Below are 143,363 nucleotides of genomic sequence, written 5' to 3'. Positions count from 1 at the left end.
TGTTGGTGGGAATGCGAGTTGGTACAGCCACTCTGGAAAACAGTGTGGAGGTCCCTTAAAAAGTTAAAAATTGAGCTACCCTATGACCCAGCCATTGCACTACTGGGTATTTACCCCAAAGATACAGACGTAGTGAAGAGAAGGGCCATATGCACCCCAATGTTCATAGCAGCGTTGTCCACAATAGCTAAATTGTGGAAGGAGCCGAGATGCCCTTCAACAGATGAATGAATTAAGAAGTTGTGGTCCATATATACAATGGAATATTACTCAGCTATCAGAAAGAACGAGTTCTCAACATTTGCTGCAACACGGCCGGCACTGGAGGAGATAATGTTAAGTGAAATAAGTCAAGCAGAGAAAGACAATTATATGGTTTCTCTCATCTATGGGACATAAGAACTAGGAAGATCGGGGGCGCCTGGGTGGCACAGCAGTTAAGCGTCTGCCTTTGGCTCAGGGCGTGATCCCGGCGTTATGGGATCGAGCCCCACATCAGGCTCCTCCGCTATGAGCCTGCTTCTTCCTCTCCCACTCCTCCTGCTTGTGTTCCCTCTCTCGCTGGCTGTCTCTGTCTCTGTCGAATAAATAAATAAAATCTTTTAAAAAAAAAAAAAGAACTAGGAAGATCGGTAGGGGAAGAAAGGGATAAAGAAAGGGGGGTAATCAGAAGGGGGAATGAAGCATGAGAGACTATGGACTCTGAGAAACAAACTGAGGGCTTCAGAGGGGAGGGGGGTGGGGGAATGGGACAGACCGGTGATGGGTAGTAAGGAGGGCACGTATTGCATGGTGCACTGGGTGTTATACACAACTAATGAATCATCGAGCCTTACATCGGAAACCGGGGATGTACTGTATGGTGACTAACATAATATAATAAAAAAAAAAAATTAAAAAAAAAAAAGAACCAAAGATAGTCTTGAAAGCTCAGAGACTCAAGCTTTCTATGGCAACGCTCAGAATCCAGCCCCTCAGGCCCTTGGCCAACTAGGGGCTGGGCGTCATCATCCTGTGGGTACCTTGTCTCTGAAAGTTCTTTGGAGCCAGAAGTCAGGCTCTAGCTTGAAGTGGGGCAAGTTTCCAGCTGTAAGATAGCACAAACCATATTCCACAGTGTTTATGTTGCGTGTGTGTGTGTGTGTGTGTGTGTGTCTTCATCTGTAGAATGAAAATGAACAGTATAACAGTTAACTAGACAGTTTCCGCTCCACCTAAGAAATGAGCTGGGGCTACAATGGAAGCCAAATTCAATGGAATCAAATTAACATTTATCAAGCCCCTACTATGTGGCGAGCACATGGCTGGGGGTCTTTACGTATGGGTTATCTCATAATGTTACCTCCTTTTAAGAGAGGTATTCTTTTCCATTTTCTAGATGAAGAACTGAACCTCTGAGAGGTGAGGTGACTCATCAAGTGAGTGGGGTTTAGACTTGAGTTCTGATCTGTCCCTGAAGGTCACGTCTCTTCTCCTCCACTCTCTTGGATGCACCCTGGGAAAGAAGTCCCTACAACCTCCACCTAGATTTCAAGCCAGGCAGGGAGGAGCAGTGGGTTGAGAAAGAGAGCAGTACTGCCGGGTTGGTCCTTGGAGACCAGAGTCTGTGTGGGAAGTTGCCAGGAAAGCTGGAAACGTGTGTAAGCCCCACCCAGATGCTTGTTCTGAATCCATTGGTCCATTTCTTCGCAAGAGGCTTCCAAGCCTGGACTTGTAATTAATTACAGGTGTAATCTCCCTACTGTGCACACAGACTGGGTGTCGAGGCACAGGAGATCCATGTGTGTTAAGTCTGATACCTTCTTTCACAATCACCTTGACAAAAGAGTGAATACTAGTGAGCATGTGAAGCCATTTCCTCTGCCTGTTCCATCTCGAAATAGGTCTGACATCCATTCCCTCCTTTCCATCTTTATGGTCACACCAATTCAGGTCTCATTCCCCGGTGTTTACAACAGTCTCCCACCTGGCTTTCTGGCTACCAGCCTCTCCTCCCATCCATCCAAACTTCCTGCAAGCCACCAGAGTCGGCTTCCTAAAATGCAAAACTGATCCCATCTTATCCAAATTAAAAACAAACTAGCAAAACACCTTCAACAGATCCCATTACTCTTAGGATCAAATCCAGATTCCTAGTCCTCGGCCTCAAGACCATTCACAATCCAAACTTATCACCCTCCTACTTCCTCATGAGTGCCCCCAGCTCTGTTCACACCTAAATGCACGGTGGTCTTCTACGGTCCAGTGCCTTTGCCAGGGTGCGCTGTTTCCCAATTCCCACCTTCAACCCCGTTGAACGGCAACAAGAATAGAAATCAAGAAAAGATGAGCGTTCAGGATCTTCTCCCCTCCCCACTTCCTCAGGACGCAGAATCAGGGCAGTATCCTTCATTTAAATACCTACAGAATGCAGAGACTGAGTTATCCATTTAACAAGGAGCTGAGGTATAGGTCAACAGGGAGGAGATGCATTTTTTAAGATTTTATTTATTTATTTGACAGAGAGAGAGCGCACAAGCAGGTGAAGTGGCAGGCAGAGGGAGAGGGAGAAGAGGCTCCCCACTGAGCAGGAGCCTGATGCGGGACTCGATCCCAGGACCCTGGGATCATGACCTGAGCTGAAGGCAGACGCTTAACCGACTGAGCTACTCAGGTGCCCCGAGGAGATGCATTTTTAAGAAAATATGAGAGAGCTGAGAGTCAGAGAAGCTTGTGGTATGGATGGTTGAGACTGGGTGACAGAGGAAGTCTGGGGGAGCCTCCATGTAGAGGCTATTGAGTTAGAAAACTGGAAGGATATTCATTAGAGAACCCCTCTCACATTTAGTACTACCTCCAGAAATTAAATCAAGACTTCAACTACTTTTTAAAAATTATGTTTACTTTTTTCACTACCTCTTATGTTACAACACCAAAACTGGACTGAGCCACGTGGGACGTCAAGATTTATTCAGGTTACCTGTTCTTTAGAGTTTGAATCAAAGCTCTTGAAGCTTGCCCCAGCCACCTTCCCTGACCCAGCAGAATTAGTCATTCCTCTCTCTGTAAAACCACAGCACTTTATCATATAAACACTGCTTTAAGTCTTCACACTGAGATACATTATTTGACGATGTATCCTTTCTGGCATCAGTCCTTCAGGTCCTAAGAGATTAGGGATGGCTGTATCTTCCCCAGTTCCCAGAACAAGTCCTGGCATCGAGAACATGGCCATGATTCTTGTTGAATATCCTACAAAATATGGGGCTGTCCTATGAAGTCTTCACCGAACTGACCCACCACCCAAGCCTCACCTTGGCCAGTCTGAGAGGAGAGGCTCTGCTAAAGAATAGTCAGCCTCACTCCCAGGCACCATCACTTTCAGTTTTTTTTTTTTTAAAGATTTTATTTATTTGACAGAGAGAGAGACAGCCAGCGAGAGAGGGAACACAAGCAGGGGGAGTGGGAGAGGAAGAAGCAGGCTCCTAGAGGAAGAGCCTGACGTGGGGCTCGATCCCAGAACTCTGGGATCACGTCCTGAGCCAAAGGCAGACGCTTAACCGCTGTGCCACCCAGGCGCCCCATCACTTTCAGTTTTGGTTCTGACCACTTCCAGCTGAAGATAGAAAACAGAAGTTAAGAACAAAAGAAGAAGAAGAAAGTGTCTGAACATTAAGAACCACAAAGAAGAGTCGTCCAATTGACTCTAAAAATGTGCCTTGTGCCTCTTCTCATTGGGCTCAGTAAAACTTTGCTCAACTCTCACTCTGCTTGGGAGAGCAGATCCCAGCAGGGCACATTTGCCACAGTCATGCAGGCAAGCACCTCTGAAGAGTCTGGAAAGTAAATAACTTCAACACCAAGCGCCCTTCTAGGGGTCAGGCTTCACGCTATCACCTGAGTTGGGGCTGATTGTATGCCTTGGATCTAGTCCTTCTCCTCCATGGGCCTCTGGCATCGTCTGAGTGTTGGAATGACTTCCTGTGTATGCACTCTTCTCATTTGCTGAATTCAAGGTCTGGTCTCTGGGATATTCTATGAAGCCCAAGGAGGCAGTGCAGAGAGCTGGTGATTGGGCACCTTCTTTCGTCCCCCGCTCTTCAAAAGACAGACCTCAGGCATCTCTTCAACCTTAATGGATGCCAACTGAAAAAGGAAATTTGGAAACACCCATGAGAGACCCACCTTCACAGGTAGTGGGAACCTCCTAGAGAAATACCTTGCCCGGAAGTTTGAATGAATCCAGGGGTCGTGCGACCCCGAAGGAAAACGACAACAAGGTGATCAGCCAAGAAGAAGAGAAGGAAATGGCCCGCTGTCACTTCCTGCTGTGTCCAGGCTTTCCTCAAGTGTGTCTGCTTCCCCAGGGCCTCTCCTCCTACCTCATGAGAACCTGCTTATGCTTGAGGTCAGCCCCTTGGTGCCTCTCAGGTCGTCAACCTTCAGGCAGGACTGGATGGGGCCCAGAGTTCTGTGTGTCTGTCTGCTGTACAACCATGAGGTCCTGAACCCAAATCTGTCTTCACCGCTGGATGGCCACGTGACCGGGGGCATCACTTCCCCTCCCAGAGCCACGGCTTCTGTGAAATGTGTATTTCAGTGGCTTGTGCTGGGGATTTGGCGAGATTGTGCATGCAAAATACCTGGCGGATAGTAAGCCCTCAGTAATTATTAGTCACTAATTATTATTACTTTTTAAAATGCCAGCTTGCTTCACCTGAGAGACGGCACCAAAGCATGCTAGTTTCCTCATTTTCTTCCCACAGTGCCCTGCGCTTCCCTGGTAGATTTCTCCACAACTGCCATTTCTGCTCAGTCTCTGTCTTTCCTCATGGCCTGGGAATTCTAGGAGTGGATCCCAGACCACATTGATCTCATTTGCCACTGCCCCAGGTGCCTAGAATCATCTTCAGTGCTCAAAAAATATTTTCAACTTAATTCACTCACATTCCACCCATTCCCACTGCAGCTTCTCTTCTCTGAAGTTTTTGCCCATTTCCACGTTAACCTCAACCACCCTCTGCCTCTCTCTCTGCCAGTTCTAAGTCTGAAGAAGCCTAAACTCTTCCAGAGCGAGTGTGACGAGGTCTCCATTTATGTGTGTCAACAGATGACCCACATGAATAAACAGAGACCTCTTGGGCCTTTTCTCTTCAGGCCCCCAGGTGGATGCTGGAGGAAGAGGCAGGGCCCGACTCAGGGGAACTGCTCTGAAAGTCCCCTTGCTTGGAAGAGAAGAGAGCATGGCAGTCAGTTCTGCATAACATTGGCAAACGCAAGATGGGGAGAAGGACAGAAAGGAACACACCAGACAGCCACGAGGGCCAGCTGTTGTTATCCCCATTTTACAGATGAAGAAACTGAGGCTCAGGAAGATGAAGTCACTTGCCAAGGGCAGTTACAGCTCCCTGGACACTGACTGGCATGCAGTAGAAAGAAAGCATCTGGGTAGGCGGGCAGCTGAGCTCACTGACACACACCCCTACACTCCACTCTGGCCCCCGCCCCAGAAGGTACTGGAAGGCACCGGTAAACCCAGAGGGTACAATGTCAGCTGGCTTAGCCCGGTGACATCAGATGCCAGATTGAGCAGCTCAGGAATCCCTAAACCCCGTTCATTCTGGAGACACCATTCCTGCAGCTTAGTGATGACAGTTGAGGGAAAACGAGAACCCATCCTACCCTCTGATCCCAGAAGGGAGAGTAAGGATTTGGACACCCTGGTTGTTCCCATACTGAAGAGCCCACCTCTGAGGCGATGGGCTGGTTTTACCTTCATCCATGGAGACAGTGGCAGGGGGAGACTGAGCGTGACCTGGGAGCTCCACACAGGGACCAGATGGAGGCCAGGCACACGCTCACAGCTAGCTGTGAGCTGCCCCTCGAGCTCTCTTGATTATTCCCAGCTATCTTTCCCTTCTACATCTCCCTCTGTGTCTTTCCCTATACCCAGTCCTCTCCTTCTCTCAGCCCAGGGGAAGCAGCACCCGATTTGAAAATATGTATTATATAATGTTTGGTGTATGCCCATCACAAAGTATCGACCGGACTGCCTTATCTGGACCACAGAGATGTTTTATTTGTGCCACATAGAATGTTTTAGAAAACCTGAATGTAAAAATCCAGATTTCTTTCTTTTTAAGATTTTATTTATTTTATGGGGGTGGGGGAGCACAAGCAGGGGGAGCAGCAGGCAGAGGGAGAGGGAGAAGCAGGATCCCCACTGAGCAGAGAGCCCGACACGGGGCTCGATCCCAAGACCCTGGGATCATGACCTGAGTCAAAGGCAGATGCTTACCCAACTGAGCCACCCCTATAAAAGCCCAGATTTTCTGCCTTCTCGTGAATAATAGAAGGCCAGAGCTCTAAATGAACAAACTTCTCCCGTAGCAAGAGTTGGCTCAAGTGAAAAGCATCTGCCCCTTTGGGTCAGGATATTTTCCCCACAGCACTGTTTCCTAAAATTGGCTTGCTTCACTCATTTGGCCACCTGGCCTACATATATGTTTGTGTTTAAGAATCTCTTCTCCTCTTAACTCAAAAATTCCCATTATACAGCAAGGAAAAGAAAAACTGAGGCACCAAGAGCGTTACAACTTGCCAAGGTCACCAGTGGGTAGCAGCCCCAGGGGCTCCCTGGTAACTGCCCTTCCGCAGTTCTCAAGAAGGCCCCCTCAACTCACCTCATCCTCTCCCTTCCACACCCTCTAGTGCCAAGCCTAGGGGCCAGGAGGAGCTCCAGAAGGACCCAGGATGACGCAGGTGAAAGATGGACTCAGGTGGGTGGGTACTTGGCCCTCACTACAAACAAGGCCTCCTCCCCTGCCCCCGGCTCGCGGGGGCGGGGCCACCATCAGGGCAGGTGAGGGCAGATCTTAGGGCTCCCCTGTCCTTACCTGCCCTCTCAGGGCCAGGCCTCCCAGGCACGGCGGCCCCTGAGCCAGTAGCACTGACTCTTCTACCCGAGATTTACTCACAGTCCCACTCTTCAAGGGTGAGTCTCCTGCGCTGGAGATGTGCACACGCAACATGCACACAAGCACACGCACACACACATACATGTATACACAACACTCATATACACACGCATGCAGACACACATACACACAATACTCTGCGAAGGAAGGGAGGTGAGCAGTAAGAGGATGGAGGGAGGGAAGGAAGGAAGGAAGGAAAGGAGGGAAGGAAGGAGCTAAAAACTTACAATTACTGTCAAATGAACATTTGCTCCGTGCCAGGTATGATGTTACTCGGTCCTCTCAACAGCCTTTTGAAGTGAGTGTATTTGTATTTCCTCTTTTCGGCGGGGGAAGCAGAAGCTTAGGGAGATTGGACAAGCAGCCCCAGATCTCACAGCAACACGGTTTGCACTGGCGCTGAGGTTGGAACTGCAGCCTCTGATCATGTATTCATAGTTGCAAAGTCTCCTGAAAGCCCGGACTCCGTGCTAGGCCTCAGGAATACAGAGGTGGGGAGCATGCCTGGCACCTACCCTCATGGTGTTCCTGTTTGGAGAGGGGGACAAATAATTATGCAAATAGGACACAAATGCAAATCTCAAATACCTACAAGATGACAAATCTGATAAATGAAATAAAATTGAAGCAAGGAGCACCGCGTGTGGTTATACTGGAGGGGTCCTCACTTAAACTTAAGGGTGAAAAAGGGCCTCCCTGTGGGAGTAACTAGACCCCAGGCTGGTCTCCCCAGATCTGGTTAAACTCCTCCTCCTCACCGGCCTGGGATGGAGCTCCTATGAACACAAACGGGGAAGACGATTTCAATAACAGTCTTACAGACAATCCTCCGTCCTGCTTGGGAATCCAAGTGCTGGAGTCAGGCTGTACTGAAAGCCCGCTTGTGTGGGCGCATTCTGGGCTCCCGACACTGGACGCCTCCGCTGGACGCTGCTCAGGGATGCCAGGACATCGCTCCTTCAGGGTCCCAGGGCTCCGTGGGCTGTACAGGACTGGTGTTCAACAGCGACACCATGTGGACAGGACCGAAATGAAATTCCACGGAGCCGGTCAGACTCTAGTTCTCGCACCTGACATCTGGAAACAGAGTGGGCCCCCTTCTGACTGAACAAGACGCCAGTTGGTCCTTGGAAATTGGGGGATTCATGCTAAAAATGTAAGAGGGGCTCAAGTGATTGATGGGGAAAAAAATAAAGAAGCAGTGACCCTCTCGTTCCTCAAGCTGTTCGTGGGGTTCCTACCGGCTTCAAATGAGTTTCCAGAATGTTCTCTGGGGTTTGCCAAAGACAGTTTACATCCTTCTTTACCATCCAGAGGTGGAGTGTCCACACAAAGCTAACATGCTTCCCAGGACAGCTGCTCACAAAAGTCTTCACCAGTATAAGGGAAACAAAATTGCCTTGGATGAGATCAACCTGATTTGGAACCCCAGATCCAGTCCTTGCTAGTCTCTACCGGAATCAATTTTCCTACACAGTGTCTTCCTCATAGGCTGTGGAAGGTGTATTAGTTTCCCACAATTGTCATAACAAATAACCACAACCTGGGTGACCTAACTGGAATTTATTCTCTCAGGAGGCCAGGAGTCCAAAATCAAGATGTTGGGAGCACCGTGCCCCCTTTTACAGCTCAAGGGAGGGATCCTTCCTGGCCTCTTCCAACTTCCAGTGGTTGCTGGCATTGCTTGGCGATCTCTAGCTCGGAGCTGCATCAGGGGATAAACCAGATGACATCCGCGGACAGCAAGGCAGGTGACACACACTCAGTAACTTTATTTACAAGTGGATCTGAGCTGCCTGTGCCCAGTGTTGGAGTCCTTTCTTTCATTCAGCAGCCAGCCAACAGTAAGTTGATCAAATTATAAATATGGTCACATCACTCTCCTGCTTATAGTCCTCTGTGGCTCCCCAGTGCCCTTAAGAAAAAGTCCATCTTTAGAGTAGCCTGTAAGCCCTCATTACCTGGCCCAAGCTGATCTTCTCCTATTCTCCCTGACCTCTGCTCCTTCCATACCAAACCAGCCATCAGTCTGTGAAAACCCCACGCACAGTCACACATTCAAATCATGCCCTATTTTTTTTTTTCTGTCTCTAATATTCCACCCAACCCCCTTCTTCCCCAGAGAAGCCTTTGTTCTCATTGTTCCGGACTCATCTTCAATCCTGTGCTCTGTGAGGCTGTTCCAGAGACCCCTGGACAGAGTTAGAGCCTCCCACGGACAGTTCTTACAAAGCTCTGTCTTACAAAGACACTGCTCTGGTCTGCCCATATTCCATTCCATCCTACAGCCTCTGTGTTCCTTGCCAGACCGTGAGCTCCTTGAGGCCAGGAACTGGGTTTTATCCACTCTTATCCCCACATCCAACAGGCCATGGATCCTAATCACCCACTTGCTGAAATGGACATCAGATGTGAACAGCTTCTGAGCACTCTCAGATCCTCCGGGGCTGGATGAAGGAATCACGAAAATGCCCTCCGATGTCTGTGACGTTGCTTAGAACAGTGAAGGGAACCAAATCTGAATGACTTGGGATACCTGGGTTCTCCCTCCTGCACGCTCTGAACCTCTTAATCTTCCAAAGCCTCCATACCCTCTTTCATCAAAGTAACACGTGCCGCTAGGCATGTTCAGAAATGTCATCTGTTTTAACCCTCACAACGAGCCAGGTACACGGCCACGTAATGTCCATTTTATAGAGCAGCAAACTGAGATCCAGAGAAGTTAGGTAACTTACCCACTTTACCATAGCTAGTAAGCAGCAGAGCTGGTATTCAGACCCAGGCTCCCAAACCCAGAGCCTTGACTTATTCATTCATTGCTTCATTCGAAAAAAAAAAAAAAATCTTTATTGAACACCTACTGTATACCAAGCCTGCCTCTGGATGCTGGGGCTACAGCAGTGACCAAAAGGAGCAAACATCTCCACATTCACGGCACTGATATTACTCCTCGGTCATGCCGCCCCTCTGAACTGGTGGCACCGATGACAGGGGCAGCAAGCAGGCCTGCAGGGAGCCCAGACGTCCCAGGACACACGCCAGCTTCAGAACAAGAACAGCTAGACTCACTGGCCCAGGCCAATGCACAGGCGACGTGGGGGCCTGTGCACGACAATGTGCTGTTCCCGGGAAGGGCAGAGGCAAGTTGTTCAGCACCCGTGGCTGGTCCGGGCCAGGACAGAGCGGGGGAGACAACCTGGAAGTGGCAGGTCACAAATCTGTCCTCCTGCCACCTGGAGCCCCCTCCCCATCCCGTCCGCAGCCAAGCGCAGCAGCAATCCCTCAAGTTTACGACGTGCCGCGCGCAGGTTGCAGACCTACCATCATCCGTAATGGGTTGTTGTTTTTATTTTCCATTTATAGGGGAGACTGAGTTACTACCTGTGGTCACCGTGGCCGTTAAACTGCTCCGGGGGCTGAGATTTACATATCGGCCACGTGATCTGCAACAAGTTTACAGGCAGGGGGAAAAAAAGGACTCTTACAGTCTAATTAGAGCTGGTGATTGATACACAGGGCTGGCAGAGAGCAGCCTCATCAACCCCAAAGAGCCCCAAAGCCCCTACCCACGATGCCTTCCCTGGAGATAAGCACAGTGCATCCCGGGCCCAGCGCGCTGGAACGAGGGCCCACTGATAAGGAAAAGGGTTCAGGACAAGTGGGCAAGCTCTGCCCCCCTGGAGTGGCCTGCGAGGGCTGGGAAGAGGGTGGGGAGGAAGCAGGATGGGAGGGCCTTCACTCCTCGCCACCACCGTGTCCAATTAACGCAGCAATTAAGTCTATTACCTGCACAAAGGTTGCTGACAACCATTTAATAACATGCCACAGCCTCCACAGCTTTCATCCCAAGATCTCCAAACACGTTATAAATAATTAAATGCTATTATTTAGCGATTTGTGTCATCAACGAACTTTACAACCATCCTTTTTTTTCTTTCACTGCACACAGCTCAGCACCATGACCTCCAATAAGGAAACTGAGGCACAGAGAGAGGCCAGGTGAGCTGGCTGAGGCCACGCGACTCCTCACCGTGGCTCTTAGCGCCCACGGACCACCCTCTAGTCGGACCCCACTGCCAGGCACACTGATGTGAGCGTTTCCTGCTGGAGTCATCTTCATTCCCGCCCAGGCAGGTGGATGGGTCCCACAGAGCAAACCAGCCACCTCCCGTCCTGGCCTCTACCTTGACCCCCGGGAAGGGGGTCTGAACTCACCACGTTGAACAAAGTCACAAAGTCTGCCCCTTTTATCGTACGGTTTACTAGAGGAATAGGTTTCGATTCTTAGGAGCAAAGTACGGGTTTCCACCGAGTGTCCACAGAGATCCTGCCTCCTGAAAGCTCCCATCTGCTATGTCCCGTGACCGCATGCGTCAGGAGCTAAATTCACACATGCACAGGACCCTCCATCTAAAGAAATGTTTCATCATTATATGCTGATGGGGCCGGAGAGCTCAAGCCAAGACCCACTCGGGCCAAGGGCGGTGGGACGCGGAGAGCATAAGCCTACACCATGGCCTACCCCTGCCCTGCACGGCCCCAGGCACGGGCTACAGTCCAGTCACAGGGCTCCCACAGGGGCCTCGCACGGTGCGCCGGGATGCAGGTGTAATGATCGGCATTACAATTGCTCCTCTCTCTCCTCCACCCTCATCTCAGGCTCTTTCCTACAGCGTCTTAATACTCCAAACAGTGAAGGCTCCGCTGTGGCAACTAGGATTATCCTCATTGTACAGATGCGGAAACCGAGGCTCCCGATTTCCCCGAAGTCACGTACAGTCAATGCCTTCATCACGATGAGACGCAGTTTCTTCCGCCTCTTCTCCTCACAGCTAATCTGCCATCCAAGTCCGTCCGACTCACGGTCAGGGTAGCCATCGGACGGACTCAGACTCCCGCACTCACTTCTGCACCGGGGCCGTGGAAGATCAAGGCCGCGTCCAAGGTACAGAGCAAATACCCACCCCAGACATCCCGACTAGAATGTGCAGGTGAAGGAGAATTCTCATTACCGTAATTGCCAACACAAGTAAAATTAACTAGATCGTGCCAGATTTCTTCATTGCCTTGAGACGTTGAGCTGTATCTGCCCATAAGTGAAATTGCGGCACGTCTTAGCCAATCAGCTCATCTCTAAAGATGAAGCAACTGTGTCTCGTCTACGATCTGTGCCCCATTTTCATTCACCACCTGTTTATTGGGTACTCGGGCTGTGCCAAGGCCTGTGCTGGATGGCAGGATGACGTGCATGACTGAGACGGTCCCCACCCTGGGAAGTTCCCCGTCCGGAGAAGCCACGGTGTACAGCAATCAGGAGGAGGGCCCCGCGACACGTGGGGGAAGGCGGGGAAATCGTGCAAGCCCAGGGCAGGCCAGTCACAACTGCAGTGAGGATGAAGCCAACTGCCAACTCAGGGGCAGAATAAAAGGGCAGCAAGGGTTTAGACTTGTGTTTCCCTCCTCAGGGCCTGGAAACCACCATTAAAATCTTCCTATGATAACAGCAGTCCTCAGCAGTGGGAGGCTAACCTGGAGACTACAGACCTCATGTGCCTACCATTCCGGCCTCTCACCTCTGCTCTCCGCCAGAGCGGGCCCATTAGGCTCTTCTGCATATCCCCAGGATGACGGTCTCTCTGGGTTGGACAGAACCCCGTTCCCACTACAAGGACACATTACTGGGTGCCCCATCAAACCAGGGGGCATTCCTCACTTAAGGCAAAGTCCAATAGCGTCCTGTCTGGGGTCTTGGGGACTTGGGCACCAGTCGTTCCGACGCTAGATTGCCTGTTAGCCAGCAGAGAGGCAGTGGAGACAGTCACTTAGCTCCTCCAAGTAGGAAAAGCACCCGCTGCCGCGCTTTTGTCCATCAGTCAGACACTTCGGTTTGCAGCGGGCTCTTGGCCGTCGTCCTTCCGCCGCAGGGTTAATTGAGAGGATTAGAATCCAACATGTAATTTTATTGCAGGAATGCACTGACATAAGACAGAAAAGCAGAGTCATTGAGGACTGTCATTCCTGCTGGCTGTTAGCTGGGACTTGAGAGAGACAATAAGTCCCCAGATAAGTAAATCGTTTGACAATAATTAGGGGTGTCAATAATGGGTCAGATCCTTTGCTGGGCCTTCAGAAGCAGATGAGGCCAGCACACTCCCTCTGCTTGAGGAGCTCACATCGAGTGAGAATTCAGCCAAGTTAGCAGATCATCATAGCAATAGGCATGAAAAATAGAGTGAGCCGGGGACTATGGAGGCGCAAAAGTGGGCTGTACATTCTATCCACAAAATCTAAAGGCTTCAGAGAGGAGGTGATGCTACCTGAGCTTTGAAGAACAAGTCAAAGATCATCAAATAAATGAGAACAGAACCTTGGGTAATAAATGAGAACAGCGTTGGGTAATGTTACCACTCAACGGGCTATGCAGTCAATCTCTGTGGGATTGTAGATTAGGCCAGTCCTACCTTGGTGATGGAGACGGATTGCCCTAATCTCTCCATTCTTCAGTTTCCCCATCAGCAAAATACCATCATTCTGATTATTAGCTTAGACAATCTAAGGCCAAGCACTTGACACAGTGCTTGGGAACACATACCCAAGACACGTCAGCCATTATCCAGTATGGTACTGGCACCAAAACAGACACATAGATCGTTGGAACAGAATAGAAAATCCAGAAATAGACCCTCAACTCTATGGTCAACTAATCTTCCACAAAGCAAGAAAGAATACCCAATGGAAAAAAGACAGTCTCTTCAGCAAATGGAGTTGGGAAAACTGGACAGCCACATGCAGAAGAATGAAACTGGACCACTTTCTTACATCATACACAAAAATAAATTCAAAAAGGGGCCACCTGGGTGGCTCAGTGGGTTAAGCATTTGACTCGTGATTTCACCTCAGATCATGATCTCTTGGGTCGTGGGATTGAGCCCCATGTCGGACTCCACGCTTGGTGGGGAGTCTGCTTCAGATTCTCTCCTGCCCCTCCCCCCATTCGCTCATGCTCTCTCTCCCTCTCAAATAAATAAATCTATAAAAAGTAAATAAATTAAATAAATTCAAAATGGATAAAAGGCTTAAATGTGAGACAGGAAATCATCAAAATCCTAGAGGAGAATGCAGGCAGAAACCTCTTCGACCTCAGCCATAGAAACTTCTTTTTTTTTTTTTTTAAGATTTTATTTATTTATTTATTTGACAGAGATAGAGACAGCCAGCGAGAGAGGGAACACAAGCAGGGGGAGTGGGAGAGGAAGAAGCAGGCTCATAGCGGAGGAGCCTGATGTGGGGCTCGATCCCAGGACGCCGGGATCACGCCCTGAGCCGAAGGCAGACGCTTAACCGCTGTGCCACCCAGGTGCCCCTCAGCCATAGAAACTTCTTACTAGACACGTCGCTGGAGGCAAAGGAAACAAAAGCAAAAATGAACTGTTGGGACTTCATCAAGATAAAAAGCTTCTGCAGAGTAAAGGAAACAATCAACAAAACTAAAGGCAGCATACGAAATGAGAGAAGATATTTGCAAATGACATATCTGATAAAGGGTTAGTATCCAAAGTCTATAAAGAACTTATTAAGCTCAGCACCCAAAAAACAAACAATCCAATTCAGAAATGGGCAGAAGACATGAATAGACATTCTTCCAAAGAAGACAGCCAGACGGCCAACAGACACATGAAAAAATGCTCAACATCACTTGTCATCAGGGAAATGCAAATCAGAACCACAATAAGATACCACCTCACACCGGTCAGAGTGGCTAAAATTAACAACACAGGAAACAACAGGTTTTGGCGAGGATGTGGAGAAAGGGGAACACTCGTGCACTGTTTGTGGGAATGCAAACTGGTGCAGCCACTCTGGAAAACAGTATGGAGGTTCCTCAAAAAGTTAAAAATAGGGGCGCCTGGGTGGCACAGTGGTTGAGTGTCTGCCTTCGGCTCAGGGCGTGATCCCGGCGTTGTGGGATCGAGCCCCACATCAGGCTCCTCCGCTATGAGCCTGCTTCTTCCTCTCCCACTCCCCCTGCTTGTGTTCCCTCTCTCGCTGGCTGTCTCTATCTCTGTCAAATAAATAAATAAAATCTTAAAAAAAAAAAAGTTAAAAATAGAACTACCCTATGACCCAGCAATCACACTACTAGGTATTTACCCAAAGGAGACAAATTTACAGTTTCGAAGGGGAACATGCACCTCAATGTTTATAGCAGCATTATCAACAATAGCCAAACTATGGAAAGATGGAAAGAACCCAAATGTCCATATGTACACACACACACACACACACACACACACACAGTGGAATATTACTCAGCCACCAGAAAGAATGAAATTGCCATTTGCAATGATGTGGATGGAGCTACAGTGTATAATGTTAAGTGTAATAAGTCAGAGAAAGACAACATATAATTTTACCCATATGGAATTTAAGAAACAAAACATGGGAAGGGAAAAAAAGAAAGAAGGAAGCAAACCATAAGAGGCTCTTAACTATAGAAAGCAAACTGAGGGGTGGTGGAGGGAGGTGGGGGGGTGGGCTAGATGGGGGATGGGTATTAAGGAGGACACTTGATATGATGGTGTTATATGTAAGTGATGAATCACTACATTCTACTCCTGAAACCAATATTACACTACATGTTAACTAACTAAAATTTAAATAAAAATCAGAAGAAAAAAATGTCAGCCATTATCATGTGCAGAAGGAAAGCTGTGAGAAAGATGAGCGAGTCAGTGTGGCTTAGGGGTTTGGTACAAAATGAAGGGTGGGAACAGCCCAGTTTAAGATGGTGATATTTATCCCAAAATCAATGGTGAAAACCTAGTCGTTTCTGACCTCGACTATGGCTTGCTGGATTGGATCAGAGGTCATACGCCTGGATGCAGGGACACCAGAGATGAGCCACTGACCTTGGGGTTTGTAAACGAAGATGGAGAGAAGGGGAGGGATTCTGAAGATATTAGTAGGTGACCCCAACTGGTTTTGGTGACTGTGATGATCAGTTCTATGTGTCAACTGGGCCAAACTACAATCTCCAGTTGTTTAATCATACCCCGATCTAGAAGTTTCTGTGAAGGTATTTTGCTGAAGTGATTAAAGTCCATAATCAGTTGACTTTAAGTATGGGAGATTATCCTGTATAATCTGAGTGAGTCTCATTCAATCAGGTGGAAGGCCTGAAGAGCAGAACTAAGATTTCCCTGAAGAAGAAATTCTGCCTGTGGACAGCGGCTCGTGCCCATGCCCGATTTCTAGCGTGCCCTACAGGTTTCACCCTTGCCAAGCCAGCCCCACCATCACATCAGCCAGTTCCTTACAATAAATCTTAATACCTATTTCCTATCAGTTCTGTTTCTCTGGTTGAACCGTGGCTAACACACTAACTGATTAAAAGTAGGGGTAAAAGAAACCACATCAGTCCTGAAGATTCCTCTCAAAGCCTTGGACATACAGTTCCTGCCTCATGTGTGCCAAAGCCCATAAAAATCTCCCTTTTATGCGGCTGCCTTTTCTGGACGAGGCAACATTCCTGCCTCGGTTGGCAGCTCTATAGAGCAGATCACGGAAGTGCGGCCTTATCAACTCTGACATACGGATCACGCTCCTGGGTTGGGGTTTTTGTTTTGTTTTGTTCTTCATATACATAGTTTTATACGGTTTCTTTTATGTTAGGCTGACTCTTTGATCTCCCCAGGGAACACTTCTCCCCCCTGGAGTTCCTTTTAATCTACAAAAATCACTGACCACAGCTGTGGACTGGGAAAGGTTCTGCAGAGACACAGGCTAAGCCGGGTGAGCAAATGCAGACCCAGATAACCGGGAACAACAGTGTGCTTCTCTGAGGCCCAGCAATACGTGCTGGGAGCTCTCTGCAGGCCTCCCAACCTCTGTGTTCAAGAATGCATGGCTGACAATTGGGCAGAAGGGGGGATAGAGTCTCTGCTCCCCGTGCCAGGCTTGGCTCGAATTCCCATTACTGTATCACCAGCTGCGGCCCGGTCGGCATACGCCCTGCTCTACAAGGCTCGGAGAGGGTCTCAGGTTGGGTTCCCCAGAAGCAGACCCCAAGACATGCATTCTGATACAATTTCAAACATAAAGAAAAGTTTCAGTCTAAGAAGTTCCCATGTGTCCTCTCTCTGGACTTGCCAATGTTGAGACATCATGCTCTTTTATCACTATGTATTTCAGTGTTTACGTCCTAAGCACTAGGACGTTCTTGCATATAATCATAGTACGATGATCAAAAGCACAGAATTTAACATCGTTCCAATCCTTGTGCAGCCCATGTTCAGATTTTGTCCATTGTCCCAATACCGTCTTTTACAAGCTATTTCTCCTTCCCGGCTCAAGGTCCCATCCAGGATTATGCATGGCATTTAATCACTCTGACTCCTTAGGCTCTTTTAAGGGGAAATATCTTCTAAATCTTTCTTTGTCTCTCTTGACCTTGACATTTTCGAAGAGTATTGGCCAGGCGTTTTGTAGAATGTCTATCCATTTCGGTTTGTCTGAGACAAAGATGGTTGAAAGCGCTCCCAGGAAGAAAGCACTCCCAGGTAGTGAGAAATAGCACTGAGAAGCACCGAGGTCAGCACAGCTGCGCATTGAAGCAAAGACCCCTGCAGGCTGAGTCTGGCTCAGTCCCCGGGGAATCTCTGCAAACAGTGTCACACCTCAGAGTTGTCCTAATTGGGGGACAAACTGCAGAACACAGACCCCCTGTGGCCAGTGGCCGCATTAAGTTCCAGCTCTCCGTGCACTCAGCTAAAGCAGTTTCCGCAGCCAGAGGGCACACCTGCTGGCTACAGGCCGGCGTGTGCAGAAACAGGAAAGGAATCTGGGGGAATACAGTTGGCACATCGACAGTGTTGCTGGAAAGAGCTTGACTTACCCAGAATCAAAGAGCTGATAAGGAGCGGCTGGAATTTCAGCAAGCTCTATGCCATTGACCCAGGCTCCATCACCTCTCCAGAGAACTACCATCAAGCAGAAGAGAATGTGCCAGGCATCATTACTTAGCCGGAGAAATGAGAGGTGAAAAATCATTTCAAGCAGAGTCGCATTGTGTCTCCATTTGGGGTTGTATGTGCTTAGTTTTTATTTTCTTACCTTTACTTATGATTTTAAAATGCTGTACAATGAGTTTATCTCCGTGTGAAGACCAATAAGAGAAATGACCGAGATGCAGAATGCTCGTGTACCCACGGGGAAGACAGGGGGCTGGGAAGCCCCGTGTCTGAGTGCTTGGGCTCTGGGGCTAGACTAGTGGGTTCAAGGCCTGGCTCTGCCAGACATTCACCCAGTCACCTCTCGGAAGATCTGCTCAGAATATCTGTAGGGCGAATAATGGTGCCAGCCCAGGAGGGTGGTTGAGAATTCAATGAGACACAGTTTATAAAACTCTTAGCATAGTGCCCGACACATGGTGCGTCCTCCATAAATGTTAACCGTTTATATTAACATCTTTGAGCCCCGGGATGCGGCGGGTCTGCCCTGTCTCATTGAATTTACCTTTGCCCCTCCCCCTCTCCCCCATCTTAGCCGCTGTCCAGCAGGACCTTGCCTGACACACAGCGGCTGCCCACAAGTGTTCCAGAGTTGGTTGGCAAGAACAGGGGGAATATCCAACCATGGGTCAGCTGAGACAAAATTGGGGTCAGGGGGATAGAACCCACAAGAAGCAGCTCTAAGGACATGGAGATGAGTGCCGGTCATACCTGAGATGTCACCCCTTGCTCCATCTTCACTCTCTTGATGAAGACAGGCAAGGTCGTATGAAGAAGCCCAGACCTGTGCTGATCCTTCTTTCACACGTCCCCCTCCTCCTCTCTGCTTTCAGTGGCTCTTCATTGTCTTAGGACTAAAGGAGAAAGTCCATATAGGGCCTCAAGGCTCTTCACAGACTGGCCCTCGCCTTGCTTTCCAAAGCCACCTGCTGTCACCTTCACCTGCGGTCACCACCACCATTCTCCCATGCAGTGGTCCCCCCACACCACCTGCCTTTTCCCAAGCAGGCCAGGCAGGCTCCCCTGCTCTGTACCTTTGCACAAAGTTTCCCCTTCTCATCAGAAACTTTCCCGCTGGGGAACTTTCCCCTTCCTCGTCCGAAACTTCCCCCAGCAGATTCTAAGATGGTTCCCAGTGACCCCGCCTGCTGATCTTTGCCCTTTGTAACTCTTCCCTTTGAGTATGGACGGGACCTAGGGACTTGCTGCTCCTGGGAAATGTGAGGGGGTGTCACTTGTGAGGTTAGGTTCCAGAAAGCCTCTCTGCCTTGTTCACCCTTTCTTGCTTTCTTGTTCTGCTGGAAGCCAGCTTCCGTGCTGTGCAGAAGGAGCAGAGGGAAGCCTCTGGCCAGCAGCCAGGGAGGGACTGAAGCCCTCAGTCCAACAGTCCATGAGGAGCTGAATCCTGCCAACATCCACATGAGTGAACTTGGAGGGCTCTCCTCCTGCCGGTTGAGCCTTCAGATGAAACCTAAGAACCAGCCCACCCCCTGATGGCACCCTGATGGCGACAGAGTCTGAGCCAGAAGACTCGGGTGATCCATGCCCTGACTCCCAACCCACAGAAACTGTGAGGTAATGGATGTGTGGGTTTTAAGACACTAAGTTTGGGTTAACTTGTTACGTAGCAATAGATAACTAATATGTACACTTTCAACTTGCCAAAGTCATATTCACTCAGATATTACATGTCTGGGGAGGTCTTCTGTGGTTTCCTTCCTTTGACCTTGGCGGGGCTAAGCAGCCCTCCTGGTGGCACCTAGTTCCTACCATCACAGCCTCAAACATATTACACTATGGTTTTCAGGCCATTTGTCGCCCTTCCGCCTGGAATATGACCTTTGGAGCCATGGATGCCTGACTCACTGGTAATAATAGTATCTAATATTTATTGAGCACTTACTGTATGCTAAAATCATTTTGCTTTTCGAACTTAATCTCACTGAAGCTTCCAACTAAGCATCATTAAGTCCATTTTACTGATGAAAAAAAGTTGAAGTTCAGAGAGGATGCCCAAAGAGCTATAGGTGGCAGAGCTAGAACTTGAACCCAGGCAATGTGGCTCTGGGTGGTAGGTGCTTGTTGACTGACTGCCCAACCAAAGACCTGCTATGTGGCCATAGGCTTGACGACAGACCCAATATGACTGGCCATTCATGTATCTGCCACACAGAGGAGCGAGAGCCCCACAAAGTTACAGAGATCAGTAAGGAATAGCAAAGTCAAGACTGAGAACAGCTGGGTTTGGATTTCCTGGAAAGCCTGGGCCAGAGGCCAAGACCGAATCCAGGGAGCAAAGTTGAGTGGTTGTTAGGTCAACGAGCCCATGGTGAGCTGCCCAAAGGTCAGTGTCCATGAGCCAGGCAAGGACACAGCAGAGGCTGGGGGTGGGAGAGAGCCATCTGGGAGACCCAGATCTCTGAAAGCTCATGGGCACTTCCCCATTCAATCAATTTCACTGATATTTATTAGGTACCTACTGTCTGCCAAGTACTGTCGAGGGTGGGGGATAGAGAAATAAATGCATCAGACAGAAATCCTTGTCCTTGTGGAGTTTATGCCCTAGTGGGTATGGAGAGACAGGCAAACAATTAAACAAATATGTCTGTTATGAAGTAGAAGATTTTAAGTGCCATGCAAAAATAAAGCGAGAAAAGTGGGAGGAGGGCAGGAGGGGAGATGTAAATATATCCAGTGCAAGGATTGTCTCGTGGAAAATGTAAAGAGCCTGGACCCTAAATGTTAGTGCTGTGATTCCCTCTGTGAGAAGGTGGGGGAATCTTAATTTGTTCTAACATTAGTGCAGCATGCCTTGGGGTGGGGGTGGGGGGGTCCCTGACTTTAGTATCAGGATTTAGCGGATCAAGCTCACAAGTATTCCTCTGGGGTGGGTCCAGCAGAAAACAGATATCCAAGCCATGTGCTGAACTCTGGTGGGATACGGGCGGCCACAAAAACCCAAAGAGGTCTTCTCTGCAGGTATGAAGACCAGGGAACAGGTGGGCAGAAAGCTGAGAGTTCCACCTCACTCAGGCAACTGGGCACCAGCCAACAGCTGGATCTTTGTGTGATGACAGATCCAGACGCCAGCTCTGATCCCATCAGGCAGTAGGTGTGCTGGTCAGAGGAGCGGAGGGAGAAGCAAAGACATGAGAATGGACAGACTGAAGCAAGGAATATCCGGAGCTCCCCGTGGCCTTGCCGGGTGCCCACCAGCGACACAAGTGCCTCCAGCCTCTCGTGGAGGTTCGGGGGGACCTCGGGCAGCTGCTGCTCTGGTCGGGACAGATACGTGAGCCTAGGGTTGAGCCTGCTGCTGGCGTTGTCCTCCCGCTCCTGAATTCTAACCATGTTCTGTGACAAGCACCATCCAGAGCTCTCAGACTGACACTTTGTATGGTGGCCGGGTCCCAAGCCTAGCCCACATGTCTTCAACCATCAGTGGGTCCAGCGCATCGAACTCCACCTTGCACTCCCAGGTACGGCACCAGGAGCACCCACATGAGGCCAGGTTGGCCTCAGAAGCACGTGGTTGCTTTTCCCTCTGCTGTCCCTTTCTTGTCCCCAGCAGCGTCCTGGGCTGACTTCCAAATGCACACCTCCGAAGTGCAAGGCACTGTGACCCCACGGTCCTCAGGACACCTCGACAAAGGACTTACACGATCATTTCACAGATGCAATCAGTGTTCCAAGACAGCAGGCACACCAGGAACAGAAGCTTACACCTGGATTCCCACCCAGGTCCACGCGATCCCGACCCATGCTCCTCCACGAGCCCACGCAGCCTCCAGCCCACACTCCGCATCTGTCACCTCGGTTCCATCACACCCACCCCTGAGATTTGCAGGGAGGCTTCCGTTGAGAATCTCCAGAGCCCTCAGCACAGCCCCTGGGACACCAAGTAGAAGCTAGCTGGTGGGAGTAACGGAGGTGTCATCGTCCCTCCACCCTCCTGAAAACTTCTGTTCCTTGCTTTAAGAAATTGCAGGAAGGACACGGGAAACCGGGAATCCTTAGCTCCTGCTCCCCAAAAGGGAAGCCGCTCCTGAGCCCTTGTAGCTTCAAGCAGGCAGGAGCTCAGTGGCGAGAATCAGGGCAGCACACAGCCAGGAGCATTTGTTCAAGAATTAAAAGTCGGCCCGTATGGCCCAGCTATTAAACCCCCCGTGGGTGAGCCGGGTTAACGGTGGGGCCTCGTGTGATAAGCCATTAATCTCCACATGTAATGCAAGAGCTGTACAACTTACTTCAGCCCTAATCTCCCATGAGTTACAGCCTCTTCTGTGATTCATAAAACAAATCAATCACACCTCCCAGGCTCTCATCTATTTATTACTGCTTTTTAAATGCTCGGAGAGAGAACCTGGAGGGTGTTACTCATCCCTTCCCAGCGCAGCTGACCTCTGCGTGCTGCGGGAAGACGGACTCTCTCCCCCACCTTGGGTCACAGGCCAAGGTGAGCTGAATCCTGAGGCTGACGAGGAGCTGGGGTTACGGCATCCTTGGCAACTGGAGGGAGCCTCGCCATCACTCCCCATAGGGGCTGGAAGCACAGGCCCGACTGGGTGCGTGGCAGGCCTGGTCACCACTAACTTCAGTCTGGAAGGCTTGTCGCTATGGCGGATTTAAAGCACAGCCGCAAGTTCTTTGACATTCCCCCACCAAGAGGCAGAGCCTGTGTTCCCTCTCCTTGCATCTGGGTGGGCTTGTGACTCAATCAATAGGGTATGGCAGACATAACGCCAAGCGACTTCCAAGGCTTACCACAAAAGACCATGCGGTTTCCATTTTATTCTCTGGAACTCGGTGCTGCCATGTCAGGAAACATGCCACAGTAGAAATGTGCAGTCCCTGCCGAGGCCAGCGTCCAGCCATCCCTGCCAAAGCCCCAGACGCATGAACCAAGCCAGTCTTGGAATCAGCCGCCCCCGCCCCTGCCATTCTAGTCACCTCTGGCCCTTTGAGTCTTCCCAGCGGAGGTCTCAGACATCGGGACGCAGAGTCAAGGAATCCTCGCTGTGCCCTCTCTGAATTCCCAACCCGCGGAATCCCTGGTGCAATGAAATGGCACTAAGATCGGGGCGGCTTGTTATGCAGCCGTAGGAACTGTCCCCGGGGGCAGCGCAGCAGCTGGACAGAAGGGAAGCACTCACTCTGCCTGCTCTCTGCCCATCACTTTGCAGATTTGACTGTTTCCATTAGTCTTTACCAAAAGCCGACCCGTGGCTGCTATGGTCCCTACTTGGCAGAAGAGGAAACGATGGCTCTGAAGGGCAAGGCCATGCAGCAAAGCCAGTATCTCCCTGGGGAAATCCATGCCAGCCCCCCATACTGTCCCTCTGCCCACACTGACTGCTCACCAGCTTCACCTGAGCTCCCTGAACACGTCAGCTCTTTCGCCTGACTTTCTGGGCACTTCAGCAATTTTTACCTAAATAATCTGTTAACATCGGCCCACTGGCTGTGGGTGTGGTGGGACCATGAGGGCCGTAGCTTCTTGAGCACAAGTGCAGGAGCTCGAGGAGGGCAGACCCTCCACAACAACTCCCAAACTTAGGGCAGCCGGGAGGCCAGACTGGCGGTGGAAAGGGCCGGATCACAAGGCTCCCTCTGCCAGCCCTGCCCACTGGAGATTGTGAGGGGGGATGGGGAGATGAGGATGGGAGTGGGGGAGCAACCCCAGGGCAGGCAGGACCCCACCCATGGCCCCTTGAGCCCTGGTGATCACAGCACCCCCTTCTCCCTTCCAGGAACCTGGGCTGGCAGACCCAGGCGACAGGGGGTGGGTTTCATTTCCTAGTCTTTCCACAGGGAAGTTACTCGATCACAAGTCTTTGCAAAACCAAGGGCCAGCCTCTTGGCCCTCAGGTGTACCATCCCTGCAACAGAGGTCCTAGGCAGGGGCTTTGGGTAGGGACAGCTTGACCACTTGGTGTCCATTTGAAGTGGAAGGGGACACGGCAAGACATGAGTGTGGCAAGCTGAGATGAAGATGGTGTTAACTCCAGCCGTCAGGTGAATCTCTCGGCTGAGCATAGACAGCCGCCCCGGATCCCACAGTCCATCTACCACCCCCCGGCCAGAGACCCTTCAAAATCAATGAACCAGAGCACATCCTGCCTCCACACCCTTTCCCCTGATTAAAACCCTCTAACAGCGTTCTCCCACACCGAGGAGGGATATCCAAACTCTTTCCCTTAGTCCGGCAGAGAGACTCAAGCTTGAGCGTGGTCAGAACCATGTGCGGGGCACCATCCCTAGAGTTTCCGAGTCAGCGGATCTACGCTGCGGCTCAAGAACAGGCATTTCCTTCAAGTTCCCAAATGGCACCAATCCCGCCCATGCAGGGGCCGCACTGTGAGAACCACTGGCCAACAGGATCCCGTGTATTTTGTCTTAGGCTCACTTGTTCCTGATCGAACTTGCTTACCATGCTCGAGCCACCGAGACCTCCGTGGGGATCAATACACCTACCAAAGGATTTCTCACCTTCAGAGCCTTCGTGCTCATAGTGTCCCTCTACCTGGTCCACTCTCCCCAGTCCTGGCCTCTCCTCACCCTCCAGGGAGTACTGCCTGCTGCTCCTCGCTCCCCACCTGCCTCGGGATACTCTCACCTCGGCGCCTCCTGTCACGGCTTGCAAGCCATCTGCCTCTCAACGCCATCCAACAGGCAGGGGAAACGCGTGGCTCTGCTGAGCTGTTGGGCTCTCTCTGTGCCCACGTGTGAGAGTTTTCTATCTCCGCCTTTAGATGATGGGCTCCCTCCAAGCGGATTCTGTCTGAGTCACTACCGTAACCCTGCACACAGCACAGTGTCTGTCCATAGCGGGTGCTCAGGTGTGTGTGTTAAAGAGGCGCCTTGCCTTATGCCATTCTCATGACAACCCTATTAGAAAGGGAGTATTAAGCCCATTTTACAGATGAGGAAACACAGAGGTGCAAAGAGATGTAGTCCCATATCCAAGGTCAAACAGCCAAGTATCGAACCCAAGTCTGTGGCCTCCAAAAATCTTAGCAGGCCCTCCGCATATGCTGGTGGGAGAATAAAGGGGCAGAGCTGGGGGTGGCGGGTGGGGGGAATGGTCTGAATGCAAGGTGCTAGAGAACAAGAATGGGCAGGCAGCAGGAGGCGGGTTGAGGAGACAGACAGGTCAGCTGGCATAGCCTTCCCGTGGAGTTCAGGGAGCCCGCCCTGGAGCGCTGGGGGGAAGGGAGGCTTGCAATCCTGACTTTGGGCGTGAAAGCATTTCCACCCCCACCTCCCATCAGACTCTCCTCCCCCCGCCTCTCATTGGTCTGGGCAGGAGGTGGAGCAGACGGCAGCCTCTGAGAAGGGGCAAGGTTCAGGGCAAAGGCCCATGCCGGGTATGAGGTGGGGAGGAGCAGAGCTGAGAAGGGCTGGGAACGGGGACACCAAGGACATCACCACTGTCTAAACTGTTTCCAAAAGCAGAGGTTCCACAGTCAAAGGTCTTAAACTCACAGCCAGCTGTGTGATGACTGCCCCGGGCTGGCCCCGGAGGGCTGTGCTCCCCGGGCCAGACCCCCTTGGGGACTGCAGCCTGGCCTCCTGCCCGTAGCTCTGTACTGGCTGGGGGTCCTCTCCTGGAGGGCCCGGAAGGAGGGCACCTCCCAACTGAGACTCCTGTTGTGCAAGGGTGGGGAGGGGAGGGGATGTGTTTCCAGCTTCTGGCTCCCTGGCCTGAGTGCCAGCGGACATCTGAGCAGAAAGGGCAGACATGGAGCACAGACCATGAGCTTCAGGGAAAAAGAGCTCCCCAACCGGGGGGCTGGTCAGAGGCAGAGGTGAGAGGTAGATGCACGGATAATCCCCAGGGCCCCCTGAGAAGGTCCATGCCCCCTGAAGGCAACGCATCTTTCATAAGTAGCACAGAGATCCCTTTCTCCCTCTATAGACCAATTCAGAAGCCAGGCCTGCTAACAAGGGCCAAGGAGTTCTGGCTTAAAGACAAAGAGGAGATATGAAAAAATGCTGCTCATCCCCTCCGTGTGTGTGTGTGTGTGTGTGTGTGTGTGTGTGCGCGCGTGCACGCGCACACACATATAGGTGCACCTGGGTGCAAATGTACATTCACGGGGCGAGGGGGGGATGTGGAGGGTGGAGGATGGGATGAAAATTGCGCCCAGATAAGATCTGAGCAGACTCCAACCGTTGCCAACAAGGAGCAAAGCCAGTCCAAATCTACCATGAATCAATCCCCCGATGTTTATTGAACATGACCTTATGCCATGCATTGTCCGGGGCACTGAGGACACAGCGGGAAATGGCACAGACGTGAGGCCCGGGCTCCGTGAAGATCTCGGTGCAGCGGGCAGCACCGGTAACAGGTTCATCTCAGTGCAACCGTGGGATGGGGAGCAGTGGGAATGTTCGCTAGAGGACTCCTCCAGTCTGGGGCATCACAGTGGCCTCCCAGAGGAGGCATGATTGGAGGGGACAGCGGAAGGAGGAGGGGAAGGTAACTAGGAAAGTGGCAGGGACGCAGGACAAGGGACCCAAGCCTTTCTGATGAAGAACGGAGAGCGAGAAAGAACAGGAGGTGGCCTTCGTTGAAGCCAAGACAAATTAGAAAGGATCGCCAAGAAATAAAAGTAGTAATTATTACTCTAGAGCACACACTCAAACTAGTTTAACAAAATGTTGCCTTAATTATATCTACCTTAATGAACAGATAAAAACAGTTTGTAATTAGTTCTGTAATTGGTTATGTGAAAAGAGATGCTTCTCTGAGTTCCAAAGCACGTTGTCTCGCAGAGGATTCATGAGAAGAGGCTTCCGCAAGTACCAAAGCACGTTGCCCCCAAAAGCTGTCCTGTTCTCCTGTCTGGTAGACAGCCTTTCCGCATGGGCTCTGCCAAGGTAGACTTTGCCCTAGTCATTCCTAGAGTGGGAACAAAAAGGGTAAAAAGAGCTTTTACGGTTGATGTGAGCGAATCCACATGGAGCAGAGGGGCACAGAACAGGGCTCAGCTCTCAATTCTGGGCCTCATTAGGACTTTGAACTTTTTTACCATAAATGGAAATGCTTACTCTTGAGGGCAAAGAATGCTTCTGGGAGACTCAGTACCCCCACAATTGTATTTGAAAGTGTGCGCATATCTGGGGTATCCATTTTCCTGAGGGACGGAGGCACAGCTTTCAAAAACCAAAGAAGCATTCATTGTTCTTAAGAAGGAGGATCGATATTTGCAAAACAATTCTTTTTTTTAATGTTTTTTTATTATATTATGTTAGTCACCATACAGTACATCCCTGGTTTCTGATGTAAAGTTTGATGATTCATTAGTTGCGTATAACACCCAGTGCACCATGCAATACGTGCCCTCCTTACTACCCATCACCAACCTATCCCATTCAATTCTTAAGAAGCAATGGGGCTCACCGCTTGGGACTCCCTGCTTGGGGCTGGCTGCTTGGGGCTCGCTGCTTAAGGCTCTGGCTAGACACAGAGACGGGAAGCCGGACACTGAGATGGGAACCAGACACAGAACGCAATCTACAACCTGCCCCTGGAGGGTGGAAAGCGAGGTGGGAAGGGAAGGCACACTTTCCCGGCAGGAGCCTCTTGCTCTTCCTTGCGCCATTAGGATTCAGGCTCCGCAAGACTGCAAGCTGACTACAGGCCTTCTCCAAGAATAAGAAAGAGCCCCTCCCCAGCCACACCCACAGACACTCCTCCTTGCAGTCTGGCTACCCTACCTATGAACGATGAACGATGACAACACCACTCTCGCCCCACCTGACCTGCAGTCCCCAGATAGGATCCCCAGACAGCTTCAGTATCACACTGGGGCAACCAATGATTTTGAAATCCACGGATACAGCTTTCATCATCAGGGACCCCAAATAGCCCCTCAAACTGGACCTGCTGAAATCTCAGCAGCCCGGGCTGGAGGGAGATTCTCTGCCTGCCATCAAAGTGCCTAGTTCTACGCTGCCCAGAACCAGCCGCATGTGTCCTTGAAATGTGGCTGGTCAAAATCGAGATGTGCTGAATTTTTTAAAAATGCATATTATCTCATTAACAATTTTATATTGATCACAAGTTAAAACGGTAATATTTTTGGATAATTGGGTTAAATCGAATGTATCACTAAAATTAATTTCATCCGTTTCTTTTTTTAATATAGCTACTAGAAAATCTTAATTCGCCTACGTAGCTTACGTTAGATTTCCATTAATTACTCAGATCTGGCTTATTTGGCTCCCAAAACCCAGGCCAGCTCTATGTAGCCGCATCACAGCCCAGCAGACCAGACGGCCCAGGGGCCCCTACACTGGTTTTTAACACTGGATCTAAAAGGGTTCATACCGGTCCCTGTGGGCTGCTCAGATTCATAAGCCTGAGCTGGCTGCTGCCTGTCCCCAGCCCCAGCCCAACCCTGAACCCCAAGGAATCTTGCAGTCTTGTGCCACACTGATGGAGAGACAGCCAGCCACAGCGATGGGTATCCCCTGCTGCTGCTGATGGCTTAGAGCAACCGTCATTCGGCAACGGTGATCAGTTTCTGGGTTTGCCCAGGAATGAGGGATGTCCTGGGCAGTGGGACTTGCAGTTCTAAAAACAGGACAGTCCCGGGCAAACCATAGTTAGTTGGTCTCCTGGACCCAGCCTGTGAGCCCAGATTCTCCTGTGTCCCAGAGCCGCCTGACCTTCCCACCCAACAGCCAAGCTCTGAGATGGGTAAGGATGACCAGGGGCCCTAGGTGACTCAGTTGAAGAGTCTGACTTCCACTCAGGTCGTGATCACAGGGTCCTGGGACCAAGCCCCATATTGGTTTCCAGGCTCAGTGGGGAGCCTGCTTGTCCTTTTTTATCTCCCTCTGCCCCTGCTCCTGCTCACGCATGCACATTTGCTCTCTCTCAAATAAATAAAATCTTTAAAAAAAAAAAAAAAAAAAAAAAGGATGATCAGGGCAGTCCTAAAATCCCAACTGCTGCAGGTCTCATGTGCCCGGGCCTCCTCGGAACCTGGCGCAAACCGCAGCTCTCAAGCCACGCCCACTGTGGAGGAGGGTAGCCATTGGCTATGCTTCAGGATCAGACTCCGCCTCCAAGCCCTCCTCCCCCCAGGGGAGCTGTCCTGTATGATTGATCCACGGGCTTCCCAGCACTGCCTGGGGGCGGGAGAGGGGGAGGGGATCGGCCCGGCTCCGCGCGGGCACCACAGGCCCATCTGTGAGGCAGCGATCTGCCCCCGCCCCTCCTTCAGCTGGGTCCTCAGCCACAGGCTGTGCCTCCACAGGGCACATGGTGGGTGGGTTGCCTCGGCTGAGGCCAAGGAGGGGGCTTTCCGTCCCGAGTTCTGCTCAAGATCAGACATTACTGGCCTCACGATCATGGATCTCTCATAGTCTCCTTTCAACACATACCAGCGTCTTCCGCGCGAAGTCAGTCAGGAAGGGGCAGGGAGAGGACAGAAACTCACATGCTTCTCTGCTTCCCTGTGGATTTGGAGACCAGTGAGGCCGTTATGATATCCAGGCAAGGAGAACAAGCAGACTTTCATTCATCCATGCAAACATTTACTGCGTACCTAGCGTGTGCCAGGCATTGCAGCAGTGCTGGAAATACAACGATGAACAAAGCCCCTGCACCCATGACGCTTAGTCTAGTAGGGGAAACAGATGACAAAGGAATCATGACCAAAAAATTTCAGATGTAATGAGAGTTATGGAAGAAGAAGACCTGAGCACTATGCGAACATATATCCAAGATTTAACCTAGTCTGGGCAATCCTGGAGGACTTCCCTGTGGAGGTGACCTTTGTGTCAAGACCCAAAAAGGAGCAAAGACTTCATTTATGCTTAACTTGAAGGTGGGGCAGATAATAAGGTCTGGAGTGAGGTCTGGAGTGGTCTCCACACAGACCCCACTGGGTTTGACTTACCTCTTGGCTGACACACTCAGGCCGCAGAGCAGGGACTAGGCTGTCCGCAGTCAGGACTGCTTCTAGGACCTGGGATGGGGGTCTTTGCAGGAGGAACCAGGGTCCCAGGCATGGATGAGTAGGAAGTTAAGACTTGGGGTTCTAGAGTCCAACTAAGCTGAATTTGAAGTTCAGGGTCCCCACTCACTATTCTTACACCACATCTCTGAGTCTGTTTCCTCATCTGTAAAATGGAGGTAAAAGGGAGTCTCTTTCGTAAAGTTGAGAGAATTTTCAAAGACAATGCGTGGGGAGAGGTTAGTGTGGTGAACACAGTAAGTACTAGATAAAAAGTGAGATTTCCTGGTTTCAATTATTAGGGCTGCAGTGAAAAAAAAAAGATACAACGTGCTGTGGGAACTGACTGCCTCCTATCATTTATCTTACAGTAACAATTATTTAAAAGAAACTCAAACTGGCAAAACGCCACATGGTGTCTCCAGGAAGAAGTATTGGAGCTGAGCCTGGAAGGGTGGATATTTGACTTGCAGAGAGCAAGGCGAGGTTCACAGGCAGAGGGGGATGAAGAAAGAAAGACACGAAGACCAGAATGGGTGGGGCCCGGGCAGGAGCAGGCCCAGAGCATGGGAGGGGAGAAGGCAGGCCGGCGTGGGAGGACCTGCAAGGCCATGCTAAGAAGTTTTGACTTCCTCCTACGAGCGATGGCCAGGCTATTGAAGATTTTGGAGCAGCTCGATGATTTGATGGGGTTTATGTGGGCAGAATGGTGGTTGCCTGAGAAAGAACAGCACCAGGGAAGGCATCGAGGAGGAGGCCGATATAGACATCGAGAGCTAGAATCAGACAATTTTCTATAAAGGGCCACCCCAGACACCCCCATCACCAGCGTGCTCGGTGCTACTTCTTGGCCCCATGCTTGGACATACACTATCCTCTCTGCCTGGAATTCCCACAAACGCACCCTCCAAAATGAACCAAGTCATTCATTCATTCAATTCATACTGATTAAGCACTTACTGTGTGTCAAGCTCATAATCCTTGTTCTCATGAAATTGATGTCTTAGCACAAGAGTCAGCAGAATTTTTCTGTGAAGGGCGGGAGAGTAAATATTCCAGGCCTTGAGGGTCAAAATGTCTCCATCTCAAATAGTGGACTCTGCTATTGTAAAACAAAGTTGCCCATAGACTCTATGTAAATGAAGGAGCCTGGTTATGTTTCAATAAAACTTTATTTATATAAACAGGCACTGGGCCAGATTTGGCCTGAGGGCTGATCGGCCCCCATAGAAACATAATGGGAGCCACAACCATGAACCATTACCTATTCAAATTACACATGGAATTTAAAATTTTCTTGTAGGCGCATTTTTAAAAAGTAAAAGGAAATGGGCGAAATTAACTTAATTATATTTTACTTAATCCAATATATCCAAAATATTACCATCTCAAACCTGCAATTAATGTAAAAAATCATTAATGAGATTTTTTTCCTATTATTTTTTATGCTGTGTCTTTGAAATCTGGCATGCATTTTATACCTACAATACTTCTCAGTTCAGACTCACCACATTTCAATCGCTAACAGCTACAGGTGGCTCCTGGCCACTCTACCTAGAGGAGGGGGGCTCCTGCCTAGAGAGTGACCAGGAGAGAGGACAGGAAATCTATCTCACATCAACGGAGGGCATGAAATAATTATGATTCGAATCAAGTTCGGCCACTTGCTTGCTGGCTGATGTCAGACATGGTTCTTAACCAATTTGGGTCTCTTTTAGGCCCAAAGTATCAAGTGGGTGGTTGCCTTCAACCTCTAGGCTCCTGCCAGCTCTCCTAGGTAGACATTCTGGGATTCAGGGTTTGACTTAAGCAGTCACCAACTTGGACTTTCTTTGCTAAAAAGCATCTTCCATAATACAATCATCTTGTGACGGTCCGCAGTGCAGCTTTCTTTGGCTAGTGCCACCACTCATCTCTCCCGGGGCCTTGGAGGATGCTTGTCTGCTCTCGAGGAGCTGGGGGGATATAAGGTGGGGAAGGAAGAGGAGAATTGCCCTCCCCAGGCTCTTGGGGGAAGTGCCTCCTGCACACACGTGGACACACAGGCACAAGCACACACACGGGAACCTAGCTGTAGCCCCCCACCCACTCCCAGAGTGACAGCTGTGATCTCCAGCCCATTAGGGAGCAGAACGTGGGAACAGAAATAGACTCCACCTGAGTCAGAGGATGAGTCAGAATGTTCTGGAGAGCTTCAGAAGGGAGCAGCAGGAGGAGCTGATGGTGGGGAAAAGAGCCAGGCCCCCGGGGGAGAGGGAGGAGAATAGGCTGGTTTCCCAGGCATGGAGCCAAGCAAGAACGTCCTAGAAGGAGTGGGGTCCACTGCCGCAGGCAAGTTGTGTCCTGATGGAGGGCCTGCGCTGGGGGGCGGGGGGTACAAAGTGGAGGGGAATTAGAAGGACACGGCTTTTGGAGGGCCAAGAAGGGAGAGATTCAGAAAGGGGCGTATAGAGGCTACTCTGAGCACATAGGCCACCCACAACGCCAACATTTAGCAGCTCAGTTCAGACCCTCTCACTACAATAGAAGCAGGTCTTGAAGCCTACCCTGCTAGGTGAGCTGCTCACCTCTGCTCAACTGGAGGACTGGGAAAGAGGCAGACTGGGCATCCTCTTCGACCCAGGCTGAGCCAATAGGGTAGGACTACAGCCAATGGCAGAGGACCTGAGAAACCCACAGGATGGAGGTCCATGTGGCATAGACTCTGTGCTGGGGACCAGCCATGCCCCCCCACGGGGACTTGGGCAGCTCGCCAAACCGTCAGATTTAGGTGGCAGACCGGCAGAACCATGGGGGAAGGACAGAATGAGCACACCCTCAGGAGAAGACAGGGACCAGCTGGTGAGGGGTCAGCCTAGTGAGACGTACATCAGGAGCCTGACCCCAGGCCACCGTGGAGGGGTGGGCACGGGGCACAGACCCAGTGAGGCCTCTATCCCCACATCTGGCACACTCAGGCCTCAGCAAAGGGAGCAGGCTGTCCCTGATCAGGACCGATTCCGGGGCCCGGGAGAGGGGCCCCTGGAGGAGGGGGGCAGAGCGCCAGGCACAGGTAGAGGAAGCGGAGGGGGCAGAAGTGACGCCTCCAGCCCATCCCCAATCCACTCATTCCACGCTCACTGTGTTCCCATCACCCCCATATAACTCCTCATCTTAGTGGGTGGCCCCCCAAAGCAGAGCTTGAGACAGGGACTGTGGGGCAGGTAAGTGATTTGGGAGTTGATCCCAGGAAGCATGAGTCAAGGAGCAGAAAGTGGGAGACAGAGAAAGGGCCCCAGCTGACCCCAGGGGACATTGCTGAGGTCATTAAGGTGCTCGAGGCCACCAGGGTGCCTGAATGATCCGCCACTTTCCATCTCCCATGGTTGAAGGTGGACCCCAAGAGATTTCCTGTCCTCCTGCCCCCGCCCCCTGCAGTTTTGGAGAAAGCGCTGGGGCAGAAAGAGCACAGACACGGAAGGCCCTGGAGGCAACATTCTGGAATCCGAGGGGACCCCGCAGGCCCCAGCCATGCCCTCCGATGGACTCCCGCGGCACCTCCAACACAGCGCAAACTCCCTGGCACGGTGAGGTGTGGCCCCTGCCCGCTTTTCCAGCTTCGTCGCCCCGCACTCGCCACACCACAGTTGTCCGTGGTTCTCAACAGCCCCATTGGTCCTTTCATTCCCAGAAACAACCGCGCCTCGAGACTTCGCCCTTGTTCTTCCCTCCGCGTGAAACTCCATGTGCTCGGTTACATGGTCGACCACTTCGGGTCCTTTGGGTCTCGGCACAAACACCCCCTCCTGAGAGACACCCCCCGCCCTGACCTCCCCGCCGGAGGTCTGTTCTTCTGTTACACGCTCGTGGATCCCAGTGGTGCGCTGGAAATGTTTCACAACTGGCTCCCAAGAGAAACAAAAGCCCTGATTTGTTGTGTTTGCCAGTTTTTGCGTTTTTAATAAAGACTCCCGTCAGAGTCAATGTCAAGCTCCCCGGGTGTGGTCACCGAATGCAGTGTCGGGAAGAGAGACACGGTGACACGCTGGTAGAGAGACACGGTGACACGCTGGTAGAGGGTGTTTCTATCCTATGGATACAACAGGAGTAAATCATTTCAAGAGCAGAGAGAAGAGTAAAATAGTTAAGAAGTGATGCATTTTTTTTATTTTTACTTTTCACATAATTTCCTTGTAAATTTACACAATTTTTCATCGTGCCTGCGTTTAATCCCCCCCCGCTCCTGAAACTCCTGAATTTTTAACAGTTGTCTCTCATGAGCTGAGAGAAGTCAGCTCCAAAACCACAGGATATCACCCCATTCTTTCCCTCGGTGTACCTTTTAGGGCGTGTGATTATTTTTTTCTCCTTGCTTTATTCTATGTATGCTGGCCTGCTAACAGGTCGGTCCTGGAAAAGTTATGACTGGTTTACTTTCAGAGGTGTCCTCAGAGCCCAGCACGATGCCTAGCCTACAAGAGAAATGCAGGAAATATTTGTCAAATGAAAGTATTGAGTGTGTGAATTAATAGATAGATGAAGTCTATGGACGCCATGGGGCTGGGATCTCCGCTGTGGACGGAAGAGGCCCGCTCACCTCCAGAGAAGCACAGGGCCTGCTGAGAAGCTCCTGACGGCGTGTGGGGAGCCGGCAGGACAGCCAGGCTGCAAAGGAAGAGAGACGAATCTGCAATCATTGCTGGAGGCTCTTGGCGTCTTCCAGGGGTGGCCTCCACTGGGCCTTCAGCCCCTGTTCACAGCTCACCCGGCCCACGAGGGAGCACAGCTCTCAGACACATCGCAAGCTACCAGAGTGCTCCCTCACAGCCCTCCCCGTGGGACTTTGCCCAGGAGCGCTGACCATGCATGGTCTCCTCTGGTACATCTGGGGTCCCAGCCATTCATGACCCCTGTGTCAGCTGCACCTTCCACGTAGGGTGGGCAAGGACCCTAGGAGGGGCAGCAGAGTCAGCTGGCCTGTGCCCATCAGCTCTCCGGCGTGTGGCCCACTTCTGCCAGTCCCCCAGGCTGGGACCGCTGCTGTAGCACACGGAAGATGTCTGGCTTCACCTATCTGCCTGCAGCTCCTGGCACGACACCACGCTCAGGGGAGACGGCAGAAGATACTTGCAGCATGAATGAGCCAATGAGTAAGGTGGCTTCCCAGCAGAGCAAATGTGAATCAGAGGCATTTCCCACTCAGGCCAGTCGCCTGCCCGGTGCTGGGAAAGAGCACGGAGATGCCAGGCCCGCTTTACCCTTAACTGCCACCCAGGGAAGAGGCTAAGAACCCAGCCCTAGAGTCAGCCAGCCTGGGGTCACATCCCAGCCCATTCACTCCCCAGCGGGGGCCTTCATTTCCTCATCTGTGGAATGGGAATGCAGTACGATAGGCTGCCGGGAGGAGTCAATGAAATGCTACGAGTAAGGGTCTTGCAAATTTCCTGGAACAGTGAAAGAACTCTTTTGTGCAGGAAACTGTCCTAAGTACCTTGTAAATATTAACGCATTTAATGCTACCCTTGTATGCTGTACTGCCTCTGACTGTGTTTTTTCTTTTTGTTTGATTAGTTGGTTTGGTTTGGGTTGGCTTGGATTTTTGCTGTTATTGTCATGGCTACCGAATAAGTTTCTTCCTCTCCCAGAGGCTCAATGTTCTTACCTGCAAAATGGAGCTGCTGATTAAATGGCTTCTGACCCAGTGTTTCCATAGCAATCAGGCTCTGATTTCCCACCCCTTGGTCCGCAGCAGCTGCTCAGACCTTTCTAAGTGCTCGTGTGCGGAGTGGACTCCCACTGCAGGGGCCTGAGAGAGGAGCCCGGCCTCTGTGGCCAGGAGATTACAGGCAAGGTGGCCACCTTGCTCAGCAGCAGGGGCTGGGGACCCACACAGCCATTTTTGTCCCCACCTCGGGGGGCACGCTGCCAGCTCAGCCCTGACTTTCCCATCTGAGAGAGTCCCAGGAGATCAGAGATGAAAATCCAACGCTGCCAATTCCATTCATTCTGAAGCCGATAAGCATTTATTGAGTACCAACTGCGTGCCAAGGGCTGTGCAATGCTTCGGGAACAAGACAGGAAGACTGCTCCCTTCATCGGGGGGGTTAGTCTACTGCAGGAAACAGAAAATAAACAAGTCAACAAATAAGAAACAAGTGGATGGCAGAAAGAAGAATCAGGGGCTATAATGATATGAAGAGTATAAATCAGGTTAATAAGACAGAGTGGCTGGGAGGGTAGTCAGGGTGGACCTTCCGGTGGAGGTGACTTAGGAGCTAACCATGGGATGAGCTGGGGAGCAGCTGGGGGTGTGACCTGTTAAAGGAACAGGTCTGAGTGGCTAGAGTTCAGGAAGCGTGGTGGCTTCTGGCCACAGAGGTCAGCAAGACAACAGGGCAGAGCAGGCAAGTCAGCCTGAGTGGCTTGGATTTTCTTCTAGGTTTCTTTGCCAGCACACAGGACCTGCTACGTAATTTGTAGGGCCGAGTGCAAAATGGAAATGACAGGCCCTTTGTCAAAAAGTATTAAGAGTTTCAAGGTGGCAACAGGAGAACATTAAACCATGCACAGAGCCCTTCTAAGCATGGGGCCCTGCCTGGGGAGCCAGCCCGTTCAGAACAAAACTCTATCGGCATTAGCAAAGCCTTCTTTAATTTGACAAGTATGCATTGAGGGCTTAAAATAAGCCAGGCCGTGTGCCAGGCTCTGGGAATAACAAAAAAGTGAATGATCAAACCAAGAAAGCCACTCTGACCTTAATTTTTGCATTAGATTTTCTCCACCACACATACCAGGCCAGAGGACAGACCCATCTGCACATATCTGATGGTGGTCTGCCCCATAGATCGAGGTTCAGGCCATCCACTGGATGGATTTGACTTGATTCCTTTATAATAACGAGAACGGTTATCGTGTGTCTGCCATATGCCTAGCACCTGCAGAAATCCCCCCCCCACCACCCACCAACAAGAACCGAGCAAGGGAGATGAAAAGTCAAGCTCAGAGAAAGCAAGGAGCTTTTCCAAGTTCACACTGTTACTGGTACGTGGGGCGGGTTGGGGGGGTGGGGTGGCTGGGACTTGGACCCAGTTCTTGTGAAATCCAGAAGCTTCACCTCTAAGCGTACAACCCCTACTCCCATGTACCATGTGATTGCTCAAGATGAAGGCTGAGGAACGAACTTCAGGAACCTGGACAGGAGCTAGTGTCTATGGACGGTGTACGATAGGCCAAGCCCTACACCAGGCTCTCCACGCAGATCTTCTCATTTTTTCCTATAAATAACCCCTCTGTGTAGAGAGTGCAATTTCTCCACTTTTCGTGGTCGAGAGACCGAGATTCAGAAAAGTTAAGTAACTCGTGCAGGGCCTCCCAGCCAGTGTGCCTTGAAGCTGGGGGCCAAGTCGAGGGGCGTGCCCCAGGGCAGGGTCCCTGCTTCTCTCCGTCTCTGCTCGGGCCCTGAACAGTGCCTGCTGCTGTGGAACCCCTAGCCAGTGGGTCAGTTTCTTGCTGCCAAGGTCAGAGCTCAGAAGTCCAAGGGGCCAGGCCCGGAGAGAAGGTCTGGGGGTTTGACCTGGTGTCAACATCAGAGCTGAAGATTGCTTCACGCCCGGCCCAAGAGGAACAGGAAAGTCTGACTTCTCCCCTTCACCATGGGAAAGAGCTCCTTTTCTAAAAAAAGGCAGGCCAGAACCATGAGTGTGACATGCCAGGCCCTTTCCCTCTGTCTTGGCCTTTCGGCCAGTGGAGCGGGCTATCTTGAAAGAGGAAGACTTGCTCGCTCTTGGTTTCCTGGCCAAGGATCAGAGAGACTTCCCTAAAGAAAGCTCCTGGCAGAAAGGTTCTGGGGCCAGGCGTGGCCTGGGAAGACTCAGTCCCTGCCCCGCAAAGCAACTGAGACCCTCGAGTCAGGACTGGTAGCCGTCCTTTTGCCCAGAAGAAAGCACTAGAGAGCGGGCAGCGGCCTCCCGAGGCCCCAAACCACACAAAACCAGGCAGCCTACAGAAATGGCCTCACAGGGGCAGGGGGCCGCGGCAGTCCCAGCTCTGCTCTGGGGTGGTGGGCTCCACTGTCGGGCAGAAGCCGTGTCTGCAAGAGCCCAGTAGGAAGCCCACACCACCCCTCAATAGTTGTGGGACCGGGGCAAGTCCACTAATCACCTTGGGCCTCCTAATCCCTATTTTTCTGAATTAAGTGATAGAGCCCATATTAAGGAAGAGATAAAAATCATGGGGAAAGGGGCGCCTGGGTGGCACAGCGGTTAAGCGTCTGCCTTCGGCTCAGGGCGTGATCCCGGCGTTATGGGATCGAGCCCCACATCAGGCTTCTCCGCTATGAGCCTGCTTCTTCCTCTCCCACGCCCCTGCTGTGTTCCCTCTCTCGCTGGCTGTCTCTCTCTCTGTCAAATAAATAAATAAAATCTTTAAAAAAAAAAATCATGGGGAAAGACATTTCTTGGTCTCGGGGAAGGTGCAGAAGCAGATGAGCGGGTGAGTGAAATCATGAGAGTTCACGGGCACAGGAGTAAAATACAGCTTCCTGGATTTCTGAACCAGGGGGTCTAAGTTTCAAAAAGTAAGAATCGCGTGCCCTTTGATACCTGCATTCCCCATTCCCGCCTTCTTTCCATTCATTTGTCTTACATCGCTATTGTAAGTCTGTTTGAGTCCTTGGACCTGAAAGAACGTCTACCTGTTCCTGGAAATAGGAAGTCTTCAAAATTCTTAGGTCCTGATTTTCTTCCTTCGAAACCTTGTAAGGGCTCCTCCATTTTTGGAAAGCAAGCAAAGGAGAAGTCTCGAGACAGCAGATTTTCATATTCTTTATAAGGAGTCGGTTACTTCTTCCTTGATGTTTATAGTATAAAAATAAATTATCATTAGAATTGAAATATTTTGTGTTCAAAACTCTGAGGCCCTTTTGGTTTTTCTTGGAATGTGAGTCTGTCCATTTTGCACACTCCGTAAAGTGCTCTGAAAGTATTGTAAAAAGCTATCACTTATTAAGCATTTAGAGTCCATTTTAAAAATTAACTCCTGTAATTCTTACAAAAATCTTTACCATAAAGTGATTAATGAGAGTCACAGCTAAGGGTACTAGCGGTGAGGTCAGGCTCTATGGTTTCCACCCAGAGTGTGGTGAGGTCGGGCTCTATGGTTTCCACCCAGAGTGTGGTGAGGTCGGGCTCTACGGTTCCACCCAGAGTGCGAGCTTTCCAGCTGAGTGACTTGGACTTGTTAACCCAAGCATCCAGAGCCTCAGTTTCTCATCTGTGACATGGGGGCGGCAATGGTACCTCCCTGGTCGTGGCTGGGAAGAGTAGATAACACAAAGCACGCTGCCTGACCCATACCAGCGATTCTACAAAGGCTGACTTAGGATGAAGCTCCCTTTCCTCTTAAGGAAATTGGGGCTTCAAGAAGCTAAGTAACTTGTCCCAAATCATACAACTGGAAATGACAGAGTGGGGATTCTAACCCGATTTTTCTAAACCTAAAGTCTACCCCCATAACTATTAGAGTTTAGAGCCTGGTGGCCAGCACCTGCCTGGCCTAGAGTAAGCTTCGAGTCAAGAGAACTTCCTCTCTTAGCAGCCATCTTACAAGGGAACAGAACAGAAGCTAAAGGGTAGCTTCACGCACCTTCCCCACCCAGGCCTTGGGCTCAGCAGTCCTCAGCCTCTCTGCACGAACCAGGCTTCATCTTCCAGATAGCCACACCAGCCGGCAGGCTGACCCCCATGAGCCTGTCTGCATCACTACCTTTTATCACTGATGTCATGTTCTTTAGATTTACTTCTGCTGAGGAAATGGGCCTGCTCCTTCTAATATACTGAAAAATTATATGTATTATACAAAATAGCAACATGACGTATATATGACTACACTGCTGAGAAGGCACCAGAATCCAGCTCAACACTCCTTCGGCAGCAACATCAGGCAGAACAGAGCTGTGAAGCTAAGTCTGCTTGCCATCCCTGGCAGGGACAAGCAAGAACTCAGACACGTTAGTCAGTAAAGTATGTCTTCTGCTCTGCGCACGCACAGAGCGCTGTGGAAGCGCAGAGGGAGAAATGAACACGCCACACAGGCTGAGGATGTCAGGAAGACTTCCTGAAAGAGGCAACATGGGCCCTGGATCTTGAAGGATGAATAGGAGTTGGCACGTTAAAAAAAAAAAAAAAAAAAAGAGGGCTGTGGGAACAGAGACAGAGGGGCCTAAGGGCATGGTGGGAGGTGGTTAAGGAATATTCCATCATTCACATTCTTACTTCCTTCTTCACTCATGCGTGTTGACGAACCCCAGGAAGATACCAGACCCTGGGCTGGCTACTGAGAAAGTCAAGGTGAACCTACCCTCCAGGGGCTCCCGGTGTGACTGTGAACGGATCATTGCAAGACAGCGTGGGTGGTGTAACCGGGTGTTTCTGGTGGCTCGGAGATGAGCAGAAGGGATTAAATCTGCATTGCAAATGGAAACAGGGGATGATTCTGAATTCCATTTTGGGGGGATAGAATATGCAGGTTTCTGGAACTGATTACATCCCAGGGATGAGGGACAGGGAGAAATCTGGGAGAGGCAGGAATGGCAGAAGGGAAATACACCTGGGAAGTTAAAAGAACTAGCTTTAGAATCGGCTTTCTGAACCCGCGAGGGTAGGAAGTCTTAGACTTAGAAACTCTCTGCGGGCAAGAATTAGGACCATGGCACCCTGAAGGCCCTGCACCCCCAGCTGCTGCACCTAACGCCATCCCGGACGGACACTGGGTGCTCGGCGGGCGCCTGATGATGGGATGTGTCCCGCCCCATCCTCCCCTGCAGAGCCTTCCCAAGCAAACCCGCCCTCATCCACACCCCACCTGAGCACCAGTACCAGAAGCTTCCGTGCATCACGGAATGACACAAAACTGTTCCTCTTTTCAAAAACCAAAATGCTCCCAAGATTGAACGTGTGGATGCCTGTGCAGCTCGGTCCCGGCAAACATCTGCTATCTTTGTGTGGCGAGCGCAGTCTCTTCAGAACAGTGCCTTTGATTTCAAGGAAAGACAAATCAGGCTGCACGTTTTTGTTCTGAATGCGTCTCATCACGGGAGCAAATGTTCGGCAGCTTGGAATTCTGAATGTATGAAAAATGGATTTTTCTTTTCAAACAAAGAGTTCACGATCAAGAATCAACACAGTTCCTGAAAGAGACGAAACCAGTTCTCTCTTCCTATCCCTTTCCCCCGGCTGCCTCATCTTTTTCTGGATTCTCCGAAGTCTCTCTCTGGAGCCGAGTCTCATCTGCATTGCCTTTGTCAGATCGGAGCTGCCAGCAACCCTCAGAGGGTAGCGTCAGGGTTGGCCGTGGCCTGAGTTGCCGCGCTCCGTGGGGTGAGCTATGAAATAAGCCGTGAGCTCTTCTCTCCTGGTGTCAGACCTCGAACGATGCTTTTGAAAATGTTTCAGATGGAGAGACGCTGGCGTGCTGGAGAGTAGCTGGGGTGCAGCTCCTCACTGCCACGGCCAGGCTGTAAGGGGCCGGTGTCACTGACCGTGTAGCAGGTGTTCGAGAACAGACTGAGGTGTGAGCATCCGCTGTCTTGGGTCCAGCTCCTCTCCTGGCTGCCTTCCAGCTGGGCGGTCCGAGGGGCACTTCAGACTTGCTGGATCTCAGCTTCCCTGTCTATGAAACGAGCCACAGCAAACCACCCCCCCGGCCCCCACCGCCCCCATCCGAAGCCAGTGGGTGAACGTGAACTTGCAAACAGCAAAGCACAATAGGGCGAGCCACTGTCCCGGTTTGTCTAAAGTTGGTGGGTTTCCCAGGATGTGGGACTTTCGGTGCCAAAACCAGGAAAGTTCTGGACACACCAGGACTGTGTGTCTTCAAAGAGGCCACAACTCCATTGCGACAGGGATGAGGACTAAGGTGATCAAGGGGGCAAAATGAATTTTCCGGAAAAACGTACTCTGATTCCTTAAAACTAAATATTCTAAGAACTTTATGAGAGGGTAAATCAAGGAGCTTTCTTATTCTCATTTCACCCTCATGAACGCCTGCAGAGTGCAGTCAGGCTTATATGATAATAACCACACACCATCCCCCACTGATTTTAGCTTTATGTCTATTTCGTAAATACCTGTACCACTTCCCTCATCCAGCCAGCCACCCAACAGCCTAGTGGCTTGAACAATAGTCATCTATTCCACTCATGATTCTGTGGCTCGCCGCTCAGGCGAGGCTCAGCGGGGCAGTTTCCCTTGGCTGAGCCCGCGCAGAGACCTCGGTCAGAGGCTGGCTGCCCCAGGACGGCCACAGTGGGAGGGCTCATCTCAGCTTCACAGGGTGTCTCAGCACCCAACAGGCTAGCCTTGTTCACACGATGGCTGGACAGGGTTCTGACACGGCCTCTTGAGGCCTAGTCTCGGACCTGGCATGCCACCCCGTCCACCACTCCTCTGGGCCAAAGCAAGTCACAGGCCAGTCCAGATTCAAGGGGAGGGGAAATGAGACTCCGTCTTTTGATGACTGGAGCTGCAAAGATATATTTCAAAAGGGTAAAGATACAGGAGGAAGTGGAAAACAGTCTACAACAATGTCTTTCTGATTTATTTTATAAAACACAGAAACACGGGGCTTTCCTGACTGTAATAATCGATGGTCACATTGCTGCCATCCTCCCGGTCATTCAAGCCAGAAACCTGGGACTTCTCCTAGCCTGGGTCTCCTGCTCCCTCTGTGTCCAACCACCACCAAGCCCTGCCACCAGCACCTCGAAGCATCTCTCAAGGTAGCCCCTCCCCTCCATTCCCACACCCAGGCCTGAACCCAGGGGCTGTTCCTCCATCCCCAGGGGATTATGGCAGTAGATTCCTAACCCTACTCCCTGCTCCCTGCCTCACCCTCTCTAGGCCTTTCTCACGGCCACCAGGGGGCCTTTCTCGAGTGTGCCTTACGTGTGCCAGTCCTCTGTTCTAGAACCTTCTTTAGCTCCTACGTATTGCCACGTCCCATCACGCAAAGCCTTTCCACCCTCCTTTCCCTGTATCCTTCCTGCTAAATCACTGCTCCTAGCGCCAAAACTATGATCTGGGCACCGTGAACTATCTGGTTTTCCTAAACAAAATCATGCCTTTTCGTGCTTTTGAAAATATAGCTCAATCTTCCAGGAGTATTTCCCAAAACCTAGATGTTTGTTACCAGATCTAGACTGCAGACCCATGTCCGTGCCCAGAGAAGCAACCATGTTTCCATCTCTGTTCCTGGGTCTTCCCAATAACACACAGCACGGGTTCATTGTGTTGGGCAGTGTTCTCCAGAGAAAAGAACCAATAGGATGTGTGCATGGATCTGCACATGTATATACATATAAGAAAATGTGTGTACATACATGTAAGAAAATACACACATGTGTATGTATGTATGTATACACACATATATGTATACACACAAAGAGATGTGTATATACATGCACATATATATGTATATTTGTTCCTTCTGTCTACAAATGTGTATGTGTGTATATATATAAAGTGTATACTCACACTCATATATTTACATTTGTATGAACACACACACACACAAAGAAATTTATTATAAGGAATTGACTCAAGTGGTTATGGAGGAAGGCAAGTTCTAAGATTTGCAGGGTGACTTAGAAAGTTGTAGATCCAAGAAAGCTAATGGTTTAGTTCCAGCCTGAGTCCAAAGGGCTGAGAACCAGGAAAACTGAGGGTATAACTTCTGTCTAAAAGCTAGCAGGCTCAAGACCGAGGAAAAAACAATGCTTCTATTTGAGTCCAAAGGCAGGGAAAAGGCTGATGTTCCAGTTCAAAGGCAGTCGGGCAGAAAGAATTCTGTCTTACTCTGCCTTTTTGTTCTATTCAACTGACGGACTGAGGTCTTCAACTGATTGGATGAGGCCCACCCACATTGGGCAAGACCATCTACTTTTCTCAGTCTATTTAAATGTTCATCTCACTCGAAGAAACCTTCACAGAAACACCCAAAAGACAGTTTGACCAAATATCTGGGCTCCTCGTGACCTGCTCAAGTTGACCCATAAAATTAACCATCACAATGATCAATGATTTAGTTGGTGGAAAAAAAAACTCAACAATGATGCTAAACTATAAGAGAAATGAGCCTTACAGATGGCTTAATAGAGAGAAATACTCATTCGCCCTTCTTTGTTTTGGAAAATACCCACAGTGGTAGCTATGGTGAGCAATGGATGACAGAATTAATTATAGAGTCCCTCTGGGCATGGGACATTTGTCATTCCCATAAGCGCACAGAAGAAAGGCTTCAGAGTCAATGGCCGCCACCACCATCATGGGCCAGGCCTCAGCACCTTTTCCATGGACAATTGCAACCTCCTTCTCACCGGACTCCTTACTTCGACCCGAGGCCTCCCAGCAATGTATCGTCTACACAGCAGCCAGAGTGTAGGTGACAAATCTTTCTAGGTGACAAATCAGGACAGACCATTCTGTTTTAAAGCCTTCTCTGCCTTCCCAGTGCACTTAAAACAAAATCCACCATAGCCTACATGGTCCAGCCCCTGTGGTCTCCACCATCTCTCCCCCTTGCTTACTGAGCTGGCACCCTGGCCTCTTTTCTATTCCTCAAATAGGCATCCTCGGGACCTACACATGGGTGCTCCCACAGCTGTCCCCCATCACCGCCCAGGCCTTTGCATGACTGGCTGGCTCATTCATCAGGCTCCCCTCCAATGTCACTCCTCAGATGCCTTCCCAAGAGTCATTGGAAATTACCTTGTTTGCATATTCGTTTCCTTGATTGTTGCCTGTCTCCCCAACTGGTGTGCAATCTTCATGAGAGCTGAGACTCCATCTGTCTTATCCTCTGCGTCCAGAATCTAAATCAGTATATTCAATAAAAGTTGGCTAAATAAATCAGTAAATAGATGAATGACGTTATTAAAAATGACAAAAGAAAGATGTACAATTGCTTGGCCAGGATAAAGATAGATGCCACCTCCTATTCAGGAGAACCCTTCCCACCGGCTCCACACAGGTGAGACGAAGCTGTCCCAGACCGAGGCTCAGAGGCCTCTCAGGGACACAGAGTCTCGGGGCTCACCTGGGGGCCCTGTCACGGTGGCATCTCATCTCATCTCCTTAACAGTGGTAATAAGTAGAACCAGGTTTACCTTTTCTTGGGAGGACCACATTTTCTCACTCCAAAACCTTAATACGAAAGGAAAGGAACTCAAGTGGCTCAACGATGATCAAAACTGAGCAGCAACAGAGAAATGAAGTTGAGTCTTAAAGAGCTGCAGGGTCAGTTCTCAGGAGACCTGCAGAGCGAGAGGGGCACACACATACCTCTAACTGTCTACTAGCATCCACGAGGATGTCCTGTGGGCCCTGAAGCTCATTGGATCGAAGGTCACCTTCTTCGTCTGCCTCCCTCTACCCCTCAACCTCACCTTCTGTTAGCATCCTTGGGTCCCAAAGTGGGGCCACCATCCTGCCAGTTGCCAAACCAGAAACCTGGAAGTCTCCATGGACAGCTCCCTTCATCCCGGTCCCCGCATGGCTACCTCCGAAGCCCACGTTCTGCTCCCCATCCCCACTGCCCCTTTGCGTCCAAGCAATGGTTGCCTTCCCCCGGACAACCAGCTTTGTCTCCTCCCTGGTCTCCCCATGTGCGCTCAGGCACTCTTCATTTTCCCACAGCAGCGAGAACAATCTTTTAAAGAAATAAACCAAAATGTATCACAGCTTCTAAATCCCCTCCTATGCCTTCCCACTTTTCTTAGACTTGCAGCCAAATCCTAACCTTAGCCTGCAAGGTCCCACACAGGCCGTCACTGCCTGCCTCTCCAGCCTGGCTTACACCCTGTGTACCTTCAACTTCCATGTTCTCACCCTAACGCCTTTGTTTATTTCCAGGTCTCCACAGAGACTTTGCACAAGCTGTTCCCTTTGTCTGGAACATTCTATCCACCACCTCCTATCCATTCTTCAGATCTCTGCCCAGTTTTACTTCCTAAGGGAACTCTTCCTGATCACCTAATCTAGGTCAAGTCCTCACAGAACTATTTTTTTTTCCTCCAGAGCAATTATACCTATGCGTAGTTCTTGGATTCATTACGTACGTCCATAGTGTGACTGTATGACTGTCACCTCTATCTTCCACCAAACTGTAAACTCTGGAAGTCAGGCGCCTGCCTCTCTTCTTCCTGCATTGTACCCTCAGTGCTTAGTGCACGGCTGGGCACAGAGGAGGAACTCAAACCATTGGATTAACTAATTAATTACTAGCTCCTCTATGGAGTTGGGCTCACCCTCCTTCAGCTGGCCGAGATTCCGTGTTGAGCAATCCTCATGGGATTCTGGAGAACTGGATGAGCTAGGAATGAAAAGTGAAGGAAGAAAACTGACAGTCGTTGAAAGATTTAGAACCCTATGCTGAAATCAGCCATTGTTTCCCCAACACTTGCAAGGATCCATTGTGATTTGTGTATTTCTGCACCAAGGAAACGTATAACTGACTCCCAATCTCTTCTAGATGGATGGTACATTGGCTTTCTCTCTGGGAATCTTAGGTTGTGTAGAAATTGGTGGAGAGAGGTGGGCAGCATGGAGAGGGAAAATAGGCTGAGTTTGCCATTGTCCCTATGCTAGAGAAGAGACCTGCTAACACTGAAAGGATGTCCCCAGCCACCCGCTTTACTCAGCATTCCTAAGAAAGAACACACACACACACACACACACACACACACACACACACACACGCTGTAAGAAAGAAGCAAACCCAACTCAGACTGCTGGGTCCCGAATTACCTAGGTCCCTTCAGCTTTCACCATGAACCGGGTCCTCTGCTAGGTGTTCGTCACAACCGAGAACAATCTTTTGGGCCCGGAGGCTGTCCTCATGGGCCCACAACGTGGCAGGGGCTGGGACAGTGAACAGGCGCTCACTCTATGCTGCAATGAAAGCTGGGAGGGAAGAGCAGGGGCCTGGGCTGCATGGACAGGGGACACCTGCCCTGGCCTTGGAAGCCAGCAGAGACTTGCCGGAGGAACTGAGAGCGAAGCTGCACCCCGGTAACCCCGCCAAGCCTTGACTTTCTCACACATAAATGGAGACAATGAGTCCCACCTCCCAGGGTGGGGAAGAGTGAGAAATTTAAAATAGCAACATCGCTGGCTAACATTCAGTGAGGTCTTTATCCTGTGGCAGCTGCTAGACTCAGCCCATCTTGTGTATTAGCTCATTAAATCGTCATCGCAAGTCTAGAAAATACGTACAAGCATTATCCCCTTTTACAGAAGAGTAAACCAAGGTTTAGGAGTCTCTGGCCACCCGGGTCTGCCTGGCGCCTTTGCAGGTCACTCTGCCACCTCCTTAATGTGACCAGGAAAAGCACTCAACCCAAAATAAACCACCGATGAATTTCAGTTCCCTTTCCCCCCATCCCCCCCTCTCCTTGCCCCCACAGAGGAAAACAACAACAACAACACAACAATAAAAAAGCATCCAGAGTTAAGTGCTTTGAGCTGATCTCTCTGGACTCCATGAGGCCAGTTTATCAGTGTAAATACGGTCTTCGAAAGGGCCTGGAGAGGGGAAACCAGAATATTGAGAATTATTTCCACCTCAGGAACAATTCACTAAATCCCTGTGTCCATCTGCGACCTCAGCCCCCACCCAGGGGATGTCCCGGGGAGGAAGGCTTCTCCAGGCTCTGCAACCCCTGGGTCTGGGAGGTCACTGAGTTTAAGGCCTGGTTGCCAAACATTCCAATGATGCAGTCCAAACATTAGTCAAGCCCCTAAGGTGCTTGGAGTCAGACTTCGCCGCAGTCTCCCGTGGCTTGTGTTCTAGAAAACACAGCTCCAGCTGCTGCTCTGCTGACCCCTCTGGAGAACGTGGCACTACCCCACCCCCAAAGCATCACCCCACAGGCCTGGCCCTGCCTTCCCCTCCGTGATCTCTGCCGAGCCCTCTCACTGTAGTCCAAGGTTTGACCTCACAAAAGAGGTCTCCATTCTCCTGTTTGATTTGTTCGTTCATTCATTATCAGGGGCCTACTGGATACCAGGCCTGCGTCTGTGCACCTGTCGACTCCCGTTGAGCCGATATTGTGAGTGCGTTTGCAGGCCACATCAAAGGAGACGTGGCTTCTGGCGCGTGGCCACGTCTCTCACTTGGCTCGAAGCAAGTGCCTCCAGCTGTCAGAGTCTCCTCCCCGCGCTTGATTCCAGAGCTAGAGACGTCAGAGCCATGCGACTTGATGCTGAAGTTACTAGGATGATGTCCTGCCTTCCCTAGCGCAGCTCAGCTGAGAGCAATCAAGATCAGCCCCCCAGGTCAATCCAAGGACCCCCGGGAGACCATGCCCCCTGCAGGGGGTGGGGGCTGAGCTTCCATGTCCTCCTGCAATGGCAACAAGACTTGGTCGTTACTGGACCTTAGGGGGCCCTGGAGTCCTCAGGAACCTCTGAGAATCAGCTCCCGAGCCGTGTTCCTTGTCCTGACCTACAAGTTCAGTTGGCCTGACCTTTTCATTCCCAACGAAGTAGTGACGTATGCAGGCTTTGGAGGGACTTGGGAATCAGGACTTAGGATCATAGCCTAGCTCTGTCACTCTCCAGCTTGGTGAACTTGGGTGAATTGCTTCATGTTTCTAATCTGCAGGTTCCCCCACTCTGAACAGGGGGGGTGGTAATAACAGTAGCAGCTGCTTCAGAGGGACAGTTTGATGACTAAATGACGTAATGCATGTAGAGTGTTTGACCCACAGTTTCTCAACCCCAGCACTAGTGACATTTCAGGCTAGATCACACTTGCTGTGTGGGGTACCTTGTGCATCGTACGATGTTTAGCCCAACGTACACCCACTAGATGCTGGTAGTAAGCCTTCCCCTCACTTGTGACAACTCAAATTATCTCCAGACATGGCCAAAAATCCCGACATCATTCCTGCTTGAGAACTACTGGGTTAACCCAGTGCCTGGAAAATATGCCGAATTAATGTTCGTCATTATTATTACTGGCTGCTGGAACTCAGTCCGCTTGGATGGTCTCTGGCCCCCGTGCAGATCTTGCCACACCACCCCTGAGGGTTATTCCCTGATCCCAGTTTCCTGCGTACTAGCAGGCCCTGGATTCAAGATACCTGGAATCATGGGTACTGTCAACAGCCTGACAAAGCCTGGACATGTGTCTGCCATGACATATAGAACAGATAAGACCTGTCCCCCCGGGGATTTCATAAACAGAAGAGGATTGCAGAAGGGTAAAATCGAGAGGGGAGTTTCCTGAGGCAACCTGAGGCTAGAAAGAAAGTGGAAATCACTGTTGAGATTGCTCAAGAGCTCAAGGAAGATGGCACCACGTCACCAATGCAATAAGACATGGAAAGAACTAGAAGCGATGATGTGCTGTCAAGGTGGGGCTCAGAACGCCTTAATGGTAGTAAACCCTGTAATTGAAATAAAATGCTTCTATGCATATAATGACCCCTAGCCCATGACCTGGCACCTTGTAGGCCCTCAGCGAAGGTGATCTAAAGCTGTCATCCAGTTTAATTACTTGTGGCCAGGGAGGATGCTCCGTCAGACAATTGGCTCAGTGTCCTAGAATATCAGAGCTGGGAGGGGTCATTGAGACAACACGACCCAGCGCCTTAATTTCACAGCTGAAGACCTCTACTGGAGAGAGGGAAGTGGGTTGTAAAGTCACGTGGTGCGGAAGAGCAGAAACGGGAAATGGAACTAGGTTTTCTAGACACTGCAGGTGACTACAGAGGGCCACCTAGACATACACATCTATGCTGACCCATCCTGAGCCTCGCACCCAGGTTACCTGGCCATCAGACTCAGCGGCTGGAAGAGACGCGAGCAGGTGCATTTGGACACATAGCCTAAGCTGCTCCCTACCCTCTGGCCTTGTCCCGCCCCAAACTATCATCCTGCCCCCTCTTGACCCTGTTCCCCAGTGTGTCTGATCTCACTTCCATGTTTAGGCCTCTCTTCTCCCTATCTTCCTTCCAACCAAGCCTGGCCAAGCCTTATCACACCATCTTTCGCATCAGAATAACCTGACTTCTCATCTTCTGGTTGAGTGCACCTCCCTGACAATGACTAGTCTTTACTGAGCACTCACTGCACGTACGAGTTTTCATGCAATCCCTGTCTGTACAATAAGGATTACTATGATCTCCATTTTACAGATAAGGAAACTGAGGCTCCGACGATGTCATGTGTGGAAAAGGAAGTAGAAGTAAAAGACGAATAGATGACAAGCTCTAGCCATGGGAAACGTGAGTGTTCTGGAGCGACAGGTGGAGGTGGTTGGATTCCTGGAGAGGGTGAACTGGTTTAGTCGGAGGCCAGAGGGAAGTGACAGTGGGTGCATGTGCCTTGCCTTCATGTCTGGTAAATACAGACTCTTTGAGGAGGGGGTGCGGGCGTGCTGGAACTCCTGGTCAGTGGGATTCACAGGCAGGCTCTCTCTGCCGCCTCCAATGCACCCCCCCCCGGAAGCCCACATCCCACTCAGAAGCCAGGCCCACTGCCAGGCTGATTGCCAGGCTCTAGTATGTCCTCACCAGGTCGGCAAATCACGGGCGGAGGAGGGCTTACAGGGCTCCACCTGTCTTGATGCTGGACCTCCAGCTCCTGACCCACTTCTGACTAAGACATTTGTAGAGGCCACCAAGTCTATGACCGACTTAGCACAGGGTTCCTCCCCAACCTTCCATGCAGACCTTCTCCGTGCCCTGGAGTTCCCGCAGCCCGCGGGCACCAGCTCCTCCCCTTCTGCACAGCTCCACCCAGCCCGGCCCTCCCCTGGGTGTTGTCCCGTACTCCGCCCTCTCTCTCTTTTCCCTTCTCAGCCTCAGTCTTCTGGCTCAGTCTGCTCCGGGGCCGAAAAGCGTGACTCTCTAACGCTTTTTCAACAGCTGCTCCCCCGACTCAACTTCTCCCCCTCTGATCTACGCGCCCTCAGAAACGCAGACCTGTTCCTATCAGGTTGCCGCTTCAACACTTGCTATGGGCTCCCCCTTCCTCTAGGAGAAAATACAAGCCCCGTAGGTTGGGTGCCTCACCCTGAAGCGGGATCTATCCGTTTAGAATTCCCTCTGCCTCATTAGTCTCGAGAAGGTGGGGTTGCTTAGGCCAAGCACTAAGACTTCCCGTCAGTTGACCCTATGCACAACAACCCTTAGACCTTAGAATTTTAAAGGGACTTTAAATCAACTCCCCACCACCACAAACTCAATCTTTTTTTGACTGCTACAATGACAGGGGGCTCACAACATCATGAGGCAGCCCGTTCTGTCGTGTTAAGGACTTTCTTACCATACGGTCCTGGAATCTTACGCTTATAATACACCCAGAAAGTGGTGACCTTCCACCCATTGCAAACAGCTCTCTGCAACAAACCTCCAATCCCCTTGAACTGCCCACACTTCGATGTAATTGTGTTTTTGAACCCGAATGCAGGACTTTGCCTCTTTCCCAAACAAATGTGTTTTTTTTTAAGATTTTATTTATTTATTCAACAGAGATAGAGACAGCCAGCGAGAGAGGGAACACAAGCAGGGGGAGTGGGAGAGGAAGAAGCAGGCTCATAGCAGAAGAGCCTGATGTGGGGCTCGATCCCATAACGCCGGGATCACGCCCTGAGCCAAAGGCAGATGCTTAACTGCTGTGCCACCTAGGCGCCCCCCAAACAAATGTTTTCTATCATACAAATATGTTTGAATTCTGAATTGTACCATCAATATGGTACGCCAACTAGCTCTTGCCAATTAAATGCTTGATGCCCTTGCCTAAGAGTGTTGGCTCTACAGTCAGATTCCCCAAGTTAAAATGCCATCTCTGCTACTTACACACTGTGGGACCTCGGTTGAGTGACTTAATTTCCCTGAGCCTCATTTTCCCCAACTGCAAAGGTGATATCTACTTCTTAAAACTATTATGAGGATCAACCAATATGCATACACTGCTAAGCATAGCGTCCAGTCTACGTAAACTTCAGTAAATGTTCTCTTTTATTATTATACTTAATACGTTTATCTATGATGTCAATGATGGCTTTCAAACTTTTTCATAGAATTCCAACATTTAATATAGATAAAAGCAATATTGTTCCAGTGGCAGCACAGATGGGGTGTCCCAAAGTCTCATTGTCTCTGCCTTTCCCTTCCCAACTTCCCTTCTTGGTAGCCTCTAAGACACCCCATTGGAACTCTGCCCAATCTAGTTTGAAAACTATTGATCCAAGTCATTAGTAAAACACTCCACTAGAAAAGGCCAATTTCAGAGACACATTGAATGTATACTAGTTTCCCATCACTGCTATAACAAATTCAGTGGCTTAAGCAATGCAAATTTATTATCTTACGATTCTGTAGGTCAGACATTCAAAACAGGTCTCACCAGGCTAAAATCAAAGGATGGACAGGGCTGCTTTCCTTTTTTTTTGCTTTATCCAGCTGCTAAAGGCCATCCACATTCCTTGGCTCATGGCCCCCTTCCTCCATCCTCAAGCCCAGCAATGTAACATCTCTCTGGCTCTGCTTCCATCATTGTATTTCCTTCTCTGACTCTTCTGCTTCCTTCTTCCACTTTTAAGGACCCATGTGATCACATGGGTCCCACCCAGGTAATCCAGGTTAAGCTCCTTATTTTAAGGACAGTTGATCAGCAGCCTTATTTCCATCTGCAACCTTAATTGCCCTTTGCCATGTAACCTAACATATTTGCAGTTTCCAGGGATTAAGATGTGGATATCTTTGGAGGACCATTATTTTGCCTGCCATAGCTTGTCACTAGAGATCTCCTTGGAGACTAGCCTGGATAAATTACTCTGGCAACGATCTCACTGCCAGGGAGCCTGGGAAATTGAGCACATGGCATCTTCAGTTTTACCGTGGAAGACAAGTTCCACATCTCCCCAGGATTCATAAAGGTGAGAGCTCCCCCAGATCAGTCGAAATGGTGGGGGAATGAAAAATAATAACAAATGTCCACAGCACTAATCTAAGAATTCCAGAAAAGTGAATGATATTTTAGAATTACTAGTTCTTAGTGAACCTGTGATGGCTCCAAACTGATTCTTACTTCCTCTTCTAAGTGCCCTGAACCCCTACACCATTTAAATAATCATTTCTAGTTCATCACCAGAAACTGGACTCAAGCCTTTAATTTCTAGAACCCAGGTTTTGAAAATCAAGACAGGACGTGCCCATCCCCGGTCTTCTGGCGTCTCTCCCTACACAGTTCTCCAAATAAGACTGACAGGGCTCCCACAAAGACTTCTGCAAGTCCTTTCAGGACCCAGGGCTATAATTCATGTGGGATGGAGACTTGAATTAATTAAGAGCAGTGAGGTGTGCCTTCTGCCTTTTCCCTATCTTCAGCTTCAATCTTTCCAGATTAAAGGCTTTTTGCCTTGATGAATTGAGCGGCTCTCAATTCTCTCCGATAACTGTCAATGCTGTACCATTACACCGTACTATGGGCTCTCCTTCGTTCTCTGCCAACTGTCTCTGAACAAGAAAAACCCTCGTTTTTATTCTCAGTGGCTTTTCAAAGGCCTTAGCTGCCCTCAAGTTTAGCCTTTCGGACACAGTTTTTACAAACATGGGTATTTTCCCCAGGTGCTTGGCTGTGTGCCCTTTCTCAGATTCACAGAGACTTGAACTTCACCCGCATCTCTCATTAGCAGTGTGAGCTTTATCTCTCAATTAGGATAATAATAGCTACTCAGTCTCATAGAGCTACACAGTGTGGGTATCATTGCGACAGCCCTTCATGGGCTTGCTTTTACCGAATTTATCTTAGGTATTTTCCTTTCGGTGACCATAGAGTTTTGTCTATTTGACTGAACTCCCGCTATCACGTCGCTTAAAAACACATGGACAGATATCTACCAAATCGAGAGAGTTCTTGGAGGTGATACAACATAAAATACCAGCTATGCGACATGCATAATATTCCCTTTGGGGAGTTAGGGGCATTTCAAGATTCTTAGAAAGTCCTCCTCCAGAGCAGAGCCGTGCCTAGAGTATATGGGGCCCCAAGCAAATTGTTGTGAGGCCCTGACAAATAATCAATTTAATTTAAAAATATGGTATAAAATTCATAGACCCTTATGAGGCTTAGTGATTTATCAAAGAAGAGTTAGAATAATGGGTGAAGAAGAGATAATTATGTACTTGTCTATTGTCCAATGGAGCACATGAACGTGAAGATTTTTCTTAGGGTCTGGGCACTATCTCTTCCTGTTCATGGCCAGGAACCATCTATTTGTGTTCTTTGCTGTCAAATGCACCATTTCTGGCTGGTTCTGTATCTCCTACAGTGAGGAGGGGAAAAGTGTTGATGCTGTATTTCCTCCCAATGACATGGCATTTCAGAACCTGCTTATTTGGAGACAATATAGATCCCTGTGCCTATATAGGTCCCTAGCAGCATGCTTAATGCCAGTTGCATCATTACTCACAATGCTGCCTCATCAGTCATGCCATCTGTGAATACCAGCTTCCAATGACTCAAGGTTATTACTAAGTTTCATTGATGAAGACCACAAACGCAAATCTTACCCAGAATGTGCAGGGAAATGTGAATGATGATTCATTCCAGCTATGTCAAATTATCACTTGGAATTTTGCAAACTGCACATGGAAAAAGACATCTTCCAATCGTATTTGGATCTCTTTCAACTATAATCACTGTATTCCTAGAACATGACCTCTTTCAGTGTTGACCACGTAGCTACTTTCCACTCACGTGTACCAGTGGTGAGCACGGATGAGGGGCCCAGGGAAAAGCAAGAAGAGTGGTTCTATTCACACAAGAAATGTCTGTCCCTTGTCCACATGACTTACAGCCACCCCAGAAAAGCACGTCACATGTTCATCATATGAGAGGACACTGGTGAGAAGGGCTCATTGGCCATCTCAAAAGCCCTCAAAGTAGGTAGACATGGCCACCTCTCGAAATTGTTCCGGGGATAGGTAACCACCTAGGTGCCAGCAGCAAGGACTGCACACAGGTAGGGGGAGAGTAATAAGGTATGAGGCTTGAGAGGTCAACAGGGATCAGAGGTCAACAGGATCAAGTACAAAAGCACTGGGAGGATGGGCAAACCAAGCAGTAGGAGCAGCATGTGGAAAGGCATAGCTTCAAAAAAAGGAAGGTGCATCCAAGAAACATCAGATGGTCCCTTGTGGTTGACTTCATATGTTAGGCTAGGAAATTTAAACTATTCTGTAAGTCATGAAGATCTTACATGGTATCTCAAGCGGGAGAGCATGGCCAGATCAGGGTTTTAGGAAAATTGCTATAACAGCAAAGGAAAAGTCACCTTGGAAGAAGAGGAGATTGGTGGGTGAGAAAACAAATAGGAGGAGCCTGTGGTACAAGACGAAGTAAGTCAGCACTGAACTTGGGTAAGGAGTCATTGGTAGGAGAGAACGGATAGATTCTAGCCAAGCAAGGGCCAAGCATGCGGGATGTGACAACAGATGGATATAGGAGTGAGTGTTGGCGAGGGGCCCAGAATGACTCCCAGCTTCCAGCCATGGTGATTGGGTGGGGAAAGGTGTCATTCCTGAAACAGGGAATCAAAGATGAGGAGCAAGTCAGGCAGGAAAGAGGATCAATTCAGGCTGGGACTTGTCAAGTTAAAGGAGCTGTAGGATATAGAACAGGAGGTTTCCAGAAGCCAGGAAACACATTCAGCAGTCAGAAGTGAAGTCTGGCCTGGAGAGGGTCTTGGTTGAGCTGGAGCTCATCGAGAGGCTTCTAGAATAAGATGGAAACTTAGAACCCGGGAAACACTGACACTGAAGGAATTATCATGGAATGAAAATCAAGAGGTAAAATGAAGGACACTCAGGGATAAAAAGCCCATCATCCACGTATTGGAAGCCACATTGAGTTCCATGGCCAAGTTTTCATAATCGACTATCCACATATATGCTGTTCCATCTTTTCTTTTCCAGCCATGAGTGAAAACAATCCTGCATCCTCATCATATTTACAAAATGTTGGTACAAAATTCTCCAGAGTCTAACCTGTGTACCTTCTTGAGTCAACACATATGAACACAGCCAATGTGTTTGCCAAAGTTTGACCTCAACAACATGGTAAGAGATGCCGCTGGGCTGGTCATGAGGGTCTATCAGTAAGATACCAGCCCTTCAGGGTAACTTGAGCTTAGACCTCCTGGACAAATAGTAGTAGAAGGCCTTAGATTTATTTTTGTTTTCCCCATTTTCAGATGGAGAAACTGAGGCCAACATCTTGGAAGGCTTTTGCCCAAAATCAGAGTAAAACCAGTTGACCTCAATCAGTGTAACTAAATTTTCTGAGATTGATGAAAATGTCTTAATGGGCAGATTATTCCAAAGTTTCTCTGCCAACTCAACCAGGCACTACTGGCCTAGTTCAGAAATCAATGAGTCTGCAGTTCCTCCAGCTTATTCAGAAGCTGCTGGGATGAGACACAATCCTGGTAAGACAGGATTTCTCCACCTGGGTGGAGAAAAGATGCAAGTTATCACCTTCCATGGGGTTTCATAGACTTTGTTTGCCACCTATCCCTAACCCCCAAGGCCAAGAGGATTTGCATTTGTCTTGGCAGGATCTTTGGTGTCACTAAATGATCATGAGAGGGATATTCGAGGAGGGAATCCAAATCTGTTTTACAAAAGTGAGCTTCCTTGAAACTAGCTTATGAAGTGATGCTCTTCCCTGAAAATTGCTGTTCCTGGGGAGGCAATTTCCTAGTTTCCTCTCTGACATCTCTGCCTCGGTCTTACCCTACTTCAGGCCCTCTCCTGCACAGCTGCCAGAGGGATCTTTCTGAAACATCCTTTTGATGATGTCACTGCTTGGAAACTCCCAGGACTCTCTCCCACCATACCCGAGTAGTCAAGACCCTGGCCCCAGTCTGACCTCCAGCCTTTCTAGCCATCACTTCTCCCAGGTTCCCCAAAGTTCTGCCACTTTGGGTAGAATACACCAGATATTATTACATCCCAGTGCCATTGCACATGCTTCCTGCAATTCTGTTTGCCTTGGTAGCCATTAAAACAATGCTTATTTATTCTTATTAATTTAAATATTTTGGGGGTGCTTGGGTGGCTCAGTTGGTTAAGCATCTGCCTTAACCAACTGGGGTCCTGGGATGGAGCCCCACATCAGGCTCCCTACTCAGCAGGAAGTCTGCTTCTCCCCCCCGCCCCTCCCCCCCAACTTGTGCTCTCTCTCTCTCTCGCTTGCTCTTTCTCTCGAGTAAGTAAATAAAATCTTCTTTTAAAAAAATTAAATATTTTGTATCTAGACTTGATTCTCCCAAGTATGGAGCCTACTTGCTTCAGCCTGTCTATACACATTGCCAAGGAAGAGAGCAGACAGTAGGGGGCAGAGCCTAGGCTTGGCCTCTGCATGACACCCCATTCCTACTTTAATCATAGGCTTAGAGAGTCAGCTTCACCAAGCCTGCCGGGCCAAGGTGGACTTTGACGCCCCAAGCCCAGCAGCTCAGAGCTCTCCCAGACTTCATCATGCAAGGAAGAGTGAGAGGAACGTCCCAGCCATGACTGGAGTCCTTCTTATCATTGTCCTTTGCCTTCCCTACTCCCAGCACAGAGGTAGCTAGGAAGAGGACTGCCATCTTGGACAGCACTGGATCACGGGTGGGGGTTGAGGGTGGAAAACCCAAACTCCTGCCCAGTTCACTCAGGGAAGCTGTCTGTCACTACATGGCCCAAAGAAGAGACAACTGGCTGCATCTCAGTCACAGAGGTGGGCCACACAGACATGGTATGGGTCTGTGCAAATGCTCAAAAGAGCCTTCTGGAAGGGATTATTATGATTTCTTCTGGAAGCCAAGAGTTATCTCCTCAGGGACGTGCAACATGGAGACCTAGGACTGGGAGAAGCCAGAGCTGCTTTAACCATATTTTATAGTTCACAAGCCTTTTGACGCTCACCGAGCACTGACTGTGCTCTGGGCTTCTGCTAGGTATGTCACTATCCACACGAAGCTGGCCCCTCATAACAACCCTACAGGATAGGCACTCTATCCCCATTTTTCAGATGAGGAAACCAAGGCCCAGGATGGTGTAAGAAATTTGCCAAAATCTACTTCCTGTGTGACAGAAACAAAATCAGAACCCTGTCCTCCTGCTTCTCTCACTTCCCTCCCCCATCAGCTCATGCCATCATCCCCGGAGGCCTGGCAAGTTTGGCAATATCAATGATTTGGGCTGAAAAGAGTGAGGCCCACATGGGTGGCAGAAGGTACCAGAAACATGTGTTTCGGTCTGATAAGTTTGGACCGGTCAGCACATTTTCTGAAGCAGCTCCCCCTCGCTGAGCACCGCCTCCCATCACCTTGTTCTGACCTTTTAATGAAAAATAAACGTCCCCCCACCTCCATCCTGTTCACTAGTCCAGATCAGGCAATTACACAGTGTTTGTGTGTGTCCGGAGGGGGGAGGGAATCTGAGACACCAGGTCTGCAGTGAGCAGTGGTGGCAGTGAGGAAAGCCAGCTGGCCCCCTGGACTTCCCCGGACCCTCGGACCCCTCTGCTACTGCCCCTCCCTGTGCGGAGCTGCCCTATGCTGTCCGGGTAAGGCTGACCCACCAGCCCACCCATCGTCCCCAACCTATGGATCTTGCTCTCCAGCCAAACTCTTACGCAAGGCCATTCGGCACAGTGGCTTAGGGCCCAAGACCCGGCCTGACACTGCCCTGCACGATGCACTCACTCCGTGAGCTGGGACAAGGGGCTCCGTCCCCTGGAACCTCAGCGTGGTCTTCTATAAAATGGGGATGAGAGCAACCAGTTCACAGGACTAAGTGAACTAAGCCATATCAAGGGCCAGCTTCATGATGAGCGCTCAAAAGACATTAGTTGTTGGACTGAAGCGTCATGAAGAAAAATGTGCAGATTGTAAGTGCCTAGCTCCCTGGTTTACGCAAGTTGAACACACCCTGTACCAGCACTCAAATCAAGAAACAGAACATGCCCAGCATCCCAGAAGCCTCCACCCTCACGCCACTCCACGCCTGTCCCCCACTGCCTCCCAGGTCACCCCTAACCTTACCTACGGCAGCACGGCTTGGCTTTGCCTCCTTGAAGGTGGCCTGTCGGTTTCGTTCCTCCGATGTAATGTGGGCCAGCCACCAGGACAAGCCCTCTGGATGTATTCTCTTATTTAGTCTCCACAACAGCCCCCCAGTATGTGTACTCACATCACGCCTGTGGTACCGAAGGAGAAATGACGAAGCTACTACGGAATCTGTAAAAATGCTGGTGGAACCGAGTTTGGCAAGATCACGGCGCGTGCGGCAAAATGCAGAAACCAACGGCAGGTCGCGCTAGTGACGAACAACTGGGACGGGAAGCTTCAAGTGTCATCACAAAATACTCGGGGATGACTTGTAAAGCCATGAAATACTTAGGGATGAATTCAACAACATATGGGCAAGAACCATGCGGTCCACATTGCAACACTTGGCTGCGAGAAAATTAAAAAAGACATAAGTCAGTGGTAAGACACACCATGTTCACGGATTAGAAGGCTCGGGAGTGTTAAAATGTAGATTTGCCCCCAGCGGATCTCTAATTTCAAAAGCCATCCCAAGCAAAATCCCAGTAGTTGTTTGGTGGGTTTATTTTTTTTTTTTTAAAGAAATTGAAAGCTGATTCTAAAATTTATGTGAAAGTGAGGAGAGCCAAAACAATTTTGCAAAAGAACACTTTGGAGGACTTTCATGACCTGATTTCAAAACTCACCATACAGCTAACGTGATCCAGTGCGGTCTCAGAGTAGGGATAGACAGACATATACATCAGAGAAACACAAAGGACAGTCTAGACATAAACCCACATAAATACACAGTCAGTTGATTTTCGACAAATATGCCAAGATAATTCAATGAGAAAATGAAAGTCTTTTTTGCAAATGGTGCTGGAATAACTGGACGTGTGTATGCAAGAGAACATAAATAAATAAATAAAAAGAAAGGACTAGAATCTTGGCCTTTGCCCCACACTATGCATAAGGTTAATTTAAAAACTGATCACAGACCTAACTGGAAAAGCCAAAACTGTCAAAGTTCTGTAAGAAACAGAAGGAAATCTCTGCATTAGAATAGACAGTATTTCTTACATAGGACCCCCCCAGAAAAATGACCCATTTTTTTAAATGATCAGTTGAACTTCATCAGAATTAAAAATGTCTTCTCTTTGAACCTCACCATTAAGCTATATAAGCAAATACAAGGTACATATTGGAAAAAGTATCCTTAATACACATATCTGAAAAAGGTCTTGGATCCAGAATATTGAAACAACTCTTAACCACTTGATAAGAAATAAAGAAAGAACCCAAGTTTTTCAAATGGGCAAAATACTTCACAAGAGAAGATATATGGGATAGGCTGGTGATGGGTAGTAAGGAGGGCACGTATTGCATGGTGCACTGGGTGTTATACGCAAGTAATGAATCATCGAGCTTTACATAGGAAACTGGGGATGTACTGTATGGTGACTAACATAATATAATAAAAAAATTATTATTAAAAAAAACAAGAGAAGATATAGGAGTATCTTGAAAGGATCTTTAGTCATCAAGGAATAGAAGCAAAAAGTGAAATGAGATAACATGACATGTCTAAAATGAGAATGTCTAAAATTCAAAAGGCTGACATCACCAAGGAGGTGGAGCAGTGGGACTTTCACACTGTTGGTGAGATTACGAAATAGTGCAGTCACTTCGCAAAACAGTCTGCTTGTGTCTTAGAAAGTTAAATACACACTTATCCATATTACCCAGCAATCTCTCTTCTAGGTATTTGCCCAGGAGAAATGAACACGATGTCCATACAAAGACTCATGTGCGAATAGCCAGAACACCTTTATCCATAGTAACCGAAAACTGGAAAGGACTCAAATTCCCATCAACTGACCAGCAGATACGTGAGCTGTGGGGTAGCCCATTCCAACGGCGTCACATTCAGAAATAAAAAAGAACACAGTACTGACACATGGCCACATCCCGCATAAACCTAAAAAATACTTTGAGTGAAATGATCCAGAACCTAAAGAATAAATACTGTATGATTTTATGTATAAGTTCCAGAAAGGATAAATTTAATCTAAAGGGTCAGTGGCTGCCTGGATCCAGAAGTGGGAGACCAGGATGACGGGGAAGAGATCCAGGGAGTCTTTCGGGGGTGATAGAGATGTTCTATATATTGGTAGTGGTGGTGGTCAGTGGGTATGTTGATTCGCCAAAAATCACTGGACTCTTAAAATGAGTGAACTTATAATAGGATAATTATACCTTAATTACTAACAAACTGATTTTTGTAACAAGCAAAGAATGCAAGCTGTTGGTTTGATTACTATTATTGGTATGTCCCCAAAACTGTGCTGGCCCTTTTGTGTGTATCATTCCATTTGATCCTCTCAACAGCCCACTGATGTCTGGACACTAACGTTATTCCCATTTCAGAGAGAAGGAAACAGAGACGCGTGGAAGGGTGTGGAGTAATGTGGCCAACGTTTCACTGCTAATAAATAATCCAGGATTAGAACTCAGGCTCAGCCAATGAGGATACTGCCTCCAAAGCACAGAGGAAACCCACTTGGTACACTTAAGTAATTCTCACTCAATACGTGGCTGTCACTGATATTGTTCTGCCGTTGTTATTTGCAAGGTGATAATTAAAGTCCACCCCCGAAAGTGTAAAGGTCACGGGCATGTGAGTATGTGGGGTGCCTCCAACTCGAAGGACAGCCCAGGAGTGTTAGGGCCCTGGATAAAAAGAGCAGATTTCATCAGAGACCTCAGTGGGAAGGGAATGGGGCAGGGAAACTGAGGCAGAGGCTGAGTTGAAGGAAAGGGGCACATGTAAGCCGAAGCGTGGGGAACATGACCACCACAGGAAGGCACACACCAGGCCTGGGACCCCTGGGAACAAGGAAAACCCCAAACCCCACCCAGGGCGGGGCTCAGGTCCAGAACACACTTCTCAAGCTGGGCAGGGCTGGGCGGGGCAGGTTGAGATGGCCCCGGCAGCTTCGGGTGACCGGTGTGGCTGTTCAACCCCTGTCAGTGTGAGACAGGTCAGTCCCGGCAGAATGCAAACCGTGCCCACGGCTCCCACTGACCTCAGATTCTCCCCTCGTTAAAACACCAGGAAAGCTTATCTTTGGAAATGACCCTCCTTCTCTGAGTCTGCGGTTGTGGAGGGTGACGTCACACCCTCTAATCATAACTTTGGTCCTGAAACAATTATTCAGCCTCTTCTATTTAAGGTTGGTGGCCCATGCTCCCCGGGTGGTGAGCTCTCCCCTCCTCCTGACCTGTGCTCTCACGGCTCACGGTCTTCCTGGCTTTTGTCAGGTGCACCTGCCTCAGGCTGGCTTGGGGGCAGAGCCATGAGTGCTGGGCCCCAGCTAAGGAATTAAGAAAACTTAAAAAAAAAAAAAAGGGGGGGGGACAAAAAGACCCTTTCTTCAAAGCCTTGGGAGCTTCATGAGGGGCCCTTCTCCATGGATTGCCATTTATAGGGGTCGTACAGAGTTACTGAATCCAGAGGTGTGGAAGTCGGTGGTGAGCTTTCTGGCCCAGTGGAGGAGATATTAGAAAAGCCCTCACTAAACTGTCCCCAAGTCAGCCCCCGGGGTGCCCTGCACGCACTCTCAGGCCACGGGATCTTCCCTGTCTTCCCTGGGACTCTAGGTTGTGTTGGGTCCATGAGAGGAGTTGCTGTGCCATCCTTCAGATGTCGCTGAGAAGCTGTCATCCAATGGCTGTCCCGGCTTTCAGAGGACGAGGCTGAAGAACTGGACAGAGCGTGAGGGACCAGAGCAGGTGGCCAAAGTGCTAGAACAATGAGGTGCCGCAGAAGGACGCCAACCAGACGGTGCCAGAACGACGCGTTACGGTGAAGGTTGAGATGGTGGGCCCAGTGAGAGGGGATGAGGTGGGCTGAGGGCAGCCACAGTGAGAATGGAGGGGACAAGATAGACCCCTATACGGCAAGGCTGTCATTTTCGGGGTGGCCGTCCATCACCTTTTAGCAGCCTTCTGCGATTTGGAGGAAGTAGACCTAGCAAGTTGCTATCTCCAAGGCAGAAGTCAGGACGCAAATAATTTCCAGATTCCCTTGCCACTGGGCCACAGGCACATGGCCGGCCCTCACGGCTTACACGCTCCAGATGGGAAGTGGTCAGTGTGAGGCCTGGCTCTGCGTGGAGCTCGCTTGCAGCCTTGCTGGGGTAGGAAACAGCAAAGACATTCAGCTTCCAGGCAGCACTGCCAACCCAGAGGCAACGCTGGTGCCGGTGACGGCAGTGGCTTGCAGGGAAACTGGGTTTCTGTGTCTAATACTCAGTGGCAGCTTCAGCCGTGGTCACGGCAGCTCCATCAGTAAGCCAAATTCAGAGTGATTTTAGATGTTCTTAGAAGCTTGGCCTCCAGCCAACTTCTCCATCTCACCCATCAATTCTGGGAGCTACTCAATCTGTTTTCTTCCTAGGGATGTATGTTGTCATTTGCAACTGAGAAGCAGCGATGACACAATTCTTAGACACCTGGGGATAATATTAAGAGGATTTAGTGACCTAGTGGCCCAACAACCGGAACAGTGACTGACACAGCAGCTACTTAGTAAATACGTGAGATCCTTATCTATTGGAAGGAGGGAAAGGAGGAAGAGAGGGAGGGAGGAAGGGGAGGTGGGGAGGGAGGAAGACAGTGTGTACGTGGGAAAGAGAGGAAAGAGTGAGGATGCCCACAGATTTCTGACATGGACAGCTTCATGGATGGTACTGCCATCACTGAGACATGGAAGACCGAAGATGGAGCAGGTTTAAGGAGAAAATGATCAGTCAAGTTTGGGGGTGTTGGGCGGCTTTCTCCAAGTACAGATCTTCAGCAGACAGCTGGATTGAGATGCAGAGGCCAAGAGGAAGCTCAGGGCGGCAGACGATGACCTGGGGGCGAGCAGGACACAGATGATAAGCGAGCACCAGAGGCGGGAGAAACTCCCTGGTCAAGAGAGGCAATGGCCAAGGATAGAATTCTGAAACCTATCAGCATATATACATGACCTGAGAAAGACTTGCTCACAACAGACACTGGGAAAAACTGTCAGGAATTCGAAGAAAACCAAGACCGGCTCTAGGACAGCTGAGCCGATGGGCCAAGACGCGATCAACGGCTGGCTTTGCGTGGACCCAGGCAAAACCAAGGCATCTTTCCGCTTCTGCATCCGCAGTGCTTGGGCTGAAACTCTCAGCTTCCCAGCCTCCTCGCTGTCAATGACAGGGAAGGTAGACCAGCTGACCTACCTGCAGACGTGCGTGGGCACTCACTGCAGGCAGGCGCTACGCAAGGCCATCGACACTCTTGCCTCTTTTATCCTTGCAATTGCACTGCATGTGAAATGCTACCCTTGCCCCCCCTTCATCTGCTGAGGAAAGAGCAGTTCAAAGAAGTAAGGTCACCTGCCCGGCTTCCCACTGGAGAGGCTATCGGAATGCTTCTCCAAGACATTCTGACACTGGAATAGGGTGGAGGCAGGAAGCTTCAAAAAGAGCAGCCACTATGCATTATGAGACACTGCGGCAGAGAGCTGCTACTTGCCTGACGTCACATGGCTAGGGACTGGATGCCATCCGCGGCTTGCCGCCTTCAGGATCCAGTGGCCGTGACGACACACATGATGGTGACGGTGATGATGACAGTACTAATCATGAACAACAATAGTCATTGCTACGACGACAAGGCACCTGTTACTTGCCAAAACCAGTGTTGCTGGCACTATCTTCCTTCATCTTCATGGCAACCCAGTGAGGTAGGGGTTATCATAAACCGCCCTCTGACCGTGGGTGTAAAGGGGCTCAAATTGCCACCAGGAGCTGTGAAAACTCCTTCCGCAGGGCTTGGGGCTGCAGGGGAGCATGCAGGACAGGACAGAGGGACAGGGAGCCCAGCAGGGCAGATCCCGGCTCCTCCGACCTGGAAGCAGCCCCAGGGAATAGACAGCCCAGCCCGGCAAGGGAGGCATTCTGCCCAGAAAAACCACAGAAGCGTCTGGGCCGCTGCTGGCTCCTGCCCTCTGGGGCCTGTTGCAGCTTGTGCGGGTCTCTGGGATGAGGCGAGCAAGGACTGGCCCTCCGTCCCCAGTGCTGGCCGGGAAGCTGCCCTGTGCTGGGGCTCATGTCTCCAAGCCCATCCGGACCCAAGATCTTGCAATGAGTGGGGTGTGGGTCTATGGGTTGAGGCAGTGGGTAGAACAGCACCCCCAGATAGCAGACCCTTTAGAGGGTCTCAGCACCACCACAGGGCTCTGTCCTTAGGCTTTTCTTGGTCTTTCTTCCAGAACTAGCCCCTGCTGGGCAGTTTATTGCCTTTCCTCTTAAGTCACCTTTGAAACAATATTTCAGAATATTCCCAACAAGGTACTAGACTTGGTGAGGATCCCAGGGCCTACTAAGGTGCCTGCTACTTAGTCAAAATTAACATTCATTGGGCATTTGCTGTGCGCTAGGCAAGGAGCCACGAACCTTACATTCATTATCTCTAATGGTCACCGCAACCCTATGAAACAGGCTCTAGTAGAAGCGTGAAGTGACGGGCCCAAAGTCACATAGTTAAAATGCGGCAGAACTAGGATTTGACTGGAGCCCATGCTCGCAACTGTCCCGCTACGATGCCTTGCTGGGCACATGGGAGAAAGTGTGCGTGTGTGTGTGTGTAGAAAGGCAGCCTAATTCGGTGGACACTTACGGGAACCACCCGCGTGAGCCTTAATATCCGCCCTATGAAGGCTACATGACCTTGACGAAGGAACTTTACATCTCTGAGCCTCCTCACCCTTCTTCCCAAAGAGAAAGACGAGTATGCCCATGAACAAACACGAATGCGGTAAAATTACAAAGCGTGGGTGAGTGTGCATAGAGACCTGTGTGCGCATGTGTGTCTAGGAGTGTGGCAGTTCCCCGGGCGGGTTCGTGAGGGTGCGTGTGAGCACCTGCATTTGCAGGAAGCACACTTACAACTCATGGGAGGCCCCTCTCTGTCCATGGTCACACTGCAGGTCCAGGAAAGGTGTCCAAGCTCACTCATACCCGCCTGCCTGCAGGACTTACACACCCTTCTTCCTGCAGAGATGACTGTTACCTCCCAGCTGTTAAAGTCCGGGCTACGCCATGAGTGGAAGCTAAAGGTTGCTTCTAAACCAAAGCCATGGCCTGCACGCTCAGCCCTATGCCTCCTCTTGGGCCGGAACTGACCGCTGGGAGATTCCCCTCAGGCTGGCTGAGCCAGATAGGGTCCCCTAAGGGAAAGGGAGCCTCAGACAATGTGGCGGAGGCTGGGGAAAGGGTACTTGCTTCAGGCCTAGTCTTACTCCCAGCAGCCTAAGTAAATGCATCCTCCACAAAGGCAGGGACCTGGGCTTGTTCACGCAAAGTGAACGCTCCATAAATATATATCAGAGAAGTCAACAACCCTCGAAAAAAGCCCCATTTTATATAGGAGACAACAGAGGTTCAGAAAGGTTAAGTAACTTAGACAAGGTCACACAGCATCTAAGTGGAAAAGACAACATTCTGACCCTGTCGTTTTCCCACTGTGCCCAAGAAGACCTTAATCTGAGGCAATCTGGTGAGGTCGGATGTGAGACAGCTGGGCTTTCCCAGCCTGCCGTGACACGGAGCCTCAGCCAGGGAGAATGCGCGAGAAGGCACGCTGTCCCAGCCTGAGACTGTGGCCAGGGAGGCACTGACTTGGAGACCAGCTTAGCAGTGCTCTGAGGGGCTTGGGCTGCATGCCGTTTCCCCATCCATAAACTGGTCGAGGGTGCCACATCTCTCAAGCTTGGCAGAGACTGAAGAATGTTCCAGGCTGGGAGATCAGCACCTACAAGGTATGGCGAGAGTGCGGGGGGCTGGTGTATGGGGGACAGGGTCAGAGACAAGGCTGGAGAGAAAGGCAGGGGCCAGATCCCAAAGGGTCTGGTCAAGCCACCTGTTTAGTTTCCCAAACTGGATGGCTTAAAACAACAGAAACGTTGACCCTCACGGTTCCAGAGAGCAGAAATCCAAAATCGGCTTCACGGCGTCAATATCCAAGTGTCAGTGGGGCTGCGCTCCCTCGGGGGGCTCTAGAGGACACTCTGCTCCCAGCCTCTTCCAGCATCTGGTGGCTAGTGGCGTCACCTGATTTCAGCCCCATGGCTCCAACCTCCCCCTCTGTAGTCCTTGCTTCTCCTCTTCTGTCTGTGCTCCCCTTCTCTGTGTGTGGCACCGTCCCCTTCTCCGCCTCTTATGAGGATACATGTGATGGTACTTAGAGCCCATCAAGATAATCCGGGATAATCTCCCGTCTCAAAATCCTTAATTTGATCACATCTTGCAAAGACTTTTTAAAAAATGATAACATTGAGAGGTTTCAGGGATCAGGACTGGATATCTTCGGGGCCATGTAAGTAAGTTTACACCTTGTCTTGATGGCAGTGGGGGCCATTGGATGGTTTCAGGTGGCAGAGTGCCACGTTGAGATTTCTTTTCTAACATGAATGTGGATTTCTCTCCTATGTCTCTGGGAAGTCCAACTCCCAGACCAAGATTTCTGAAAAGGCCCAAAGGTCTACAATCTTTGGTCACTTCTTGCTCCCTATTGCCCTGGATTCACCTTTCCTGTATGATCCCCTATGCTCCTACCCAAATGTCGAATCAAATCTTTCCTTCTTGATCTTCACCCCACACCCCAAAAGAAGAAACTCGTCCAAAACAGTGGTGTGCTGATGACTTCACTGAAGGTTTGCTGTGCCAGAGGGAGTTTACGTCGTATGATGCAATTTTAAAATAAATAAATATTAAATACCTTGTTCTTCTATGGTCTTGAGCCACTCTGGCCACCAGGCATCTCTCGCTGGCCTCCTTCTTCTCAGACAGTAACCTTCTGCCATATCCAGCCCTGCTTCTCCCCGCTCTCTCTTACCACCTCCCTTTTCCCTGCTACACCCCACCCCGAATTCCTATAATGGCTAAGGCTGAGCAGTTAGGATATGTCTGACCTTCTTCAAGTGAACTATTCTTTTTCTAAACAAGGAGGACTCCCTTCTCAAGAGGATCTCTAAAACCAGCTGTTTTTTTTTTTAATATTTTATTTATTTATTTGACAGAGATAGAGACAGCCAGTGAGAGAGGGAACAGAAGCAGGGGGAGTGGGAGAGGAAGAAGCAGGCTCATAGCGGAGGAGCCTGATGTGGGGCTCGATCCCATAACACAGGGATCACGCCCTGAGCCGAAGGCAGACGCTTAACCGCTGTGCCACCCAGGCGCCCCTCTAAAACCAGCTGTTAAAATAAGAATTTTTCATTCCACTGCATACGTATGCAGAAGCATGTTACAGGTAACTGCATTGAGAGGGATATACATATCGTATAGGTAAAGGGACACACACGCTCACATGCCCCAAAGGTCACAGCTCAGTTCCAGCTTGAAAGAAGCATGTTTTAATATCATCACCACAACCAACCGACCCGTCTGGTGTGAGCTGTGGTTGGCAGCAGGTAATTAGCATTCACCGGGATGGCCGGGCCCAGGGCTCCATCATGGAGCCCAACAGACTTCTTCACAGCAAGAGGCTCAGCTTTGGTGTAATTACCTATGCCCTGCACATCGGTTGCCCCGGTGTGATGTCAGTCCCTCCACATTGTTTATTTTAATTAAAACAGAAATTGCAGGTCTCAGGTGCCTATAATTACAGCCTACAAACTAAATTGACTGAGGCCCCTAATTAACCTGAAACACGTCTACCTGGCTGGAGGTGTAAGTTTGTACTTGACTGGTGCGAGGCACTGCATCAGCACTGCAAAGAAAACTGGGGAAGAGCTGGCAGAGACTAGGCTGGGGCAGCCGTCAGTCAAAAATAGCCATATGGCAGTCTGGACCCCCTAACCCACATAGTGGGTTCAGTTGCATTCCCAAATGTGCCTACTAGCACAGGACACATTTAATAAAAGTGCATTGACAACATGTGAAAATCAATTAATGGAATACACCATATCAATAGAAGAAAAAACAAAAACCAAATGATTATCCCAAGAGATGCAGAAAAAAACCACTTGACAAAATCCAACACCCTGTCATGATAAAAACATTCAACAAACTAGGAGTAGAAGAGAATTTCCTCAACTTGATAAAGGACACCTATGAATAACCCACAGCTAAAATCATATTTAATACGGGATGCTTTCTCCCTAATATTAAAAACAAGAGAAAGATTTCCACCTTTTCCACTTCTATTCAATATCATCCTGGAAGTTTCATCCAGGGCAATAAAGGAAGAAAGAGAAATAGAGACATCCAGATTGGAAAGAAAGAAGTAAAACTATTACAGATGGCATCCTCTTATATAGAGAAAACCCTAAGGAATCTGCTAAAAAACTATTAGAACTAATAAATGCATTCAGCAAGGTGGCAAGATACAAGATCAACACACAAAAATCAGTTCTATTTCTGTATACTTGCAACGAACAACCCAAAAATGAAATTTAAAAAACTCTATTTACAATAGCAACAAAACAAGTAAAAGACTTAGGAATAAATTTAACAAAAGACATGCAAAATGTATACTCTGAAAACTATAAAACATTGCCAAAAGCAATGAAAGAAGACCTGTAAGATTGGAAAAGCATTCCATGTTCATGGATTGGAAGACTTAATACCGTTAAGATGGTTTTATTCCTCAAGTTGATCCACAGATTCAAAGTAATCCCTATCAGAATCCCAGCTGGCTTCATTGTAGAAATTGACAAACTTATTTTAAAATTCATTTGTAATTGCATGGTCCTCAGAATAGCCAAAACAAGTCTTGAAAAAGAGCAAAACAGAGCTGCAGGACTCACACTTCGCCACGTCAAAACTTACTAGAATGCAATAGTAATCAAGCCACAGGATACTGGCAAAGGATAGACATATAGACCAATGGAATAAAATTGAGAGTCAGAAGAAAACCCATGTGTCTATGGTCAACCGATTTTTGGCTAGAGTGCCAAGACCATTCAGTGGGGAAAGAAGAGTCTTCCCAACAAGAACTACTGACGCAACTGTATAGCTACATTCAAGAGAACAAAGGGGGACTGTTACCTCGTTCCATGTACAAAAACTAACTCGAAATAAATCAAAGGATTAAATATAAAGGGCCCGAACTAGAAAAATCATAGAAAAAAAATATACTGGCCCATCTTCACAACTTTGGTTTCACAATGGTATCTTAGAAATGACACCAAAAGCACCAACAGAAAAAAAAGATGCATACATTGAACTTCACCAAAATTAGGAACTTTTGTGCTTCAAAAGACGCTACCACAAGCATAGAAAGATAATGGACAGAGTGGTAACGTATTTGCAAATTGTACATCTGATAAGGTACTTGTACTAGAAAATAAAACTCTTACAACCCAATAACAAAAAGACAAATAACCCAATTAAAAAATAGGCAAAGGATCTGCCTAGGCCTTTCTCCAAGGAAGATATACAAATGGCCAACAAGCACATGAAAAGATGCTTACCATCATTAGTCATCAGGGAAATGTACATCAAAACCACAATGAGCTACCACCTCACACCTACTAGGATGGCCTGGATATCAACAAAAGTCCAGAAACAACAAAATGTCAGGGTTGGAGAGGTGGAGAAATCCAAACCGTCATCCACTGCTCGTGGAAACGTCCAATGGTGCAATCGCTTTGGAAAACAGCCTGAAAATTCCTCAAAATGTGAAACATGGAATAACCGTATGACTCAGCATTTCCACCCCTAGATATATCATCAAGTGAAATATATAATTACCTATGTCTACACAAAAAAACTTCTAGACACATGTGTATAGCATAATTATTCAGAATAGTCAAATGGTAGAAACACCCCAAAAGTCCACCAGCTAGCGGCGCCTGGGTGGCACAGCGGTTAAGCATCTGCCTTCGGCTCAGGGCGTGATCCCGGCGTTATGGGATCGAGCCCCACATTAGGCTCCTCTGCTATGAGCCTGCTTCTTCCTCTCCCACTCGCCCTGCTTGTGTTCCCTCTCTTGCTGGCTGTCTCTATCTCTGTCGAATAAATAAATAAAATCTTAAAAAAAAAAAAAAGTCCACCAGCTAATGATAAATCAACAAGCTATGGAATACCCACATAATGGACGATTATTCAGCCACTAAAAAAAAAAGAATAAAATACAGACACATGCTACACCATGGATGGACTTTGAAATCATTATGGTAAGTGAAAGAAGCAAGTAGCAAAGGGGCATTATGTTCGGTCATCCCATTTTTATGTCATGGCCGGAATAGGCAAGTCATAGAGAGAGGAAGTAGATCAGTGGTTGCTTAGGGCTGGGGAAGGTAGGGGGACAGGGAAGTGACAGCGAAATCAGGACACCTTGCTGAGGTGATGAAAAAGTTCTAAAATTGACTGTGATGATGGCTGCATAGATCTGTGAATATACTAAAAAAAATTGAATTGTATGGTATGTGAATTAGATCTCAATACAGCTGTTTTTATAGGTATATTGAGTACCTACTATGTGCCAGGCTGAAAGGAAAGCCATTTCGGACCTGCTACCTGAGTATCGCTTTCAGTTTTTAAATTCTTCTCCTTCAATTTTTAGAAAATTAAGAAAAACCATAGGAAGAGAATAGAAATCAACCAAAATCATGCCATCCAGCAATAACCACGATTTCTATTTCCATGCATTTTCTCAGCCTTTCGCACGCAGAAATCCTTTAATACATCGGGTATCATTTCAAACATGCTAAAGATACTTTTTTAAGCAGAACATTATTATGTTTCAATAGGAGACTTCTGTACAACCAAAAAGTAAAACATCACTGTAACATGTTGGCAAGAAAACATGGCATTTCATTTGCAATGCATGCAAATGGTTAACATCCTTAGTCCTAAATGATCTCTTAAAAACCAGTAATCTAATGAACTTTTACATGCTTTTCAACCAACTTAAGGAATAAACAGTATTAATAAAATAAACCACCGCCAACGTGCGTAACTACACTGAGGAAATAATAGAAGATTTATCAAAGACATATGAGAATGCTCACCACAGCGTCACCCTGAACAGCAAAGCAAAAGGGAACACAAACTTAACAAAACTATCTCAGAGAAGTGTTTTCCTAACTTTGTAAGTGCAAAACAAAATCTCATCTTTCATTTTTTTAAAATATTTATTAATTTATTTTAGAGAGAGAGAGCACAAGCAGGAGGGGGAGAGGGAGAGAGAGAATCCCAAGCAGACTCCATGCTGAGTGTGGGGCCCGACGCTTGGCTCAATCTCGTGACACTGAGATTTTTTTTAAAGATTTATTTATTTATTTATTTATTTATTTATTTATTTATTTGAAAGTGAGAGAGAGAATCTTATTTTAATGTAAATTTTTTAGTAATAACGATTTTTCCAAGTTTATTATCTTCTTTTTAGAGAATATTTTTAACAGACCCTGTTTTTTAAAGCACTTTTAGGTTCACAGGAAGCTTGAGCAGAATATTGTATTTTCATGCTTCTGCAAATTACACGTGCAAGTCTTATAGCCATTTTTTTTTAAAGATTTTATTTATTTGTTGAACAGAGAGGCAGTGAGAGAGGGAACACAAGCAGGGGGAGTGGGAGAGGGAGAAGCAGGCTTCCCGCTAAGCAAGGAGCCCAATGCGGGGCTCGATCCCAGGACCCTGGGATCATTACGTGAGCCGAAGGCAGATGCTTAACAACTGAGCCACCCAGGCGCCCCTTGTAGCCATTTTTCTTTAGGTTTTCTTTTTTCATACTGATTTGAAAGATCTCTATGCCTGTTAAGGATAGTAAGCCTTTCTGCTATATTACTGCAAGTATTTTTCCAATTTGACATTTTTCTCTTACTGTTGCTTATGATTTTTTTTTGAAGACCTAGAAATTCTCTATTGTAAGTGGCCAAATATATTGTTCTCATCCTTTGGATCTCTTCTCTTGTTTTTGGGCTTAGAAGGTCTTTCACTATATTATTTTAATCTAATACAGGCAACCTTAACTTTTTGTAATTCTGTCTTAAGTAAAATTTGTGCATATCGTAACCATCCAAAAAGAAAACCACCTGCATTTTTAAAAATTGTCTCTTTAATTCATCTGTAACTTAATTTGGGAGATGATGTGAGCTGATGTTCTAATTTGATTTCATTTCAACATTTATTGAAAAATGCATTGCTTTCAAATAATTCACACCACTTCTTTTATCTTCTAATAAGCTCATAGGTATTCTGTGTAATTCAAGATTACCCCTTCTTTTTCATGCCATCATATTTTAATTGTGGCATCGTGCAATGTTGTTTTCACTACCCTATGTAATATATACAACATCGTAATGACATTTTCAGTTTTGTTTTCTTGTTATTACATCTTAATGTAATTTAGAATCACTTTGAAAATCAAAATTCCAAACTATGTTAAGTGTATGACTCAAAATAAAGCTAACATCTTTGCCATACACACTCTTTTCAGCAAAGCATATAGTTGTCTTTCCACACGTTCTTTTTCATATCTCTTGAATTTTGCAATTTGGATTTTAGTTTTTTTCCAATATTTTGTAATGAAAAGTTTCAGGTGTAAAAAAAAGTTGCAAGAATTTCGTCGTGAGCACTTCTAGAGACTCTGTCATTAACACTTTACTTGCTTTTATCATGTATGTGTCCATCTAGCCAACCAATCATCTTGATTTTTTGATGCACTTCAAGTTAAAGTACATGCATCAGTAGAAATTTGCCTAAATATTTCACGTTGCATATAATTAACTCGATTTCAGTATTTGTTTACAGGGTTTTTTTTTTCTTTTGAGGTACAATTTACATACAGGGAAAAGCACAAATCTGACTTAGATACATTCCTAACTTTTGACAAATGCATATACCTGTGTACCCCAACCCCTATCAAGATAGAAGCATTGCATCATCCCAGAAAATTCTCTCATGCCCTTTCCTGTCAATGCCCATCCCCTATTCTCAGAGTCAATCACTGTTCTGATTTTTTCCACCATAATTTATTTTTACCTTTTTTAGAACTACATACAAATGAAATCATACAGTATGGACTCGTGCATATGGTTTCTTTCACATGACAAAAATATTTCAGGGTTCATTGACATATTGCATGCATCAGTGCTGTGTTCCTTTTTATTGCTGCCTAGTATTCCATTACATGAAAATACCGTAATTTGCTTATGCATTCTCCTATTGATGGACACCGGGGCTGTGTTCAGTTTTTGACTATTGTTAATGATGTCCTGCCAGAGACATTCCTGCACAAGCTTTTTTGTGGACATGGATTTTCAGTTTTCTTGGATAATTACCTGGGTATGCAATTGTTGGGTCACAGGGTAGATAGATACATATCGAGATGAATGAAAAAAATGTCCGATTTTCCCAAACTCCCACCCACAATGTTTGAAAGTTCCAGTTGCTCCACATTCTTGATAACATTTGGGATTGTCGGCCTTTTTAATTTTAGACCTTCTAGAGGACGTGTCCAGGTATCATACTGCGGCTTTGATTTCAGTTTCCCTGATGATTAAAGATACTGAGCACTTTGTATAGGTCCACGGCCCACGTGTTCATCTTCTTTTGTGAAATGCCTATCCAGTTATTTTGCCCGTTTTTATTGTCTTTTTGTTTGTTTGTTCGTTCGTTTGTTTTCTAGTGAATTACGGTTCTTTCTATACCCTGGATACCAGCTCTTTGTAAAGTATCTGTTTTACTAATGCTTTCTCTCAGTTTGTGGATTGCCTGCTTATTTTCTCAACAGTGTCTGCTTATAAACAGAAATGTTCACATGCTGATGAAGACTAACTTACCAGTTTTTCTTTTCTGAGTCGTCTCTAAGAACACTGCCTCTAAGTCATGATGACATTCTTCTATGTTTTCTCCTGAAAGCTTTGTGGGTTTGTATACATTATGAAGTAGGAATTGACTTCCTATTTTTACCTTATGAATAAACTATTCCAGTTTCATTAGCTGAAAGACTGTCAGAAAGAAAGAAGGAAAGAGAGAAGAGAAAAGAAGAAGAAGAAGAAGAAGAAGAAGAAGAAGAAGAAGAAGAAGAAGAAGAAGAAGAAGAAGAAGAAAGAAGAAGAAGAAGAAAAAGAAAGAAAGAAGAAAGAAAGAAAGAAAGAAAGAGAAAGAAGAAAAGAAAGAAAAGAAAAGAAAAGAAAAGAAAAGAAAAGAAAAGGAGAGAGAGAGAGAGACGGAGGGAAGAAGGGAGGGTAGGAGGGAGGGAGGAAGGAAGACTTTCCTTTCTGGACTGAATGGCTTTGGTGCCTCTGTCAAAAATTAGTTGGCCACACTATATTGCACACCTGAAACTAATACAAAACTGTATGTTAACTATACTGGCACTAAAATTAAAAACTCAAGATTTTTTTTAAAAAATTAGTTGGCCAGTTGAGTCCATTTCTGAGCTTTGTGTTCTGTTCCATTGATCCATTTGTCAATCTCTATGCCAGTACCACACTTCTGATGCTCATAGCTTTAAAATGAGTCTTGAGGTCAGATAGTGGAAGTCCTCCAAGCTTGCTCTTTTTTATCAAGATTACGTGTGATATTCTGGGTGCTTTGCATTTCTCTATAAATGTTAGAGTCAGTTTATCAATTTCTGCAAAACACCCTCTGGAATTTCTATTGTGATTATGTCGAATCTAATGGGCAGTTTGGGAAGAATTACTGTCTTAACAGCATTGAGCCTTCCTATCTATAAATACCCATTGACTTGGGTCTTCTTTAATTCCTCTCAGCTTTTTTTATGCTTTTCAGTACAGACGTCTTGCACATATTCTGTTAAATTTAATCCTCAGTATATTTCGCTGGTTTGTTTTTGATGCTCTGGCAAAGGGATCTTTAAACTTCACTTTCCAAATATTTGGTGCTAGTATACAAATAATAAAATTTATCTTTGTATATTAATCTGGACCAATATGAACTTGCTCAATTCACTTAGGTCTAGTAGTTGTGGGGTAGATTAATTAGGATTCTTCACATAAATTATCATCACATCTGAACATACATATAATTTTACCTCTTTCTTTCCTATCTGTCTGCTTTTGAGGGGGGGGGCTTTTTTTTCCTTTTTGCCATTGCTACAACCTCATTGCAATGTTAGGAAGGGTGAGAGAGGACATCTTCGCCTTGTTCCCACTCTTAGCGAGAAAGTGTTCAGTATTTCACCAGTAAGTATGTTTGCCATAACTTTTTAATAAATAAACTCTATCAAATTGAGAAATTCTTTTATTCTTAGCATACTGAGTTTTTATCATGAATTTTTTATCATGAAAAAAATCATTTGTATCAAATGCCTTTTCTCCTTGATATAGGTTTCTTCTTTTTTTTTTAAAAGATTTTATTTATTCGACAGAGATAGAGACAGCCAGCAAGAGAGGGAACACAGCAGGGGGAGTGCGAGAGGAAGAAGCAGGCTCGTAGCGGAAGAGCCTGATGTGGGGCTCGATCCCATAACGCCGGGATCACGCCCTGAGCCGAAGGCAGACGCCCAACCGCTGTGCCACCCAGGCGCCCCGATATAGGTTTCTTCTTAATCCTGTAAATCCAGTGCATTACACTGCTGCATTTGCCCATGTTAAACCCACACTGCAGTTCTGGGATAAGTCCCACCTGGTCGTGATGTGTTATCCTTTTTGTATATCGCTGGATTTGTTTGCTAATATTTTGTTAAGGATTTTTTAGCCTATATTCATGCGGGATTTTAGTAATTCTGTTTCTTTTCTCTCTTTCTGTCTTTCTTTCTTCCTTTCTCCTTTTGGAATTTCTGTGAGATTTTTGTATAATGATTTCACAAATAAATATTATAAAATGAATTGGAAAGCATTACCTCCTCTAGTTTCAGGAAGAGTTTACATGAGATTAATGTCATTCCTTCCTTAAATATTAAAAGAATTCACCGGTGAAAATATGTAAGCCTGGAATTTTCTTTGAAGGAAGATTGTTTTTTAACTTCTTTGACTCTCCATTTATATAAAGAATTTGGTATTTGTTTATTTGTGTGTTGGGGGAAAGAGTTTATTTTTAAATCTGTTATTCATTTTTTTCAGCCTTTTATCTAATAGAGTTCTGTTCTACTGGAATCCTCTCTGCCTCCGACTGCCTTATTTTCTGACATTCAAAACCAACAGAATGGGGGCGACTGGGTGGCTCAGTCGTTGGGCGTCTGCCTTCGGCTCAGGGTGTGATCCCAGGGTTCTGGGATCGAGCCCCGCATCAGGCTCCCTGCTCAGCCTGCTTCTTCCTCTCCCACTCCCCCTGCTTGTGTTCCCTCTCTTGCTGACTGTCTCTCTCTCTGTCAAGTAAGTAAATAAAATCTTTTAAAAAAAAACCAACAGAATGCATTAAAATCTATAGTCTCCAACAGACCCTGCTACCTGGTCTCTCTGTGTCTCAATCTTCAATCCTTTTTCTCACTCCTCATCTCAATCCTCTTTGCCTCATCCTCGATCTGCGTAACTTCCCCGAGGGTGTCTGTGCGCCCCAGGATCAGTGTAATAAGGCCCCAACTTTCTACGTTGCCACTTGATTTAAAAAAACATATTCTCCAAAAAATATATGGAAATGGCAAAAAAACGATGCTTACAGACTTGAGAGATGCTGCAGATGCTATGTCTCTAAGCCAATGCAAAGAGGGGGCTAAGGAGAGAGGGTGCCCACTTTTATGGTGGGGGGGCTGTGCTTTCTCCACGTCTTCATTAGAGAGGTTAATTGGAAAGCAAGGGAGGCTGTGCCAGGGGCAGCTAGAGCTAGCCAGATGCCATTTTAAACTGGAAGCGTTTCAGCTGATTTCTTCGAGAACACACAAGGCTTTGCTCTACAGACACACTGCTAACTGGCACAAAGTGTACCTTCAGCCCACAGTCGGGCACTTGTCCCTTCCTTCTGCAGACACTCTGCCCCAGTCATTGCCTAACTATAGTCACCTGTCCTCACTATTCCTTTGTGGGGGGAAACTGATGTGATGTGTTCATGATTCCAGTGAAAACCAGATGGTCATGTCCTCAACTCCATTCAGAAATGAAGATTCCCTTCAAGAGTCAGAACGGATGGACAACCATGGCCTCCAGGCTCCAAAGTTTGTCCCAACTCAGCTGCACCCCCTGGTTACGCCAGAGTGTTTATAAGGTCCTGGAAATACCAGCTTCAGGAAAGACCTGAAGATCCTGGAAAGTCCACTGAACATCCTGCAAAGGCCACCTGAACCCACTCAGTTCTCTCTGGTTCATATGCCTCAGTTACCATCAAATTAAAACTTGGATGTGAGGTGACTCTGAAGGAACGAGAACCATCTTCCTGTAACTGCTGCAAATAATAGACACGTATCTGGGCACATACTTGTTGACAACGTGGTTTCAAAAGGTGATTTTAACAATCAAAAAAGAGGATACTCCTAGAAGGCCCAATCCTGAGGAGCCATACAGAAGAGACGCACAGGGAAAGGTGTGTGGAAAGAGGCCCACAGCTCGCCATTCTTCCAGCACCCTACATGGTCACCAACCTGGAAGCCCTTTGAATCTCATCGTTTTGGGTTTTTTGGAGGCTTCATTACATAAGCATGATTGATTAAATCATTGGCCATTGGTGATGGGGTGTGATACGCCAGCCCCTTTCCCTTCGCAGGAGGTCAGGGGGTGGGACTGAAAGTTCCAACTCTGTAACCACGTGGTTGGTTTCCCTGGCAACCAGCCCCCATCCTTAGGGGCTTTCCAAAAGTCACCTCATTAACAGAAACTCAGGTGTGGTTGAAAGGGGTTTGTTATAAATATCAAGACATTTTTATCGCTCTTATCACTTAGGAAATTCCAAGGGTTTTAGGAGCTCTGTGTCAGAAACTGGGATGAAGACCAAATATATATTTCTTATTATAAATCACAACGTCACACTCCCTTACTGCCCTGGGTGAGTTTAACTCTTTAGTGGTTGCAAAAAAAGAGAGAGTGGGGAGATGGATCAAAGCAAAAGTTTGCCATAGCTGACTGGACCCCAAGCCAGTTTTGCAAAATCACCAAGACAATGACTTCCACCACCTTCAGATGCAGGGTTTTTTGGGGTTTGGGTTTTTGTTTTGTTTTGTTTTGTTTTGATTTTTGGTTTGCTGAGTTTTTTTTCCTGAACTGGTGCTTTCAAGTAGGAAAAGTGAGACAACAATGGGGCTTCACATGTACTCAATTATTTCTTGTGTAAAACCACACCAACAGGAGAGGCTAGGGTGAGCTCTGTGACAGCAAGTTCACTATTATATCTCCAGTGCACTCAGACAGTATGGAAGGAAGGAAGGAAGGAAGGAAGGAAGGAAAGGAAGGAGGGAGGAAGGAAGGAAGGAATGATAGATATGAGCCATACACAAGAAACAGGCTCAATGATTCCCTTATTAATCCACAACTTGAGCCACTGTCTACAAGGTCTCAATTCTTGACCTTGGAGTAACCTTTCCTAAGTCCCACCTCTCCTGTGGTCACAACTTGGAGTCAAGACTGTACAGTTTCTTGCTCTTTACTAAACCTACATCTCCATCCACCTTGTTGACCAGGATGTGATCATCTTGTTCACCAAGTCATGTTCACCTTTTAATTCTATCTCATTAACTCTACTTCTTCCAACTAAATACAACATTAAAAGGAAAACAAAAGGTCATGCATGTACTCTATGACTCCCTCTTGGTCACAGCTGATCAGGACAGAAGTCAACATCTGACTCAAACCAGGCCAATCCCAGGGATGTGGAATTCCAACACACTCTAGACTGGGCACTGGAAGGAAGGAGGTCTTGAGAAGCTTGAGCTCAACCCAACACGTGGCCGGAAAAACTGAGAACACCAGTGGGCAAAAAGAAGAGAAGAGGCACATACATTGAAGTAGAAATAAGAGGCAGAAAGTAAGAGCTCTCCAGGCTCCAGAATGTTCCATACCTAGTTCCAGTTCCTCCCCGAGGCCAGGCTGCATTCTGTAAAACAGCCCTGGGCCCTTGTAATCAATTGTTCCATCTCAACAGCTTAAGCTAATACAAGCAGGCTTCTGCCATTACAACTACAAACAATGACAGAATAGCATGGACTGGCATGCTTGGTTCTTTCCCATCTTTGACTGACCCTTTCTATGAACTAGCCAACATGCTAAGCACTCTACAGTATATAAGCACTATATAGTTGTGAACTATATCGGAACTATATTACAGAAGATTCTAAGTAGGGGAATGACACAGTCTGGCCTATGAGATCTTCCTACACAGAGAATGGATTGGAGGAGAAGTAATATGTAAACAAGAGGCCACTGCAAAGAGCCAGGTGCAGGGACAGAGAAATGAAGAAAACTGGATACACTCAAGCACATTTTCTTTCAGTACTTACTGAGAAACTTCCATTTGCCAGATGCTGTGCTCAAACCAGGAATTCTGCAGAAAACAAGACAGCCAAGATTCCTACTTTCACAAGCTCACAATTTAGGGGGTCCACAAACAGCATCCAAATAGCCACCCAAATGCCACAAAAGAAATATAAAGCGCGGTGCGGTCTTTTCCATGGGGTAACCCTACTGGCACTGGGATCAAGGTGTGAGTGAGCTGAAATCTGTAAAAACACAGGAGTTCATTTTGCAGAAGGAGGCAAGGAAAGAGCACATACCCTGAGCTTGTATCTGAGGTTGACGACACCATGGAGAGTTCTCAGAATAGAAAGTTCGGGGTGGCTAGAGTACGGTATGATATTAAGCAGATAGAATCACTGGGGCCTGGGGGCTGATGAGAGGTGGAAGGAAGGGAGAGAGAATGACCAAGGATGACATCAGACCTCCAGCTTGGGCAACCAGAAGCATGGTGGTACCATGTCCTGGGAGAGAAGACTCAGGCAGAGGAGCGGAGGGGAAGGAAGCAGGAGGGGATGACTTGAGGACATGTAGACCGAGGTGTCTGTGAGACATTGGCTGGAGTCTAGTGACTAGAAGTTTGTAAAAATTAACTAAATCTATGCATGGGATCTGCCACATGGCATGTGTGTTCAATAAATGACAGTAAAAAGTATTGTTGTTTGTATTATGAATTAGATACAATAGCTCACATTTGGACTAAAATTCTAGTGGTTGTTTAATTTGTCTTCCAAATCAGAGAGTCAAAAAGGACACTAGTAATAAGTACTCTAAGAATCACGATTATACTAGGACTGTCCCTGGACAAATTGGGATGTCCGGTCACTCTAAGCACAACCCAAGTTCTCCCAGGAGCCCCGAAGCCTGCAGAGGAACAACAAAGACTGAGGAGCCCCTGGAACGTGACCTGCCCAGCACCTCCCTAGGACCCGGCCAGGACCAGCTCTTGATGGTCTCCTGGGTCCAACTGCCGGCGTTGCCTTCTCCTGCAGTGGTTGCTTGGAAGTTAAGTCTCCCTGGCATACCTAGCAAGGAGAAGAGTCAGATCCAGGCATGCTGTGAAGGCAGGGCAGTAGGGCTCTGACCATGTCCTAAGCAAGGAGGGCAGAGGAATCGCTCTGTTCTGTCAGGACCCATGTTGCTCAGCAGAGGCGGGACCAAAGAGACGTGTGGGTAGACCTCTCTGCCGCATTTTCCATGAGCTTTTCATCTTTCCTTTGGGTCAACTGACAGCTCTACTGGGCTTAAACTAGGATTCAGCTCCCCACAAAATCCACATAAAAAATACATATATATATATGTATATATTTATTATATAAATTATATATTTACATATATTTATATGTATGTATATTATATGTATATATACATATATATATATATATATATATATTTACATATATTTAACTCTAAGTGCCCTTTGAACCCTGAGCCCAGGTACTTTCGTCTAAAGACAGATACATTATAAGCCCTAAAAGACCATAACAAAATCAAAACCTTTAGTACTATTTAAAATTCTACTTACTGTTTCTCCTGATTACCAAAAAGCTGCCTGGTTGGGTTTTTTTGTTTGTTTGTTTGTTTTGGGGGGGGGGTTCCTCAAAAATAGGTATAGACAGAAAAATAAAAGCAGCTTCGGTCTCAGTACTCAGAAATAACCATGAAATTTCCAGTTTTCTATGCATATTTTTAAGTAAATCAGGATCATACTGAATAATGTTTTTATTGTCCCTTTCATTTTAAGATTTTATTTATTTGACAGAGAGAGAGCACAAGCAGGGGGAGAGGCAGAGGGAAAGGAAGACGCAAACTCCCTACTAATCGACTGAGCCACCCAGGCGCCCCTCTATTTGCCAATTTAATGGATGAAAATGATACCTTCTTATTTCATTTGGATTGTTTCACTGTTTCAATAATTTAAATTATTTCCAAAAAAGCAAACAAAGAAATAGAAAAGGTAGCCTCCTGGGGCGCCTGGGTGGCACAGCGGTTAGGCGTCTGCCTTCGGCTCAGGGCGTGATCCCGGGGTTCTGGGATCAAGCCCCACATCAGGCTCCTCCACTGTGAGCCTGCTTCTTCCTCTCCCACTCCCCCTGCTTGTGTTCCCTCTCTTGCTGGCTGTCTCTATCTCTGTCGCATAAAATAAAATAAAATCTTAAAAAAAAAAGAAAAGAAAAGAAAAGAAAAGACAAGTTGGCATCCTGCTGTCTGGATAGCTTGAGACATTCACAAAGTTCTCTGGGGTTTTGATTCTTCAGATCAAACCTGGGATTACAGCTCCATGATTTTCTGCCACATCTCAGCTGGCTTACACCCCATGCATATATGCAATCCTTTCAAACAGACAAGCCTGTGTTAGCTTCCAGGGCTGCCGCAACAACTTACCACAAACGCAGCGGCTTACAACAGACATTTACTCTCTGCGGCACTGGAGGCCAGAAGTCTAGGATCGAGGTGCCGGGAGGGCCGTGCTCCCTCCAGAGTCTCCAGCAGAGAATCCTTCCTTGCTTCCTCCAGCTTCGGGCAGCTGCTGCCATCTCTTAGCCGGTCTCTGCCTCTGTGCTCACACGGCCTTCTTCCTGTGTCTCTGTGTGTCTTCTCCTTTTCTGTCTTATGAGGACATCTGTCACTGGCTCTGTGACTTATCCAAATCCAGGATGATCTCGCCCCAAAATCCTGGCCTTAATTACATCTGAAAAGACCCTATTTCCAAAGAAGGGCATACTTGCAGGCTCTGGGGATTAGGACTTGCGACATGTCTTTTGGGGGAGAAGTCATTCAACGCACTGCAGTCCCAGAGCAGGGTCCTAGCTCGGAGTGTCCTTTGAGGTTCCCCATAGGAGGCATTCACTCCAGAGCCTTTAGAAGAACGGTGAGTGCCCTGTCCCCACTGAATCCAGAGCAAGAAACCGAGGAGAAATGGCTATCACCGAAGGAGAGATTTGTGTGACTTGTTTCTATAACCCCAAAAGAAACCCATTTTTTTTCTTTTTCAACCAACGTTTGTTGCTATGAATTGGGCCACCTGCCAACTTAGGGTGAACCGGGGCCCGAGGGGAGTGTCATGCGCTGGCCAACACAAAGCACCTACACCAGAAAACTCAGATTCCCAACGGCCAGGAAAACAAAACAAAACGGATTGCAGTAAAAGACAATCAAATGAGCAGTAACAGGACGTCTGAGCCAGTGCTTCCCCGGGGCGGAGAAGGGAGTGTTTCGGTTCCGACGGAGAAAATCCAGAAGGTGGGAGGCACTTAACCTGGGCGACCACTGAGCGGATCGGGAGGGAAGGTATTCCAGCAGAGTGTTTGGGCATGAACTCAGACATGTACACAGGTTGTCTATGGACCAAGAGGCCCTCCTGGTGTCCCTAGATGTGGGGGCAGCAGCAAGGCCAGACCCAGAGTCACCAAATCAGAAGGTCTTCGTTAAGGAAAAAATGCAAAATTATTAGTAACACAAAAGGAGGCACAAGGCTGACCTGTGCTCCCCCGCCCCCATAACAAGCCAGATACAAAAGGGTACTGCATGGCTCCATTTACATGAGGCCCTAGAACTGTCCAAATCTATCATGATGGAAAGTAGATTAATGGCGACGTGGGGCGGGAACATGCAGGGAGGATGACGTAAAGGGGAAAGAGGGAAAGGTCGGGGGGCGATGGAAGTGGTCTCTATCTTGATGGCTGCCCGGTGTATGTATTCATCAAAACTCACAACTATGCCTTTAGATGTATGTATTTCATTGTACACGAATTATACCTCAAGAAAGATGATTTTTAAAATAAATATATAAAAATTCAGGTACAAAAGGAATATTCATTTAGAATGAGAAAAGAAATAACTAACTGCAAGTTTTAAATGTTGACAAATACCACAAACGTGGCAATATCCAGAAAAACAGCCAAAGTGGGTGTTCCCTGACGGCTCGATGTACGTCTGGAATATTCTTTTCCCTGCGTGTTTTGGCTTCAATCTCTTTGTCTCTGCACTTGTCAATATCACAATTTTTTTTTAGTATCAATGGTGGGTCAGATTTCATTTTTTATTATTGATCATTTAGAAAATGTCCCCCCCCCCCCCCTTGGGGCGCCTGGGTAGCACAGTCGTTAAAGCGTCTGCCTTCGGCTCAGGGCGTGATCCCGGTGTTCCGGGATCAAGTCCCACATCGGGCTCCTCCGCTGGGAGCCTGCTTCTTCCTCTCCCACTCCCCCTGCTTGTGTTCCCTCTCTCGCTGGCTGTCTCTCTGTCACATAAATAAATAAAAAAAAAAATCTTAAAAAAAAAAAAAAAGAATTAAGAGAACCATTATTACTATTTAAAAAAAAAAAAAAAAGAAAATGTCCCCCAGTTTCCTAACTCTTTGTTAATATCTCCTCCATTTTTAGGATTGTCAGAACATTTGGCAAAGTCTTTATTACGTTCTCTCGTATTGGGGCTCTGAGACTTGTCAGAATTTCCCACAGACAAGCTTCCGGCTCTGTACATTTCTACTTGGTTTCTCCTCCATGCTGGGGGCACCACGGGACACGTCCATGCCATGACACAGCCGCTGGCCAAACCTTCATGTCACAACATGTCACGTGTCACATGTAGTCGGCACAATAGGTGGGACGAGTTTCCCTGGAGGCGATTTCTACACCAGGATGACGAGGACTTGCTTAACAATACATGGAAGCAACTGAAAATCACAGAACTATAAACCCAAACTCAGTGCATCCCCAGCTCGACCCGCTCTTAGCGGAGGCCCTGGAGCCACTCGGACAGTAAGAAGAGATGGAGGGACAGTAGAGAAGCCAAAGAAAACAGCCAGTGACTTTAACTTGTCTCTGTTAAAAAAAGAAAAAAAAAATCTTACTTTTGCAAATGCGGTGGCACCCTATGGGAACACATCGCCAGGACCCCCAGCAAGGGCCCTGAGCTGGAATTTCATAAGTGCACAGGGAAGCTTCCTCAGGGAAGGGGGCGTGGTCTAGATAATTTGGGTAAAGTGGCTGGGACCAGACCACAGAGGGCTTTGAAAGTCAGATGATGGACTTTTGCCTTTCACTTCCAAGCAGAGGAGAGCTACAAGGATCCTCCTTTTATTAAAAAAACAGCATGACTTTGCTTTAGTGGGATAACTCTGACAGTGATGGAAAGCATTGCAGGGCTGGGAGGGGGCTGGTGTTTGCTTTAGTTTCCTCCTTTAACTTAAGACATTTCTTATGGAATCCCCTCCTCCCCAAACAGACAAACAAAAACAGCTTTAACCTGTTTATTCGAGTGCATTGCAAAAAAAGACCCCACCTAATTCCAGCACACAGACATCATGAAGTCAAGAGCGTGCTTAAGAATAAGGACTGTGAAATCAAATTCCTCCGCTCAAAATTTGGCCTCCACACTTCCTACCTGTGTGACCTTAGGCAAACCACATGAGCTCCAGGACCCTCAGATGCCTCGTCTGTCAAATAAGAGAAATAGTAGGACCCAGGTGTAGAGTCCCTGCAAGTGAGTTAATGCACTCCAAGCACGCAGCTTCGTTTCTGACTCCCCCACTGTTAGCCATAGTTACTATTTCTTGACAGGCGCCTTCACCAGACAGATATGTTCCGTGGGATGCCTACCCCTGCAGGGTGTCTGTCCTGGTCCCTTATTGCCACCTCAGTCATGACACTATTCAGAGGCAGGCCAAGCATCCCACTTGATGCGGCAAGTTGGACGCACCCATTTCCTGAGTGAAGGATCTGGGGGGAGCTATAAGGTGCGGAGAGGTGAGTCACCACTCAAAAGGGACAGAGAGAGAACGAGAAGCCAAGACAAACTGTGTTAGTCAGGATTCTTCAGGTTTCAAAAGACAAAAGCCCAACTCCCACAAATTTAAGAACAAAGAGACAATATTGGCTCTCACAACCTAAGAAAAACAAGAAAGCTGGACTGCAGGCACATCTGCATCCAGGAGCTCGGAGCACGTTGTCAAGTGTCCCTCTTTGCTTCCAGCGTTATGATCTCTGCGCACTCCCTCCTTTTCTCCTCCGGCTGTCATGATGCAGAGGCAGATGGGAATGCCCCCCCCCCAAACTCCAGGCTTGCATCATTCCTACTTAGCAAACCAAGAGGACAGAGGTTGTACCCATGTATCAAAAGTGAGGGAAGAGTTGGTTGGCTTGGGTCACCTGGCCAGAGATGGTAGGTCCCTGTCCCTGGCAAGGCCACCAGACCCCCAAGGAGGGTAGGATGAGTGATACTTTCAATAGAGGGATGAAAGAACACGAAACAGAGATGATCGATGCCAGTTCCCAAGAGTTATCAAGGTGAAAGCCCACCATTGGATCTGCAACCAGCCCCCTATACCATAATTCCCATCCCAGGATGCTGGCTCCTTGCAGGCTTCTGACCGTGGGAGCCTGTCCCCCACCCAGACTCCCAGGCAGGCTGCCACCTGCTTTCTACCAGAGGCGACCTGGCTCCAAGGCCTGGGCTGTGGCTGCGGGCACCGAGTCAGGCTCTGAGCATCCCTGGGCCAGGGAGGTGGCTGAGTCAAAGGGCCTCAGGCCTCCACACAAGCTGCTCAGCCCTGCTGCTTTGAAAGATCGGGCGGCATTGAAAGATCTCGAGGCGGTGCAGGGCTGCTGTGCGCGTCCACTAATTGGAGATGGTGAAACATTCAGGGAAAATTCAGGTGCCAAATGCCTCTGCTAGAGGTGCGTTAAAAGTGTCCAGTAACTGAGCAACCCCAGTAGCAGGCCACCCTGGGGAATTTCCCGGCAGAAGCCACCGGGTGGATGAGTTCTCGGTCCCAGAGAAGCCTTGCACCCTCACCAGGCTCCGCGCCCCCTCCCGTCCGCAGGATCCGAGGCAACTTTCCTAACCTCTCTGACCCTCTGTTTTCTTAGTCCTAAAATAGAAATTACATACTTTCTCAGGAATAAGAAGATGATGACTATAGATCTATTGGGTTTTTTTTTCTTAAGTGCTGGCAAATTATATTTTTGATAAATTATACGTTTCTCAAAAGGGTCCCCTTCAAAAAGATTTCCAACATTTTAGTATGAACTGATTCACATGTTTTTTCATTATTTGGAAGGCCCATCTGCTGTATATGAGATCGGGCTCTCTTTTTCCTTTCTTGCTTTTGCACAGGGGCAACCTGTGATGTGTTGACCCTCCCCAGTGTTATCTGTGTATATTATTAATTTTTGCTCTTACTTTGTTTCCTTCCTTACTACACCTTTTGGGGGTTTAATCTATTATTTTTTCCTATCTTCTTAAGCTCATTATAAGCATTCAAAGCCATAAATATCACTCCAAGTACTGCTCAGGTACATTCTACAAGTTTTGATACATAGCATTTTCATTACTCTCTAGTCGTAACTCTTACCTATATTACATACGTTATTATTTCTCATTTGAGCCATGCACGCTTTAGAAATGGGTTTCTAAATTTCAAAAGTATATGTACTTTTTTTAAAGCTATCTTACTCATATTTACAGAGCAGGACACCTGGTGTATAATAAATGATCGAAGATTTTTGGAAGGCAAAACGAAAGAAGGGGAAGAAGGAAAAGACAAAAAGAGGGAAGGCTGGAGAGGGAGGTCACAGAGGGACCCTGATTGGTTTGAGGCCAAATTTAGCAGCTCTGCTGTTGGAGTGAACATCACAATGCTTAGATGTAAGCAGAGAGCAGCACACGCCCCCAGCCCCCACCCCGAACATCTCAGAGGAAATTCTGGAATATTTGAGTCTTAGACCCAGATGTTGTGCCTTCTGCGGCTCCTTCCCCTCCTGTGCCAGCCTGGCGCCCACCCCAGCCGGAAGAAGACGGGGCAGGCCGAATCTGCCAGCGGTCCCCTGGGCACGCCCTGGGAGGCAGGGGCAGGCAGAGTAAAGGGATAGCCTGAAGGACTGGAGCGGAGTTGGGGAAGATGTCAGCAGGTCAGGGATACGGGCAAGTTCCCTGCCGGCCGTGCCGCTGACTGCCTTCCTTCTGTGTCTCGTTTAAATCGCTTTTCCAGGCCTCGAGAAGGTCCAACAGCCGTGCAACCACACGTGCTCTCTTCAACCATCGCTCCCTGACAGTGGAATGACCGTGGCAGCCAGTCATCAGCCAGGCTGGTCACACGCAGGTGGCCCCACCCTATGTCATGCTCTGCGCTGCTCGGCCTTTCCTCCGTGCTCCCACTGACCCTGAACTCGGAGCTGGTCCACGGCCCGTCTGATCTCAGATCCACTCCCTGCCCTTCCTCTGCCTTGCTCTGCGGACGGCCTTCCCCAGGGTCCCGTGTCCCCTGGCTTCCTGGTAGTTTTGCTCCATGGGAAGCACTGGAGGAAGGTGAGGGCGGCCAGGGTATGCCCCTCAATTCTTTCTGGCAATAATTACAGCCCCACCTTGGCGCCCCCTCCTTCTGGGCACAAACTACCACGGTTTTAGCTTCTGCTGAGGGTCCTAACTCCCCAGATGTAACACCTCAGGCCCTGGGGGCGGCGGCAGCTTCCTGCTCTTATTTACACCTGGGCTGCCCCTCTCTCTCCAGTCACCTGTGTGACGAATTCCTTGTGTTAAATTCCCTCTGTTGGGAAGACCTAAAGCAATTCCCATTTCTTGGCTGGAAACGGACTAATACAAATCCATTTTACAGATGAAGCCTGGAGTGGAGTTCAGAGACATTAAGGAAGAAGGTATGGGACGGTCCGTAAAGGCGGTAGCAGCCCAGAGCCTGGGGCCAGGTGTGCCTCCCACAGTGGCTCATCCCAACATCTTGGGAGCTGTGTCCGCATTGGCAAAACTGATGATGGAGGATGCTGACAGCGAGTGTGTGGAACTGTTACAAAGATGAAATCGGCTAATACCTGTATCATTTCAGCGAAGCGGGAAGATGGGCATATGGCCACAGGACGAACAAGTGGCAGAAATAGGGTCCAGATCTCCCACCCAGGGCTCGCTCCCAAGCAGCCTGAATCAAGTTGTTCCTGGGTTGGATGCCCAGAAGGGATTTCCCATCCCAACCTCGCAGAGGGGATCTTTCCCCCAGAGATCTTCCCAGCGGTGCTCCTTTTCCGCCATCACCTCCACATGGAGCTGACCTCCGGTGTTCCCGCTGGATAACTGCGAGTGGCTTTCAAGGGGGTTTGTCCCACTCAGTTCTCATGGTGGGGGGGGGGGCACAGACCCCAGGTACGGCCGCAGAATGGACCACAGCCTCTCTGACCTCTGGCAGCCAGGAGGGCCAGTGGAGACCCCAACACACGGCCTTAGGTCGCTATGCCAGGAGCCTCGTGGGCCAGCCCAGAGGTATAAGTGAGCTCTGCCACCAGCCCTTCCAATCTGCAGCCGGCAGTCCTCACTCCCCACCTCCAGGAGCCAGGTCTCCAGTTCCTCTATTAGGACTGGCCTGGCCACTCACCAGTGAGGGACAGACTGCAGCCGGGGAGCACGGAGTCTCACACTGCCCTGGCTTCCCTAGGATCAGATGCCTCAGGCCCCGGGACTCCGAGCACGGTATAGAATATACGGTCGATCTCCACTTGCGTCCTCTGGGAGAAACCCTTCTCTGCCCATCCACACTGAAGTCTCTGCCATCCACCAGCGGCTTCGGGAACGAATCTCTGGAATGCACCAGAGACTTGGACCCAGGAAGGAAGGATCCCAGAGCATACTCAGCCCTCTACAGACAGGGCATCCCGGAGAACGCCCTGGAGTAGCTGTCCCCTCAAAACAGCCCCATTGGGAGCATCCCAGATGGTTTGCTCCCGTGGGTGGGTCCAGGTCCCCAGAGCAGTTTACGCATATGGTGACCAATATGATCGTTCCTTCATCAAAACTGCCGTGGGTTACAACAGCACATGTCCTGTAACAGAAACATGCTGCCCCCCTTTTCTGCAGGGGGCTACACATGCAGAAAATCACGGCAGGCTCAAATCCAGCCCTTTATGAGCTCCGGAGTTTTCATTATTTTGTTGCCTTTAATATTATTCTAAAAACCATAACCTCTTCAGTAACATAGGTATATGACTAGAAAGCTAATAATCTCCCTTAACTTCCAGAGGAACCTCGATGTTAATAACCTAGTATAGTCATATGTCCTTTTTACTATATTTATAAGACACATTCAGGGTTTGAGGTTTGGGGAAATGGGTTGTTTCATTTTGTTTTTTGCTTTTGTTTTTACGAAACATGGGATCCCATGATATAGATTACAAATGGCTTTTCTCAGCCAACAGATCATACTTTGCACTCATACCTGATTCTTGCCGAGAGCCTGTGTCCTATGCAGTAACACAACATAGCCAGCCATTGCCCTAGCAATGAGTGGGAAATACACTTCCACAGTGTCTGCCACTGGCATTGGGATGTTTGTGCGCTCTAACAGTTAGCATTACTCAAACCCAGGAGCTCTCCAAGTATGGTTACCAGACCAACCCGCAGCGGTAGCACCTAGGAAATGTTTAGAAGTACAAAATTTGGGCTCCAGAAGCTCCCACAGTGAGGGTAGGAGGTGTCCCAGCACTCCGCGTTTTAGCAAGCCCTACAGGTCATTCTGACGCATGTTCCCATTGGAGACCCGCAGCCTGCAAGGACCATGCCCATTTGTTTGTCCTCCACAAACAATTGCAGCAATTCCCAAAGTGTTTTCTCTGAGTGTAAGAAGCCAAGAAGCTTCTAGATGTGCAAAGTTAGATGCAAGCAACTTTAGCTTGCTTGCTACCCCATTAGTTGGTGAACTCATTCCTTCACTTTCCCAGGATGTCTTGAACTCATGGGTACAGACATAAAGCAGACATATGCCACCATCTAACATATTTGGAAAAATAGGACAAGCAAATTTTCCCTGAATGGACTAGATATCTGGTGGGATTCTTCCTTAGGTGCAAAGAGATTGCAATTGGTGAGTTCTGCAAAAGACCAACCATCTGGAACGAGCAGACATGGAAGGAATAATAGTGCCCAAAGTCTCACCACTCATCAGCACCTCTGAGGCTCGGCTTTTGCTTCTCGAAAACTGGGGATACTAAAACCTACCTGCCAGGCTGTTGGTCCACACTGTACTTGGCGGCCCCCCAAGTGAAGACTGGCTGTCAGCTTAGTGTCCAACGCATCTCTGTGACGGTCGAGAGAACGAAGCAATGAGAGGAGTTCACAAGTTATCTCAGGAGAATGCCACTTTCCTATGCTGCCTTCATCCCAAGAGTCAGAGCATGTGTCCCTGCTCTGTTCCGTAAGAGGTCCCTGGGAGGCAAGCTTGGGTGGGGGTGAGCACGCTGTGGGGGGTGGGGAACGCATTAAGCCACCTGAGAGGTCCCAAGTCTCCATTCAGGCGCTAGGAATGAAAGGTGTATAGGTTGGGGAAAGGGGGTTCAAACTTCCAAGTGCATCAGAATCCCCTGGGGGCTTATTCAGTCACGGATGCCTGGGCACCCTCCCCCCAGGAGTTTTCAGATTAAGGAAATCCAAGATGGTACCTGCGAGTTTGCATTGCTCACATGCTGCCAGGGGATGCCGGTGATGCTGACCCAGCGCCCACACTCAGGCCCATCGGGTTACAGGCATGCCAGCTGTCATAACAGACAAACTCCCAAGGGTCCGTGGCTTGTCCCAAGGAACGTGTATATGCTACTGGGTAACTGTGTAATCCGGGTGCTCTTGGTTGGCGGGGGGTCTGCTCCACTCAGTCCTGCTGGAGGCTCTGCCAGAGTCATCATTCCCACCCCACGCCATCGGCCAGGACTTGGGGTCACCCCACCTTATGCCAAAGGACCTGGGAACTATAGTCCTTGGGTGGACGGTTGCTTCTCCATAGCAAGCCGCTTCTTCCCGGCTGTGCAAGAACAGGACAAGCCAAAGGCCAGGGCGGCAAATGGCAAGTGTTTTCCCATCCCCAAGCCCTGTCCTGGCCCCTGGGAAGTGGGTTAGTCCAGCCACCGCCCCAGAGCTGCAAATGTCCTGCCAGCAGAACGCACTTCGGACAGTAGCGGGAACGAGGCGCAGAGTCCCTTCCCAGTGACAGGGACATAAGCTCACCAACGTCTCCACCCCCTGCCCTGTCCTCTCAGGGTGCAGCGTGATAGAGCAGAACCACGGGCTTGCGATCAGAGAGAAGAGCCGTCACTTACCATTGTGTGACCTTGGGTCTCTCCGATCCTGGCATTTACTGAGCACCTGCCACCTGCCAGCCCCATGTAAACCCCACCGCTCTCAGGCACTTTGCATGTGGATGAAGGGCTCCCATGCCCAGCTGTGCATTAAAAACACTTGGTGACCTTTAAAAACATATAAAGCAAAAGCTTATTTTAAAATATTACGTCTAGGGGCACCTGGGTGGCTCAGTCCATGAAGTAAGTATCTGCCTTTTGCTCGGGTCGTGATCCAGGGGTCCTGGGATTGAGTCCTGCCTCAGGCTCCTGCTTCTCCCTCTGCCTCACTCTCTCTCTCTCCCTCTCTGACTCTCAAGAATAAATAAATAAAACCTTTGAAAAAACAAAATAAAATAAAATATGATGTTTCCCCTAACGTTCACTTGGCAACAAAGAAGCCATCTTCGGACCCACACTCACGCTAGGTGATACAAGCAGGAGCGCAGATTGGAGGCCCATAGATCATGGCTGGTGAGGGCGCTGCTGCAGGTTGGCGGGGTAAGTTTAGCTAAGCTGGGACTAAGTTTAACCCCTCCCTGCCAATTTTGGAGTTCACTTGGGCCCCCGGAGACCTCTCGCCTGAGATTTGGAAGGTGGAAGTGAAGCAGCAGCGGGGAACATTCTGTGTAAGCTCAGAAGGCCTGCAGGGTCTGTGGGGCTGTTGGGGCGCAGGCATGTTGCTGGCCTGCAGGCTCGCCAGGGTAACGTGCGGCAGCCCCCGGACCACACCTGCCCCGGCCCCCAATCAGCTCTAGCCCCTCCCCGGCTTCCCCAAGTCTTAGGCCAGGAGCACATTGAGCTCTGTGACACAGGACATCAGCCTCTGCAGGATGTCACTTGCGTGTCATTGAAGTTGGGGACCCAAAAGTCCTTGTGCGTTCCAGCTTGGGTTCCGTTTGTCCCTGCTCTCTGCTCACGTCTGTCTTTCCCTCTTGACTGCTTGCCCTGTCGACAACTTCCCGGAGACTGTTGACTCTGCTCCGACCATCGGGTGGGACCAGATCCTCAATGTCTGGCTTCATATCACTCACTTTTAGTGGTTTTGCTTCTCTGCCTAACACCTGATAGATGCTTTTCTTTTTACAGGCTCATTTAGTTTCCACAGCCGCCCGTAAGGAAGGTCTTGCTGATCCCATTTTAGAGATGAGCAAAATGAGGATCAAAGAGGCTAAGCCATTTGTCCCAGATCCCACAGCCAGGGAGCAGGGAGGGGAGCTGGACTTGAACCCAGGTGCTCTTCACCACATGGTACGTTGTGGCCCCATGAGATAGTCAACACTGGGTTCCCACCTGTGTCTGTGCCCAGATCCCTCCTCCGGCCCCTCATTGCTCTGGAGGAAGGGTCTTCCTCGGCCGGGGTTTGCTACCTGCAGAGAGCAAATGGCCACTGTCTTCCCTTCGCTTTTGCCCTTCCATCTCTGGCCGGAGTTCCGGGTGGGCTAATTACACCATTTCGTCATAAACCAACTGGAGAAGGAAAAATGCTCTCTTGGAAGATTCACAATGTAACTCAAAGCCCAGAAGAGCACGTCCTTCGAAACCATTCTGCTTTTATGTACAAGACTCATGGGGATGAGAGAGGGAGGCCCCTCAGGGAACAGGTGCAGAGGCCTGTCCATGGGGAACGGCGCAGCAAGGCCAGCAGGAGAAGACACGGGAGGGAGACAGATCAGGTGGGAGCATGACCAAGGGGAAAGGAGCAAAACAGCAAAGACAAGTACTAGAGAGACAGAGAGGGACACGCAGAGGAGAAAACAGAGGAGTCAGACAGTAGAAATAGAACACAGAATAGAAGGGGGGCAACAGGTAAGAGGTAGCGATAAAGCTGGAGGAAGGAAAGAGTATAACGAAAGAGAATACAGCAGACTGCAAGCCAGAGACTGAGACAGAGAGAGAAAAAGGGAGAGACAGAGGGAGACATGCCATGCTGGTCAGGATCCTACCTAATTCACGCTTCCTCCTGGCCCCAAGTTCCCCAGGAAAGGCTGAGGGGGCAGCAGAGACACCGTGAGGAGGGAGGGGCCGCAGGGCTCCTGGCCTGGCTCAAGGGACGTTGGCCGTGCTGGCAACCCTCCCCAAAGCAGACAGCGCCGCTGAGTCAGCTCCTTTCTTCCCAGCCCCACCTGCCCCACCTCTGGGGCTAATATTCTGGGGATAATTACAGAAAGCCTGCCCGACTGGGATTTATGAGCCCGGAGAGAGCTCGGCTACTGGAGGGGTGGGCAGACACGAGGAGGGAGAATGGTCACCGCCACCCACTGAGCTGGCCACTGAAGGTTTCTGCCACCTGGAATAGGCCTTCCTCAGACACCCACAGACAAAAGGTGTCTGAGGCCCCAAGAAAAAAAGGGAGATCTGTCCAGACTGAAGCCTGGGCCACAAAATCAAATCGTCTATCGTTCAGACAATGGTTTTACTCTTCTACCAACCCCCTTCCAGCAATCCCTCCATCTTTCCACTGAATGTTTCATCCATCCGCCATTTTTTCCACCTCTTTGCCGATCCTTCTTCCCATCTGCCAATACTTCCTCCCATCTGACGTCTCCTCCACTGAGCCACCGTCTCCATTTACCTACCTCTACCCACCTGCCAAACCACCAATCCATCAAAAGCTCCACGATTTAACCCACTCCTCACCCACCCACCCACTGCTCTACCCAACTGCCAACCCCTCTTGCGCCCATCCACCCTTCCTCATTGACCAACTTCCCACCTCTCCGCCAACTCCTTCAGCCTTTACCATTTCTGCTACCCACCTGCCAGCCCCTGAACTCTTAATTCAGCCCTCATCTCTGCCAACCTGTTCCCCATCTGATATCCCCTTCCCCTGTGCACCGCTCTCCACTTAGCTTCCGCACTCCTCCATCCATCTATCCACAACCCCTCCACCCATCGGCCAGCTTCTCCATACGTTTGCGAACCCTGCCCTCCCTCCAACTCCTCACCTACTAGCCCCTCTATCCCTTTCCAAATCTTCTTTCCATCCCCCAAATCTCTAACCCCTCTGCATGTTTACGACCAATCCTTATCTATCCCTACACTCACACATCAATTCTTCCATTCATACACGGCCCTCCCTCCATCTACGTACAACTCCTTGTCCAATACCTACCCCATCCACCATCCCAGCCAGCCAGCCAGCAACACTTCCATTAATATGCTATCCTCTTCCTGCAATGTTTACCCCTTCACCCAGCATGCCCTCAGCACTTCACCTACCTCTCAGTGTACCCACTAACTGCACAAAGGCCCCAACCCAGCCCTTAGGGTGGCTCAGTGAAAAGAAAATGGATTTGTAGAACACACATGCCTGGGATGTAATCCTGGTGTGGCACTCAGGGGCAATGCAGCTCCTTCCAGTGCTACCCCAGCATAGCCACAGCCTTGGCAGGGTCCTCAAGGCCACCGAAGAAGCTGGACAGACGTAAGAAGGGGAGTGGGAGAAAGGTCATCTCACCTCTCTTAAGGATGCTGGTAAAGTTAATTATAGCCATCTTCACACCCTCCCAGCTAACTGGACAGTACAGAGGAAGCCTCACCCCACTGATTTCTGCCCTGGCTTGTCCTGCCTGCCCTGATGGGACACATTCAGGCCACAGGCCCCTCCTCTGCCTGAGCCTTGGGGCTCTGAACTGGGTCCAAAGACTCCAAATAGGCCAAGTCGTGTCAGACCAAGGCCTGGGGTTGCAGGTGGCCCCAAAACCACAGTGAGCCACTCAGACCAATATGGTACCATCCATCCGTGTGAATACAAGTCAGTCTGAAAACGGATGATTTATGGACTGGTTTAGACCCAGGACAGATAGACTGCAGGTAACACAGAGCAGGGCAAGTCCATCAACCCCAGATGTAGGCTAAGGAATGAGCAAGATCTGCATTTGCGTTCTTGCTGCCCTTCCTAGCTGTGTGGCCTTCCCAAATCACTTAACCTCTCTGAGCCACAGTGTCCTCATCTGTAAAATGAGGGTCAAAAATTCCTACCTACTGAGTAGGATTGTGATTAAAGATATGTGCACATCGAGGTACGCCTGACACACAGTAGGCCCCCACCAAAGATGGGGTTACATCCCCCTCACTTGCACAGGCCCTGGGGGTTACTAAGGTCTGGACTAGAGAAGGGAAAACAGGACACATTTCCACCCCCAGCCGAGGCTGCCTTGGCCACAAAGCCAAACCTTCCCCCTAGAGCTCCCTGTATCAGCATTTCCACTGAAAAACCTCTGTTTTCAGGGAATTTTCAGGGAATTTTCTCCACCTGGAAAATTTTGCTATGGGGCAAACTTTGGCCAGAGCCAGAAACAAATTTCTTTAGTAAATTCAGCCCTCCCTTTCGGCCTGTGGCGGCTCTTCGCCAAAACACCAGCTGACAGGTCAGTGTGTGAGTTTCTTTGACTTGGGCTCCAAAGCAGAGTTCAGCAAGTGGTCAGGCTAATTGCTTTTGATATCTAGAAAAGCTAATTAAGGTAATAATACTTGGCACTTGTATAATAATAATAAATATAATGACCCTTTATATGTAAGGAGCGTCTTTCATCCAAGGATCACAAAGCCTTTACAAACATTAATTAATCCTCACAACTCACCTGTGAGGTAGGTGTAATTAGCCCCATTTTATAGCTGGATGAATTGAGGCACAGATACGGCAAGGGATGTGACTGAGATCACACACTGCGTCTGCTGCCAAGACTGGGATGGCTCTGAAAATTCCAGAAGCCACACTAAGTGTTCCCCAAGCTCTCTGGTTGGATCCTTCCTCCTGCCTTTGGACTATCTTGGGGAGCTTCCCCCAGAGCCAAAGCTTTCCTTGACCAACCACAGAGAAAAGCAGAATACCAGGACCACTCCTGGCTGGGTGGCCTTGCGTTGGCCTCTGCCCCTCTCTGAGCCTCTATTTCCTTTCCCATAAGCCAGGAGGTTGGGTTCACAGCCCCAGTGTCCAGTCCCCCTGCTTGTTATCCCATTTCTGGCTTCACTGGCAAGTTTTTCCGGCCTTGAAGCCACCAAAAAAAACCCAGGTTCAGCCAACATCCCATAATAGTTGGGTAGCCAGATTTTACAAGTAAAAATACGAGACACTGAGTTAGATTTGAATTTTGGAAAAACAACAAATCATGTGTTAGATAAGTATGTCCCACACGATATTAGGACATACTTATAGTGACGTGAGATTTCTCATCTATGTGAAATTCAGATTTCACTGGGCATCCCGTATTGTATCTGGCAACTCTGCTCCTTGCCACTGTGTACCAGGCACGGGGTGGATGTGCTCGTATTCCTAATATCATGTAACCCTCAACCTCGCCCCGGGAGGCAGGCACGACTATACCCTGGAGCCTCCGCTGACACCCCAGAGACCCCCCAGTGCCCAGAAAACAAAGTGCAAGCCCCTTGATGGAAACCTTCCAGGCCCTGCAAATGTTGCCACCAAAACTTCTCCAGCTTCATGCTGCCCCAGGGGTCCCCATCACATGTTCTTCTAAGCTCAGAGTCATTAGCAGGGCCCTGCACCCAGCATGCAACCTTGTCTCTCTTGGGTCTCCAACCTTGACTTCTGCTGCTCCTTCCACCTGGCATGCCCTTCCCTACCTTCTGGAAAATGTCTACATGTCTGCAAGACTCTGTTCAATGTTGCCATCTCCAGGAAGCCCTCCCTCACCAAACACTCCCTCTGCTATATTCATCTCTAGGCCCCCGCAGTCCCCAGAGTGTGTGTGTGTGTGTGTGTGTGTGGTTATGTTCTCTGAACTCCAACCACACCAAACACCCTCATGACCAGCACCCCCGTGCTATTTCTTGGCTGCATGTCTCAATGCATGCTATTCCCTCTGCCTGGAATTCCAACCAACACCTTCCAAAATGGATCAAGTCATTCATCTATTTAACTGATATTTATTAAGAACTTGCTATGTGTCAACCTTATAATCCCACCTTCACGAAATTAACAGTCTAGTACAGAGGTCCGCAAACATTTTCTATAAACGTCAGATGGTAAATATTTTAAGCTTTACAGGCCATAGGGTCTATGTTGCCGCTATTCAACTCTGCCTTTGTGGCACGGAAGCAGCCATAGAAAATACATAAACAAATAGGTGTGGTTGTGTTCCAATAAAACTTTATTTACAAAAACAGAGTGTGGGCCGCATTTGGCCCACAGGCCATAGTTTACCAGCTCTGCATCTAGTGTTAGAAACAGATATCACACAAATATGTATCACACAAATACCTAATGACTATGAATAAACCTTCTTAAATGCTGCGAAGGCCAAGATTCTACTCAAACTCCTCCTCCATGAGGCTTATGTCAATGGCCCTTCCTCTCTGTTCCCACGCCCTGGGTTTAGAGCACGTATCTGGGGTCATTCAAGGGAGGGACCTCATATCCAGCCCAGAGGCCTTGCACCCACAGTGGACGCTTCTCATCCTGCCTGAGACCACCCGCTGGCTGGCCGCAGAAGGGGCTGGCCGCCCAGACCGGGGCCCCTCCCAGCAGAGGGCAAGCTCTGCCTCCCCTCACCCGTAAAGACAATCCTGCTGCCCCTCCTTCCAAGTGCCCACCTCTGACTAGTAACCCAGGCCGAGTGGGAACGGGAGTCCTATCTCATAGAGATAAAAAAGTCTCATGTATTTGAGCGTAAGGATTACATTTATCAGCCAAAAAAGACGTATATATAAGCACACACGGACACATGCAAATTCCCGATTCGCACGTGTGCCGAGAGCACTCGCATCCAAACTGGGCACAAACCCAGGTGCATCCGGAGACACACAGACCCTGAGTCCTTGTCTCACAGCCATGCGCATATACACACGTACACGTGTGCGTGCGTGACACAGTCTTCATGCATGTGCACATATACTATGCGTGGCTTATGCACGTGCACACAGGATGCATGTGTGCACGTGTGCATACACTGTAGCACGGACGCGCGCGTGCACACACACACACACACACTACACTCACATATGCCGTGAGAGCCAGCCCCACCATGTGTCTTGCAGGAGGAACTGGCCATGAAAATCACAGCTTTGGCATCTCCAGGCTGCCAGCTCGGTTTGGGTTCCTGCTGCCAATCTCAGCTCTGAGGAGGGCCACAGGAAGTTCCCCGCTTCCCTGGCTGCCACATCCCAGCCACCTCTGACCCCCAGAGGGCCGGAAACTCCCCCGGCTTCCTGCGACCCCCCGGAGCACTCCGTGCCCACCGCTGCTGCAGGCATGTGGCACGCGGAGATAAAGCGCGGCTCAGCATCCCCGCGGCCGCAGCCAAGGCGGCTTCCTTGGCCTCCCCTGGGTGTCAGGGCCTGGAGCGCCAGGGCCGCCAGGGCCTCCAGGGAAGGACCTTGGGCTGAGCCCAAGGTCGGAATGTCCCCATTATCTGAAGGACGCTGACAACTTTCCTGCCCTGCTTTTCCCAACACATCCAGCAGCCTTGAGGAACTCGCCGCCCCCCAACGCCACCATCCCGGGGCTCCAGCGCCATGCAGCCAATGCCCGCGGCTCCCATGGCTCCTACCGAGCATCCCCCCTCCACCCTCTGCCACCTTCCTGGTGGGGAGCTGGGGGTGCAGAGGGCAGTGATTAAGAAGTTGACGAACCAGGGGCGCCTGGATGGCACAGCGGTTAAGCGTCTGCCTTCGGCTCAGGGCGTGATCCCGGAGTTCTGAGATCGAGCCCCACGTCAGGCTCTTCTGCTATGAGCCTGCTTCTTCCTCTCCCACTCCCCCTGCTTGTGTTCCCTCTCTCGCTGGCTGTCTCTATCTCTGTCGAATAAATAAATAAAATCTTTAAAAAAAAAAAAAAAAGAAGTTGACAAACCAACTCCCAGGCTCTTTGTTGAACTAGTCAGGAGAATTTGGGCCCCCTGCTGGTGTCTTCGCACTAAACCATTCATTCATTCATTCACTCATTCATTCATTCATTTAAAACACATGCGTTGAAGCTGTGCCTGGTGCTAGGGATTCCACGGCCAACAGGCAAGAGTCACTGGTCTCACCACGGGGATCAAAACCTAGGTACCAGGAGAGCCTTCTCACGTGGCCTGTGGCAGTCAAGGAGTCTTTGCAGAGGGAGTGACATTGGACTTGAGTTTAAAAGGCCAAAGAGAATGTGTGGGGAAGAGCAAGCTAGACAAAGCCATCAGCAAGTGCAGAGGGCCTGGTGCGTAACGGGTGCTCCAGAAATGTCTGTTGGCTGAATGAAGGAATGAATGAATGGCCACTGGAGGCATTCACGTAGGGACGTGACATTGACTCTTATCGATAAATCATACTTTCCACTGTGGCTGAGGACGCCCAGGACTCTGCCTCTCGCAGGAGGGTCTCTGCCCGGGATGGATGTGCCATCTCCCATGGGTTCACTGCCCCGCGGACTCCCTGTGTCCCGTGCCCACCACACACCTCCATACAGACGCACAGCCATCACGTGGCTGAAGTCGCACCTGCACGTGTGGTACTTGGAACGGGAGACAGCCACGGGTACGCAGCTGCCTGCGGCCGTGTCCACACGTCTAAAAATGATAATCACAGCAAACGCTTTTAACACACATGCCCACGGGCCGGGCAGCCAGGCACTGGTCTATGTTCTCCGCAGTCACTAACTCAGGGAATCAGCCCCCTAAGCTAAGAACAGCCGTGGTCCCTATGTTTAACAGGTAAAGAAAGTAAGGCATAGAGATGTGAACCATTTGTCCAAAGTTATACAGTTAGTAAGTGGCAGGGCTGGGATTCGAACCAAGCTATCTGATCCCAGGGTCCATGCTCTTATCATCAAAGCAAAGTGGTCAGACACCTCCCCACCCAACTCCAGGCTTCCTCCACCACTGTTCTTCCACACTCCACCCATCCATGTTATACTCCAGCCACACTGAACCCGTTGGGGTCCCCTAAACACGCAATTCCCTACCACACTCAGCTCTTTGGCATGTTTCCTCCCATGATTCGCTGCACTGGGTACCTCCCTATGAGATCTAGTTTTGTTATCTGTTTACCAAACATTTGTTAAGCACAGATCATGGTCAGACCTTCGTGCTAAACATTTAATATGCTTTCTTTGGTTCAGTGCTCACTGCAGCCTTATGAAGGTTCTGCTCTTAGCCTTATTTTGCGGATGGCTGAAGTGAGGTCATCTGCCCAAGGTCACAGCCTGGCCAAGTTTGAAATAGACCCAACCTATCTTGACTCACGGGCCTCCGCTATTAATCTCGTCTTGGACTGTGACCTGTTCCGTTTTGCCTGCTGCATCTGACAGGTAAGTCTTAGGGGGAGGAGGAAACGATGGGAAGAAAGAGGAGGAAGAGGAAGAGAAACCACGTGAAAGCAAAATGCAAGGCTATTGGCCCTTAGAAATCCTGAGTGTGGGTGAGGTGGGCGGGTGGAGCAAACTTGCAAACTTTTTACCCATATTTTATTGTGAATAATTTGGGAACATTTAGAAATATGGAAAAGTTGAAAGAATGGTGCCAAGAATACTCATAAACCCACCACCTAAATCTGGCGATCAGCCTTCACTATGCTTTCATTTTTGCGATTCTATCCATCTTGCCGGCCATCGATCCACTTAAAAAGGGGAGACACTTTCCAGACAGGGCTGAGCTCCCCTGGGAAAATCACTGCGGTGATTTGGGGTTTTTAGTGGGTCCAAAAAGCCCATGCACAGTTCACATGTTCACACACAGGTGTGCATATATGCAGGAGCGAGTCCACATGTGCACACGCGTGTGCACACACACACACGGACACAAAGCATAAGGAAAGCTCTGGGATTTGGGGGGGGGGGGCACCTCAGTTGGTCAGTTAGCCAGTTCCTTCCCATCCACCATCCCCACAAGGGACAGCCAGGCCTTCGTGTGGCCCCGTCCAGGCCACCAGGAGCCGCCAGGGCTGAGGCTGGGGTAGGGTGTTTCCCTAATTGGCTCGCTCACCCAGCAGAGGAAACAGCCGCTGGCTTCAGCCTCAGATGACAGGAAACGCCATGGAGGGCTACTTGGGCAGTAATTACTACTTTGAGAAAGGAGGGAAAAAGCTGAGGGGGAAACGTTCCAACTCAAATAATCTGCTCATTGGGGGGATGGGAGGACATTTCAAGGAAAAGACATTTTGAAAAGCCTTCAATCAATATGACAAGCAATTATCTGCTTAGCGGCTGGTACGAATCCCCCAGTGAGGGCTGGTGCCCCTCCCAGGAAAACAAGAGCCCCCGACTGACACTCAGGGCCCCCAGCCCCCACCCCACCCCCCAGCAGCCGGGTGGGTGAGTGGAGACAGATCCTGCCTGGGAAACCTCAGGCTCTGGGGGCAGCGAGTGGCTCTAGGGGAGTGGCTGCCTGGTTCCCTCCACCTTTCACACCCACGTGTAAACACACACACACACACACACACACACACACACACACTCTACCAGCGTGAATACATGCCCTGCCCCGCATGTTGTGGAATAAGCCTGTTTCAAACAATGTCCCCAGGCAACCAGAAGAATTCTCACATTTCATTCATTCACTCGACAAACATTTTTCTCAAAAAGAACATTCCCTAGGACATCAGATGAGAGGACAAGAGACACCCATGGCCTTCAGAATACGGTTGGGAAGGGAGTCATTGTCACTCTTTGCGGCTCCTAAGCCAGTTTGGGGAAGCGGCACAGAGGACCGGAGAGAGCCTGGCGGGGGCGGGACAGGAGAGCTGAATCCAGACCCAAGCAGGCAGAGCAGAGCTGCCCACGCCTTCCAGTCTGGAGCCCTGGGAAGTCAGACTGGGGGGGGGGGGGGTCACCTTTCTCCTCTGCCGGCCCCAGTCCCAGCCCTCCTCTGCCGACAATGGTCCCCTCTCCCAGGCCCTTGCCCTCCCTATTGCTCAGAGAATCCTGGCACTTATCTCTGGCACAAGCCAGGCAGGATGGAGAACAGGTGGGTTTGGCCACTGTCCTCCCACGGAAGGGTCTTGCCCTGCAGTCCTGAGCAGACCCCAAGAATGAAACCTCAGCAGCAGGGAGTGGGGGCCTGACTGGCTAATTCCCCTTGCCCGTGGCCCTTCATGCCTCCCCACTCCACACCCCCACCTCTGTCTCTCTCTGTCTCCCCGTCTCTCGAACAGCGTGCTGGGCATGGTGCGAGAGCACATGTATGCGTCTCCCCGTCAGCCTCTCCAGCCACCTGTGAGGTCCAGAGACTGTGGCTCAGGCAGGTGACGTGAGCTGCCCATCGTCACACAGTTATCACCCCAAGGGTCAGAATTTGAACCAAGTGTTGCTAACTCCTATATCCATGCTGTTAACTACTTTGAAATGCCAACAGCCCGAGTGAGACTCGCGTCTAACACAGAGCAGACACTCCATGCACGTTAGCCATTCTCATCTCTATTGTTGTCCACCTCAGAACCCAGAGAATGTCCTATTGGCAAAGCTGGGGGCCCCGACAGGATATTTGTACAAACACGGGCCCTGCGTTTTGTACTTAGACCTCAGGTACAGATCGGGAACTAAGATGCATGTCCAGCCAGTGGGCCCCAAGCAGGGCTTAGAACAGAACAACTCATTCCAGCTCCAACCTTAGGGGGCCAGGGTCCACTGGCCGGGCACTCAGGCCCCCCCCAGCACTGCTGGGTAGAGAGACCCGCCTGACATTGCAGGCTCAGGAAGGTCGCCCCTCCTTCCCTCCAGGGTCTGCTGCCTGGAAAGGGAGGGAACCCACCCCACCCAGACAGCACCCATCACACTCACGCTAGCTGCTCCCCACGCTCTGGGACATACGCGGGACACGTTATCTCCCAAGGCCATCACAGGGAGAGGGACACGTGTGTAGATGGAGCAAAATGATCCTACTTACCTGGCCCAGGAGGGAGGCGGCTGTTTGCTCTCCCAGAACATTTCATTTTGCCTTCGATGTATTGGCAGGCACACTGCTCACCGTGTCCCCATGAGGACACACCCTCGTGTTTTATGACCAGAACCACTCAGGTACAGGATCAGCCCCAAGTTAAACCCAACTCCCATCTCCCGACTGCACTGCCCAAAGCAGAAACTCCCTGCTTGCAACAGAGCTGGGGAGACATCCAGCCATCCGTCCGTCTACCCATCCAGTTCAGCAGCATTTATCGACGCCTACCTGTGCCCAGCCCTGTGCTAGACATTGGAGGTGCAGGGGCTCCTTCCCTTCAGAACTCGAGGTCCAACACGGAGACAGGGAAGATGATGCCATTTGGAGAACATGCAGGACTGGATTCAGATTCAGGCTCTGTCCCCATCGTAACAGTGTGACCTTAGCAAGTTCCTGACCTCAGCAAGCCCCAGCCTCCTTCCAGGGCAGCGGGGATAATGGGCGTACCTACCCCCTCTTGTTGCCAAAACCATGACACAGGAAACTACTTATAAAATGCTGAGCACTGTCTTGGCACCTTGAGATGCTCGGTAAGTCAGCTGGCATTATTTGTTAGCGCCTTCTGTGAAATGCAGGAAAGACACTGAGCCCGGCTGCCTTTACAATGTTCCTACCAAACCCGATAATATGTGGGGAGAGTGTCTTGTAAATGACAGAGTGTTTATCACTCACTCTTGCAGCAAATGTCCCAGGAGTGCCTGTGATGTGCCCTGGCAGGTGCTGGGAATGGGTGAAGGAGGCCCAGATGTGGCCGCAGTTTCCGGCAGCCCCCGGGAAGGAGGGCCAACCTGTGACCAAGCAATGAGAGATCTGGTGTGACAAGAACAGCAATAAAAGTTTTCACAAGGGCGGGCAAAGGAGGGAGTCATTAGCTCCCTGGGGAGGTCAAGTGGGCTTCCTGGGGGAAGGGAAGCTAGCATTGGCACCGCGAGGATGAATGGGCATGAGGCTGAGAGAGGTGCTTATTCTCTAGTTAGAGAGTGAATATGCCGGGGACAACACAAGACAGGGGGGACCCGGACAGGTTTTGCTCCTTAGGCATCAAGCGCACGGGAGCTCTGAGGAGAGCAATCTGAGAAGCCTTCGTTCGAACCAAGAGGAGGAAAGGCTGTCCAAGGGCAGCCTGTGACCTTGAGCAGAGAGATAGACCACACTGCAGGACAGGGAGGACACCAGCCGGACACCAGCCGGGAAGCCAAGGGGGCAGGACGCGTTGCCTGGGTTCCTTGATGTCCCTCAGTCCACAGTGAACCTGGGTCTGGCTGAGTCTCTCTGTCAGGCCCAGCAGGGATGCTCGGTTCTGGGCAGAGGTATGGGACTCGGTCTGGAGTGGCCACTCCAAGCACCACAGGACTCTGCCTCAAATCCTCCCCACTGTGTCTACTCACTCATCCCATGCAAACTCCTCTCCCTGTGAAGTTCTGCCAGATCAGTCCTTTTCTGCTTCCTGTAGAAACCAGACTCCACCCACCCACTCCAAATCCCACCCCCCTCCCTAGCCCCACAAGCATCCTGTCACCTCCCCGAGTCCCCAAACCACTTACCTGTCGCTAGGACCTAATGTAAGTCACAGGGGAAGCCCCTGGCTGACATCCTCCCCAGGAAGCCACATTAGCAACTTCATTAATCAGGGTCAGATTTGCGCTTCTAGTGTCTGCCCTAACCGCTTGTTTATTTCAACTTTGGCGACAGCCCCAGTTCATTACAACTCTTACCGTCAGACGGGGAAGAGAATACACTTGCCTTCCCCCGGCACGTAGGAACGGCATGCTTGCGTTTGTAGCAAGGGACTCATCTTATTCAATACACCAAAAATAGCAGATAATGTTTAAAAGAGAATGCAGATCCATTAGTACATCTAATATATATATGCAGATCTTTCATCCACGAAGAAACTCGAATTAAAATAAAATAAAAAGGAATAACAATATATCCCATAGCAAACAAAATGATAAACACCAACACCTAATGCTAGTGAGGTTGCCCCGACATTGCCAAACAGGCTAACTTCGCTGGAGGCAAAGTAAATTAGAACAGGCTTTATGGAAAGTAAATTGGAAAATATGTATCACAAACCACAAAAATGTTCCTACCCTGAGACCCACTGATTCCACTTCTGGGAATTTATCCTAAGGAAATGAGACCCATAAAGAGAAACACTCTGTGGAAAAAAAGAAACGTGTTCATTAAAGTGTTATTTAGAATAGAGGAAAATCGAAAGTAAAGTTCAACATCAATTTCATGAAATAATAGGTAGCCATTAATATGATAATCCGTAAGGCCGGAGCAGCAGGCAAAGTTGCTGGCAGACTGAAAGTGGGAAAGCGGCGTTCACCTTTCCAGTTTATTATCAAGACCAGCAGGACACGCCGTGGGTTAACATACAAGTCACTGCACTTGCGAGGCTAGGCTGGTAGCCCGATGGGAAGGATTCTTTTTCCCCCTCTCGTTTTCTAAATTTTCAGTTGGGTTGTGTATGGGTTTTATAGTTTCTTTTAACCGGAGCTAACAAATGATCACTCTTCACAAAAGAACCATAAACAGAGCTTAATGAGACAGCGAGGCTTTCACAAGTCCGTCTGCCCGTCTGGACCCCACTTCCGTCTTCCTTAAGACGACCTGCCCCATAAATGTCATGTGGGAACTAGGCAGACCTGGGAAGCATTTTAAATCTTGAATCAAGCGCTGTGAGGAAGAATGGATTTGTGGGAAATACTGGTGAAGGACTGTTGGATGCTTCATCCCCATCCAAACCACCCTGCTAGGTGGCTGGTAGCATCCCCATTTTACAGATGGGACAACTGAGACTTGGAGGCCATGGAGACGTAACCGAGAACCACACGGGTGCTAAGGAGTAGAACAGGGATCGACTCACACCCAGATCCCTCTGTTCCCTTGTCTCTGGTTTTTGTCGTCTTGTGTCTCAATCCATGTTGATGATTCTTCTCAAATGGACATATTTTCCAAGAAGCTGATTCTTTAAGAGAAGTTGGAAGTTGCAGCCTGAAGGGAACTCAAGGCGGCCCATTCAGTCTGCCAGGGAGGACTTGGAAGTAGGACACAGGGGTTGGCTGGTTTGCTTCAAAAAGGACCGGCGCAGCCAGTGGCTGCAAAACCCACTGGGTCCAAGCATTCCAGAGGAAGGCAACCACGTTCCCAAGAATGTACATGGGCAACCACAGAGATAGGCCCTGGAGAAGAAAAAAGGGCTGGGGGAGCCCCCAGTTGGCTCCCAGTGATGTCATGTCCCCACCCAGAATGCCTGTAAAAAACGACCTGCCCTGGAGTAACTTTATGGGGGCCTCGGTGTCTGCACCCTCTTTCCTTGGCAGCCAGGCCGGCGTGACGGCTCCTGTTGGCCGGCACCCCACCCACCCCCCTCCCGTCCCCAGCCTCCCTGCCCTGGGCCTCTTGCAGCCTATAATTACCCACAGTACTGGCTTTATGGGCTCCTGGAGATGGGGGACCAGGCGGTAGGAGGAAGTTCCTTGAAAGGGACCCAGGAATCTTTTCAACAGGGCCTCTCCCTGCCCCCCACCCTGGGGGCTCAGAGAGCAGACCAGGCGGCCCCTGATGCCAGCCTCCGCAGACCCTCTCCCAGCTCCTGGGCGCTCTCTAACCGGCCCACGGGCATCCACGTCTGCTGCCAACGAACCCTCAGCTGGTCCCCAGGGACAAAATACAAATTGCTCCCTGCGGCCTCCAAGTCTCTGTGTGGTCTGGGATCTGCCTCACCTCTCACAGCGCCCCTGCCCACCTCCCCCATTCCTGTCACACCACCCACTTGCCCCAACCTCCCCAAATGCCAGTCTCTACGCCTGGAACACTTGCCCGCCCCTTCTCTGCTCACCCCCCTGAGCTGGCTCCCTCCCCCTCTCCCTTGAGGCCTCCCTTTACATCTCTCTTCCTTCAGGGATCTTTCCTGGACTTCTGGTTCACGGAGTCCCCCAGGCCCGTCCCATGATTTAGCTGTAGGAATGAAGGCAGCCAGGAAAGGGGGCGCGCCAGGCAGCTCACCCCTGGAGCAGGCTGAGGGTTCCCTCGGGACAGTCCTGGACAGGCTGCCTCACCTGGGGGAAGGAGCTGGCTGTCCACCCACCCGTCGCACCCCCATCGTTGTTCCATCCGCATTGTTGTTTGTTGTTCGGGGCTCTCCCCCAGCCCAGCCCCTCCACCTGCCCTGCGCTTGCCTCTTCCCTGCTGCCCTGCTCGGTTTGTGGCCGAATTCCCCGGGCCCAGCGCCATACTTGGCACAGAGGCACAGCGGGCGGGTCAAAACTGTGTCCTGCTGAGGGTCCCCCAGCCCAGCAGTGGTTCAGGGGTCCTGTCGATGGAACAACTTTCCTAATCAGCAGCATCGGCCTGAGACTCCAAGGGTCTGTCCTGCTCCTGTCAGGTCCTCAGACAAGGACAATAGTGAGCAGAGCCAGAGTCTCGGATTCAAATCCCAACTCTACCAATGACTGTGTGACCTTGGGCCAGTTGCTTAACCTCTCTGTGCTTCAGTTTCTTCAACTACAATAATCCCATAACATACGCACAATGATTAGCATTGCGACCAGGTTCAAATGAGATAATGCATGTAAGATGCTTGGTCATCTTGAAAATAATCCCTACCTCCTTAGCACGCGAGGGGCTGCCCACAGCCGAACAATGATGCTTAATGAGCAACCAGTAGAGCCCCGATCCTGAACCCGGACGGCCCCCTGCTGTGAGCACCTGCTCAATGCCACGCAGACCGAGCGACACCCGACCGCTGTGCCGCCACAGGCCTGCGCTCAGCAGCACTTCTAGCCCCAGGCAGTTTGAGCATCCACAGTGACAAGAAGCTCACTACCTCGCCGGCGAACCAAACCGGGGTTCAAACAGCTCCAAATGGCTAATAGTTGGTCAAGTTCCGCCTCTCAGGGAGCGTGGAGCTGTCTCTGGCTCACAAGAGGCCCCTTGGAGGTTTGAAGGAGTCATCTGCCTTGTCTTGTCAGCCTCTCGCTCTCATAGCAAGAGTGCCCACCCCATGACTTCGAGGTCTTTCGCCTCCCTCCCCCAGGGGCTCCGGTGGAATTCAGTGAGAACCACCGGGGGGGGGGGTCTAATCTGCACAGAGCCCAGATGTGCCAGCCACGCTCAGGACACTTTGCTTCCATTCATGCCCTCAGGAGGGCCGGTAGCCTTCGGCCGCTTGAACACCGTGCGGCCCGGACAGACCACCGCCTTCTGTGAGTCTCGGTGTCCGTCTCCAAAGTGGAATGACACAGCACCGGCCTCATAAAGCTGTTGGTTAAGTGCTGCGACGCTCGGCCCGTACGGGAGAAGCAGCAGGTGGCCTGAGAAGCCTGCGAAGGGCAGCAACGGAGCCTTATTCACACGGGGTCTTAGCAAACGGGCTTTTGCTCATCTTCGGTCGTTCCCCGTGACTTCAGGATGCTGTCGGACTGTGACCACATTGGTCATCAATATGTGGACCAAGACAGGACCAGAGGGGACCTCCGCCGAGACGCAGGGCCCGCAGAGCGCCGTGCCGTGGGAGTGCTCTGTGAGCACCCCCCACCGCCCCTCTGCCACCCCATGCCCTGGGTGTGGATACCCCAAGGCCTGACAGCTCTGTTGGGTTCGCCTCTGTATCGCCAGACCCTGCAGAGCAACTGGCCCAAGAACGTAGGTTGAATTCACCCCTACACACGCGGATGGCGGAAGCTTGCACAGTGTTAAGCTTACTGTCATTTCCATACGAAAGCATCCTTGATATCAAAGAGGAGCTGCTGTTGACCGCTGGCTGCCTGTGCCTTAGACCCTCTATCAGCTCCACACCCTCCCTGCAGCCAGCCTGACTTCCGTTTTTCAGCTGGGAAAACTGAGACTCAGGGAAGTTCAGTGACAACATCAGGATTTGAACACAGGCCTGTGCCCCTGTGCCAGTACGAGCCTCTTTCCTTCTCTGCCGGCAGATTTCAAAGCTTTGTTCTGATGCAAAGTTCCAAGGGAGACGCACTCGGTCTTCCAGCTCACCATCTGCCCATGGGCCTGATCCCCCAAATCTGCAACGGTATCATGAATACATGGCCCTAATTTCTCCATCTCTACTCTCACTGAGGTGTGGCGTCTGTGCTGCCTCCCCTTGAAACAGGGACCTGTGACCACTTTGACCAATAAAATGTGGCAGAAGCGACGCCAGCTGACTTCCTGGGCTATGTCATACACCATGAAGCCTCCCCTTGATTTAATTGCCCGTAGAGTCCTGAGCCCCCGTTAGGAAATCGGACTCTCCTGCTCTGTTTTGGAGCAGACGCTCTCCCTCCCTACCAACGTCAGATGCGACTTCTTTGGGGTGAGAGGCACAAAACCTGGGAGGTCCCCAAGAGGGTGAGAAGCCCTGGAGGGACATAAGGAAGACAGCAGGTCGGTCAGATTGGAACTCAAGACAAAATGAGTTTGGGGGTGACTCCAGAGCTTGCTAAGGCTGGCTCACGGCAGGTGCACAGGAATGTGTGCAGAACCGAAATCGGAAATGCCCACCTGCTCTGCTCCACCCCCAACCCAAGAATGTGATAGAAAAATCAAGAGTAACTAAAAAGATTCCAAGCCTTGCTCCTCCTGCCAACCAACCAGACCCTGGTACAGATTGGGAAACTGAGGCCTAGGGACAAGAAGGGATATGCACCAGGTCTGGCCCTAAGGTTGGGGTTGGGGCAAGAACCCATGCGTCCAGGCACTCCATCTGCCCCTCCACCCCCTCGAAATAGGGGTAGGAGTACTGAGCGATGGGCTGGCCACGTCCAGACCTGAGGCCAAACGCTGTTCACATGCACTGCTGTTTGCTCAAGGGGGCGGGTGCCCGGTTCTCTGGCCACATGTCAGGCACTGGAGTGTCAATGGCCACACAGAGGCACAGGAGTGGGGGTGGGAGGGGCTGTCCCCAGGGATTCTGAGAAAATGGGTGAAAGTGTACCGTATCTTGGGTCACGCCCTGCCCCAGGACAACCCTGCACCTTCCCAGACCTGGGAATCCTGGATTTCTGGCAGCCTGGCTTGTCCCTAGCACCGGCCCAGTCAGAGGCAGACGATGGTGTTCTGGACCTTGGAAGAGCCCATGTGGTCAGGTCAGGCCAGGTCTGACCATGTGCATGTGTGTGTGCGTGTGTGTGTGTGAGCAACTCAATCAGCCTCAGTTTATTGTCGCCTTTTCTGTGTCCAGGGGACGAGAGAGTAAATGGGAACCTCCCCTACCCCAAGAAGGAGCTCAGAGTCCAGAGGGAGTTGGAGCCTGAGCAAAATTTACAAACACCCGCCAGGCACCGAGGGCCTGGCTGTGACCTCTAACTGAATCTGCCCCCTGCCCCGCTGAGGAAGGGGGTAGAACCCGTGTCACAGCTGAGGACAGGCTAATGGACGTGCCTCTAGGAAATTCTACCAACTGTCTTTGCTCACCATTTAATTCCCAGTGATTGGCGCACAAGAGGCAGGTGCCCAGTAAATCTTTGTTGAGCTAGTGAGGGAAGTGTCAAAGGTAAGATTAGAACCCAGGTCTGCCTCCTGCAAAGGCCCAGGAGCTCCTTGGCCCGCCGACGTGCACACGGCTCTAGGAGAAGGCAGTGCAAAGCCGTATGGGAGCACAGCTCCCCGGGAGACAGGGGTGGCACCAAGAGCAAGGACATTTGACTGAGGTTTTGAAGTGTAGGTAGGAGTTTTCTGAGCTGACCGTTCATTCCTCAAATATTCAATAGGCATCTATTATGTGCCTGGCACTCTTCTGGAAGTTTGGGATCTATCAATGAAGGAGACAAGATTTCTGCCCTGCTGGGACTTACATTCAAGATCAAAGAGAGCAAGAAACTTAGGCAGAAGGAACTACCCAGTAGAAATGGGAAGGCATATCTTGGGGATGCAGCATATGGGGTTCACCGGGGCAGGTAGGGGTGAAGGGAGTCTTGGGAAGACAAGGCTGGAGCAATGGTCCAGGGTCCAGAGAGTTTTGGGGGCCTGAGAGCAAACAGGAACAAGGGAAGTGTTTTTTCAACTCATTGACCTCGTGTCTTTGTGCCAATAGTTATTTTTTTTTATTCTTAGTTTATGTGTTTTTCCCCTACTTTAAGCCATGGATCCCACCATGGAAAATCTAGGGCTCCAGAAGTTTTTAGTGTCATCTAAGAAAAAAAGAAATTATTTTTGCTCACTATTCATCTTTTCATATTTTATATTGATTTCGGTATTGAAAAATATTTATTTCCACATTTAAAGCCAGAATCTTTATGTCAGGTACCCAAACTCCAGCATGGGTGGTTAAGTTGCTTATAAAATATGTGACATGTTTTAATTTCTTTAAATCAATCAATCAATCATTCGTGATGTCGTTGGCAGCAATAAGATAGAAAACAGCCTTTTATTTTATTAGGAAGCTGAGCTTGTCAACATTTCAAATGGGAGGTTGCCTGACCTCCGTTTCTGCAGATTGTTGGAGAAAAGTGAACGCAGACAACTCCGGGGCTGAGTTTGAATACGGCATTGTGGAGGATGGTGGGCAGGGGTCTGGGGTCGAAGTAGGACCCTCTGGGGCACAGGGGGCAGGGAGGGGAACAGAGCTTGGGGCAGAGCCTCCCCAGTGAGCAGAAATCGAGAAGCAGAGAGCTGACCTCCACTGGGTCCAGATCGGGCTGCCTGAGCAGATCAGAAAGACAGTTCCAAGGATCCGGTGGCAAACAGGGAGTTGGAAGTGATGGAAGGAAAAGAGATTTAGGCAGGAGCCATTAGGGTCTCTGTAAACCAGGAATGGGGAGCGGGATGATGGGGGTACAGACATGGGTAGGGTAGGGACCAGGCTCTGCGGAGGCTGAGGGACACGAAGCAGCTGAATGAGTAAGGACCAGCACAGACACTAATCCATAGCAGGTGCTCAGCTGAAATCTTTTATAACAGAATGGTTCTGCATACCAGGCTGATGGCTTTTTGGGGGGGGGGTAGCTTTGGTAACTTGGATGCTTTTTATTTGCTCAGAGGTAATCTAGCTAAAAGCCCCTCGTTCATTCATTTTGTCATTTTATAGAAGAGGAAACTGAGGCTCAGTGAAGCTAAGTGCTTTAGCCAGGGGCCCCAAACTGGCAAATGCTAGAATCAGGGCTTAACCCCAGTTCCGTGTGAGTCCAGAGAACTTAAGTCCTTTGTCCCCTGGGACTTTGTCCTGCAGGAGGAGACAGCGCCGAGACCAGACTGCATCATGTCTTTCATGCGACCTAGGAACTTTTGCTTTAATGGGCTCCTACTGCCATAAAAATATATTTAAAATGATCGTTTAGGACTGTGTTGGTATGGGGAAAAATGGAATCCAGGCTGAATTACAGCCACCTTTTGTTCATCTGAGTGTAAAGAAATGAAACTATGTTCGTGGGACTCCCAAAAGCATCATGGGCCCCCCGCGCAGTACCTACTGTGTCTGCGGGCTGGGGGTAGATCCTGGGCAAAGATGCCTCAGGGCTGTGATCTCTATGCCTAAGAAAGTGGTCTGTTCCCTTGCAAACTAACCAAAGCCACTCTTTGGGCTGTAGACCTTGAAAGCCACGCAGAAGGCCAGGGGAGTACTCCCCAGAACTCTGCAGGATGTCTTCCAGACCTTGAGACATTTTCACCTCTTCAGCTGGACAATCGAGAGGGGAAAGCTCAATCATGGGGTGGGGGTGGGGGGGGTCACTCGGACCAGGCCAGTGTTGTGTACACAGAGAAACAGCAGGAAAATCCAGGCTGCCCCAAGCCCCAGCCCTGCCCTTCCCCCAGCACAGCAGGTGGAGAGATGCTTGGGCTGCCCTCTGCCCTCTGCCCTTGCCTGGCTTCCTGGCTCTGTCTCCCTGGGAGGAGCTGGGGCCCCATGGGTGACCTTTGACATCTCTGATCTCTGTCTTCCCTCCCTAGCCCCACCCCCATCCCTCAAGAGTTCCTAGGCAAGAACAGTGGGCACTGTGAGGAGGGGGCTCCCAGAGCCTGCCCCACCCACTCTCACCACCACCCCCCAGCTGCCCTCGGCCTCCCTATGTCTCTTCTGGAAATCGAAACCACCCTTCCTGGGGCTTCCTGACAATCCCCCATACCAGCCCCAGCCCTCGGCTTTCTAAAGAAAACGTGAATGATTTTCAATTTAACTTGTGCCAAGTTCTGTGCTAAACACTATACTTACACAAGGCCCCGAACAACTCGGCCAAGTAGGTAGTATCGTTGCCACAGGAGGGAGTCCTGCGGGTTAGGGGACTCACAGCAGCGAGTGGTCTGGCCAGGGCTCCAACCTGCCAGGCTGGCTCAGGAGCCCCAGTGCTCCCAGCACCGCCCCTGCTGCTGCCCCAGTTAAATTCTTCCATGTCTTCTGATTCCCGATTGCCTAGCCTGACTCTCCTGGCCGTCCTCACCTGGCCTTTGCCACATCTTGTAAGGGCCCCCAGCACTGCCCCCCCCCCCCACTCCGCCATAGCATCGGGCACACGGCCACCATTCAGAGCCACTGATGATTCTTCAAACTCCCACTTGTCAGCCTGGAACACCCTTCCAGATGAAGTTCTCCAGGGGATTGAACGGGACATTGTGATAGACTGGCCTGAGTCCAAATCCCACCTCTGACTCTGGGTCTAACTGTGCGACCCTGGACAAGTTACTTTACCTCTCTAAACACTGATTTCCTTATAGGTAAAATTGGAGCCACAAGCCCCACCTCATACTGTTTTCATTAGAATTCACTGAGAAAGGATATGTAGGGGACACGCACAGAGGGGGAACTCAGGGGGTATTCTCTCAGCTGGCCTCACCATCACCACTACCGACCCCCATTGGTTTACCCCTCAAATCTCAGCTCAAACATCACCTCCTCTGAGATGCCTTCAGGGAGTCCCTCAGACAGAGGCCAGAGTGCAGCCCCTGAGCTGAGAGCTCCGGGAGGACCTGAGTCTCCTCTGGATCCCAGCCCAAAGCACAGCGCTGGGTGTGTTGTGATGCTTGTTGGAAGGAGGGAAGAGAGGAAGAAAGAAGGGAAGGAGGAAAGAAGGGATGGGGGAGGGAGGAAGAAAGGAGAGAAAGAAGGAGGGGGGAGGGGGAAGGGAGGGAGGAGGAAGGGAGGAAAGAAGGAAGAAGGAAGGGAGGAAAGTGGGAAGGGAGAAGGGAGGAGGAAGAAGAAGGAGGAGGGAAGGGAGGGAGAAGGAGGGGGGAAAGAAGAAAGGAAGGAAGGGGGGAAGGGAGGAGGGAAGGAAGAAGGGAGGGGAAAAGGAGAAAAAGAAGGACATGGAAGGGAGGGAGGGAGGAAGAAAGAAGGAAGGAAGGTGGGAAGGGAGGGGGAAGGAGGGAAGGGGGAAGGGAGGAGGAAGGGAGGGGAGAAGGGAGGTGAAAGGGGGAGAAGGAGGCAAGGGAGGGGGGAGGGAAGGGGGAAGAGGGAAAGGGAAGGAGTGAAGGGAGGGGGAAGGAGGGAAGGGAAGGGGAAGGAGTGGGAAGGGAGGGAGGAGAAAGAAGGAAATGCGTCAGAAGAAGGCGGTTGGGGGTTGGTAATGGGACTGGACATGGAGATTAATAGTGGAAAAATAACTTGGGCCTTAATTATTTTGTTAATTAGACCCAAAATGGCTAGGGGCAAGAAGGGCAACTGCATTTAACCGGACTGTCCAGTAACCAGGCTATGTAGACAGCCCCTTCATTGCTCAGGGTCCCCACGAGTGGACCCCATGCCCCTCTTGCCCCCTTCTCCCAAGGCTCATCAGCCTCAGAGCTCCCAGCACCCCTCACTGGATTGAGCAGGCAGCCTCAGGAAGCAGAGATGGGCTCGAACCCCCACCAGGGGAGCTTCCGGGGGTTTGAGGAGTTCTCCAAGTGGTTTTCCCCCCTCATTATATACTGGGCCCTGTGCTGAGCCAGGGAACCAGATGTAATCCTTCTCCTGGGATGGGAGTTGGGGGAGAGGGTGGAAAGTGGGGAGCCAGGCCAGGTCAGGAGTGAGCACAGGCAGAGCCCTGGCCCTCCTCCTCATCCCCAGCCCCATTCTTCTCCCAGCGCTCCCCTCTCACCCTCCCTTTCTCCATCCCACACCCCAATCTCACCTCTCCAGCCCGCTGCTCCCCATCCCTCATTCCTGTCCACCCCGCGCCCCCCCCCCCAGCTCTCCATCCCTTCCCAGGGAGTCCTGGTAATAACAGCCTCCAAACCAGCCCAGCAGGTTCCAGGGGACCCAGCCCTGCCCCAGAGTCAGGTAAGGAGGTGGAGCGGTGACCCCCCCACCCCAGCCGCTGGCTGCCTGAAAACACCAATTATCTCTTCAGTCCAGGGGCTTGCTCAGCCAGCCTGGGCCCGGGGTAGGGGGATAGAGAGGAGGACCCCATGGACGCAGGGTCTGTCTTGCCAGACCCCACAGTCAGGAACACCAGCCAAGGCGCAGCATCTGAGCGCTCTCTCTCGACACCCGCAGGTCTGAAGAATCCTGCCGGCCAGACACACTGACTCACATTTAATTACACACTGAACCCACCATCCAGTTGAAATGAGTGAAGTTGCAAAAGGGAGATGCAAACTTCGGAGGAGGGGTGGGGAATCAGCAACTTTTGTTCTTATTGATACATTGTCGCTTGGACTAAAGACAATCCACGAAAATCCCTCTTGTGGCCAGAGTTTCCAGACTCCGTTTTGTCTGCCTCATGCCCCTTGGCCAGTGATAGCAGAAAGGGAAGGGAGACTGGTCAGAGCAGTGTGAAGTGAGTGTGTGATTTTGAGTGTGAATGTGAGGGAGTGTGTGTGTGTGTTTAAGTGTGAGCATACAAACATGAGCCAGATAGCCTGGGTTCGAATCCTATCCCCACCTCTTCTTGGCTGTGTGACCCTGGGCAAGTTATTGAACCTCTCTGTGTCTCAGTGTCCCCACCTGTAAAATGGGCAAGCAAAGTGTAACCTGCCTCCTGGAGTTGTCGTGAGAACTGAAGGAATTTACAAATGTAAAGCACTCAGAGTGCACGTGGTGGGGGTGATGTGAGTGTTTGCTCGTCAGTATTAGAAGCAATAAAACAATCGTTACTATGATGATGACTTACAGCCGTGCCTGGACCCATCAACTCGAGTAACGCTGACTCTGTGTGTGTGTGTGTGCATGATACGACCAAGGAAGGACCCTGTGGATGACTAAATGGATCTTCCTGGATGAATGGAGAGTGAATATTACAGTTTTAATTACAGCTCGCTAGATGGAAGGTGTCTGCAGGAGGCTCTGGGACAGAATCTATCCCCTTTGCTTTCCCAGCTTGTAGAGGCCGTCTGCACTTTCTGGTTCACACCCCCTGCCTCCTCTTCCCAAGCCTGCTTCCCCACTCCACGCTCCCTCTGCTCAGGGCTGAGGAAGGTTCTCCACCTTTAAGAAGCACTGTGATGGCATTTGCCCCACCCAGGTAATGCAAGGCAATCTCCCCATCTCAAGGTCATTAACCCTAATCATATCTGCAAAGTCCTTTCTTCCACAGTAAGATAACATATTCGCAGGTTCCAGGGATTGGGACACGGCCAAGGTAGGGATTATTCTGGCCGCCCCCCCCCCCCAACAGGAAAAGGCCCGCCTGGCTGTAAATGTGTTGCAGGTGAATCTCTCAGCAAGCGCCTGTCTTCCGCTCGTCTCCTAGAGCCCTGGGCCCTCGCAGAGGCTGGAGGCAGGCAGACGGGCAGCCGACAAGCTGCCGCCCCCATGTTCGAGAGCATCCCGGCTATGGGCCACTGGTCCCACATCTGGCCAGCTTTGGACAACTCCTCCCGCGTTTGAAAGGGCAGCGAGGTACAGATAAGGCTCCGTCAGCACAAGGCTCCCAGCCGAGCCTCCGATTTTCTCATCTGTGAAGCATTCCGCAGGCCGTGCGTGAGGGCACATGACGTTCCTGGGACAGCGCTGGGCATACAGCAAAGGCTCAGCTGGCGTTTCGTGGCGCCCATTCCACATCCTGGGTGCATGAAGGTCAGGCTCATGCCCCAACAGCAGTTGGCGAACTGAGCCCCGTGCTCTTTCCCACGGGCCCAGGGCCTGCCCCCAAGTCAGAAGGCCAAAGCCAGCACGCCCATAGGCCCCCGCTTCTGGGAGCCTGACCACCGTGAGATGCCCCAAGCAGGACGCTTCTTTGAAGTTTGCCGTTTAACACATTCTGTTCCAGAGACCTTCCCCTGCTGCTTTATGATAAAGAACAATGTTTCAAGCTGCAACTCTTTGGAACACCACGCAACTGTTAAAAAGGGTGAGGTCAGACTTTGTACAGACAAGATGTCCAAAACATATTGTTAAGCAAAAGGAAAAAGGGAGCTTCATAACACTGGGTATAGGTTGGACCCATTTGTTTTTTTTTTTAAAGTGTCCATCTTGCCAAGTTTCAGAAAGCAAATGCTTTCAAGGGACAAGGCAGACGTGGGCGGATATAAGACTCCGGGGGGAAGTTCGACCCGGTCACACGGCACAGGGGCACCTCCACGTAAAACATTCAAATCCCAGTTCTCAAAGTGAACAGTCAGCTTTTGGCCTCTGGAGTCTGTGAAAGGGTGTTTGTGTGTGTGTGTGTGTGTGTGTATCTGTATGTGTGTCTGTATGTGTCTGGGTATCTGTGTCTGTGTGTGTCTATGTCTATGTGTGTGTATTTGTGTGTGTCTGTCCGTGGATCTGTGTCTGTCTGTGTGTCTGTGTCTGTGTCTGAGGGGGAAGTTGTAGTGAGAATGAAGGATATCAGGGCCTCTGGCCCTTTTCTTTTTCAGTTTACATTTTGCCTTTTCTTAATCTTTTAAAACAAGCTTTTACAGCTATCCCAAAAGTCTTAGTACAGTTTTAAGCTTAAAAACCAATATTTCTCCAATCACAAAAAATGCAGACACAGAAGTAAATATATAATCTAATACGTGCATAAAGCCTGGAGACAGGGCAAGCCGGTGACTGGCAGGGCACTGGGTCCGCCTGGCAATGACACGACCAGGCACGTCAGGAATCTGCCGCCTCTCGCCTCAGGGGTGGGCAGGCCTGCGAAACAGTCCCTGTTCGGGCCTCGGGGAAGGTCAGCAGCGTCTGGAGCCAAGACACAAGTGTCGCCCAAGGCCTGTACTGTCGAACAAGCACACACTCACACACTCACACAGGGTTCTGCAAACAGCTCTCGTGACGTGCACCTTTCGTGCTCAGCAGGCCCTGGTCTAAAAGACGACAGACCGGGCGTCCGTGGCTGCCTCTGCCCCTTGGCCAACTGAGTGGCAGCCTTGGACAAGCCATGTTTACTCTTTGACCTTCGATTTCTCCATCTGCCAAATGAGGGTAAAAGATCACGCGTGAAAAATGCCCTGGGCCGTACCTGATACGTGGTAGATACCCAATAAATAGGGTTTCTACAGAAGAGAGGTCCCAGCCTCTCCCCAGGCCCTGGCCTCCAGCCCGGTAGGAGGACGTCATCAGAAGTGGGCTGGCTGCCTGGGGAGAGCAGAGTCCACTGGCCTTATCAGGCCGGGCTGCCCCGGCCCCACACAGAGCTGGCCTCTGGCCTCTGACCACCTGCATCGGACTGGTTCCAGGACCAGAGCCCCATGATCCCATGACCCTAAATCTGGGGGTCTCCACTGCCTGCCTGGGAGGAAAGCCAGATATCCGCTGTTCTGTACATGGGAGCCCAGAGAGGCTACCTAACTTCTAAATACAATCTGCTTTCATTCATTCATTCATCGGCTGTGTCAATGACACGCTAAAGAGGACCAGGCACCGGGTTAGGCCCAGGGCAGGAGGAAGCAGCAGTAAACTACACCTTGCTGCCACAGATTTGGGACCAGCTTCCCGGGCGTGTGCCTGTGTAGTCAGCCAGGACCCCGCAGCGACAAAGGGCCACGTTCACCTTGACACTCTGCTGCCACCTTAAACTTCTCCGTTATCACGAAACAAGAGGCCCCTCGGCTTCATTTTGCGCTGGGCCCTGAAAATCATGTAACTGATGGAGTCAAGAGGGTCGTGCAACCAAATAACCAGTCCCCAGGAGATGAACGTACGGGGACGGGAATCCGACCAGACCTTGGAGAGGTGGGGGTAACGGCAAAGGGTGGGGGGTGCTCGGTCCAGCCCACAGCTGCGGTGTGGCTTTCCTGAGGGAGGCCTGAAGAATGAGTCGAAAGTAACCCGGTAAAGAGGTAGAAAGTTGCAATGAGTTATAATTTTCTTAACTCTAAAATATGGTCCTGGCCTTGCAGGACCTCACAGAACCCACCATTAAAATGTTATGTTCGATTCATTCATTTCATTCATTCATTCATTCAGCCCATACAGTTCAAGCACTTACTCCGTGGACCAGCACAACAGTGGAGGACACCGTAGAGCACGCCTCATGACACACGTGTCCTTGCTGGCAAACGGGTATTAACACAACGTCTTGGGCAGAATTCTTTGTCTATTGCAGGGATCCGCACAAGGAAGAGGTAAGGGCACCGAGGAGCACAGGATGGGGGCTGAGCTGTGCTGGGGGGCGCAGTTCTCACCCCACCCAGGGCCAGGCACGGACGAAGCCCCAGGAGAATCCAGGCTGGGGTTCCTGGCTCGGAATTCTCTTCCACTGTGGGCACAGGCTGGGTCCTGCTGACTCCAGGCGGCACCAAGCCAGCAGCCACCTGGCCGTGCCCTGGGCCCAGGGGCAGAGGGTGGACCCGGGGAGGAGCTAGCCTATGGCAGGGAGAGGGCAGGAGAGCAATAAAAAGGGTAATTGAAGAGAGACAGCTTTCGGAGGAGGGAGGGAGAGAAGCTAGGCCTTCAGACTGACAACAGTGTGTCTGAGACTTCCATCGCATATGTCAAGCCACCTTCAGAGCCCTCTAAGCAGATGCCCTGGGCTGTAGTAGGACAAAGGACATCTCAGACAGGCTAAGCAACCACCTAGGGTCACAGTGAAGTCGGCAGCAGAATCGAGTCTCTGACTCCCAGAGAAGACTGCTGCCTCCACTCACCTCCCTGACCAAAGTCCCTCTGGGTACTGGGCCGTCCAGCAGGGAAATTTCCCTCCAGACCCGGAGCAAGCAATGCCTACATCTCTCCTGAGCAGTGGGTTTGTCTGTGTTTCCTGGAGGAGCACTGCAGGTCTCAAAGGCGATCTTTTTTTTCCTTCTTCCCATTGACCACCAGGAAGCTCAGAGTCAACTCGGGGGCCCATCTCAACATGACTTTATATCCTATGAAACCCATAATGTCACTTCTGTTCAATCTCACTCGTCTCCCCTGCGTTTACTTTCTGCTTCCTATGGTGTGGTTCACCCCACGATAGCCAGCCCCAGGAAGCCATCCGAAACCTCTTCGGCATTCTCTGTGCATCTGCTTCATCCTTCCCTCTCTGCAGAGAGCCTGTCTCTGGCTCCTCACGCACAAGTCCCAGGTGATGCTGCCACAGCTCCCTGTCCTCACCCTTCGCCCTGATTTGAGCTCCCACCACCCCCTGACCGGAATCAAATTCTAATTTCCTGGGAAGTAAACGCTTGTTGGCCCAGCTCAAACGAGGTGTCCACTCCCAGTTCAAGCAGCCGTGTCCACGGGCCGGACCGTGCGGAGGAGCACGTGATGGGGGCTGCACGGCCCAGCAGCAACATGGGGCAGGCTAAGGCCCAAACCCCTCATCAATGCCTTCAAGCCCCTTAGGACCTACGTGCAGCCTTCTCTTTCCAACCCTAGCCATCTTCCTGCACCTCAGCCTGAAGCCAAATAGGACACCTTGCTAATCCACTTGCTGTTCTGGAAACTTCTCCCACCACCCCTTCGAGACTTCACCCAGGCTAATTCCACTGCCCCAGCCCCCAGGGCCCCTTTCTCCAGCTCTGTCTGTCCTGCTGCATGACCAACCCAAACACTGCCTCCTCCCTTTCCTAAGCTTTCTTGGCCCGCCCAGCTCGTTCTTGCCCTCCTCTGGTTCCCGTTCGGTGCCATCTTCCCCCCTCCTGCTGTGTCCACCTTGTACTCTGCACCACAAGTTCCCATAAGTCTCTGACAGCCTTCTCAGGATGCTAGACTTCCAGAAGGCAGGCACTCTGAAGCAAGGAGGCAAAGCGTTGGGGACAGCCGGACCTCAGTTCAAATCTTAGTTCAGCCACTTCGCAGGAGGACTCGGACATGCCCCTCAGTCTCTCCATGAGCTGCCACATGGCAGCACAGCCTCCCCGCCACTCACAGTCACAGTGGGAACGCAGGGGAGTGAGGTCCAGGATGCAGAAGTGCCGAGCACACAGCCCTTCCCCAGCATTTGTTGAGTGAATGAGCGATTTGTGCCTGAAGATGAGCGTGTTTTCATTAATTTGCAAGCACGTTCCACTCCCACTGCTGGGCAGTGGCCCATATTCCTGCTCCCCGGGACATCGGGAAGGGTGTGGTGAGCGGCTGTTGACTTCAGGCTCCGTAACCTGTTTCCAGTAGGTAGAGAGAGGCGGTGAGCTCACACACACAGCATGAGCAGGGACTCCGCAGACGGGACGTCCTGCTCAGCCTCTTCCTCTCCACCAGGGGCATCAGAAGGCCCAGCTGGGGAGCAAGTCTGAGCCCCTCTGCAGTCTTCAAGCTTCTGTCCATTTTCTGTCCCCCTTGGACTCCCGAGGCCTGGAGGCTGGAGGGGGAGGCAGATCCGGGCTGTGCTTGCCGACAGCACCTGGCCTGTGCGGGTCGCCGCACTCACCAGCCACGGGCATTTCGTCATTCCCTGCTCCTTGCTCTTCACTGCCTTGTGGGTCAGTAGGACGGCAGCCACACTGCAAATGAGGGAAGTGGGGCTCAGAAAGGTAACCTGGGCCTCCGGTTGCCTCCTCACCCAGGTGGTGAGGCCAGAACTGACAGTCTGCAGACGCTGGGCCCTTGCCGGTGTGACAGGGTGAGGACCCTCCCCGGCCCCAGGGAGAACCCCCTCCTGGGTCAGACGCAGAAGGCTGGCCCCTGCCTGCCTGAGGCCTGGATAGGAGAACCTTTACAAGGAGGCAGACTGGGCAGCAGTCAGCTGTTCGGGGCCCAGGAGGCTGGGCCAGCCGGGCTCTCGCACCTCTCCTGGCTGAGAAGGAGCCCGGGGTCGTCGCCAAGAGGCAGACTGCGGGGTGGAGGGCCAGCTGCTCACCCACCAGCCACAGTGCCTTGAGAGGGACAGGCCACAGCGGACGGTGCTTCATGACCAGAAGGGCCAGGGGAGGGATGGGGGGGGCAGCAGGGCAGGACTCAAATTCGGAACATATGCTACCCTGGATGATGCCTGGAGACTTTCTCCAGCCTCTCTCGAAGGTCTGAGCGTGGAGTGCCGTAGACGTCTCCTGACCAGCAAATTCTCCTCTGGAGGAGTCAGTGGCTACCAACAATGGCCGGTGAGGCAATGGTCGCAATAGTGAAGATGACGGTGACGATGGTGGTGGTGGGTGGTCACGGTGGTCAGGAGCTCACACGGAGCACTGCGCGCCTCCCAGACGCGGTTCCAAGCGCTCTGTGACACGCCCTGTGAAGCGGCTACGGATATTATGGGCCCATTTTACAGATGAAGGAACCGAGACAGGGAGCGCTTGAGTAACTTGTCCCAAGTCACACAGCTGGCGCACACTGGGTCTGGCCTCAGAGTCTGCGCTCCTACCGGCGATATCGCTGCTGAGGTCCACGGTACAGGAGACCAGCCATCACTGTTTCTCAAGCTCCTGCTATGCACCAGGAACCGGCCAAGGGCTCCAGGCACAGGGGAGATTTCGTCCTGAGCATAGCTTCGCTCAGCCAGCATAAAATCTGACGTCTTGAGGCGGAGGCAAGCTCTCCAACATGCGGGGTCGATGAGCGCCCAGGGGTGACTGCGGGTCCCCATCTGCACCACCGAGGCCCACCGTGTTTCTGTGGTGGTACACGTGCACACACACTCCACGCTCTTCCATGAGCCCGTGGGCACACACACACATGTGTACCAGGCCACACTCACCCCACACAGACTCACGCAAACACGGCTTCCAAAACCCTAACTGTGTTGTCACCAAGCTAGGGACCCAAGCCCTCGGCCTAAAGACTCAAGATGTTCTCTCCAAAAAGTGGTTCCCTAGGTGGGCGGCGAGTTTGCATTGCGACCATGCCAGAAAATGCTGGCAAGCCCTGTCAGTCAAGGCTCCCTGGGCTCTGAGCATCTGGAAAGAGCCGGTGGGGGTGAGAATATTCGCACTCAGGGCTGAAACTCCAGCTTCTTTCCCACAGTACGTTCACAGCTGTAAATCCCACTTCCCAGGAGCTCCTGCTGGGGTTTGCACACCGCCTTCCAGGGCCTTCCCTGCCAATCAATTTCAGTGTGAATTCAGCCAGAGATCCTGGCCAGAAGAACCGGTTAGACCTGCCTGACAGTCTCCCAGCTGCAATGCGGGAGTCTGGGCTTGCGGCTAAGTCTATCCTTCCAAGTTGCTTCTGGGAGCATTTCCTGAAGTCCCACCTCCTTCCCAGCCCTCTCCTGAGCTTGCACCTTCCTGGAGTGACAGGACGGGCCCAGCCCTGCCCGCTCATCACAGCAGCCAGCACTCACTGCGCCCCAGCACCCACCCGATATCCCTGACAGGCTCTATCCCCTCCTGCAGCCAGAAGAAGTGGGCAACATCCTCCCCGTTTTAGGAAAAGGCAATGGAGGCTCAGAGAGGGGAAGTGAATTTCCTAAGTCCCCCCAGTCGGTAAGAGGAGGGGCTGAGTCTACACCTGGAGCCACCTGGGTCTAAGACCTGGATCTCTTCCAGGCCCCCACTCCAGCTCCAGTGAGGATTTCAGAAACAAGAGCGTGTCTTCCTTTGGGCATCTGTGACCTAGAAGTGATTGAAAAGGAGGTGATGTAGAGAGGAGTGGACGATGGGTGCCGGAGAACTCCACGGGCCTACAGCTCAGGCCGAGGTGGGGAGGCTGGAGAAACCAAAGAAGGGGCTGGGTCAGTGTGGCCAGAGCACAGGATGTTAAGTGAAGGATGGAGGGGCAAGGGCTCCTGGCACAGGGCCCTGAAGGCCAAGGCCAAAGGATTTGGAAAGAGCCCTGGACGTGCTAGGGAGCCATAGATGGTTTCTGAGAGGGACTCTTTGCCAATCTCTCAGAAAAATCCGTTTAAAAGCAACGTCTCTTCCCATCCTAAGAAAAAAATTATAACTATGTATGGTGACGGATGTTAAGTAGGCTTACTATGGTAATCATCTTGTAATATATACAAATACTGAATCATTATGTTGTACACCTGAAACTAATATAAAGTTACGTGTTCATTTTACCTCAATAAAAAGAATTTTTTAAAAAAAGCGATGTCCCCAGTGGAGCCCAGGTGGCTCAAAGGGATGGTGCAGGGTGGCCTGGAGGGGTGGGGGGTGGTCTCCTCTCAGGGTCAACTCTCCACTGAATAAAATCCCAGAAGCATTTTTCAGCCAGTTGCAAATTCTACTTCACCCATCATCCAAACCCCCAGGCTCAAGAGCATAAGAGTCAAAGCACAGACTCTGGATTAGACTGCCTGCGTTCGAATCCCAGCACCGCCCCTTACAAGCTGTGCGTCCTTGGGCAAGTCATTTAAGCTCTCTGTTTCCTCCTCCAGCAAATGGGGATAGCGGTATCCCCCTGGCTCACAGAGTCAGTATAAGGGTTACAGAAATTAATAGCTGAGGAACACTTAACTGCCAGGCACATGGAAAGTGTTTGTCAAATAAGGACCTTTGAGACCGCAGCCCCTGGTGTACCTGTCAAAGATGGAAACGGGAGGAGTCTGACGTGGTATGTTCTCAGTGATCCTGTTCTGGGTCCTGGTAATCACCAAGTGCTTTTGCTGCCCACAAACCGTCGCTTTTACTATGAGCCGTGGCAGAGTCCCGAGAACCAGCTTCAGGCTCACGGGCCTGTAATCTGCCGAATAAATCCACTACGGCTCAACAATGCCATCAGGTTCAAACGAATGCCGCTACTTTTTTGAAATCAGGGCTTCTGGACCTTTCTTGGTTTTCTGGTATCCTCTCCTCCCTCAGGCGAACAAAGCAAAGAAGGAGGGCCACCCAAGAGAATCCCACGGAGCCAACCTTTTTGGAGATCTTCAGCAAAAGGAAAGTCTTTTAGATTGTGACGTCTGTAATCCAGCTGACGTGACTCTCCCTACTACATAAAAGTATAAAACCCAGGGAGAGGTCACTCTGTTGGCTTTGAAGGAAACAGAGGCAGGCAAATAGGGGTTCCGTTTGAGGTTCACATCTGAGGGCCAGGACAGACTTTCCCAGGGGCCTCTGTGCTTTGCTTCTGCCCTCTGATCTTCCCAAAATCACCCGAGAGTGTGGCTCAGCATCTTGGACTGCCAAAGCCACGGTTTCGGTGGAACTGGAACTTGGGGCATTGCTCTCTTCCGGGGCAAAGACAAACTAGGGGCTGTTGATTTTGCCGACGAGACAGGGACGAGACCAGAGGTAAGTTTTTGGAAGAGGACCCTGGCAGTCTGTGAGGGGCCAGTCTAGGGTGGGGCCTGGAAGGCGAGTTTATGAGGCTCTGGGAATGGACCCAGAACAAAGTGGGGACATTCCAAACTAAGGTGGGGTGGTGGAAAAAGCCAGAAGCGTGCATCACAGAGGGGATATGAAAGCAGATCTGCCCCCAAGAAATCCGCTTCTTTCTCAAGAACTAGAACAACACGGACTTCGAGGAGCTCACTGGCCGGTGGTATTAGCTGCCACCTGGAGACGCACTCCCTCCCAGCTCTGCTTGGAAACAAGGGTCCCCTCAACTCTAGTTACCTCGCTGTGAAATGGCCCTGACGCCAGATCCCTTCCAGTGTGAGGTAAAGAACCAAAAGTCATGAAGAATGCAAGGGCGGGGGAGGGGTCCGGGGGCTGCTCGCAGATGCGCTTCCATTTCCCAGCCCCGATTATGCACAAGAAATGTCCTCGGGAACCATGTCAACCTCTCTTCATCTGCGTTCCACTTTTAGAAAGCCTCTTCCTGCATCAATGAAACACAAAGCAGGAGCTTGGGGAAGGTTGATTTTGACTTGAGGACACTGAATACAATCTTTTCTGGATGTTTACCAAGTGTGTTTACCAAGCAGCCTGCTCTCCAAACCCCAGCAATTGCTTAAAACAAGAAAGCTGTTGATTTGTGGAGTGTTTTCTTTAAAAAAAAAAAATCATCACAAATGTTAGATTTAGAGACATTATTTCTTTTTAAAAATAACTTGTCAAGGGGACAAAGTACTTAAGAGGCTTTCTTCTCTGCTCAGAAAGCAACAGGGAAGGGGGGAAGAGGAGCCTTTTCTTCTGCAGGAGACTGGGGGGGGGGGGTGGATAAATTGGGGAAGGGAGGGTGGTCAGAAACAGGAGGGAAGCTGGTTTGTTCCCTGCCCTCTGAATTCCAACAAGACCCATCTCTGATCCACCCACCCCTGCCTTTTTCTCTTCAAAGACCCACCAAGAATCTAGGGGGACACAATGAGACTGAGCTCTGTTCTGGCCCCCTCCCAGCCTCCCCTCCCTCCTGTGCCACCCCACTGCCCCCCCACCTGCTTCTCATATCAGATGCCAGCTTCTCTCCCCACAGATATCAGAATGTGTCCCAAAGTGCACCACTGAGAGATACAAGATTTCGGTAGACGACACACAAACTATCTTTAAAAAAATTAGTGGTATGTATTTTAAGGAGTATCAAAAAACGAGATAGATATAGATGATAGATAGATCATAGATGGATAGATAGATAGACAGATAGAAGATAGGACCTCAAAGCCATGCTTTCACAGAAATTACCCCTTTCCTCTTCAAATACATTTTACTCAACGCATATTCATTCAGCCAATTACTGGGTTATTGGGTCTTACCAAGTGCCAGGCACTACTCACTGTGCTTAGAAACATCAGTAAACAAAACAGCCATCAGACAGGGACCTCACAGAGCTCCTGTGCTGGCAGGAAAAGGCAGAAAGTAAGCAATAGGTGAATAAATAATCCAGTGTTACCAAGGTGATTAGCATTATGGGGGAGAGGAGGAGAGGGGAGAGAAGAAAAGGAACAACAGAGTAGAATAAGGCAGGGCTGGAGGGCCCAGGGAGGAGGGAGGAAGCAGGTTGCCAGTTCAGGTAGGGTGGTCAGGATAAGTCTCATTGAGAAGGAGAGATAGATCTGAGCAAGGAGGTAAAAGGGTTGAGGGGGTCTGCTGCAGCTTTATCTGGGGGAAAATGTTTCAGGTAGAGGGAATAGCTCAAGCACATATCCTGAGCAAAGAGAATAATCACCCTATTCCAGAAAGAAATTTAGACCTAGAAGGTTCTTCCACTACCCATTTGACTTGGGTAACACCTATTCAGGCTTCATATCTTAGCTCAAATATCACCTCCTCCAGGAAGCCCTCCCTGACCACTCTTTCCCCAGTCTATGTCAGCTTCACTGTAGTATAGATGCTCTCAGAGGTCCAGCTTGCTTTCTCCTTTTGAAACGGTACACTGATCAGTTTCACACCTAACTGCTCAATCTCTCTCTTCCTAGATCGTAAACTCCACGAGGATTTGTTCACTGGGAGGATTTCTGGTTTTGTTCATTGTTATATTGCCAACACAATGCCTGGCGTATGGAAGACACACAACAAATCCTTGTTCAGTGATTGAATGAACAGTCTCGGCGGCAGGCCTGGAAGCAGAGGCTTGCAGCAGCTGTGGGGAAGTGGGACAGTGGGCTCCTGGGACCCAAAGTTTTGGTGGGTCAGAGCAGCTCCAGAAGCTGGAGCCCCCGCCATAGCAACCCTGGATGGGCCAGGGACCCCCACCTCGCTCTTGCACCCACCTGCTCACCAGGCCCCCACGTGCTGTCTCTCCGGGATAACCTCTGTCTTTGCTGGAGAAGCCAAGTCTCAGATAATGACATCGCCTTTGCTCCCCTTCCACTCTGCCCCTGCAGCAGCGGCATTGAAATGTTTCCTTTCGAAGCTCCCAGAAGAACCCTGGGAGTGGAGACCAACCTGGGCACCTTTGCCGGGATGTCTGACGGGGCACACAGAGGGCCACGTGCGCCACACGGACGAGGGCACCCTCCCAGAGCAAGGATGACACAGCCTGGATCCCATAGGTAGGGCACAGCAGCTGCGTGATTTACCGGGGCTTGCGGGGAGAGCTTTCCTCTCTCACTTGGAGATCTCGAGTGCTGCCTATAAATATTTATGGGAGCCTGGGCCTCCATTAACCCCGCCAGTGCCACGCTGCACTCGTTACATGGCACTTGCGGGCAAACGAGTGTGAAGGCCAGTGTTCGATACACAACGCGCGTGTGTCGGTGCGTGTGAGCGTATGAAGATGTGCACGGACCCATACGCATTACGTGAGAGTTAGACACACACGGTCACTGTGGCCCACGCAGGTGTGTGCATCATTGCGCACGTTCTGTGTCCACGGCGCGAGAGTGCGTGTATACACACGGTGGGTACGTGCACGCGGATTTATGCGTGTACCCTGCACACCTGCCTCTGTGCTTAGGGGCGTGAGTTGCATACGTGCTGACGCGTGTGCCCGCCTCGAGCATGTAAGCACATCTGTGTGCAGGTCCAGCGTTTCCACACTACCCCAGAAACAGCTGTGGTTAAACTCAGGCTGACGCCATCAAAACTGCCTCCCCCAGAGGCTGCTTCAAATCACACTGGCTCTGCTAATTATGATCCGTTTACTGGAAAGTTTGACTGAGAACACACACAAGGTGAGGGCTCTGTGGATGAATTAGGAAAAGCACCAGTGTCCCAAGCTAGCGATGCCCGAGCGGGCCTCCCCCACTGCACACACACACACACACACACACACACCCCAGGACCACCATAAGCTGCTGGCTTCTCAGTGAGAGACTGAAAGGGGAGACAGAGCTACCGTTTCCCTCGAAACCCCTTGTCCTATTTGTCCTGCTGGAGCTCCAAGTGCCCATTGCCCCTCTCCGTGTTTGCACAGGGATCCTCGTGGATGGAGAACAGTCACTACACCCCCAAGAAAGTGGCTACCCTCTGCAAAAGGAATTAGAACGGAAACTCTCCCCCCAAAGGGCTATTTCCCACCCCTCCCTATTCCCCCCCCAGGTGTTTCAGATAAGAGATTGTGAACTTGTGGAGTCTGGTGGCAAAAATATAAATTTTGGTGTCAGATAGGTGGGGACTCAAGCTTTAGGTCCTCCGCTGGGTGACACTGGGCAAGAGGCGCCTACTCTGGGCCTAATCATCCGTCTCTGATCTGCGTGGACAAGAGTAACCCGCACCTCAGAGAGGTGAGCGAAATGTCATAACAGGACTAACCTCATGATTTGGCCACACCTCTTGCACTCCGTGACCTAGTTCCCCTTGTCGGTGGAAAGGGACACGTGCAGCCGACTCCAGCTCCCAGGACACAAAGGAGGGCAGATGCCAAGCCCGGTGTTGGGAATTGCAGCCCTTCGCTGTCCACTCAGGGAAAGCAGAGCTGAGTCCCCAGACCAGTCCTGGCCCAGGGCCTCATCTCAGCGGGAAACAGGTGCACATAACGCTCGCAGGGTCCAGGCAGTGCAAGTGACATCAGAAGAAGCAAGGAGACTTGAAAGTGAGCTCCTGATTCCCGATGGGAGTCACAGGCCAGGCTCCATGCCTGCCTTGCTCTCTCCAGCTCCGAAATGAGCACCCTCTGGGCCCCCCCCCCACACCCCCGACCATTCACTGGAAGGAGTACAAGCCCTAGTAAGACGCGCAGAGCTCTGCAAGGAAAAGCATGGCGACATAAATTTTGAATTTGTGGACTTCTGCCCCCTTCTCACAACTGAAACTGGCTTCTTCCGGAAAGTATCAGGCCTCTTCCCATCACCTCTGTGGCTGCTCTTCCAGCCTGAGGACAGCATCCCCTTTTGATAAAAATAAACAGGAATGTGTAACAAGCGGCTGTTATTTTACAGGAAAACAACTTCCCATGCAAAGAATGCAGAGGGGCAGCTAACACGGACTTTTGCTTCGGAGCAAACCCTTATTAATAATTTAGGTAGTTTTCCAAATTGGAGTGGCAACTTATCTCCTACATTTAATTTCTTGCAAGTGAGAACAGTTAGCGCTGATTCTCTTATCTAACTGCATCTTCTAAGTTACTGTGTGTAGCACAATGGAGAAGGGCATTCAGATATTAGGAAGATGCGTGGGAAAAGCCGGTAGAACATGGTGCAGCCATGCAAGGCCCGGGGAATGTGTGCTCCCCAGCTGAAAGGACTGCTCTCCGTGGCCTGGACGCCTGCTCCTAGGAGCAGAAACTGCAGAAGGGACAAAATTTCAGCAGCAGCAGAGCCAACAGCAGCAGCCTTCTCCAACAGGAAGCTAGTCCTCTGAGCCAGGTAAGGGCCAGCCTGAGAAGCCTTATGGTGGCTTCTTCTGCCTATCAAGTCCAGCCTGGACCAGGGACTCTCCCTTCGCTGCAAGCTGACATGTCTCCGGAGGGTACTGTGCTGGGCCCAAGCTTGGGAGCAGCTCTTCTAACCAGACTGATTCCCTTTAAGGAGGGCTGCTGATGGAAAAGACGTGGTCTGCAAGAGGTGCCCTTTGAGGACTTTTATTTTGGTGGGGGGAGGAGGGGCAGTAAACCTCTAATCCTCCCTTCCTTACATAACAAATTCAAACACTACTATCTCTGGGAGGAGAGGCCAGGCCTTCAGACAGCAGGCTGTACAGGGAAGGGTTACGCAAGAAGCCAGTTCTGAATTTTCCTTTCTGAAAACAGAGGGGCTCAGAAGCAGGGTTTGCATCTGTCAGCATGTGAGGGACCCACTAGAATCTCTAAACCCAGCTGTTTCCCTGGGCCCACAGAGAAAGAACTTGAGGAGTAGGGGTGGGTGGGTGAGGGAGTGGGGGGTTTGCCTGGCCTGGCAGAAGCTGGAGCTCTAATCACAGAAAAAGCCAAATGACCATGCTGCTGGGTTCCTGGCAGCTCCCGCTCTGAGCCGCCCAGCGAGGACAGGCACAGCTCGAGTGTGCGTGGGATGGAGGTGGGCCCCTCTGACAGGGACCAGGGTTGGTCCTGCCACAAAAATGCCCAGAGACCCTGGACCGAAGGAAGCTTGGCTGTGACCAAAAGAGGAATCTGGGTCTAGGGCCCGGCCCCAGCTTCCCCAGCTCCTGCCACAGACAGCCCAGCAGGCCGCTCTCTCGCCAGCGCCAGCGGGGACCCTGCTGGAGGTCAGTCCCCACCAGCCCTGCGGCTGGCGGGTCGGATGGGAAAGGCAAGAGCCCAGAGCAGCTGCCCCCGGGAGCTGCGCGGAGGCTCGGAGCCGCCAGACCCCATCTCCGGGTCGTCGCCCCTCCCCGCACTTACCGGACACCTCGGAGCCCCGCAGCCGGAGCCCTTCCTCGCTAGGCTGCGCCTGGAGGAAAAGGCAGAAGGGGCTGGGAGGAAAAACGGAGGGAGAAAGTTTTCCGAAGTGAAGAGTTTACCAAGGAAGGGCTGCAGGAAAGGGAAATGGCAGAGTGAGGACGCGGGAGACCACCAAGCGGGGCGGACGCCGCCACCCCTGCCGTGCGGGTCGGGACCCGGGGCTCCGGGGACGCCGCGCCGAGCGTCATCCCCGACCCCTCGCCGAAGGTGGCGGCAGCCGATCCTGCGGGCACCGCCTCGCGCACACCGGTGCCGACGGGGCGTCGCAAGGCGGGACAGCGGGAGGGTGGGCAGTTCGCTCCGGCCGGGACCCGCCCCAGGCCGCCCCAGCCAGGGGCTCAGCCTGGAGCGAGCCACCTTCCCGGGCCCGCGTGTGCCCCGCACGTGCGTCGCGGGGTCTGTGCGTGTCTGACTCCGCGTGCGTCCCCAAGTGCCGGCGCCAGTCTGGAGGCGGGGGACCGGTGCGGCCTTGGAAGACCCCCGGCGCGGGCAGAATTTTGCCCTCGGGGTCGCGGAGGATCGCGAGGGGCCCGCGAGCCGCGGGGAGCGATGGAACCGAGAAGGAGACGGCGGGCTGCAGGGCGCCGCGGGACTGGCACGGGCCGGAAGGCCTCGGGACCCAGTTCGCTCGTCCTGAGCTCTCGGGCGCCGGCTCTGCGCCGTCGCAGCGGGTCGGGACGGCGGGCTGCGGGCTGAGACGCGGCCAGGGCTTGCCCGCCCCGGAGTCTCTCGAGGTCCCGGCCTCCTCCGGGGTGCTGCCGGCTCTGCCCGGCTCCAGCCTGCGCGCGTCCCGGGCCGACTGGCGCTCAGATAATGGGTTGGTGCCGAGACTGGCAGCGCCTGCGAGGGCACCCGTGTGGGTGCTGCGGGTGGGTGTCTGTGTATCTGTGTGTCAGTGGGACTATGTGGTGGGGTGGTCAGCTTCTCAGAGGTGTAATTGGTCACTCTGAAACGGCCTGACCCATGTCGTTCTAGATGCTGGTCGTCACTGGGTTGGTGTCTTGTGTTTCTGTGCTCTGGAGAAGGAAAACCAATGTCTTGGAGTTTATGACCCTCCCCAGCCCAGAGGCTGTTCAAGCAGAGTCCGGGTGACTCTGGAGGTGGGAGATGCCACCCTGTCCACTCGGGATTATTCCAAAGGGAGTCAAACCTCCCCCGCATGGAATCAAGGTGATCGCCTTGGCCTCCGGATCCAGGCAGCAGGGGGCTCTTCCCGTGCTCAGCCTGGCCGAGACCTCTTTCGCCCCACAGGGGATACACTTGTACATGTGGGCCTGCTCTTATCAAGTTTGTGTGTGTGCCCCGTACACACAGCTACCCCACTAATCACACCCCCTTGCTCCTTCACCTGTGCGCCCTCGGGTAGAGCGACTCACAGCCAGACTCAGCCACGGTCCTCCTCCCTGATCGCAGCCAGAGCCTTCCGTGCCAGGCATATGTCTGGGCTAGTGAAATGAACTGGGCCTTGGAATTTAATTCAAACTAGAACCTCTGACTTCTACTAAAACACACCAAAGTGTTATTAAATGTAAATCACTGATGGTAGTATTTGCATCCTTATGTTTGGGATGTTTCTCTGGTCTGCCTTTACCAGACCCCGACCTCCACCCCCAGGATTCCAGGGATCCTGGGCCAAAATCTATTCCCTGCTAGTTTTAGTCTTTGCTTTCTTCTCCCCGGTTCTTCCCGTTTCTAGCTCCAGGCTGGGGCTCTGCAGCCCGGGCTTCTTATACCTCCCCATTCAGGTCCCGAAGTTCCATCTTAGGAACTCGGGGCCAGAGAACCCCAGGGATAAAAGGCTGAGTCTCTGAGACTGCAGATATTGGGTCTGAGGAGACCAGAAGCCCCTTGGACCCAGCCATTGCCAAAGGAACAGAGGATCCTTCTGGATTTTGGGGGTGTGTGTGGGAATCCCACTCTGACTCTCAGAAATATCTGAGACCAACTCTGAATTATAGACAGGATTCCAAGAAGGCTGAGGGGGGTTTGGGGTAACCTAGGTGGGAGACCTTGACTCTTCTAAGAGTCTGGAAAAGGAAAGGTACTGGGCCCAGCTCCTAGTCTGCAGTCAGAGTCGCTGTACCAGAATGACCCCCCAAAACCTCTCTGGCCCCCAGTGTGGAGAGTCACTGAAATCCTGCTCCAGCCATGCAGTGCCCTTCTGTGGGTCTGAGGGCTCTAGGCCTGAGTGGCATGTGTCCCCAGGGCACACCACCCCAAAGCACAGGTCCACAAGGAAGGGCTTCCTGTCTGAAGGGCCTTCTGCCCCAAGACCTGACTCTGGATTCCACTTGGCTTTTGCAAGCCCTGGGGAAGGGGACGTAGGCCTCCATTCAGGGCAGGCAGGCATTCTTGCTCTGGGCAGGAAGATGCACTGGGCAGGAGAAAGTTGAGAGCCTTGCAGCCCCAACAGGAGGGCCAGAGAGACAGGTCCAACTGAGCCTGATTGCCAAAAAGACCCTGCTGCCCCATCAGGTGGCTCCGGCTTCTAGGGATCGGCCACTTTCTACCTCAGAGCCGGCAGGCTAGCAGGCCTGTCCTAATCCCCAAGCCTGAGAGCCTGGAAAAAGTGTGCCCCCTCTGAGTTCACCGCCGGCTCCTGAATGAGGTCTCTACCTAGAGTGAGCAGCAGAAACACATTTGAGGCTTACGTACAGACACACGCACACGTGCAAGGGAGAGATTTGCCCAGACATGGTCTGTTTCTCCACTGGCCAGGGAGGGTGAGAGTGTCCCCACGCTGATGGGACTCTTAAAAAGGCAGAAGAAGAAAGTCAAAGTCAGGCGAACGCGGAATCCTCTAAATAAACACCATTTCCATGGTTTTAATAAGCAAAATAGGAAACCATTTTAATAACCAAAACACAGAAACCAGTCTGAATAAAACTACAATAGACTAGGTTTTAATATTTTCATATCATAAGCAGGGTTTGAAATTGATCCCTTATTTTACATGAAATAAAAACAAATTTCTGTTGCAGCAAATTTGATTTCAACACAGTTGAATCCGTAAAAACCAAAGCTCGTTTCTGATGCAGGACGAATATCCACAATATTTAAAACTGCAAGCACCATGCGGTTCATACAATCTTGTTATTACTGTTAATTTATCAACTAATACAAACTCAAAAATGCATCCGGCCAGCAGCGCCAGCAATTTCAAATGGGAACTAAAAAATACGCTTTCATTTTGGTATTTTTGTCAGTGCAACTTAAATCCTTTTACTGACCTGCAGGAAAAAAAAAGTAATAAAGAAAAACACCCAGATTTTCCCTATAACTACTATACAACTGAAGGGGGGGGACACCACTGATAACTCACCCGCTTTCTCAAAAGCAGGGAAAAAAACACACATAACGTGTTGGTCTAAAGGACGCACTTGAAAGTTGCAAAATTACTTGCCAATATTTGGGTTTCCGGTACTTTCTGAGTGTGGCGGTTGGTTCAACACAAGTTTAGGTCACCACTGGGCAGTGTTAGGGCTGGCCAAGCCAGCTCACCCTAAAAGCACGGCAGCCACAGCAATTAGCAGGGGCCTGGAGGCTTTTGAAGGGACTCTGGGGTGATTCGGATGGCATTAAAAAGCAAATAAGATGTTTTCCTTTCCTTTCTTGTGAGGGGTGTCAATTTAGCAAAAGACAAGGTGGGAGCTAAGACATTCCTCTCCGCTCTGGGGGTGTGGTGCGGAGGGAACTGGACCGCTGCCCTGCCCTGGTACTCAGGAGCTGGGACCCCAGTCCTCTTTCTCTCAACACCAGTAAAACTGAAAACTGAAGCGGAAGGGACAAGAGGACCAAATGGAGACAGGAAAGGGGAGAAAACATGCAACTTCCAAGGGTGCCCCAGGACAAAGTTGTTTTCTGATGCAAAATGCCCAGAACTTTTTTTTTTTTTTTTACTTACAAAAAAATACTGCCATAATAATGAACCCAAACGAAGACACTCCGCTTGCTGCCACGTTCTCTAAGCGGTGTGGCGGGGCGGGTATTTACAAGCCGGCATCCGGGACTGAAACCCGGCAAGCAGCCGCCGGAGTCTCTGCACTGCCATGCCCTCTCACTCAAAGAAACAAGGGGGTTATGATCCATGATCAACGACATGCTAAAAGTTAAACAAGAAAATGGTACAAAATAGAAATTATTACCGTACATGTCCAGCATGCAGGATTAATATTTTTAATGCAGATTTTCGTATTTTTTCTATATAATCGAGCAGGCAATAAAACTGATGAGAATTGCGCGCAGAACGTCCTAACTGAGGCCCGCGTCTCTGGGCTGAGAGCCAGTGTTCTCCGGACCCTGGACGGACAGGTCCGTCTGTCCTTCCTTCCTTCCTTCGCTCAGCCTCGCCTCGCGCCTGCCGGGACGCCAGGGTCCCTCTCCTCTCCTCTCCTCGCTGCTCTCTTCCTGGGTTGGACTGCGCTCCGGGCCGCAAGGCAGCGGCCCCCGCATAACGCGCAAAGTTCGGAAAGCCCGGAGTCTCCAGACGGCCTCGGCGACTCCTCGGGACTCTGCCTTGCCGCCCTCCAGCCTGGAGAAAAGTTGCTCCGGGACTTCCCACCCCCTCGTCTGTCTCTGGCTCTGCTCGAGTCTAGGAGGCGGCGCTGGCGCGCGCCGCTCTCGCCTCGGCCAAGGTCCCCTGCCTGCCCGCGCGCCCTCCCGTCGCCCGCGTCCCGCGCGCCCTTCCTCCCTCTCCCTCGAGTCAAACAGGTCAAGGCTGGGGCCGTGGCAGGGACAGGACCCGGGGGAGTCCAGGGCTGGGGACACGGGACGGGAAGTCCGGGCCGGGGCAAGGGCGGGGGCCGGGACCGGCCACGACTCACAGAAAGAACTCGGGAGAGGAGGGGCTGTCGCTGGTGGAGCCCGCCTCCCTGAAGCCGGAGTTGGCGAGTTTCTCGCACTTGACCTTGTAGGCGTCTCTTTCGCGGGCCAGCCGGGACACCTCCTGCTTAAGCTGCTCCACCTGCTGAATGAGCTGCGTCTTCTCGTTCTCCAGGTGGTGTTTCTGCTGGACGCGTTTATACCTGCACGACTGGGCGTAGCCCCGGTTCTTCAGGGTCCGCCGCTTCTGCTTCAGGCGGATCACCTCGTCCTTGGTGAAGCCCCGCAGGTGGCGGTTCAGCTCGCGCACTGACATGGACACGAGCTGGTCGTCGGAGAAGCGGTCCTCCACGCTGCCGCTGCCGCCGGTCGCCGTCGCCGCGGCGGCCGCGTGCGGCCCAGGCCCAGGGTGGCTGGTGGGCAGCTGCTGCGCTGGGCTGGCTGCGCTGGACGGCGGCGGCGACGCTTGGTGGTGGTGGTGGTGGTGCGGGTGCGCGTGCGGGCCCAGGTCGTCGTGGGGCACGCCGGCGCCCGGGTACGCGTGGTGCGGGTGTGGGTGGTGGTGGTGGTGATGGTGGTGCGCGCCGCGGAAGCCGTCGAAGCTCTGCAACGGCTGTGGCACTGGGTGCGAGCCGATGAGCGCCTCCACCGCGTCCTCAGGCGTCAGGTTGAGCGCCTCGGGGTTCATCTGCTGGTAGTTGCTCGCCATCCAGTACAGGTCCTCGAGGTGAGTCTTCTGTTCGGTTGGGCTGAAGCTGGGCGACGAGGGCACCGAGCTACACGGCGTGCTGAGTGGTGTGGACGACACCGAGCCGGCTGGCTGCAGGCGCGTGCAGGGCCGGCCCGGGCGCTCCGCGCGCCCCAGCGGCTCCTTCTTCACGTCGAACTTGAGCAGGTCGAAGTCGTTGACGTACTCCATGGCCAGCGGGCTGGTGGGCAGCTCAGGCCCCATGCTCAGCTCCGCGGCCATCGCTGAGGCGAGGCGCAGCCGCCGCTGCCGCCCGGGAAACTTTGCGGCCGGCCGGGGCGCGCCGAGCCGAGAGCGGGGGCGAAGAGCGGCGAGCCCGGGAGGCGGGGAGCCGAGGGCGCAGCGGGCCGGGGCCGCCGGCCAAGCCTTTGTCTGGGGACGCGGCGGCGCGCCGGAGAGTCCCGAGGCTGCCCGCGCAGCCCCAGAGCTCGGGGCTGTGGCCGCGCCGGGGCCGGGCCGAGTCGGGAGGGGTGGAGAAGCAAGCGGGGCGCGCGGCTGGGCGGAGGGGAGGCGCCGGGCAAGCGCCCGCCGCTCGCTCTCTAGCTCTCCTGCTCTTGGGCTCTCTGGATCGCAGCCGCTCGCAGCCCGGCGGTGCAGCTGTGCTAGATCCGGCGCCGCTGCCGCCTTTTATCGCCTTCCTGATGTCACCGGGGCGCGGGGGCCCGGGCGGCCCAGCGCGCTGGCCAATGGCTGCTCGGCCCCCGCGGCCCGGCGGCGCAGGGCGGGGCGCGCCTGACAGCTCCTCCGCCCCCCGCGTCAGCTGACTGGCGGCCCGAGCCCGCGGAGAGCCGCGGAGGCCTGGCGGAGGGCTGGAGCCCAGTGGGACGGCGGGCCCGGGCCCAGCCCCCCACACCCTCTGGGTCCCGGCCCCCGCCCGCTCGCCTTCGGGTCGCGCCCCCCCCCCTTAGGCCTGGCCACCCCTTGCACCCCTTAGCGCGCTCTCCTCGCTCTTTACCCTTCGCTCCCCCACCCCCAGTCCGTGTCACCCCCAAAGAGGCTCAGAAGGAGCACCGGGACGACACCTCTCGGGCCCTTTGTTCCCCAGCGTCCCCCGCCCAGTGGGCGACGCTCCGTGTGCGGTGCGGCTTCGGGCCGTAGGAGTGTGTGCCGTGCCTGCTTGTGTTTCTGCAGGTCTGCGAGTATTTGTGTGTTGGGGTGGGTTTGCAGCTCCAAGAGTTGTGTTCAAATCCAACTCTTAGCCTCAGGGGACCCTCCTCTGGCCAAACAGGGGCCGTTCTCCTCTTGGCGGGTGCGGTTGCAGAGCCCGGAGATAGGACTCCCCTTGCCCAGCCGCTCCCCGCGCTCACCCCACCCACAAAAGCACGAGAGGAAGGGAGCGGGGGAAGAATCGGCCGAAAGGCTCTGAATTCCTTTCCCCAGCCAGACGCACGGAACCCTGGGCTCCCGAGGCTTGGGGCTGAGGCCAGCTCAGGACGGTGCTCCGGGTGGCTCTCCGCTGCTGGAGAACCGACCCTGTTTTTGTTTGAACGTTTTGTAACGATTTAGCAGATCGCGGCGTCAGCCGGCCGCGTCTCAAACAGGCATAAAGTGCGACCCCAAGTGGCCACTGCGCGCAAAGGCGCGCCGAACGGCCCGGCTCTGGGCCGGAAGGCTTGAACTACGCCTCCGACCCAGCTGGATCTTCCTAACTGGTCCCATCCAGGGCAGCCCAGAACGGAGGCTGTGTGTGCACCGGGATCCAGGACAGGTTCCTCTAGAGCCACGCACAGGTCCTCGGGTCCCGTCCTGGGACTCAGCTGCGAGTTCGGCGCTGATCGCCGCGCGTGAAACTCCGCTCCCCAGCTCCGCGCGGGGTGTTGGGGGTGGGGGGGAGCGCTGGGAGGGAGACTGGGATGCCCCTGGGCAGCTCCCATCGCGGGAGGGTCCTGGACCGAGTTAGGCCTGTGGCTGAAAGGGGAAACGCCACAGCGAGGGGGCCCAGGGCTGTCGGGTGAGAAAACTCCCCCGAGCGCAGACGGGGAGCCCACAGGACACCGCGCTAGGCATCCAGGCAGGGCTCGGGCGCTGCGCACCCTCCTGACTCGAGTTCAGGATGGCCCGAAATAAGAGGCTCTTCCTGAGACCCCAGTCCGGAGGCAGAAACAGGCTAAATGACAAATTCGCTGTACCCGGAGACCCGACCCGCCTCCCGCGTCGCCTTCTGCTCTTCAGCTTTGGGCGCGCGCAGCGAAAGGCAGGAGGAGCTTGCACTGGGTGAGTGTGTCCCGGCCGCTGCCTGTGCAGAACGAGCACAACTGACGCCGCGCGTAGGGGTCAGGTGGGCCACACCAGTGCGGAGAGAGCCAGATTTTTTTTTTTTTTTTTTAGTGTTAGAAGTTAAAATAATTTGCCTCCAGCTAATCTGAAAACTCTATTCTTTTGCGCCCTCGGTGGAGCTGGGGTGGGGTGTGGTTTTGAGCCTACTATTTTTAATAAAATGAATGTATTTTAACTAAAACTTGGACTGGAAGGTTTGGATCAGCGTCTGAAATGCTGGAAGAGCCCGTCCCAACCCTTTGCGAGGAGCGTGCTCTCCGCAGAAACGATTCGGAGGCCTCCGGCCGGGTCTGCACCCTGCCGCTGCCCCGCCTCTGCCCGAAGCTGGGCAGTGAGGACAAGAACCCTCCCTACCCCAGTCGTGTTCGCACACGGTGAAAGCACACTCGCCCCGCGACTCAGCGGGGGAATTTTGCGAGAAGTGTGCTCCCCAGGCCGTCCGGGGTCTGTGTTCCGGGTCTGTGCTCTGGTCTGAGGAGGCCAGGGCCGGACAAACGCACTAGGGTCTCTCGGGGCCACTGACACCCAGCCCAGCGCGCCCTCCTTCCGAGCCCTAAAAAAAACCCGGTGGCTCGGAGAGCGCACCTGACGCTGTGGACTTAGGCGAGCGCACGGAGGCGGCCGGGCCAGTGTTCCCCCGGGTCCGCTTGACCTTCGCTGTCGAGGACAGAAACCCGAATCTCGAATCTCGGCAGTGTGGCCTATCGAGGCCCCAACGGTTCCTTCGGCCAGGCGCTGAGGTTCCAGACTTCCCCCTCTGCTGGGGCGTCCCGCCGCCGTCTCAGGGTCTCTAGAACTCGGGCTTTGTCTGGGCAGGCGCGCTCCTCTTTGTCCCTGTGCCTGCGTCTCCGTTGCGGTCAGTCCCGTTCCCTGGGCTCGGACTGCGATATCTCCGTCCATCCCTAGGTTCACCTTCCCCCCAAACCCGGTTTTTTGCTATTCTCCCAGCCTAGCCAGTCCCTCCTCTTCCACCCCACCCCCAACCACCTCCAAAAAATGTTGGAACTGGATGAGTAAATGAGGAGCGCAGGTTGTTCCCGGAGCTGAGGCCGCTGCAGGGCAGCCGACCTCACTTCTCGGCCTAGCCTCCCCCACGCTGGCTCCTGCTACGCTCTGCTGCGGTGTCTCGGCGCCCCAAACCCTTAGGCCTCCAGCTCCCGGCAGCCACAGCCGCCGCCGCCGCCGCGGCTCTGCGTCTGGGGCTCTGAGGATCAGCGTGCCCGGCTCCCGGTCATTGGGTCTATGGCAGTTGCTGGAGACTGCATTCCGTGCCTAAAAGACTAGCGGGGGGGGGGGGGGGGATGGTGGAAGAAGTGGAAAGTCGAGGAGGAGAGGCAAAGGGAAAGAGGCCGAAGACTCAGAGGTAGTGCGGGAGCCCCCAAGCCTCTTTTGAATTGGAGCCGAGGACTGCGATTGGCGGCCAGAGCCCTCTACCGAAGTTTGTTGTCCCTTGCCCCCAAAACTCCAATCTGAAGTTTTCACCCATACGCGACCTTCTCTCCCTAACCCACACCAAGTTGGGCCAGAGGCGATGCGTCCTGGGCTCACCACCTTGGAATTTTTTAGCTATTTTTGTTGAGCAAAGATGCTGTGCGCGGCCCGCGCCACCGCGGTACCTTGGGGCCTCGGAGTAGGGGTGCACAAAGAAGTTATTCCTCGAGGGAGCACTACCCACCGCCAGCCGCCAGGTTCGAGGTTCGCTGAGCTGCTCCCGCCGGCTACCGTTCCACCAACCCGCTAACCCGAGAGCGGCCCCGCCGCGCGCACTCTCGTGCGCCCCCAGCCCTGCCCGGCGCTCCCCGGCCCCCGCAGCCCGGTTCAGTCCCAAGATGCACGGTACACCCGTCGTTCCCTGAGGGCGGCAGGTGTTTGGTGCGGGAGCCGGCGTCTCTGTGCATCAGTGCAGTGGGAGGCGTGCTGGAGGTGGCTCTGTGTGTGTGGTGTGTGGTGTGTGGTGTGGTGTGGTGTGGTGTGGTGTGTGTGTGTGTGTGTGTGTGTGTGTGTGTGTGTGTTGCGTGGGGAAGCAGGGCATATGAATTGCTTCGAATCGCAGAGCCGGAAGCTCCTGGCCTAAGCCGGTCTCCAAAGAGGCTGGTGTTCCCAACCGTCTCAGGATGAGTTCTGCCAGGGAGGAGCTAGCCTTCTGCTTCACATCACCCAAAAGTTGGATCACCTGTCTCCTCCCAGAACCCCTGAGGTCTCTGCCACCTTCTTCTAGGCCCAGTGGGAGGGGATTCTGTTGCCCCCACTCCCTCTGAGCTTCCTGAGGCCCAGGGCTTCCAAGAAGAGGCAGGAGACTTTTCTCCCTCTTCCTTTTTCCCAAAGGCAGCTGTCATTTCCACTGTCCCCTGCCCCCACACAATACCCATGAGATTCCAACCCAGTGCTTCCAGAAAGATATTCCTGGGCTTCTGGTTCCTAGTGGCCTTGAGCACCCAAAGGACTCAGTGGGTCTCAGGAGGGAGCCAGAGTTACTCCACTCTGCGGAGCCCTTTCTCCACTCCCTCTCCTGGGAACCAGAGACAGCCCCAACCCCTCCCCCCCTTCCACACACACACTTGGGAGCGAGAATTTAATATTAAAACTGTTTTACCTGCTTTTTATTTTGTTTTAATATAAACACTAGAGTTTTTAAATTATATATATGGCTTACATTTTATTCCTAGTGAACAGCTCTGTATTAGACACCCACCAGGCAGTATCGCCTCCAATAGAGATGGGGTATTTGATCATAATATTCACTCCCATTGGTATGTGGACTTGCAAAGCCTTTTCCTTCACTTTTCCCTTCAATTCTTCCAACTCTCTAAGGTAGCAACTATTATTATCCTTATTTTGCAGAGATGCGTATGCA

General features: G+C 50.8%; 1 protein-coding gene and 1 long non-coding RNA gene across 7 annotated transcripts; both read right to left on the bottom strand.

Moving 5' to 3' along the window:
• Window positions 1-31,090: 31,090 nt before the first annotated feature.
• Window positions 31,091-92,338, bottom strand: LOC123001289 (uncharacterized). Of its 6 annotated transcripts, none has more exons than XR_008959360.1 (11): window positions 91,822-92,338; window positions 91,382-91,460; window positions 46,217-46,281; window positions 45,077-45,223; window positions 44,679-44,782; window positions 40,777-42,435; window positions 40,273-40,377; window positions 38,609-38,763; window positions 34,514-36,028; window positions 34,256-34,388; window positions 31,091-34,006 (listed from the first exon to the last, which is right to left on the bottom strand). It is a non-coding gene; the product is annotated as an uncharacterized LOC123001289 (long non-coding RNA). The 6 variants fall into 6 exon arrangements; XR_008959357.1 differs by having other exon boundaries at window positions 34,514-34,581; window positions 35,579-36,028; window positions 91,382-92,337; XR_008959358.1 differs by having other exon boundaries at window positions 34,514-34,581; window positions 35,579-36,028; window positions 40,791-42,435; window positions 91,382-92,337.
• Window positions 92,339-135,459: 43,121 nt separating this feature from the next.
• Window positions 135,460-138,818, bottom strand: MAFB (MAF bZIP transcription factor B). Its single transcript, XM_026503505.4, has one exon. The coding sequence runs from the start codon at window positions 138,452-138,454 to the stop codon at window positions 137,483-137,485; it is 972 nt and encodes a 323-aa protein (XP_026359290.1). The 5' UTR covers window positions 138,455-138,818; the 3' UTR covers window positions 135,460-137,482.
• Between the last annotated feature and the right edge of the window lie 4,545 nt (window positions 138,819-143,363).

The sequence above is a fragment of the Ursus arctos genome, unplaced genomic scaffold (genome assembly GCF_023065955.2).
Source record: "Ursus arctos isolate Adak ecotype North America unplaced genomic scaffold, UrsArc2.0 scaffold_16, whole genome shotgun sequence".
Taxonomy (NCBI): domain Eukaryota; kingdom Metazoa; phylum Chordata; class Mammalia; order Carnivora; family Ursidae; genus Ursus; species Ursus arctos.
The sequence above is the reverse complement of the archived record's forward strand: the minus strand, read 5'-3'. Positions and strand labels throughout refer to the sequence as shown.

Excerpts from the sequence above, each read along its gene's own strand:
- MAFB (XM_026503505.4), bottom strand. The coding sequence starts at position 138,454 with ATGGCCGCGGAGCTGAGCATGGGGCCTGAGCTGCCCACCAGCCCGCTG.